This window comes from Haliotis rufescens, unplaced genomic scaffold (genome assembly GCF_023055435.1).
Source record: "Haliotis rufescens isolate VD_foot unplaced genomic scaffold, xgHalRufe1.0.p SCAF_47, whole genome shotgun sequence".
In the NCBI taxonomy this organism is placed as follows: domain Eukaryota; kingdom Metazoa; phylum Mollusca; class Gastropoda; order Lepetellida; family Haliotidae; genus Haliotis; species Haliotis rufescens.
In genome coordinates this window covers 2162473-2306651 of record NW_025964190.1, presented here as the reverse complement: position 1 = coordinate 2306651, position 144179 = coordinate 2162473, and the positions used below count along the sequence as shown (strand labels likewise).

Here is a 144179-nt window from a genome sequence, read left to right as displayed (position 1 = left end):
TAAAGAAACCACGTTCGTGACTTTGTCAAAAAGAATTATCGAGAAGAATTATGGAGAAAAAAAGCGGAGATCACTGATTTAGAAATAGCCACGTCATAGAACATAAAATAGATTACGTCACAAACAAGAAACGTGACGCCAATGACATCATACATCAATATAATAGATATCAGCCCGTCGTTAGGAAATAGCAGCTGTTCTCCAGTGCCAGTGGCCTTCAGATTTCTGATAGCATGCGGGCATTTTTATGATAATTCTATCCATTTCAGTTATATTACATGTTTAAACATTCGCATTAAGTGTATTATACATTCCATTGTCAACGTTTGTGTTTACATTAAAACGTTGTGTCGGAAACATTTGTACTGGTCCTGTCATTTGTACCGCTTGTAAGTATCAAGTTTTCAGTTTGACATGACATGTGCGATAAATATACCAAATAGTGTAAACTTTTCAGCATAATAAATTCGTAATGGTGTCTTTAGTTGCCATGTACGCTGTCATATTACCTTAGCAGAAAAATGTTGGGCGTTGCGTGTGTCGAGCCCAATATTTTTCTTCTTACTTTAAGCGGCACCATAACTAATAATACTACTGTTTGCTGGTGATGTGAAACAGACCCTAATACTTTCTGAGGTGAGGTGAAATGGGGTTTAACGTCGCGTTTAAGAGAATTGCAGTAATATAGCTGTGTGTGTGCGTGTGTGTGTGTGTGTGTGTGTGTGTGTGTGTGTGTGTGTGTGTGCTAATCCGGACTAATGCCGATTTTATAGTGCTAGCCCACTGAGATATTATGCCGCAGGGTAACATGAATACCCTTTTCAGACACGGTATAATGACTCCGAGTCGACCTGTCCTTGCTTTAGCCTCTTTATGACAATCGAACCGAGTCAATCCCCCCGACCTTCCGCTCTCCAGGCAGACGCTCTACCACTAGACCACGGAGGCGGTCTGCTGCTGATCCTCTTATCTTCTGCTGCTCATATGAAACAGACCCTATTACCTCCGCGTATAGCCTTCATGGCGGGTCGTTAGCAGTGTGCAAAAGAAGTGCAGCAATCTGCGTTCAGGGGCGTCTCCTCATTTACCTCATGGCAGAACTGTTGACATGAAACACTTACTGGATTTCTGTCCAAACACGTAGTCATCTAATGTATGCAAATATTTTTTCTGAAACATCGAAGTTCAGGTAGACTTCATCCCACACCAACACCCCCTTCCACACCCTAAACCTATAAATCCCCCAATCACGATGTGTAGGGTTGTAGAATTGAGTCCGTCAGGTACCCAGATCCTTTGCTAATGGGTTCAAATGCTAGATTTGCTGAGTAGCCTTGTTTGTTTGTTGTTTTATGCCGCACTCACCAATATTCCAGCTATATGACGGCTGTCTGTCTGTAAATAATCGAGTCAGGACTAGACAATCCAGAGATTGACATCATGACCATCGAATCACGCAATTGGGATATGATGACATGCATCAACTAAGTCAGCGAGCCTGACCAACCGACTCCGTTAGTCGCCTCTTTACACATGGGTTGCTTTTCACGTTTGTCGCCTCTTACGGCAAGCATGGGTTGCTAAAGACCTATTCTATCCTAGATGTTCACGGGTCCCTTGATTCAAACGCTAGTTTGGTCAAGTAGCCTTGGGGAATTGGATACTGCGGACACACCACGGGTTAGATCACTGTGTAGTTGAAAATAGATGGGGATGACACGCGATAGACACGCTTATTAACGACCTCAAAACATTCACACTTTACCATAGAGGCATATAGAGGAATCTCTCACGATGGTAATAGTTTTACCAAAACGTGACACGAATAGTATTTAATAAATTTTACATAATTACCCAAATATGGATTTATTCATTATGAAAAAAACGGTATAATTTAATCAACCTTCTTTCCTGCAGTGACATTTCAATGACGTACAGTGATGTTTCATTTGAGAAAGTTGCGGCGCTGCACCACACTGGCCTGTTATAAAACACATTTAGCTCAAGTTTGCGAAAGGTAAGGCCATATCTTTGACATTTGGACTTTTTGTGTATCAGACATTTGTGCAACACATCATTAAAGGACAAAAGACACTACAAATTATTCATGAACTATTTACATCCATGATGTTTGTATGTTTAAGGATCGGTTTCTTAAACTACTGATGTCACTCCTTGATGTCTACAAGCAATGTGTCACATTTAGTTAATTTCTCCAAATGTCTATCGGGGGCACGGGTGGCCCAGTCGTCTAAGGCGCCGCGATTCGCTGTGCAGCGTTGCGTCCCCTGGACACGCCAGAAACCTATGATTGTGGGTTCTAATCCCGGTTCACCCCGATTATGTTTCTAGGTTTGTCAGCACCATACCTGTGCTCGTGGGTTTCACTGAAGTGGTAAACGTCTGAAACCTGCATCACTTCGGGCTTCCCTCCCACATTAAGCTGACACGCCGTGATATAACTGGAATAATGTTAAAAGCAGCGTTAAACCCAACTCACTCACTCTAAATGTCTATCTTAAAAAATCTGGAATGACTCAACCAGGTCTTTCAGGGTTAAATATAAGTTGTAAGAAAAATGTGTGGTTCTATGAAATTTGAATCCTGGTGTGTTCTGTCCGTCTTAGGACAGGCGTCAGTACCAAAGAATCTGTGTGCCACTACAAGGGAAAACGTTACATCAGTGTTGTTAGAAACAGCTAATGATCGATTCGTATGATGTTCAAATATGAATATGATCTCTGCGTCATTTATTAATGTTAGGAACTGTGTTTATGGTCGTCGTGTGATATATATGGAATCATCAGATATTCGAGACTGAATTTTCTCGTTAACATTCTGAATTCGCAACAAGCAATTATGTTCACACTGCAGCCCTGGTCAAGAAGTTGCTGCTATAACTCCTGTGCCTATCAACAAAGACGTTACAGAGGACGCCAGACCTGGCATAGACTGAAGCAGTAACATCACACCTGGAAACCTCTCAAAAACAGGTGGACAGGTCCAGGAGGTGACAGTAAGAATGGGGATTGTACGAGACGGACTGGTATTGGTGAAATGTATGCACCTGTAGTGCCACCAACACATCATCACTGTCAGGCACAGACAAGGCCCACATAACCGTTCAATATTAACCCTCTCCAGGGGAAATATGTTTGTAAGGATTAGTGAAAGGCCTGGTTTAGAATTCCCAGACTTGTACACCGCATGATGATAGAAGATGACGTGTCTCGTCAGATTTACTAGCCTAAGTTGGATGGAGAATCGCTTCTGACCATACGCACACACTGCAAATCAACAGGGTATAACTGAATGATAATCCTCTCGTTTATTGATGTTATTGATATAAAAATGTCAACTCTCTAAGATCCACCCTAAGGGGAGCTGCGAAATTAACATTATGCTTTCCAAATTGTTATCACCATCGTCTTTATTATCATTTGACCTCCTTGATGTTTTCTAGACCATACTTTGATTTTTACCTTGTCCTTTACTCGTACGTTACGGGTCAAACAGAACAATCTCATCTGTTTCCCGTAGACCTGGTATCAATACTTCAACGTTACAGAAAGTCATGGGATCTTCGAATGTGTCTCAACTTTTTATTATTTATTATGACAGATACATATGATGAAAATAGCCTTTACGTTGTTATGTAATCTACTCTGACATAACCACACTGTACCTCTTTTAGTAATACAAACGTTTTCCATGTGGACGACTATGAAGATTCAATAAATAATTGAATATTCCATAAACGCTGAGGGACCAAAAACATGCTTACACAAGCCAGAAATGGGAAATTTTTAAATAAAGACATACAACGTCAACGCCAGAGAATAAAAATTCTCAATGGGCGGTGAAAAAAATGTCAGTGACAAAAATCATGTACGATGTAATTCCGTGTGTTGACTTGTAGCGTATGGGTTTTTAAAAAAAAAAAACTGACTTGCCTTTGCAAGTGTTATTGTGACGAGTGCCACCGGTGGAGCAGGATACGTTCAGCTTGTCATGAACACTTAGTATGATTTCTATTTGATAGTGATTTATTAACACACGCTTATGATTTAGTCGGGAGAGATTTTCTTATGGTTATGAAAATGTTTTCTCGCTTTAATTCAACCTCAGTCATATCACCAATAGTGAACGGCATTTCGGGGTACTTTATCTTTATAGGTTTAAATGTTTTTCATATACAAATGTCTAAAAATCCAATACCAAAATGCAAAAAAATAGCTTGTGTCCAAATTACAAATATATTTCACACTAGTCCTTGTAATACAATCTAATCCTCAAATGTATTCAACAGTATTGAACAAATACAGGGATTTTAACAACATAACATGCACGTTATTTCCGTCTCTTCGTTATTAGCAAAATATCATTCTTTCACTAACAGGACACGTAATAGAGGCACAACTATTAAATGAGACAAAGAGGTATTTATCAAAGTGTTCAGGGAGTACTGAAATAACATAGCTGTCATTGTTGATCTCTCTGATCAATTTAATCCATCACTTCAAAGAGGACACACATATTCTTCCTGTCTGTCAACTGCAATGTTTCTCGCTATTTTAATTACTAAAGAAACTACTAGCATTAAACAAAAACTTTTTACTTTCTATCCTACATTAAGTGAAGACTTAACATCCGTTGCATCCGTTGTACTTTTGTGTTTCATATTTTAAAACTAATGTTTTACCATCAGGATTTCAACATTAACGAGAGTAGTTGCTTGTGTTTTACTCTGATGGATTCTTGCCTATGTTTATAATGTCCATGAGCCTGACCGTCTCACAACGAACTCAGCCAAGATGTGTGAGATATAAACTGAGGGGCAAAAGAAAATATACCAACTTTGTTTTTCAAAGAACACTCGTCCATGTTTGAAATATAGTACATTTGTGCCGAAAAAAAGTAAATTTATTGATTTTCAAAGTTTATAATTCAAAATATATTGTTTAAAGATAAAACCACGTAGATGTTTTCTATGAGTGCTGAAGAAGCGCCAGTACAGTTCATTTTTTACATAATATTGCTAACACGGGATTATTTCAATTGAAAATCAAACATCTGAACAATCGACGAAGAGGTATCGTTTCTTTTGCCCCACGGTTTACGTTTACTATATATTTTGGTGTGGAAAGTCGACAAAGAGCTTAAACATATCTATCTTTTGGGATTCATCTTTGTCTATTTCACAGACCCACCTTTGAAGCTGGGAAATGTTGCTGTATCCTTTTTTAAATTACCATAACAATATCCAATTGACATATCATCAGTTCATTTTCATTAAACCTCAGAATAGGATATCATATTTGACCCGACGCTTGCGTCTGTGTCGCAGGTGTGTACATTGGTCCAATCATATAATTTTCAGAACTGTATTACCCTTCACACCAAACAATCTGGACTGGTTATTCTCTTGCACTGACAATTTATATATATTTTATTGTTACTCATGTGTCATATTGGACATTTTCTACAAAACACATACAGGCATTTATGTTTCATTGATAAATATGATTCGAAACACAACAGAATTAAATCTTGTTTGCGCAAAGTTGAAACTGTAGGATTCTTTTTGTCTGAATCAATCCTTAAAGTGATTTAACACATGCTCGTGATAAGTCGGAATTGTACAATCGACTCTGCTTTATGCAGATATTTCTATTGGATATGTAAAGGGTTTTGTCACTTTATTTAGAATTACAATTAACACTGACTTCGATTTCTCCTTTTAGGCCACAAAAAAACAAAAAAACTTTCAAAGTGCCCTTTCAATCTCCTGACCCTAATTCCCCATGAATACCAGACATGTCACTACAGATGAGGTTCTTCCACACTTGGAGTTCATGGAGCTTGCAGCTTTGAACAAGAAATCAAAGCGCAAAATATCAAATATCTCGACTTTATTCATCAGACAGACTTAACTAAGCTTCTTGGTGACAGAATGGTTTTGCGTACTTCATTGGATATGTTGATTCTGTACATCTTAGGAACAAATTTCCCTGGTATAAGGTCTTCTATTTATGTATCATCTTCTTTCAGTGCACACACTTCTAAGATGTATTAATCTGATGCATTGAACATGTTTGTATTGATTCAAATACCCTGATCACCGACTGATTCTGTGGTTGTAGCCCTCTCCGAGACAATCTGGGTTAGAATGGTCTGCAGCAACCCATACTTGATCCCAAAAGCGGGAGATAATGCATCTTACATTGAGAAAGCAACAAGCAATGCTGCTATGCGTAGCTTGAATATTCGCTTCCCCTTCTCTCATCACTGTACTCAACACAAACTCGCGCTCACTTAACACATAAACGGGGTTCTGTCGGCAGATGGCACAGAGAGTTGACTCTGAACACACTGTTCAAAGTGCACTTGTCTGCTTATACTCAACGTACATGTAACACCATGAATGTTAGCCCCTCACTCTCATATATATATTTGTAAATCCTTTTGTACATGGGCCCAAGGCCTTATACTGAATAAAGTTGGTTGAATGACTGACTGAGTGTGACCCTACAGGTTATATCTGTGATATTGGTTCCTGATCGATCAATGAGTATGAACAAACTCTTGTACTCACACCAGCTCAAGCCGTTTGATTATCCCGATTACTTACAAAGGATCCATATCCATGGCCAATTGAAGACTTGTATGAATGTATTTCAGCATGTGTGGTCGGGCATGACACAAAAGATGCGTTACAGGTAATATCATAAGTTGTAGCAGGATCCCGCGTTAGGTTTTATACCAGAGGAGAGTGGTATTAACGTCCCTTACGAGGGACGCATAAAACCCCATGTGCCCCGAATGATCCTGCTACAAGGAGTTACCTTACCCACATGTTTTAACTATCATTGTAAAAGAATTAGAACAAATTCAAAAGTGATAGAAAACAGCTGTTCGACTGAGCGGGGGTTGGCTTGTGCTATGTTTCGTGTTTCTATTTCCCTCCAAGGCGGGATACATAGTATGTTTTCCAGATCACGTGGACCAATCAGACCTCATCATTTCTGACATGGAGGTATGATTTACAACGATGTCGTGATTCACGTACTTAAATTCACACAACTGTTTTGTGAGTGAGTGAGTGAGTGAGTGAGTGAGTGAGTGAGTGAGTGAGTGAGTGAGTGAGTGAGTGAGTGAGTGAGTGAGTGAGTGAGTTAGTGAGTGAGTGAGTGAGAATAGATTTCTGGCGTGCCGAAGGAAGGCAACTCTACAGAGCGAATTGCGGCGCCTTAGACGACTGGGCCGCCCCTTCCAGGCTTGAATCAAAACGCATTCGTTGTTTTTTTTCGCATAAGCAGGACATGGTATTCATCTTCAACATTTTTATTATAACAATATCTACATTTATATTCAATGTTTTTGAATTTGCCTTCATAAAACAAAAGATCACAACAGCAGCATCGCAACTGTGATAATGACGATCTAAGGTAACTAATATTTACACATCGTAAGTATTTTTCACATATAAAATGTTTCCAGGAACAGCGAATACATATATGTACGACACATTCATCAAATTTTCACTCAAATTTTCTTTGAAGCAGTCTTTGCCCATTTAGTGTACTTGAGGTAAAACATTTATTCCCAACTCCCTGTTCAAACCATGCGTTTCATGTTTTGAAAGGTATTGCCTTTATTAATGTAGTCCTGTTATTTGTATAACGCCTCTTTCTGGTGTCCGCGGACCCGTGAAGATCCGGGGTACAATAGGTCTTGAGCAACCCATGCTTGCTGTAAAAAGCGACTGCTTGTCATAAGAGGCGACTAACGGGATCGGGTGGTCAGGCTCACTGACTTGGTTGATGTTTGTCATTGATCCAAATTGCGTGGATCAATGCTCATGCTGTCAATCACTGGTTTGTCTGGTCCAGACTCGATTACTTACATACCGCCGTCAGATAGCTTGAATATTGCTGAGTGCGGCGTTAATCAACAAACCAACAAACAAATCTGGTGTCCGGTCGTGGTATTGGTGGAATATTGTTAAAAGCGGCGTTAAACAATACTCACTCACTCACTATTTTTATTACGTTGATCACTTGCGTTTTGATATAAATGATACAACGTTTTGTTTGCTTTTGATTCATAACGACAATAAGATAATGGACATCTTAAGGTAGAAATATGACAGGAAATTGTCCGTTTGTGAGGAGCTTCGTGTTGGTATCAAGGAACATTGTTGTTTCAGCCACTGATATTACTGAATTGTTACATGACTCATTTTAGCAGAGCTCAGATGAAACAAAAGCACTAGTACCCAATTAATTTTGTATTACTTGTGTACACATATGCATGGAGAAAGTGGATAACACAAAAGTATCGATAACAGCACTCAGCACATTACCCAATGTAGCTCTGTCATCTTGTAGCCTCGTGGTTAAAACGTTCGCTCGTCACGCCGAAGAACCAGGATTGATTCCCCACATGGGTACAATGCGTGAAGCCCATTTCTGGCGTCCCCTGCCGTTATATTGGTGGAATATTGCTAAGAGCGGCGTAAAACCACACCCACTCACTCACTCATTCTCTGTCTTATAAATTGACACCCTGAAACACATGTATAGGAAATAGGAAAGTTTAGGACTCACATATACACATATATAAATAAATACAACGAATCTCTAATATGCCATTTCATGGCATACAAGGAGTAGTTCCAGTACTAATCCTTTGAAACATACGCAATATATCGTACTGTACAGACATAATGACATTGTCATGAACACATTTTGATTGAAGCAACCATCAAAGAACGATAACGCCTTGTAATACACTGTACAGATACTTCATGCGAACGCGCACCTTGTAATGAACGTTATAACACATTGCATACTAAAGATAGAGAAATATGTATCCAAATATTTGCAAAATATATGACACAATACGTTTCAAGCCCTTGGATGACACTGGAGTGTAGATTAAACCACATCGTACCCAGGTCATCACTGATTATCTCCGACGCGAAGGCATACGGACATTGGACTGGCCCAGGGACCCGTTCTACAAAGCGATCTTAGCGCTACGACTGTCGTAAGCCTATGTTAAAGTATGGGAGTTACGATCGTCTTACCGTTAAGATCGCTTTGTGGAACAGGGCCCAGGTCGTCCCCAGACATGACCCCAGGGATGTTCTCTGTGGGATGTTCTCGGAGGGGAGAGTACGCCAGAGTCCCATCACCTGACAGCATGGCCCAGCATGGGGTAGCTCTTCTGGCGAAAGGGGGGCAATACCAACGGCAACCATACGCAAGTTAATCAACAGTATTCCATCAAAGTGTCGTGCAAGTATCACCCAATTTGGCGAACACACCAGATACTGATCTACCTGTGCTGTGACTTGTTCTCGGTACTTTCCACGATGCTTCTAACTTGTTGAAATCCCAGTCTGCCAATATAAGGCCATATTTTATTCGACAAGTTTGATTGTATTGACCAGAAACTCTGACAACCTTTTTGTTTGACAATTATTTTACTCTGAAACACACACAGATAGCACATGACACGAATTGTAATTATTCTTTCAAATGCAAGATGTTTGTGTTCTTTTCATAAGGTACGGTGATTTCCGTCAGACACTTGTGACGTACAGCAGCTTGGAGATGTCACTTTATTTGACCCACTACCCTGTTCTTCCCTTGCTTCTTGAGGGGGCACGGGTGGCCCAGTCGTCTAAGGTGTCGCGATTCGCTGTGCAGAGTTGCGTCCCTTGGGCACTCCAGAAACCTATGATTGTGCGTTCGAATCCCGGTTCGCCCCGATTATGTGTCTAATTTTGTCAGCACCATACCCATGCACGTGGGTTTCACCGAAGTGGTAAACGTCTGAGACCTGCATCACTTCTGGCTTTCCTCCCACATTAAGCTAAGGCGCCGCGATATAACTGGAATACTGTTAAAAGCGGAGCTAAACCAAATTCACTCACCTCATTTCTTGACGGTAGTATTTGTGCAAGTTCATGAAGTGATTACATTTTGCTGTTTGCAGTTTCATGTCGTCAACTACAAATGTTCTTATCAGGTCATACTGCAGACTATTGACGAGCCCCGTGACACACGCTTCTGTTACGTCAAGCTCCTTCCCAGCGCTATCGCAGTTACCAACAGAACTTTCAACACGTTACATATGTCCCATGTATGTAGACATTTAGGCTTGCTGTTATGATGGGAAAACAAGTGATTTCATTCCTTCTGGTTATAGTGCTTCACTCTGCATTAAGGATAACTCACGTGAAAGGTATATACTCACCGTTTCCACTCCAGCTACTTTGAAGTATCGAGAACAATACTCGAACAATGTATACCCCTATGTGGGCAATTTCAGGACAAACAGTGATACTACAAGGTTCGCCCTCCTCTGCTGTCAGGAATGATACCTTTCAGTTTACCTGTACCGTCCCCGGTGGTGTCTCCTTACAAGGTGCATTTTACACCCTAGAGGAACACGGGTGTCTGAATTAGCTTAACGCATATCGTTGAAAGCTGGTCATATCGCCTGTCAAACTCGCGGTCTATATCACAATGTGAATACGTTCGTGGGTGCAATATACAGCCGACCCGTTGTACAAGATATAGCTGGCCTACATAACAAACCGTACTTCTCTGTCCCTGGAAGGAGCACGTAAATAGCTGTCGCAGTGAACAGCGTTACTAACACCACTTTCAACACGTTATAAATGTCTCATACATGTAGTCGCTAAGGTTCGCTGTAAAAATGAGAATATGTATGATTTCATTGCTCTGATTGTAGTGATTTATTCGGCATTATGGATAACCCACGTGAAATGTATGTGCTCATAGTTTCACGTCTAGCTGCGATACACACTTTCGTTAAAGGATCACGAACCATGACCTGAACAATTTATAGCTCTATCGGTGCAATTTCAGGTCAGTTGTGGCTACAAGGTTCCTCTGCTGTCAGGAATGAGACCTTTCAGTTGTTATGTGTCGTCGAAGGTAGTTACTCCTTACAAGGTAGAATGTCGTTCCGAAAAGCAAACGGAATGAGATTTTACAATGTGTGTAATGTCAATGCTAGTACCTGCAGAGAAATCAGCACTCTACTTCCTCGGTACACCTGTGGGTGTATGAGTGGACAAACGCAGGGGTTTTACATGAATATCACATCAGCCATTACACAGGATGAGGGTACCTGGATGTGTCAGTGCTGCGGTACATACAGTAACTCCATAAGCCTGGATGTTTTATGTAAGTATATCAAGCTAATCAACAAAACGTGTGTGTGGTAGCCATGTAATATTTTCAGTAAACAACTGTTAGGTTTGTTGAAATAATCAGTTACTTTTAAAAAATAACATGTTGCGTCTATACAAAACAATTATATTGAAAAATTATGTAAGTTGTGTTTTAAATAAAAGCGACCTTACCCTGTAGGCATTCATAAGACAGACAGGCACCTTTCGACAGCACTCAATGTACTTAATATATATACTTCCACTATTTCATTCCCTTGCACGATTCTTTATTGTTGAAACATAGATGGGCCAGGTATTACCTCTGTCCCCACAAACACACAAGTAATAGAGAACGCCAGTCCTGATATAGACTGCAGCAGTAACATCACATCCGGCAACTCCCCAAGAACGACAAGCTATAGGTGGACAGGTCCAGGAGGGTACAGCAAGGATGGGGCTGTACTAGACAGGCTTGTCAACAGGAACCAGGGAGGGATGTACACCTGTACTGCCACCAACACTGCAGGACTGTCAGACACAGCTCAGGTCAATGTGACGGTTCAGTGTAAGCATGCTACATTCTTACTGACGTTAGACGTACAAAACGTATTCTATGACCTCGACCTTCAAGCACTATTGTTATACCGACATCGGACGGCATGTACCGGATGTAAATTTGCGATGATTCAAGAGAGTCGGTCATTTATTAATTTGTTGGTTCTATTATGGTGTGGGTTTTCAAACACCTGAGAAAAATGGTCCAAAGACTTTGGTGGTAGCAGTATCTCTTTTTATTCTTAAATGTAACTGGTAACATTTTCCTATGCATTAACATTAGCATTAATAATAAGGTAGGTTTCAAAATGACCGAGACAGTTTATTCTCTGGTATTGGCGTTTCATATTCCAATGATGTGAAATTTATTTCCACCAGACGCCCCAGCAATTACCAGCGTACCTACCAACCAGAACGTGACAGAGAACGCTAGACCTGACATAGACTGCAGCAGTAACATCACATCCGGCAACCCTTCAACAACGACAAGCTACAGGTGGACAGGTCCAGGAGGGTACAGCAAGGATGGGGCTGTACTGGACAGGCTTGTCAACAGGAACCAGGGAGGGATGTACACCTGTACTGCCACCAACACAGCAGGACTGTCAGACACAGCCCCGGTCAACATCAATGTGCAGTGTCAGTATCACATCCTCCCACAATGTATAAGCATGTTTTGAATACATTTAGTGTCCCGTCAACTTTAATTGAAAATGGGCTATGCGTTTACAATGTTTAGCAGCATTGTGCAGTTCTCATGGAAATAATCAGGACAGTCGAGGCCTTGTTGTCATCAGCTTCTGTACCTCGTCATGGGGTAGCCTAGTTGTTACAACATTCACTTACACCTGTTCAAGTATAGCACTTGCAGTTTGTCTAAATGAAACTGGGAGATCCTTAAACTGATAAATATCATACATTTTGAGTTCTAAGACCATAGAGTGGTGTTTAATTAAACCACTGGATTCTTCTTGGTCTACCAATTTGCCCAAGCCGAGTTCCTTTCTTACTACAAGCGTGACCCTACTGCAACAGGCACAGGGAACATGTGTCTCCTTTTGCGTTGATGGCAGAGTTCACAAACAGAGGTCGGTGCTTACCCTTTTTGGGAACACCTGGTGTTATCACTGATTTTCATGTTATTTTCACCACTATTTTGCCTTTCAAGCCCAATGAAATCTATTTCGGAGGATAATCCAGGCCGATTATTCTCTGGCCGTGATGATTTATGTATACAAAAACAAACTAATAGCAATCACCATGCAGATGCTCTAACAATAACATATGTGCCTCCTGCTAACAGCGTGACGGAGAGTTCCAGCCTAAACATAGACTGTGGCAGTAACATCACATTCCCTTCTTTATTGTTGAAACATAGATGGGCCAAGTATTACCTCTGTTCCGACAAAGAAACAAGTGATAGAGAACTCCAGTCCTGATATAGACTGCAGCAGTAACATCACATCCGGCAACCCCCCAACAACACGCTACAGGCGGACAGGTCCAGGAGGGTACAGCGAGGATGGGGCTGTACTAGACAGGCTCGTCAACAGGAACCAGGGAGGGATGTACACCTGTACTGCCACCAACAATGCAGGACTGTCGGATATGGCCAAGGTCGACATCGATGTACAGTGTGAGTAATTACTACGTTGCAATATCTGTTGTCCACATTGTCTAAACAGGACTATAATGTATACGTTAGAGTCCAGTTCAAAATGTCCATATTCAAGTGTAGTGTAAGTATATTAAAGCCATTTTAATAGTCATAAGAATATCTGCAAAAACAAAGTCAATTGACGATTCTGACAATTTCATAATTTCATAATTACTGTCCAATATAGTGATGACACAAGGTGTCCACGAAATGGTGAGCATGGACAATCGATAACAATATGTATTGATGAAACTTATCTTCTTCAGGTAATTCTTGTATTTGAAGTGACAGCCGAAAAAAGAGACAGCACTCCTTGCATGTCCATGTCAGTGATAATCAGCAGACAACTATCACTGAACAACTATTATAAAGATGAATAAGACATTAGAAAAATAATTCTTGATATTATGAAATTATTAAAGATAATATATTCAAACAACACAATTCTTCCATTTTTTTTGTAATTATCAACATAGTTTTTTTACATTTGATCAGATCGTCCACAACGAGATATGCAGAAGGATTTTTGTCCAACAATAATTCGACAAATCAACGACACAGCTGCCATGATGGCTACAGCTGCATCCAACCCGTTGCCACATTTCACCTGGTGGAGATATGATAGCGGGCACCTGGAGAATATAGACGATGCTACTGACTACACTGTATTCAGCTCAGACTTACAGACAGTCCTTATTGTCAGGATTGTACACTCCAAGGACTACGGGACATATGCACTGTGGATGAATAACTCTTTTGGGGAAAGTATACTGCTTTACAGACTTTCACCAGCAAGTGAGTTTGATGTTACATTAATTTTTTTCATGTCTACAAAATACATTGTCATGTTGCACATATGTATACTAGCCACATAAAGAAACTGTGCACGGAGAAAATATAGATATAAGGGCACACCGTCCATATATGAAATATAGGTTTGAACACAGCAATAATTGGAGACATTCAAACGCTCATGCACGTGCCATGCGATATGACGTCATTGATGGGGGCCTATGGACGTGCAATGTGTTACTGCACGTGCATCCTGTGCAGCTGTACACAGCATGTGCAACTCAAAATTCGCTGTCACTTTGGAAAGCATGATCTGTGGTCATTCAAAAATTCAAAACTTCTCAGGCGCAGACACAAGCATATCACATGCAAATCATGCCAAGATTGACAGCTGCACAGCGTCATGAAGCCATTGGAATGATCCGAGCGGGAATGAGGCAACAACAGGTGGCAACACATTTCCAATGCCATCGTAACACGATATCGGTATTGGTGAGGCGTTATCAGAACACAACTGACGTTGCCGACCACCCACGTTCAGGACGTCCCCAAGTTACGACGCCAAGACAGGACTGATGGATTCGAGTTACACATCTCCGACACAGGTTCCAAACGGCAGTAACGACGTCCAAGACAATTCCTGGACTGCGCCGTATCCATCCCGACACTGTCAGGAATCGTTTACGTCAGTACGGGATTCGATCACGACGCCCTGCCATACGTCCCGTCCTGACACACCGTCATCGCGTCAACCGTCTAAGATGGTGTCGAAATCATGTTCGTTAACCTCGAATATGGTGGAGAAATGTTGTCTTTACAGATGAATCGAGATTCAACATTTCCCACAGTGACGGGCGCCAACGTGTCTACCGCCGTTTGGGAGAACGTTATGCACGCAACTGTATTGTGGAGAGGAATCGTTTTGGAGGTGGCTCTGTGATGATTTGGGGTGGGATAACAGCACGGCACCGAACCCCTTTGGTGGTTGTTCAGGGCAATCTCACCGGTGTTGGCTACAGAGATACTGAGGCCTGTGGTCATTACTTTCCTGCAACGTCATGGCCAGGGATTGACATTTCAACAGGACAACGCTCGTCCTCACACAGCTAGGGTCGCAATGGATTTCCTTCACCATAATAATGTCATGTTGCTGCCATGGCCTGCAAATTCTCCAGATCTCTCCCCCATATAGCATGTGTGGGATGAAATGGAGCGCCGTCTGCGTCGTCTTCCACATCCTCCAGATAACGTCCGTGACTTGGCACAGGATTTGAGGAGGATATTGCAGGCCATTCCCTAGGCCTTCCATGCCCATTTGGTGGAATCCATGCGTCGCCGATGCACTGCTGTGATTCACGCACAGGGTGGTCATACCCGTTATTGACTTTGTGACTTTGTCGTTTGACCCCCTACTCCATTTTGATCTTCTGACGTCATCGTAACAGATGTTGTTCAGGTTGACATTTTCTTATGGTCCGATCAGTCAGCTGCTACAGCGTCTGCATCATTTTGTTCTTGCTGTGTTGTATTTCAATCAAGAATATATTTTGTCCGTGCACAGTTTCTTTATGTGGCTAGGATGTTTCACAGAAAAAAGTATGACTGTTTGATTGTGTTGCTTAAGAGTGAGTGAATGAATATGATTTTATGCCACTTGACGCTATATGCAAGCTGGGTCTTGAGCGTGGCAAGCGAATGCTTCTACACTGCCCTACAGTTCGCTGTCAGCATACACATTAACAGAACACACATGAATTTGGTTGTGCTGTGTATCAGCCTTTGGCTACGGCCTAGTTGAACCAGTATGTGTCTATTTTTGGAACTGTGTATGCACATGTCACCCCACTGTTCCAGGCAGTGCTACTGGTCAGTCACAACCAGATCGACTTGGACGAGGGATTGGAATTGGAGTTGGAGTTTTGCTGCCTGTGGTACTTGTCTTAGTTGTTATCATTGTATTGATGTGGCGACGAAACCATGAACACATTGAAACGGTTAACAAAGGTAATTATATGACTTGTAGCCATATGTGTTTAGTTGAGCAGAAACGTTCGACCTTTACAGTAGTTACTTTACAGTCGTTTTAAAGGTAGCAATTGAAGAAATAGTTGAGTGTAGGCTCTGCCTCACAGGAGGACAATGCAGAGCAGTACAATGTTTACTCAACTGTTTGTTTTGCAAGGTACATGAGCAGAAGGGTATATTCCATTGTGACGTATTATAGCCACGTGTTGCTTTCGACTTTCGAGCCGTTCAGTAATACGCGATGACTTAAGGATATTCGTGTTTTGTAAGTTTGAACTTTTGGAAATATTCTAACTTACGAAGGAGACATTGGAAACCATGCAGTTATATTTAAACAGACATAGTTTTATGTTAACGTTACATATATTGATTTAGGATTACATGCAATAATGTCAAGATTAATACTCCACTTACAGATCAAACAGAAACCATCGAAATAGAGTCACAAGGGTAAGATGCACAATATCTGTCTAATTCAATTAATCAAAGAAATAGAAAGCGTCAACGACAGAGAATTATCAGACTCCAGATCATCAAATATATGGGCGTACAACATTCTCACCCAATTGGACAAACTCCTGTTGTCATCCCTATCGTTTGTCAAAATCGCTTTTCAGTGGACGCAGATAACCTTTTAACAATCACCGACAGAATTTTCTTTCAAATACTTGTTTAATGAGATTTGATATTTTGGTTCTCTATGTACAGTGTATTGAACCAAGGATGTTTTCTAACGTTACATCCGTTGGTTTGTTCCAGACACAGCACACCAAACCAAGGTAACTTCATCAGTGTCCGACCCGTGAAGTTTCCGGGGTAGAATAGGTCTTCAGCAACCCATGCCTGCCGTAAAAGGTGACTGTGCTTGTCGTAAAAGGCGACTAACGGGATCGGGTGGTCAGGCTCTCTGACTTAGTTGATACATGTCATTGATCCCAATTGCGTGGATCAATGCTCATGATATTAATCACTGGATTGTCTGGTCCAGACTCGATTATTTACAGACCGCCGTCATATAGCTGGAATATTGCTGAGTGCGGCGTTAAACAAGAAACCAACCAACCAACCAATCATATAACACTAAAGACGCAAAAGTTAGATTGTTAGTCTGTCATCTCATTATAAACATTATCCTGCGCAGGTCACACCCACCTTTATTGTGAGGAAACATTGCATTCAGTAATTCAACTATATTTTAGGTTTTGAAATGGTAATAAATCCTGTTTAATTATTTTAAACACACATATATAAACACGTAAAATAGCACACGTGGACATCATCAGTCATTAAAATTAAAATGTGTTAAATCACTCACAATAAGTTTTTAATGGTAATACATCCTGCTAATCTCTTTTAAGCACACATATATGCAGCTTGAATAGCACATGTTGACATTAGCAATGATAAGAATAAAATGTGTTTCAGAACGAATCACATACAATTTGTGTGAAGACATTACTGGACATTAATTAGTATTATATGTATTACTCTGCATGGTCATGATATGTTACATTTAAGTAATGTCAAGTTAATCATATTTTACTGATGCATTCAATTAATGTATTTGAAGATGGAGCCTATGCAAGCCTTGATGAGCATGCCCCTCAGAATAACGAATATGAGAAATTGGACATGGCAAACAGCGATAAAGGTTGGTACCATAGTTTGTTAAAATCGAGATATTGTTTAAGGCTTCACCCATGCGGGGATGGGTTGGTGGTAGGGAAAAGGGGTTCGTGTGGTCTTAAACATCCCAATGTCCAAGCTATATATTGGTGGCCTGTAAATAATCGAACCTGGACCAGACATTCCAGTTATTGATATTACTAGCAACGGTACACGTCGTAATGATACGTTTACACGCCATTAACCATGTCACGGAGTCTGACCATTAGATCCATCTAGACATCTCTTACGACCAATATATGTTTCTGCAGAGAGATTCCAACCCAGAGTCTCCACGGAACCTTGATTCGGGCAGCTCTTTAATACACACTGGCTTCTTGTATGCTCTGTATTTTTCTCTCTACACAAAAAGCGGGTAGCTAGTTTGTTTGACTGTTAAATATGGTCATGTCGATGCCTATGTCTTATTTTCAATGATCGTGAAAGCCTCGTTTTTCATTATGTGTTAAACTTCACTTGACAAAACTTGATATTGATTTATTTTTTGTAGAGCCGGTTGGTATGGTTAAAAAGGAATCCGTCTACCAAAATCAAGGGGCCGGTGGAGTTTGCGAAGGTAATTATGTTATGCATGAAACACATGTAGTTTCAGTAAACCTATTTCAGGGGCAATTGCATGTGTCACTTTAACTGACCAAGATTAATACTACTATTTATGTTCACAAAAGTAACAACATGGCAAAGAGAAATGTTGATACTGCCTGTCAGCCCACCCTGATGGTCAGTGAGTGAGTGAGTGAGTGAGTGAGTGAGTGAGTGAGTGAGTGAGTAAATATTTAACGTCACATCAGCAACATTTCAGCCACATCGTGACGAGAAGTCACATAACATTATTAAGACATATATTTTGACTAAATAAAAACCTGTCATCGATGGACAGTAACATTACTAGAATATCACAGATTTATATTTAAAACTAGCATGCAAACATAAAAAGATATCAATATATGTAACAATTCAAAATTTAAAAAAAGGCTGTAGATCGTAAGCAACTGAAGGTAGATCACAATACTAGGGGCCATGGGGACTTACAGTACCTTTGCTACCTGCATGGACCCCAGCGGGATCTACACCATCCCATCAGTGGCTGGCGATTGTACGCAATTTAGTCATCAGTTGAAAAAAAACATATGTACAACGTTTAAAAACTGTGCTTTGAAAAAACGCATTTTGAGGATGTGGACTTACATATCATTAAGGGGACAATAATTCTCCTCTACCTCAACCCCCTTTGAGGATACAGTCACTCACCATCTAAGATACAGATTAAACGCTACCAGTATTATAAAAAAAAACTATCCACACAAATATAAAGTTGATCAGTAAGCTCTATTTCTTTTAAACATCCGAAATCATTAAATGAGTAGTAATACTATTAGAAAGATCATTAAGAGAGGATGATTTGAAATATTTATCCCTTGTGATGGGAAAATCAGTACATTCAAGCAGGACAAGGTGATTCTTTCATCACAAGGGATTCAAATAGGAGGATCCTGACCTTTCAATAAATATTCATGAGCGTATCGAGAATGGCCAATACAACACCGTCGTAATATGACCTCTTCAAATCTGGGATAAGCCTGGGGTATGAGATAAGAAGTTGTGTCACAGATTTGTTGAGTGCTGCTTTTGCAGCAGTGGGAGCCATTGTGTAACCAACGATTCAAACATGGCTCGGTAACCAACAAAAGACGATGTCAAAGATGGGAAAGAGAAATGTTCATACTGCTTGTCAACCCATCCTGGCTGAGCGACGTGAAATGCAACATTATTGCACTTATGTAGTAACATGCATGACCGTGTGTGCGTGCGCGTGTGTTTGTACGTGTGTGGCTGCTATTACTGGTCCAGACGAATGTCGTTTTTATGGTGCTAGCCCACTGAGACACCTGGCCACAGTTGAACATTGACACCCCACTCAGAGACAGTATACTGAGTTCGAGCTGACAACTCCTTGTTTTATCCTCTAAATACTGAACACCAGACAGCATAACAGCAGGTACCATCTTTTAACGTCTTTTGGTATGACACGTCCTTGGATCGAAAACTCTCCCAAGGCAGCCGCTCTATCCACTAAACCGTGCAACCAATCCTGACATCTAAGACTATATAAGGACGGATTTATAATTGTTTACATCCCCTACTGTGCATCTTGTTTCAGATTATGAAGGTGGAAAAGAGACAGCGGAACAAGAATGACTACCAAGTTCCCAGCTTATCATGTCAAACAATCAGGTCGTGACTGCGTTTCAAGCTACATAAGTGCTAATGAGGGTGCGTCTTTCCAGTACTAAGCTACATATGCAACGACCCGGTTGTGACTAACCAGTTCCAATATACATATGTAGCAATCAGTGTCTGAAAACCAAGTTCCTAGCTACATAAGTAACAATGGGAGCGTGACTACCAAGTTTCAAGTTTCATATGTGACGATCAGGGGGATGACTACCAAGTTCAAGGCCAGTAAAATGCGGGTTAGGTCTTCAGCAACCAATGCTTGTCTGAAGAGGCAACTAACTGTGTCGGTTGGTCAGACTCGCTGATTTGGTTGATGCATGTCATCGTATCCCAATTGTGTGGATCGACGCTCATGGTGCCAATGACTGGATGGTCTTGTTCAGACTCAATTATTTACCGCCATCATATAGCTGGAATATTGCTGAGTGCTGCGTTATACAACAGACAAACAAATAAACCAAGTTTCAAGCCACATATGTAACGATCCGGGTGTGAGATGGAAGTAGATTAATCTTCGTCAATCTGGGACCTGTTAATCAGGAACAACGTCTGTATATAATTAGTCGTTACCCATAGTTCGTTAACCAAGTAATCTGGACATTTGTAAATCCGGACAATTTCAGTGGAACCGGTACCGTCCGGATTAATAAGTCTGAGTGTACACATTGTCACATGTATATTCTGTAATCTGTGACTGCCTCCGCGGATAGTATGTATCTTTCCATTGTATATAGTTATTGTTTCTATTATTTAACAGTACCTCATATATTTCCACAGTATATATTGTTCCTATATTCTAACAGTACTTTGTATCTTTCCAGTGTGTATATTGTTTCTATTATCTAACAGTACTTTGTATCTTAACACTGTATATGTTATAGATGTAGTTACTGTGTGTGTAAGAAGTGATACATTCGATCTCTATGTTTCTACATGTGACACAATTAAACAAACTAGTTTGTTTTGCCATGTTGGTTCAATGTGATCTTGCGGAATATTGCTAAAAGCCGCATAAAATCCACTCACACTCACTCTTATCTTCTGCTGTGAAAATGACTCTATTATATTCTGCTGCTGCTATGAGACAGATCATATTTCTTTCTGCTGCGGATTAGAAACAGACCATATTACCTACTGCTGTTGATGTGAAACAAACCTTATTATCAAAGTGAGATTGACCAATCAGGCAGCAGAACTAGTAACCCCATTTGCGCCCGTATACCGTCAGTTAAATCCAAGATGGTTCTTACTGATCTAATATGAGACTGTATACTATCAGTTAAAGCCATTTTGGATTTTCAAATACCCACCTCACATATATAAATTCTGGTACAGAAATTCGTTATTCGACACTGTTTTGAGTTTTAATATCATTAATTATGATAGAAAGACATTATTTTTAATAAAAACAACGTTTGTGACCTTGTTTATTCAAAATTATGGAGAACTAAATCTCACAGCGGAGGTGACTGATTTACAAAAAGCAGTGTCATAGAACACAATACAAGACGTCACAAACAAGGAACGTGACGCCAAAAGGTCACGTACCAAAAGAATAGATAGCAGCCCGTCGTCACAGTGGCACCAAGATATCTGATAACATGCGGGCATTTTTATGATAATTCTATCCATTTCAATTATATTACTTGTTTTAACGTTCACATTAAGTACATGATATATTCCATTGTCAAAGTTTGTGTTTACATTAAAAAGTTTTGTCGGAAACATATGCTGCTGATGTGAAACAGATCTCATTACCTTCTGCTGCTGATATGTGGTGAAGTGAGATGGAGTTTAACGTCGCGTCCGAGACTATTACACTAATATAGCGACGTGTGTATAGCGTTGTGTATATGTGTACTAGTCCGGACTAAAGTTGATTTTATAGTGCTAGTTCTCTGAGATACCATGCCGTAGTTGAACATGAATACCCTTCTCAGACACAGACTCTTAGTCGACCAATCCTTTTTTAGCTCCTTAATTCCGGCAGGTTAACAACAAGTACCATCTTTAGCGTCTTTTGGTATGAAGCTCTCCGGCGGACGCTCTACCACTATACCACGGAGGCTGTCTGCTGCCGATAGGAAACGACCGTATGACCTTCTGCTACTTATATGAAACAGTCCCTATAACCGTTTGCTACTTTTATGAAACGGACCCTATCACCTCCCCGTATCGGCTTCATGGCGGGTCGTTAGCAACGTGCAAGAACAGAAGCATGCTGCGTTCAGGGGAGTCTCTTCATTTACCTCACGGCAGAACTGTTGACCTGGATGTCTTACCAAACACATGGTTATCTATGAAGTTGTTTTTTTCAAACATCGAGGTCCATGTAGTCTAGATGGCTGAAAATCTAAATCAGTAAACGGCTCCAGTTTCAATAATAACATTGTCAAAACTATTAGTGTTTCTTCCCTACCCAAAACCTGTGCCCCTGCCTAAACAACACCCCACCCCACACACCCTCCCACACCTCAAACTTAAACTTCCCCCAATCACGATGTTTAGGGTTGTAGAGTCAGTCCGTCAAGTATTCAGATCCGTTCATAAAGGATTTAAATGCTTAATTTGTCAAGTAGGCTCAGGAAATGGGACGCTGCGGACACACCACGGGTTAGATGACTGTGTAGTTGAGGAACGAAAGGGTTGATATCCATTCCGATAGGCACGCTTATTAACATTCGAACTTAACCATAGAGACATATAGGGGAATTTCTCTGACAGTTTTGCAAAAACGTAACATGAATAGTATCTTAAATATTTTACATAATTGGCAAAATATGGATTCGTCGTTCAATTATGAAAAAAACGGTATAATTTAATCAACATTTCACCCTCAATTTATATCCTTAAGTGACATTTCAAAACGGTACCGTGATGTGACATTTAAGAACGTTGTGGCGCTGCACCACACAAGCCAGTTGTGAAACACACTTAGTTCAATTTAACAGGAAGGTAAAGCCGTATTTTTTTACATTTTGACTTTTAGTGTAAAATTCTTGGCTCCAACGCATCATTAAAGGACAAGAGACACTACACATTATTTACGAACTATTTACATCCATGATGTTTATGTGATTGAAGATCTACTGGTGAAAATCCTTCATGTCGACAAGCATCGTGTCACATTTATCTGAATGTCTATCATAAAAATTGACTCAACCAGGTCTTTCAGGGTGAAATATTAGTTGTAAAAGAAATGTGTGTTTCTATGAAATTTGAAAATTGGAGTTCTCTGTGCGTCAAAATGCAAAAAAAGCTTGTGTCCAAATTACAAATATCTTATTTCACTCTAGTCCTTGTAAAACAATCGAATCCCCAAAGTATTCAACAGTATTGAAATAAATACATGGATTTAACAACATAACATGCACGTTATTTCCGTCACTTCTTTATCAACAAAATATTACTCTTTCACCAACAGGACACGTAATAGATGCATAGCTATTAAATGAGACATAGACATTTTTATCAAAGTGTTCAGGGAGTACTGAAAAATATAGTTGTCATTGTTGGTTTCTCTTATCTATTGCAATCCGCTATTTCAAAGAGGACACACATATTCTTCCTGTCTGTCAACTGCTATGTTTCTCGCTATTTTAATTACTGAAAAAAACTACTTGCATTAAAAACCACCTTTTTACTTTTGATCCTACTATAAGTGAAGACTTAACATCCGTTGCACAGTACTTTTGTGTTTAATATTCTAAAACTAATGTTTAACCATCGGGATTTCAACATTAACGAGAGTGGTTCCATGTGTTTCACTCTGATGGATTCTTGCCTATGTTTATAATGTCCGAGAGCCTGACCGCCTCACAACGAACTCAGCAAATTGTGATATAAACTGAGGGGCAAAAGAAAGTATACCGACTTTGTTTTTCAAAGAACCCTTGGATAAGGATAGAATTTGCAACCACATGTCCCCTACCATGTTTTTAATATGGTAAATTTGTGCCGAAAAAAGCAAATTTATTGATTTTCAAAGATTAAATGTCTAAGACACCTATCAGCAGCTGTGTATTATGACAAAACACTTTTTCATTTCTTGAAAGTTTTTAATTCAAATTATATCATTAAAAAATTAAACCACTTGGAAATGTATTTTGAGTGCCGAATAAGCGCCAGTACAGTTATTTTCTATATAATGGTGTTAACATAGGATATTTTCAATTGAAAATGAAACATATGATTCATTTTTATATTATGATGCTAACATAGGAATATTTCAAATTGAAAATCAAACATGTGATACAATCGATGAAAAGGTATAGTTTCTTTTGCCCCTCATTATACGTTTACTATTTGTTTTGGTGTGGAAATTCTTTTGGGATAAATCTTTGTATTTTCAACGACGCACCTTTGAATTTAATGTGATGTAATAGGGGTCACATAACCGCCACACGCGGGATTTTGACCACACTATGCAATATGGATGAAAGTTCAGTTCGGCGTTCTGGTATTGAGTAAATATTCGATAAATTGATTTCAAAGCAAACACGAAATAACGCCGCAAATGAAGATTTAGTAAAATGTCAAAAGTAGAGATATCCTAGTTGTCAAAGGTTTTAATAATTCTGTTTGGCCTACAATGACTGGGGGTGATATCACAGACCAGAGTGTTTCCAACAGAATTCAAAACTGTTAAGTGTATGTGTATTTGGATGTATTTTTAGTTTAAAGAAAGGGTTCAAAAGGAGGGTGGTTCATAATTGGGAGAAATATATAATTGAGCACGGTTTTGACCCCTTTGTTAGACCATTATTATGTGTTCAAAAGTGATGACAGTTTTATCCATACACGTGTAGTTTGTTAATATATCTGTCAACCATTCAGTTACTATCAGAATTTTATGCACAAAAGTTAAGAGGGTGAGTGATTTCTCTATACGTCAATATCTGCAGTGAATTTGTTGCAGTAATCATGGCAATATAATTCCCACTTATACCCGTTGTTTTGAAATTGAAAGGTTAAATAAAATATATAAATAATACCTATCTCAGAGAAAGACACCCGTGGGGAATATGCACTAAGGAAAAAAGATAACTGTGATTCATAAAAAGATCAATAAACACAATTTTATTATCACACTGAAATTAAATAATGCATTTTTCAATACATATTGAGGAAGACATCCTCTCGATTTTAATGTCGTGATTCACATTTTTCACGTGTTTATTCATTGGGCACAATTCGGATGGTTGTTGGCAGCCTAACACATGTGTTTTTTTATGTGAACAGCAATAAATGATTGTTTAGCTACCAGGTGTTCTTAAAGACACTTTTGTAAGTACCGCATACACAATGCCAAATCTTGACGAAATTCAACGTCTAAGCACCATGGGCATGCTGCAAACAGGAATGGTGCAAAACGAAATTTCCTGACATTTTAAGATTCATCAAAACAAAGTCATGTCATCCCTTTTTAGACGTCATCTAAAGCAGGGCAACACTCAGAACTTGCAACGGGCCGATGGTACACGTGGTACGTCAACTCAACATGAAACCATATTTGCTTGGTGCATCTGTCGAATCAATACCAAACTGCCACCTTTACAGCTCGGAAAACTTCTTGGTTGAAACCAACTTAAGGCAGAACTGTATGCAACCGATTGAGGGAGCACAACATCCGGCCCCGACGGCCAGCGATACGTCCAATTTTGGTTCCACGTCACCGTCAGGCACGCCTAGAAGTATCTGAGGTCCGTCTGTCATCTGGACGGCTCTGATGGTTGTGTAAAGGTCTACAGGCGCCCAGGAGAACGTGTAATGGTATCGCCAGACACCACAACTCACGGGAGAGTACAGCAAACTGGTAACGGTACCGGAATGACGGCGTTTGAGATCATGGTCAACCCTTGTGCAAGGGAATGCTCGCTCGAATATGTTGCACGTGTTGAAACAGGCATTATGAGGCAGCATAACGTTGCTGTACTGCAATGGCAGGCTGTTTCTCCAGAACATGTCTGGGAGGAGATGAAACGACGCCTACGACAGGAACAAAAGCCAATGTTTGGTTGACTTTTGGAACAACACTCCCAGGCTGTATTTAATCATTTTGTTATCTTCAAAGCGCCACCACGGCCTTGTCTGTGTCCAAAATGGTGGCGGCATTAATTGACATTGTTAAATGAGTTGTTACAACCACTACCGTTTAGGGCCTGTTAGTCTGTCTCAACAGTGAGGATTCCCTGAGTCGCGGAAAAGCTTAACATATCCTGCCCCATTAGGGGTATTCATCGGAAACACATGCAAAGGCAAGTCAATTGATTACCTGGCAAATTCACTTGAACATGGTGCAAGTCAAAATAAGCGATTGCATCAGCAAAAAACAATATCCTCCACATCGCTACCATCACACGTTTTAAAAGCTTTACTAAGGCCTTGAATGTTGTAACATTAATCAAACAACTTGTATTTACTATTCTGACGAACATAATCGATTCGTATGTCTAGTCGTTCTTTCCGATCCAGTAACCAACGTCGCTTAACTTCGCCAAATTTGTGGCAGGTGCTCGGTACGCAGGACCTCTTATGAACAATAAAGAGATCATTTCATACATATCTGATTCCTACTGATTCACTTATCTGCTGCTAGATGTCAAGAGGTGACACACACACACACACACACACACACAAACACACACACACACACACACACACACACACACACACACACACACAAACACAGACTCGTGTATACATAAAATGTATCTCACACGAATGGGTTATACTGATTGTCTGGAAATATTTATCGCATACCGTTTTAAACTGGTCATGTCGCATGTTATCTATCTATATATATATATAAAGATATGTATATACGTTCATGGGTAAATGCGTCATACACATCCGACCCATTGTACACGCTATAACTGGCCTAGACAACTCAACTTACTTCCTTTTCCCCAGAAGAAGGAAGAAAATAGCTATCCCAGCTCCCAACATCACTTTCAACACGTTACATATGTCCCATGTATGTAGACATTAAGACTTGCTGTCACTATGGAAACATACATGATTTCATTCCTTCTGGTTATAGTGCTTCACTCAGCATTAAGGATAACTCACGTGAAGGGTATGTACTCACCGTTTCGAATCCAGCTGTGATGCAAACAATAGTCTGAACAATATATACCCCTACTTGTGCAATTTTGGGTCAAACAGTGATACTACAAGGTTCGCCCTCCTCTGCTGTCAGGAATGAGACCCTTCAGTTTACCTGTACCGTCGCCGGTAGTGGCTCCTTACAAGGAGCATTATAATTCCTTAGAGTAACACGTGTGTCTGAACTAGATTAACGCATATCGTTGAAAGCTGGTCATATCGAGTGTCAAACTAGCCGTCTATATCACAATGTGAATACATTCGTGGGTGATTGTGCAAGATACACCCGACCCGTTGTACAAGACATAGCATCTCAACCGCATTTCTTTGTCCCTGTAAGGGGCACGTAAATAGCTGTCGCAGTGAACAACGTTACTTACACCACTTTCAACACGTTATAAAAGTCACATACCTGTAGCCACTAGTTCACTGTTATAATGAGACTATGTATGATTTCATTCCTTCTGATTATAGTGTTGTATTCGGCATAATCGATAACCCACTCGAAAGGCATGTGCTCATAGTTTCACGTCTCGCTGCGATACAGACTTTCGTAAAAGGACCACGAACCATGACCTGAACAATTTACAGCTCTATCTGTGCAATTTCAGGTCAGTCATTGAGGCTACAAGGTTCGTCCCCCTCTGCTGTCAGGAATGAGACCTTTCTGTTTACCTGTTCTGTCACCGGTAGAGGCTCCTTACAAGGAGGACTGTCGTTCCAAACAGTAACAGGAAGATCATTAAACGCTCCGTGTATTGTCAATGCTGGTACCTGCAGAGAGTTCAGCACTCTTCCTGGGTACACCTGTGAGTGTGTGAGTGGACAAACGCGGGTATTCTACTTGAATATCACATCAGTCAGTACAGATGATGAGGGTACCTGGAGGTGTCAGTACAGCGCTATCAACAGTAACACCATAAGCCTGGATGTACTATGTAAGTACTAGTATATCAAGCTAATCAACAAAACGTATGTGTGTGGTAACCATGTAATATTATCAGTGAACAACCGTCAGGTTTGTTGACTTAATCATTTCCGTTTAATTATAACATGTTGCGTCTATACAAAACAATTATATTGAAAAATTATGTAAGTTGTGTTTTAAATAAAAGCGGCCTTACCCTGTAGGCATTCATAAGACAGACAGGCACCTTTCGACAGCACTCAATGTACTTAATATATATACTTCTACTTTTTAATTCCCTTGCACTATACTTGGTTGTTGAAACATAGATGGGCCAGGTATTACCTCTGTCTCCACAAACAAACAGGTAATAGAGATCGCCAGTCCTGGTATAGACTGTAGCATTAACATCACACCCAGCAACCCCCCAACATCGACAACACATATTCTATGACCTCGACCTTCAAGCACTATTGTTATACCGACATGGGACGGCATGTACCGGATGTAAATTTGCAATGATTCAAGAGAGTCGGTTATTTATAAATTTGTTGGTTATATGCTGAGTCAAATTAAAAACTTCACATTTTTAAAAGTAATCCCATATATGATATACAACGGACAAATGTATCAGAGAAGGTAATTTTTAATCATTAATGTCCACAGAAGGATTTTAATGGTAACGCTGGTAACCATAATTTGTTCCAAGCACCTACGGTATTCGGTAATAACATCAACAGTTTAAATCATAAGTCAATTCAATTCAATTCGGTTTATTTTCGTAAGTGTAGGCCATCGGCCCATGGTTCCATTTGTATGACAATGGACGTGATGTACACAGTTGTTATTGTTGTGACAATAATGTACTACGAAGTGACATCGCTTGATAGATATAGATAGCTAGACGTTCAATTAATTTACAATCAGTTGTAGACATAATGATATTAAATTTTTGTATTGTCGGATATTCATAAAATTTTTGTGGTAAGTGATCCACGTGTAGCTTGTTATAACCGGAGCAAACTAGCAAAAAATCATACTCGTCCTCCACATACCCAGCATTACAAACACAACATAGTCTTCTGTTACGTGGGATAGCAGCATATCTCCCAGTTTCAACACACAGCTGATGCCAAAAACATCTAAACCGAGCTAGCGCCACTCTCAATTTACTGACGGTCACACAGCTAAGATACAACTCTGTACCAAACGATACCTTGAATAGAGAATAAGAGAAAGATTTACTACCCTTTACCAGAAGACTATGCCAATCCTGTTCATAACTACATTTCAGAAGCGACATAAATTCTGTCCAAAACGAATGAGGATGACTTATACACTGGTTTTCCCATACAGAGCCAAAACCCAAACCGAACAATAAAGATTTACCTTTTGAGACCCAATTAATTTTACCATTACTTTCTGCCTGAACCCTCATATAATAAGATTTCTTTGGAAAGTGACAATCGGACATACTCAATAACCTTATCCAATAACCAATAACTCTTTTGTATGCATAAAGATATAATGGATACCGCCCACATTCACCTCGAACCATGTTGTTGGGTGTTGACGATTTGACACCTAAAAAGCGCTTGCATGCCAATGTATGTAAAGTTTCCATTTCATCATTCTGGTGTAGAACCCAGACTTCGGATCCATAGAGCAAAGTTGGGACTATTTTCATATCAAATATTTTAGAATATAAGTCATATCGAAGAGGATGTAATTTTATCAATGACTTTAAAATTCCAAACATTGCTTTTTTCCCCTGTACACCAACATTAGAAAAATGACTTGACCAGGACAGGCTTCTCGTGAAAGTAACGCCCAAATATTTATAGGAAGACACACACTCCAACTTTAGACCTTTATAGTACCAAATCTCTTTATCTTGACAACACTCCACCTTTCGTAAAAACAACCACCTTGGTTTTATCAAAATTGACATCTAGATCATAATCATTACAATATTTTTCTAGAACATCAATACGCTTCTGAAGTCCACCTATAGTATCTGCGATTAAAATAATATCGTCTGCAAATAATAACTCTGTAATATCAGGATGAAGTTGTATTCCTGGTCCAGAATTCTGTTCAACTTCAGCAGCTAGTCCGTTAATAAACATCGAGGATAAAAGGGGGCTTAACACACAACCCTGACGTACTCCTCTTGAAAACTGAAACATTTCAGAAAATGTATGTTTAAATTTAACACTGGCCTTAACAGCTGTATAAATAGACCGTATAGCTTTTATCATTTTGCCAGCTACACCTTTATTAGCTAGTACTGACCATAATTTCATCCAGTTTACACTGTCGAAGGCTTTTGCAAAATCGGCAAACAAACCATATACCCTACCCTAACGCTTACTGATAAATCTCTCGATAATACACTGTAATATAAAGATATTATCTATGGTGGAGTAATCATGACGAAAACCAGCCTGGGACTCTGCAATTTTACCATAGACCTCACACCAAGAAGTGACCCTTCTGTTCAAAATAGAAACATACAACTTACTCAGCGCACTAAGGACTGATATACCCCTATAGTTGGATGGGGAATGGATGTCTCCTCGCTTATGTATCGGAACAATAATTCCCAAAGACCAAGATTCAGGAAAGTATGCATTATCAAACAACTTATTAAACAACACTGTAAGATACGGGACTAAAATATCATATTTAAAAAATTCTGAAATGAGGTGGTCATTTCCTCCGGATTTATCAATTTTCAAAGAGGTGATGGCACATAGCACCTCCTCTTGTGAAATGGGGAAGTCCAGAATATAGCAACTCATATCATCATGACTATCATTAATAGTCGTGTCGGTGTTAACCATATCTTCATCTCTTGGATTGTCAAACACATCTTTAAAATGATCGACCCATTGTTCTAGTGATATGTTAGGTACACGAGTTGCCACACTCTGAGATAATCCTCTTATGGTAGACCAGAAACATTTACTATTTAGAAGACTATATAAAACCTTATTACGCATATATTCATTATGACTTTTCTTTTCACGAAATAAACTTGTATAAGTATTTCTTGATTTTAAATAACTAACTAAGGTGCTATCATTTTTAAGATGTCTATATATTCTGAGACACCTCTCTCTCTCCCACCTGTAGTACCGACACACGCTATCAAACCAGGGCTGTGTGTGACTGTCGCGAGACTTACAAGTCCTTTTCATGCACTGAGCAGCTGTACAAATGGTGTCCGTGAATGAGTTAATAGCATCATCTATATAATCTGGTAGTAACAGAGTACATTGTTCAAAACAATCAACAACATGTGGCAGTACAAGATTATCCCTGAACTGTTGTAGTTTCGCCATGTCCCACACATAGTGGCAGTTTTCACGAGGCGCACGTGCGGCCCTTGCTGTCTCAACGGGAATCTCCTGATCACGTGCTTGAAATGAACAAGATAGTGGAAGGTGTGAGGATTCTGCCCTGGACACAATATCAAATGTGTTACAGTGGAAGAATAGACTGTTGGATACAATAATGTAGTCAATTACACTGGAGCCTGAGTGACCGATGTCAGTATAATCACCTATACCTAAATCCGTACCACAGCGACCATTTAGAATAGACATATCGAGAGCGGCACACATATTGACAAGATATTTTCCGGCATTGTTTACAATGTTATCACATGACACTCTATCCATGTTGGTACTATCAGACATAACTGACATATTCTCGTCACCTTAAACCTCGGCGATATCATCATCAATTTGATCAGACAGTGTCCCAGTCCGGGCGTTGAAATCCCCGCCTATGAGGATGTGTATATCTCTGTTAAGTGACCCAATAACTTCTATAAGTGAGTTGAAGAATAGGTCAAACCACACTTAGTTTGTCTGTTATTAAACCAACTTGATCCTGGAGGATTGACATATACACAGCAAATAAGAATGTCTTTCTCAAGATTAAATGCACTTTTATCTAAAGGTAAAAATATAGCATTGTCTGCAATTCTGGACCATTTCACATAGACACTGATGGATTTTTTCACAATCACAATTAAAAATCCCGAGAATCGTCCTCTGTCTGCTCTTTTAATTGCATTTAGGCTGTAGGCTGTAAAGTTGTGGAATATCAAATCAAATCATAAGTCCCAAGCAAGAGAATCTGATGGCACACAATTTCAGTAGCGTGTATGGCCACCATGTGCGTTGACAACTGCCACACAACGCTTCCGCATAGACCTTGTGATGCTTGTGAACACATGTTTTGGAAGACGACGCCATTGTTGCTGCAAAATGGTGCCAATCTCTTGCAAATTCTGTGGTTGGTTCTGGAGAGTGCGCAGACTTCTGCCAAGAGCATCCCAGACGTGTTCGATGGGATTGAGGTCGGGAGACCTTGACGGCCAGTCCATGACGTTGACTCCCGCATTCTGAAGGAAATTCCTTGTCAAAATTGCTGTGTGGAGTCTGGCATCGTCGTGTTGGAAGATCAAACCGGGTCCATGAGCTGCCATTAAAGGCAGAAGTTCTGGTGCCAGTACCTGGTCGCGGTAAGCAGCAGCGTTGAGGTTGCCACGGATGACAAGAAGCCTGGAACGTGAATTGCCACAGAAAGCACCCCACACCATCACACTTCCGCCTCGAAATCTGTCAACTTCCTGTACACAACACTGGGCGTAACGTTCATGACGGCACCTCCACACTCTCGCCCTACCATCAGCAAATCGAAGATTAAATCGGGATTCATCACTGAAGACAACTTGATTCCAATTCCTCTGAGTCCATCGTAAGTGTCGCTGTGCCCACAATTGACGTCAGAATCGGCCCGCAGTATGGCTGTCGTGCTTGAAGGTGAGCAGTTCTCAGACGGTTTCGAACAGTTTGCGCACTCAGTCTACCCCTAAACAGTTCATTTCTGGTTGATGTAGCCGTCAAAAATCGGTTACGGAGGTGACGTAAGACAATCTGACGATCCTCTGCATGTGACGTCACACGTGATCGACCTGGCCGAGGGCGATCAGCGGTGGTACCCGTTTGCTGTAGACGCGTCTGTAAATCATAAACAGTCCGTCGACTACAACCCATCGTCCTTGCGACTTCAGCTACTGACGTTCCCGTCTGCAACATGCCGATGGCACTTTCACGTTGCACATTTGAAAGGCGTGGCATGACAAATGGCCGTAAAGACTTTTGTTTTCTTGTGTTTTTCATTTTTTCTTAATGACTGCTAACAAGTATGTCTGAAAACACATGCGGTATTATGGCCACGTGACCAGTTGCACGTGAAAAAACACTTTTGTCACTATAGTGCTGTGCACATGATTTTGATTGATTCACATGCACAAAAACGGGTGTTATCTGAAGACAATACGTGGCCATTACTGTTTAAATACACAATAAGGGCCCACAATGGTAACTGGTCAAAATGTTAAAATTTTAGGATTGTGAAGTTTTTAATTTGGTTCAGTGTATTATGGTGTGGGTTTTCAAACACCTGAGAAAAATGATCCAAAGCCATTGGTGGTAGCAGTATCTCTTTTTATTCTTACATGTACCTAGTAACATTTTCCTATGCATTAACATTAGCATTAATAATTGAGTAGGTTTCAAAATGACCGAGACAGTTTATTCTCTGGTATTGGTGGGATTTTTAATCCAATGATGTGAAATCTATTTCCACCAGACGCCCCAGCAATAATCACCGTACCTACCAACAAGAACGTGATAGAGAACGCTAGACCTGACATAGACTGCAGCAGTAACATCACACCCGGCAACCCCTCAACAACACGCTACAGGTGGACAGGTCCAGGAGAGTATAGCAAGGATGGGGCTGTACTAGACAGGCTTGTCAACAGGAACCAGGGAGGGATGTACACCTGTACTGCCACCAACACTGCAGGACTGTCGGATACGGCCCAGGCCAACATCAATGTGCAGTGTCAGTATCACAACCTCTAACAATGTATAAGCATGTTTTGAATACATTTAGTGCCCCATCAACTTTAATTGAAAATGGGCTATGCGTTTACAATGTTTAGCAGCATTGTGCAGTTCTCATGGAAATATTCAGGACAGTCGAGGCTTTGTTGTCATCAGCTTCTGTACCTCATCATGGGGTAGCCTGGTTGTTACAGCATTCACTCACATCTGTTCAAGTTTAGCACTTGCCGTTTGTCTAAATGAAACTGTGAGATTCTTAAAACTGATAAATATCATACATTTTGAGCTCGAAGACCAATAGAGTGGTGTTTAATTAAACCACTGGATTCTTCTTGGTCTACCAATCTGCCCTAGCCGAGTTCCTCTTTACTACAAGCTTGACCCCACTGCAACAGGCACAGGGAACATGTGTCTCCTTTTGCGTTGATGGCAGAGTTCACGTACAGAGGTCGGTGCTTACCCTTTTCGCGAACACCTGGTGTTATCACTGATTTTCAGCAGTATATTCATGCTATTTTCACCACTATTTTGCCTTTCAAGCCCAATGAAATCTATTTCAGAGGATAATCCAGGTCCATTATTCTCTGTCCGTGATGATTTATGTATACAAAAACAAACTAATAGCTATCACTACGCAGATGCTCCAGTAATAGCCGATCTGCCTCCTAATAACAACGTGATAGAGAATGCCAGTCCTGACATAGACTGCAGCAGTAACATCACACCCGGCAACCCCTCAACAACACGCTTCAGGTGGACAGGTCCAGGAGAGTACAGCAAGGATGGGGCTGTACTAGACAGGCTTGTCAAAAGGAACCAGGGAGGGATGTACACCTGTACTGCCACCAACAATGCAGGACTGTCGGATACGGCCAAGGTCAACATCAATGTACAGTGTGAGTAATTACTACATTGCAATATCTGTAGTCCACATTGTCTTAACAGGACTACAATGTATACGTTAGTCTCCAGTTAAAAATGTCCATATTCAAGTGTAGTGTAAGTATAGCAGCAAAGCACATTTCCACAGTCTATATATGTTATAAACATTAACGAAACACACATGAATTTGGGTGTGCTGTGTATCAGCCTTTGGCTACCGCCTATTTGAACCAGTATGTGTCTATTTTTGAAAATGTTCGTGCACATGTCACCCCACTGTTCCAGGCACTGCTACTTGTCAGTCACAACCAGATCGACTCGGACACGGGATTGGAATTGGAGTTGGAGTTTCGCTGCCTGTGGTACTTGTCTTAGTTGTTATCATTGTATTGATGTGGCGACGAAACCATGAACTCATTGAAAAGGTTAACACAGGTAATTATATGACTTGTAGCCATATGTGTTTCTTTGAGCAGAAACGTTCATGCTTTACAGTAGTTACTTTACAGTAGTGTTAAAGGTAGCAATTGAAGAAATGGCTGAGTGTAGGCTCTGCCTCTCAGGTGGACAGTGCAGAGCAATACAATGTTTACTCAACTGTTTGTTTTGCGAGGTACACATGCAGAAGGGTATATTCCATTGTGACTTATTTTAGCCACGTGTTACTTTAGACTTTCCAGCCGTTTAATAATACGCGATGACTTAAGGATATTCGTGTTTTGTAAGTTTAAACTTTTTGAAATATTCCTACTTACGAAGGAGACATTGGAAACCATGCAGTTATAGATATAGTTATAGATCTAGTTTTATGTTAATGTTACATATATTGATTTAGGATTACATGCATTTATGTCAGGACCAATACTCCACTTACAGATCAAACAGAAACCATCGAAATACAGTCACAAGGGTAAGATGCACAATATCTGTCTCAGTCAATTAATCATAGAAATAGAAAGCGTCAACGACAGAGAATTATCAGACTCCAGTATCCGCCAAAACATCAGACGCTACGTCAGATCATCAAATATATGCGCGTACAACATTCTCACTCAATTGGACAAACTCCTGTCAAAATCGCTTTTCAGTGGACGCAGATCCCTTTTTAACAATCACCGACAGCATTTTCTTCAAATATTTGTTTTATGAGATTTGATATTTTGGTTGTCTATGTGAAGTGTATTGAACCAATGATGTTTTCTAACGTTACATTTGTTGGTTTGTTCTAGACACAGCACACCAAACCAAGGTAACTTCATCAATGTCCAACATATAACACTGCAGACGCAAAAGTTAGATTGTTAGTCTGTCATCTCATTATAAACATATACTGCGCCAGATTACACGCAGCGTTAGTGTGACGTGACATTGCATTCAGTAATTCAACTATACTTGAGGTTTGGAAATGGTAATAAATCCTCTTTAATCATTTAAAACACAAAAATATAAGCAGGTTAAATAGCACCCTTGGACATCATCAGTCATTAAACTTAAACGTGTTCCAGAAGAAATCAGTGATCACTCACAACTTCACAATATTCGCTTTTAACAATTATATATGGATTAGGTTTTTTAATTGTAATACATCCTGCTAATCTCTGTTAAGTACACATATATGCAGCTTGAATAGCACATGTTGACATTAGCAATGATTAGATTGAAATGTGTTTCAGAACGGCAGTTTTCTAATATTATCGAACGAATCACATACCATTTCTATGCAGACATTACTGGACATTAATTAGTATTATATGTATTACTCTTCATGGTCATGATATTGTGTTATATTTAAGTAATGTCACGATAATCATATCTTACTGATGCGTTCAATTATTTTTTTTGAAGATGGAGCCTATGCAAGCCTTGATGAGCACGCCCCTCAGAATAACGAATATGAGAAACTGGACATGGCAAACAGCGAAAAAGGTTGTTACCATAATTTGTTTATATCGAGATATTGTTTAAGGCTTCACCCAGGCGGGGATGGGTTGGTGGTAGGGGTAAGGGGTTCTTGTGGTCTTTGGCATCTCAATAATCAAGCCATATGCTGGCGGCCTGTAAATAATCGAACCTGGACCAGACAATTCAGTTATTGATATTACTAGCAACGGTACACGCCGTTGGGATACGTTAACACGCCATCAACCTTGTCACCGAAGATGACCACCAGATCCATTTAGTCACCTCTTACGACCAATATATGTTTCTATCGAGAGATTCTAAGTCTCCAAGGAGCCTTGATTGGGGCAGCATTTTAATACACACGGGTTTTTTGTATGCTCTGTATTATTGTCTCTATACAAAAAGCGAGTAGGAAATATTTAAGGAAAATGATATCAGTGATTGTTAAAAGTGTTCTGCTCGTCTACTGAAAAGCGAGTTTGAGTTTGTCCAATTGTGTGAGAATGTTGCACGTCCATATATTTGATGACATGACGTAGCTTCTGATGTTTGACACAGATTGTTTCCTTTCGGGAACACCTGTTGACATCACTGATTTTCAGTGATCAGTCATAAATAAACAAGGGGCGGTCGGGTAGCCCTGTTGTTAAAAGGTTCGCTCGTCGCGCCGAGGACCCGGGTTCGATTCCCAACATGGGTACAATGTGTGAGTGAGTGAGTGAGTTAATATTTAAAGTCACATCGGCACTATTTCAGCCATATCGTGACTTGATCAAGTTAAACATTTAAATTATATATAAAAACCTGTCGCCGAAGGACAGTAAAACAATTAGCAATATATCACAGATTATAATTTTAAAAACTAATTTTAGAGCAATAAAATGATCAAATTATATCAGACGACACAGTATAAAAACGGGCTGTAGATCGCCAGCAACCAAAGTTCGGCCACCATACTAGGGACCATGGGGACTTACGGTACTTCTGCTACCTACATGGTCCCCAGCAGGATTGACACCATCCCTCGGGCTACAATGTTTGAAGCTCATTTCTGGTGTTCCTCGCTGTGATTTTGCTGGAATTTTGCTAAAAGCAGCGTAAAAGCACTCACTCACTCACTTATTCATAAACATGTTCACCATTATTTTACATTTTACGCCAAATTGAAACTGTTTCTGCAGATAACGGAGACTGTTAATTCTCTGGCGTTGACGCTTTCTACTTGTTTGATAAATTACCTTAAAGAGATATTGTGAATCTTACCCTTGTGACGGTATTTCAATGCTTTCTGTTTGATCTGGAAGTGGAGCATGAAGTCCTATCATTAATGCATGTAATCCTAAATATGTGTTTATAACATTTACATAAAACTGTGTTTGTTTAGAAAGAGCAGTATGGGTTCCAAGTCATCAGATAATAAAATTACTTAACGGATGGAAAATCAAAGTAACACGCGGCCTAAATACGTCACAATAGAATATACTTTGTGCACATGCACGTCAACAGAACAACATCTTGATTAAATGTACCAAACAGTTGGGTAAACACTATACTGCCCTGCCTTGTCCATGTGTTACGCAGAGCCTACACGCTACCAGGATACGCTCACCTTTTCACATACACCTGGTATCATCACTATTTGATGGTGATTCATAAACACATGGTCATAATATAGTCGGAATCGTACAATCCACTCTGCTGTATGCAGATATTTCTATATGATATGGAAAGGGTTTTAATGCTTTATTGACTTTCTACCTTTACCACTTATCACGTAACCAGTTGAAGTATTTACAGTAACTACTGAAGGTACGTAGGCTTCTGCTTAACTAAACACATATGGGTACAAGTCACATAATTACCTTTGTTAACCGTGTCAATGTGTTCATGGTTTCGTCGCCATATCAATACAATGATAACAACTAAGACAAGTACCACAGGCAGCAAAACTCCAACTCCAATTCCAATCCCTTGTCCGAATCGATCTGGTTGTGACTGACCAGTAGCACTGCCTGGAACAGTGGGGTGACATGTGCATACACAATTCCAAAAATAGATACATTAGGGTTCATATTGGCCGTAGGCAAAGGCAGATACACAGCACAACCAAATGCATGTGTGTGTCGTACACAAACACGGAAGTGAGGTGTAGTCTTGTAACTGAAGCATTCGCTTGTCACTCTCAAGACCCTGTGTCGATTGCCACATGAGTACATGAGTGAAGTCCAATTCTGATGTCCTCTGCGGTCATACATGTATATCCAAAAAAATTCTTCAAGTTGCGTGAAACCATATTCACTCACTCACTCTTAAGTAACACAGACAATCGGTAATGTTTTTCTGTGACATGCATATATGCCACATGACAATGTTTTCCTTTTCCTGCTCAGAAAGTAGACATGAAAATAATTAATACTACATAAAACTCACTTGCTGGTGAAAGTCTGTACAGCAGTATACTTTCCCCATAGGAGTTATTCATCCTCAGTGCATATGTCCCGTAGTCCCTGGAGTGTACAATCCTGACAATAAGGACTGTCTGTAAGTCTGAGCTGAATACAGTGTAGTCAGTAGCGTCGTCTATATTATCCAGGTGCCCGCTATCATATCTCCACCAGGTGAAATGTGGCAACGGGTTGGCTGCAGCTGTAGCCATCATGGCAGCTGTGTCGTTGATTTGTCGAATTATTGTTGGACTAAAATCCTTCTGCATATCTCGTTTTGGACGATCTGATCAAATGTAAAAGATCTATGTTTATAATTACAGGAAAATGGAAGAATTTTATTGTTTGAATATATTATCTTTAATAATTTCATAATATCAAGAATTCTTTTTCTAATCTCTTATTCATCTGTATGATACGTGTTCAGTGAAATTCTGCTGATTATCACTGACAGGGACATGCAAGGAGTTCTGTCTCTTTTCAGCTGTCACTTCAAATACAAAATTACCTGCAGAAGATAACTGTACAGAAGTTTCATCAATAAATACTGTTATCGATTGTCCATGCTCACCATTTCGTGGATACCTGGTGTCATCACTATATTTGACAGTAACTAGCATGATTTTGAAATTGTCAGAATCTGAATTGACTTTGTTTTTGCAGATATTCTTATGACTACGGAAATGGCTTTGTGGCTATTATATACTTACACTACACTTGAATATGGATATTTTGAACTGGACTCTAACGTATACATTATAGTCCTGTTGAGACCGCGTGGACTACAGATATTGCAACGTAGTAATTACTCACACTGTACATTGATGTTGACCTGGGCTGTGTCAGACAGCCCTGCAGTGTTGGTGGCAGTACAGGTGTACATCCCTCCCTGGTTCCTGTTGACAAGCCTGTCTAGTACAGCCCCATCCTTGCTGTACCCTCCTGGACCTGTCCACCTATAGCGTGTTGTTGAGGGATTGCCGGATGAGATGTTACTGCTGCAGTCAATGTAAGGACTAGCGTTCTCTATCAAGTTGTTATAAGGAGGCAGATAGGCTATTGCTGGAGCATCTGTGTAGGTAGCGATAGGGATTAGTTTGTTCTTAAAGTATAAAACATCAACGCCGGAGAAGAATCGGCCTCGATTATCCGCCGAAACAGCTTTCATTGGGCGTGTAAGGCAAAATAGTGGTGAAAGTTACATGAATGGATTACTGAAAATCAGTAATAACACCAGGTGTTCGCGAAAAGGGTAAGCACGTGTAAGCACTGATCTCTGTACGGGAACGCTGCCTTAATGGCAATAGGAGAAATATGTTCCATGTGCCTGTTGCAATAGGGCCGCAGCTGCATTAAATGGGAACTCGGCGTGGGTAGATTGGTAGATCAAGCATTAATCTACGAGCTCAAAATGTATGATGTTTATCATTCTAAGAATCTCCCAGCTCCAGTTTGACTAACCGCGAGAACTAAACTTAAACAGGTGTTTAGTTTGGCGAGTGAACGCTGTAACAACTAGGCCCCTGACTACTGACAAAGAACAGAGGCTAATTCCATCAAAGTATCGACTGTCATGTATATTTTCCTGTGATGCTTAACACTGTAAAAGCATAGCACATTTTCAATGAAAGTTGTCGCGTTACTAAATGTATTCAAGATGACACTCTAATGTATTGTGAGTAACTGTGGTACTTACAGTGAATATCAATGTTGACCTGGGCTGTGTCTGACAGCCCTGCAGTGTTGGTGGCAGTACAGGTGTACACCCCTCCCTGGTTCCTGTTGACAAGCCTGTCTAGTACAGCCCCATCCTTGCTGTACCCTCCTGGACCTGTCCACCTGTAGTTAGTCCTTGAGGGGTTGCCGGGTGTGATGTTACTGCTACAATCTATGTCAGGACCAGCGTTCTCTATCACGTTCTTGTTAGTAGGTACGGAGGTTATTGATGGGGCGTCTGGAGGCAATAGATTTCACATTATTGGAATATGAAACGCCAATACCAGAGAATAATCTGTATCGATTATCAGCCGAAACGTATTCAATTCGGCGCAAGAGGCAAACACCGATAAAGCATGTCCCGCCCCACCAGTCACCCACACAATTCTCATAGAAAAGTTCGTTGTTAGAGCAATACATGTATAACATCATTGTGATGTAGCCTATATATGTCAAACAATATATTTAACTATACACTATATACATCAGTAGGAATTATAAATTCTTATCTTAATAATGTAATAAGCCAACACCTTTAACTATATACTGAAACATTTATACAACTGAGGATATAAAACAGGTATCAAGACATGGACATCAGTACCCATGTCACTTGATTTATGTTATTAGTGATTTCAGACATATGGCACTTACCAAGAGTTTGGTGTATCTAAAGAAAACTGTACAGAATAATGACAACTAATTACTCAACTTTACCTAAACAAAAACAAACCCCCAATAGCATCTCAACACTCTGGAAAATAAAGATTATGACGTTTGATACAGTGGTGGAAACCATAATCAGAGATTTTCGATGTGTCTGGGATTTGAACACGCAATCAATGGATCATCGCAAAACTAAGGAACTCATACCTGCATAGCGACTTCCGGCGCCTGAGACTACTGGGCATCTCGTTGGGTGTTTTGAACAGTTACATTTAAAAGTAGTTACAGACACTGCTAACATCAATGTCTTGAGATAATCGTCTCTGGTGTATGAAAACACCAACCAAAACAGAAACACAAAATTCATACATAACAGACGCTCTTGAATCATCGCAAGTTTACCTTTACATCAGATATCAGTCGTCCCACGTCGGGATCACAATAGTGCTTGAAGGAACGCGGTCGTACGTGAGTAAAAGCATGCTTACACTGAACGGTTACATTGACTTGATAAGTGTCCGACAGTCCAGCAGTGTTGGTGGCGGTACAGGTGTACATCCCTCCCTGGTTCCTGTTGACAAGCCTGTCAAGTACAACCCCGTCCTTGCTGTACCCTCCTGGACCTGTCCACTTGAAGCTTGTTGTTGAGGGGTTGCCGTATGTTATGTTCCTGCTGCAGTCTATACCAGGACTGGCGTTCTCTATTACTTGTTTGAATGTGGGAACTGAGGTAATACCTGGCCCATCTATGTTTCAACAATAAAGAATCGTGGTACGGAATGAAACACTGAACGTATATGATTGTATGTGTATGTAGCAGATGACAAATATACAAATACCATACATATAGAAAACCCAGTTTACGAATTACCTGCCATTAACGAGGTACTGTTCTTTTGTTCAACAGTTGTGAAATTCTGATGAATAAAACAACCCTGTCAAAATTGTGATGATCTCCGACAATTTGCTTGAGATTGTGAAGACCTGTTGTGGTGGCGCTAGCAAACAAATATTTAAGTTGAATGCCTTCAATCAAAGCGCTTAACGTGGAAGGACATGTTCAACTGAATGCAGTCTGAATTTTAGGCACTGTTTAAGGGTGCTTGTATTAAAATATAATGTATCATTCAAGATAATTGTTTTGTCATTGTAAAACACGTTATGATTAAAAATACACGATTAATTCAACAAACTGTTTGAACATGATAATATACATGGTTGCTGTTTTCTACTATACCAATCCCAGACTGAGTGCTTTCAGCATTCCCGTATTTGTCTGTATATAGTCACTTCATCTAGCTTTACTCATATTCGTGTCGTTACCACAGACACCCGTTCTTTTTTGTACATACGTTTGATATACTTACATAGCACATCCAGGCTAATGGTTTCACTGTTAATGCCTTGGTGCTGACACCTCCAGATATCACCATCATCTGTACTGACTGATGTGATATTTAAGAAGAACACCCTGGTCTGTCCACTCACACACTCACAGGTGTACCCAGGAAGATTGTTGAACTGGCTGCAGGTACCAGCATTGACAGTACAAGGAGTAAATGACACCCCTGTCCCTCTTATAAAGTACAGTCCTCCTTGTAAGGAGCCACTACCAGTGACGGTACAGGTAAACTGAAAGGTCTCATTCCTGACAGCAGAGGAGGACAAACCTTGTAGCCTCAATGTCTGACCTGAAATTGCACAGATAGAGTTATAAATTGTTCAAGTCATGGTTCGTGATCCTTTTACGAAAGTCTGTACCGCAGCTAGACGTGAAACTATGAGCACGTACCTTTCACGTGGGTTATCCATAATCCCGAATACAACAGTATCATCAGAAGGAATGAAATCATACATATTCTCATTATAACTGCAAACCTGAGTGGCTACATGTATGTGACTTTTATAACGTGTTTAAAGTGGTGTAAGAAATGCTGTTCACTGCGACAGCTATTTACGTGCCCCTTCCAGGGACAAAGAAATGCGGTTGAGATGTAGGCCAGCTATATCTTGTACAACGGGTCGGGTGTATATTGCGCATTCACCCACAAACGTATTCACATTGTGAAATAGACAGCTAGTTTGACACGCGATATGACCAGCTTTCAACGATATGCGTTAAGCTAGTTCAGACGCCCGTATTACTCTAAGGAAGTACAATGCACCTTGTAAGAAGCCACTGCCGGTGACGGTACAGGTAAACTGAAAGGTCTCATTCCTGACAGCAGAGGAGGCGAACCTTGTAGTATCACTGTTTGACCTGAAATTGCACAGGTAGGGGTAAATATTGTTCAGACTATTGTTCGCGATACTTCACAGTAGATGGAGTGGAAACAGTGAGTACATACCTTTCACGTGAGTTATCCTTAATGTAGAGTGAAGCACTATAACCAGAAGGAATGAAATCATATGAGAGAGAGAGAGAGAGACCAACCGACTCCGTTAGTCGCCTCTTTACACATGGGTTGCTTTTCACGTTTGTCGCCTCTTACGGCAAGCATGGGTTGCTAAAGACCTATTCTACCCTAGATGTTCACGGGTCCCTTGATTCAAACGCTAGTTTGGTCAAGTAGCCTTGGGGAATTGGATACTGCGGACACACCACGGGTTAGATCACTGTGTAGTTGAAAATAGATGGGGATGACACGCGATAGACAAGCTTATTAACGACCTCAGAACATTCACACTTTACCATAGAGGCATATAGGGGAATCTCTCACGATGGTAATAGTTTTACCAAAACGTGACACGAATAGTATTTAATAAATTTTACATAATTACCCAAATATGGATTTATTCATTATGAAAAAAACGGTATAATTTAATCAACCTTCCACCCTCAAGTTCTTTCCTGCAGTGACATTTCAATGACGTACAGTGATGTTTCATTTGAGAAAGTTGCGGCGCTGCACCACACTGGCCTGTTGTAAAACACATTTAGCTCAAGTTTGCGAAAGGTAAGGCCATATCTTTGACATTTGGACTTTTTGTGTATCAGTCTAGCCTGCAACACATCATTAAAGGACAAAAGACACTACAAATTATTCATGAACTATTTACATCCATGATGTTTGTATGTTTAAGGATCGGTTTCTTAAACTACTGATGTCACTCCTTGATGTCTACAAGCAATGTGTCACATTTAGTTAATTTCTCCAAATGTCTATCGGGGGCACGGGTGGCCCAGTCGTCTAAGGCGCCGCGATTCGCTGTGCAGCGTTGCGTCCCCTGGACACGCCAGAAACCTATGATTGTGGGTTCTAATCCCGGTTCACCCCGATTATGTTTCTAGGTTTGTCAGCACCATACCTGTGCTCGTGGGTTTCACTGAAGTGGTAAACGTCTGAAACCTGCATCACTTCGGGCTTCCCTCCCACATTAAGCTGACACGCCGTGATATAACTGGAATAATGTTAAAAGCAGCGTTAAACCCAACTCACTCACTCTAAATGTCTATCTTAAAAATTCTGGAATGACTCAACCAGGTCTTTCAGGGTTAAATATAAGTTGTAAGAAAAATGTGTGGTTCTATGAAATTTGAATCCTGGTGTGTTCTGTCCGTCTTAGGACAGGCGTCAGTACCAAAGAATCTGTGTGCCACTACAAGGGAAAACGTTACATCAGTGTTGTTAGAAACAGCTAATGATCGATTCGTATGATGTTAAAATATGAATATGGTCTCTGCGTCATTTATTAATGTTAGGAACTGTGTTAATGGTCGTCGTGTCATATATATTGAATCATCAGATATTCGAGACTGAATTTTCTCGTTAACATTCTGCATTCGCAACAAGCAGTTAACAAGCAACACTGCAACCCTGGTCAAGATGTTGTTGCAAAAACTCCTGTGCCTATCAAACAGAGGACGCCAGACCTTGAATAGACTGAAGCTGTAACATCACACCTGGCAACCCCTCAAAAACAGGTGGACAGGTCCAGGATGTTTCAGTAAGAATGGGGATTGTACGAGACGGACTGGTATTGGTGAGATGTATACACCTGTAGTGCCACCAACACATCATCACTGTCAGGCACAGACAAGGCCAACATAACCGTTCAATATTAACCCATCTCTCCAGAGGAAATATGTATGTAAGGATTAGTAAAAGGCCTGGTTTAGAATTTCCAGACTGGCACACAGCATGACGCTAGTTGATGATGTGTCTCGTCAGGTTTACTAGCCTCAGTTGAATAGAGAATTGCTCTTGACCATACGCACACACTGCAAATCAACAGGGTATAACTAAATGATAATCCTCTCGTTTATTGATGTTATTGATATCAAAATGTCAACTCTCTAAGATCCATCCTAAGGGGAGCTGCGAAATTAACATTATGCTTTCCAAATTGTCATCACCATCGTCTTTATTATCATTTGACCTCCTTGATGTTTTCTAGACCATACTTTGATTTTACCTTGTCCTTTACTCGTACGTTACGGGTCAAACAGAACAATCTCACCTGTTTCCCGTAGACCTGGTATCAATACTTCAACGTTACAGAAAGTCAATAGATCTTCGAATGTGTCTAAACTTTTTATCATTTATTATGACAGATACATAGGACGAAAATAGCCTTGACGTTGTTATGTAATCTACTCTGACGTTACCACACTGTACCTCTTTTAGTAACACAAACGTCTTCCGTGGAGACGACTATGAAGACTCAATAAATAATTGGATATTCCATAAACGCTGAGGGAAAAAAACATGTTTACACAAGCCAGAAATGGGAAATTTTTAAATGAAGACATACGACGTCAACACCAGAGAATAAAAAGTCTCCATGGGCGGTGAAAAAAATGTCAGTGACAAAAATCATGTCCGATGCAATTCCGTGTGTTGACTTGCGGCGTAACTTTGGGTTTTTTACAAGAACACCTGACTTGCCTTTGCAAGTGATATTGTGATGGGTGCCACCAGTGGGGCAGGATACGTTCAGCTTGTCATGAACACTTAGTATGATTACTATCTGATAGTGATTTATTAACACACGCTTATGATTTAGTCGGGAGAGATTTTCTTATGGTTATGAAAATGTTTTCTCGCTTTAATTCAACCTCAGTCATATCACCAATAGTGAACGGCATTCCGACGTACTTTATCATTATAGCTTTAAATGTTTTTCATATACAAATGTCTAAAAATCCAATACCAAAATGCTAAAAAATAGCTTGTGTCCAAATTACAAATATATTTCACACTAGTCCTTGTAATACAATCTAATCCTCAAATGTATTCAACAGTATTGAATAAATACAGGGATTTTAACAACATAACATGCACGTTATTTCCGTCTCTTCGTTATTAGCAAAATATCACTCTTTCACTAACAGGACACGTAATAGAGGCACAGCTATTAAATGAGACAAAGAGGTCTTTATCAAAGTGTTCAGGGAGTACTGAAATAACATAGCTGTCATTGTTGATCTCTCTGATCAATTTAATCCATCACTTCAAAGAGGACACACATATTCTTCCTGTCTGTCAACTGCAATGTTTCTCGCTATTTTAATAACTAAAGAAACTACAAGCATTAAAAAAACCGTTTTACTTTCTATCCTACTTTAAGTGAAGACTTAACACCCATTGCACAGTACTTTTGTGTTTTATATTCTAAAACTAACGTTTTACCATCAGGATTTCAACATAACGAGAGTAGTTGCTTGTGTTTTACTCTGATGGATTTTTGCCTATGTTTATAATGTCCAAGAGCCTGACCGTCTCACAACGAACTCAGCCAAGATGTGTGAGATATAAACTGAGGGGCAAAAGTAAATATACCGACTTTGTTTTTCAAAGAACCCTCTTCCATGTTTGAAATATAGTACATTTGTGCCGAAAAAAGTAAATTTATTGATTTTCAAAGTTTATAATTCAAAATATATTTTTTAAAGATAAAACCACGTAGATGTTTTCTATGAGTGCTGAAGAGGCGCCAGTACAGTTCATTTTTTACATAATATTGCTAACATAGGATATTTTTAATTGAAAATCAAACATCTGAACAATCGACAAAGAGGTATCGTTTCTTTTGCCCCACGGTTTACGTTTACTATATATTTTGGTGTGGAAAGTCGACAAAAAGCTTAAACATATCTATCTTTTGGGATAAATCTTTGTCTGTTTCACAGACGCACCTTTGAAGCTGGGAAATGTTTCTGTAACCTTTGTTAAATTACCATAACAATATCCAATTGACATATCCAAAGTACATTTTCATTAAACCTCAGATAAGATATCATTTTTGACCCGACGTTTGCATCTGTGTTCCGGGGAAGGCCTTCAGGTTTATTGTCGCAGGTGTGTACATTGGTCAATCATATAATTTTCAGAACTATATTGCCCTTCACACCAAACAATCTGGACTGGTTTTTCTATTTCATTGACAATTTATATATATTTGATTGTTACTCATGTGTACCGGGGAAAGCCTTCCATTTGATGTTACACTTGTGTCATATTGGACATTTTGAACAAAACACATCAAGGCATTTATGTTTCATTGATAAATATGATTCGAAACACAACAAAATTAAATCTTGTTTGCGCAAAGTTGAAACTGTAGGATTTTTTTTGTCTGAATCAATCCTTAAATGATTAAGTCGGAATTGTACAATCGACTTTGCTTTATGCAGAGATTTCTATTGGATATGTAAAGGGTTTTGTCACTTTATTTAGAATTACAGTTAACAATGACTTCGATTTCTCCTTTTAGGCCACAAATCACAACAAGTGCCCTTTCAGTCTTCTCACCCTTACTCCCCATCAATACCAGACATGTCATTACAGATTAGGTCCTTCCACACTTGGAGTTCATGGAGCTTGCAGCTTTGAACACGAAATCAAAGCGCAAAATATCAAATATCTCTTTATTCATCAGACTTAACTAAGCTTCTTGGTGACAGAATGGTTTTGCGGGCCTCATTGGATATGTTGATTCTGTACATCTTAGGAACAAATTTCCCTGGTATAAGTTCTTCTATTTATGTATCATCTTCTTTCAGTGCACACAGTTCTAAGATGTATTAATCTAATGCATTTAACATGTTTGTAATGATTCAAATACCCTGATCACCGACTGATTCTGCGGTTGTAGCCCTCCCCGAGACAATTTGGGTTAAAATGGTCTGCAGCAACCCATACTTGATCCCGAAACCGGGAGATAATGCATCCCTCTAAACTGTATCTGAATATTTATTGTCACCAGCGTTGACACGGAGTTAATCCACCGGAAGTGCGTTACACCAGACACAGTTGTCAAGTATAGACTATTTATCTTAAATGTTCAGAATACTATATAAGTGTTCTCTTTGTTTCGCGCTAGTGTTTGTTGTATCTACTTAATGACATGCAGGGTAACAATAGTACCATCTTTTAACGTCTATTTATGACGTGGCAGACATTCAACAGTGACATTATACTGATTGTTGTTTTGATTTGTTGTTTAACGCCGCACTCAGCAATATTCCAGCTATATCATGGCGATCTATAAATCCAGTGATTGATATCATGAGCATCGATCCACACAATTGGGATCGATGCCATGCATCAACCAAGTCAGCGAGTCTGACAACCCGATCCCGTTAGTCGCTTCTTACGACAAGCATAGTCGCCTTTTACGGCAAGCATGGGTTGCTGAAGACCTATTCTACCCAGGATCTCCACGAGGCTCATGCTCAAAGCATCAGATTAATACATCTTAGGAAGATAAAGCTTTTTGTCGAATTTTCACACCAAAATGAATAGTTGAAACATAAACGGAGGGACAGCAATATATTATACCTCTTAGTTGATTAAATCAGATGTTGATTTTAAATTGAAAACATCTTATATTAGCGATGTAATATAAAAAAATGAACTGTACTGGCGCTTATTCATTACTCAAAGGATACCTGTACGTGGTTTTAATTTAAAAAAATATAATTTGAATTAAAATTCGTATCTTTGACATCTGATTTCAGAAAATTCTGTTATCCCAATCTTCTTTGAAAATCTTTGACCCCTCAGTCTATATCGCACACCAAACCTATTTGCTTAGTTTCGTTGTGAGTCGGTCTTACGGCTGACGGACATGATAAACATAGAATCCATCTGTGTAAAACACAAGCAACTACTCTCGATAATGTTGCAATGTCGGCTACATCCCGATGGGTAAAAAGTACGTTTAGATTAATCAACACAAAAATACTGTTCAAAGGATGTTAAGTCGTCACTAATAGTAGGATCAAAAGTAAAATGTTTTATTTTACTGATAGTAGTTTCTTCAGATAACAAAAATAGTGAGAAACATTGCAGTTGACATACAGGAGGATTCTGTGTGTCGTCTTTGATATGACGGATTAAATAGATCACAGATATCAACGGTGACAGCTATTATATTTCAGTACTCCATGAACACTTTGGTAAAGGTGTTTTTGTCTGATTTAACAGCAGTGGCTCTATTTCGTGTCAGATTAGAGAAAGTGTGATTTTTTACTGATAAAGAAGTGACGAAAATAACGTGCATGTTATGTTGTTAAAATTCCTTTGTTTATTTTAATACTGTTGAATACATTTTGGTAAATAAGATATTTGTAATTCAGACATATGGGTTGTTGTTTAACGCCGCACTCAGCAATATTCCAGCTATTTGACGGCGGTCTGTAAATAATCAAGTCTGGACCAAACAATACAGTGATTGATATCATGAGCATCGATTCACGCAATCGGGATCGATGACATGCATCAACCAAGTCAGCGAGCCTGACCACCCGATCCCGTTAGTCGCCTCTTACGACAAGCATAGTCACCGTTTACGGCAAGCATGGGTTGCTGAAGACCTATTCTACCCAGGATCTTCACGTATCCGACAGATAATTAAGATTCCTATTTTCTGTTTCCTATATTTGCTGACTCAACAAAACGAAAGATACCTTGAGTGCATGTTGTCTTACGCCGCAGTCGCTACGTCCACGGCAGCACAAGCAGGAGACTATATTGGTATTTTATTCATGCAGTTGGTCGTACAGCATTTAGTTATTAACATGTCGCTTTCCAAACAAAATAGCTTATTGATATGCATTTGTGTTAATTATTTGCTTTGATCAAGATATTTCTCTTTTTATGAAATGCCAAGTATGTGTATCTCATATTCATTTTTTATTGCATTTAATGAACATAAAATGCATTGATATCAATGTTGGACATACTGTAAAAATATACATAAGCACAACAGAAAGCTCAATAAATACAAGCAATTTAGAATCCTTAGTTTTCATGAAATCTTGTCTTAATGTTTTGTCGAAGGGTTTTCAATCGTTCTCATGGCTGGAAATGTAATCATCAGTAGAAATAGATTTGTATGAAAATAGATACAATGTCTCGTCAGTATTTCATTTGACAGACGTGCTTCGCAATCGGGGCAAAAACCATGTGTTGCGTCAACGACAACTACATCAACTTGAAGTGCAACTGACATGTCAACTTAAAAGATGTCGTGAAACTGTCATCCTCGTAATGACTGTCGTGACGCCGAATACCCTGCTCTCAGCTTCTTGCACAGATTCCTGCATCCAATCAAAAACAAAGCCATGTATATTCAGTAATTTTCTCATTAAAATATTTTCCAAGTATCTATAAAGGTTTAATTCTTTTAGTTTTGGGTATTTTTTTTTAGTTTTACACGATTTCTTGTTGATCAGCGAGGAAGCTTGATGTTGAATGGGATATGTAAGGCATCGCAGTGTTAACATGTCTTTCATAAAAATCTGAACCATGTATTTTTACGTATCGTATTCATGACACTAAAAGCCCAGATTAACCATCGGCGACGAGGAGTACGATTCATGATGGGCATATGTCATGTTACCAGGGCATTACGTCACCCAACAGATTATTTCATTTTTGTCGGTTTGCTTTGGCCATGTGGACAAGGCGTCTGACGTCGGATCACAAGTTCAGTGTGCTTCAAATACCAACACAGGACTCGGAACATTTTATGGCTCCCAACGTTGGACTGTGCCCTTTCATGTAAGATTTGAGATGAGAACGTCTCATTGCCTTACTCTACGGCCCGGAACGTGAACACTTGAATAAAAGTGAACATTTGCCTTGCCTGTGCATGCATTTGTTTGTGATGGGGCCCATCGATGGTATCATTACTATTTGTAGTAATTCATAAACACAATCTTCTGCTAATTAGACTTACAATAAACAATCATTTCAGTCTTATTGAGCTACCCAGTCGTTTTAAAACTGAAATTATGTTCAAAACTGTAAATCAAAGTCTTTCTCTCCCGCATTCTCTCTCCTTCTGTTCACATGTACATATTGTCGTATGATTGACATATCGTGGTTTTGGGGCTGTTGTCATGTCAAAGGTTTCTTCTAGCAGAGACAAATCGTGGTTGTCATGATCATATTATAGCTATACTCTGATTATTTTTATGAAAGTCGACTTATACTAATAAACTGACATGGAGCCAAATTAAGTAAATGTACAATGCCTAAATATATAACAACGGAAAAAAGGTAACAGTACTTCATATACAGTGGTGCAAATGTTATCTTATAGAAAAACATATATATATTGTGACTTTAAATTTTAACTCACTCACTCACTCTTTATAGAAAAAATTACATAAAACCCATACTTATTAATTAATAACAGGAGACAGAGAGATACGAACTAAAAGAGGGGTCATGTAACAACTCGGGTGTGACCACCATTTGCGTTGGTACATGTACAGGCAAGGCAGCGGCAGTGCCTTGAAGACACCAGAAGAAGCCTAGCGATGTTGTTCCAAAAGTCTACCAATGATTGGTCCAACTGAGCTACCGTTACCGGCTTGTTCTGGTCCAAACGACATGTCCTAAGGGGGAGAGGTTTGAGGAATCAGCTGGCCATGGCATGACAGCAATGTTATGCTGCCACAAAAAGTCTGTTACAACACGTCCAACATGTGGGCGGGCATTATCCAGCTGCAACGTGACGTTACGTACCTGCATTTCCACAAAGGGTAAAACATAATCTCGATCGACCGGTAGCTAACGCCATTCAGATTACCATTAACAACGATGTGTTGTGTTCTCCATTGAGTTTCGATGCTGTCGCATACCATTACAGTTCCACCTCCAAACTGACGACATTGAGTAACGTCAGCTGCGCTAAAACGATCTTTAGGACACCCGTAGACTCAAGCACGAGCTCTTCAGATGGAACTTAGACTCATCTGTGAAGAAAATGCTGTCCAGGTTCTAAATCTAAGATGCTGTCTACCTCAAGTTAGGTGTGCCTGACGATGACGTGGAAACAAAATTGAGCGTTACGCTGAACGTCGGGGCGCGATGTTGTCCTCCCTCAACTGGTCGCGTACGGATCTGTCACTAATTAGTCTCAACCTAGGAATTGTCCAAACTGTTAATGTGGCTGTCTGGTATAAATATTAAAGATGCACCAACCGAGTATGTGGGTGTTACGGGTAGGGCAGCATATGATTACCCTTTACACGAACAGCTGGTGTCATCACTGATTGTCATTGATCCGTTCACAAAATTGTGACGGTTGTTTTACCTTTTACACCCAGTGGATCTGTTTCGGATAACGAAAACTGGTTATTCTCTGGCGCTGACGTTTTCTATCTACGTTTTACCTGGCTATATGAAATGTTTTACCAGTTCAATATTTCATTTCAAACATTGAAGACAAATGTTGACAGATGTTGACGTTATTGCCAATTAATCAATCTTGACATCTACTTTATTAAACTGCCTCCATAGTGAAGAGGGTGAAGCATGTGACCGGATAGCGGAAGGTCACTGGTTCGAACCCTGGTGGCGTCATTTCAAAAGACGGTAAAATATTATACTATTGTCATCCTAGGAAGTATGGTAGTTTAAAAATTAGTTTTAGAATATTTACACAAAAAATACTGTGCAACTGATATTGTCTTGATTTATGGTAGGATCACAATTATTTTTATGTTCTATTTTACATCTAGTAGTTTCTTGCAGTAAAGGGCAAGATATTTATGGATGACAACATCTTTATCCTATTTTGATGTGATGTTTCGGTATATATTCTTATACCGTTGTAGAGCAAGAGTGAAGTAAGACGGCACAGTACAGTCCTACGTACCTCTAATAAGGATTAACAAAAACAGCAGAAAGGTTTGCATGAAAGTGATTAACAAAAACAAAGGAAAATGGTTTATTGATATGCAACACTGTTACATTACAGAGTATGTCTGAGAAGTTTTAACCTTCTTTGTTCTAGCTGTAGGATCCTTTTGTCTGAAGCAATCCTCTGTGTGATTTAAAACTACAGTGTAGGTTGGCTACAGTTTCCCTTTTAGGCAACAAAAGCACAATTATCCTTAAGGCGGACTTCAGACCCTTTGTTCCCATCGAGACCGGACATATCATTACAGCCGATGTCTTTCCACACTTTGAGTCTCGGTGTTCATAGACATTGAAGCTTTCGACAAGAATCAAAGTGAAAAATATTTCACATTTTGCCTTTATTCATCCGAGAACAAAGACTGATATTTTCCTGTTTTCAACCTTGACAGACTAAACTAAGCTTCTTGATGACAGAATCGTTTTGCGTGCTTCATTGGATATGTTGATTCTGTACATCATAGGGGCAAAAATAAGTTTATAAGACTCCTTTAGAGCTAACATTTCCTTGGTATAAGCCCTTATCTCTCTGTATCATATTCTTTCAGTGCAACAAGTCCTTAGATGTCTTACTCTGATGCACTCATCTGATGCATTAAGTAAGTTTGTATTGACTTAAATACCCTAATCACCGACAGATACCGATAGCGCCCTGACTCGGGAGATCATGCATCCCTCTAAAAGTGTATCTGAATATTTATTTGCACCAGGCTATCAACAGAGTTAATCCACTAGAACTGTGTTATACCGCACAGTGTTCTTATATCGTGCTTAAGCATACACCATTTATCTTAAATATTGAGAATAATCTTTAAGTGATCTGTTTGTTTCGTGCTAGTCCTTGTTTTATTTCCTTAATGCCAAGGGTCATGCAGGGTGACATTATTCTGAACATTCGTGAGTGCACGGGCTGTTACTTATTGATGCTGACACTTATTTGACCCATTGCATTGCCTTAATTTATTGTACACCTAAAACTGTGTGTTTGGCTATAGTGTATTGATTTTTTTCAATGTCTGGTCATTTACTGATTTCACATTTTTTTTCTTATTGATTTCTGGGTCAACCTGTCTGTTTCAATTTGGAAATCACATGACAGTGATTCATTTCTTATTTAAATACCTTGTTTATTTTTACAGTGGTAATATTTGTCAAGATTGTGGGAACTTGCCTACATCAATGATATGTTAAGAACGGGCTATAATTCTGAACATGTTTCTGTCACAGATCGCGGAGAACATGATGCATGCTTCTGCCAATTATCACACCAAAGACCCGCAAAGATCCAGTTTGTTTGAAACATATTTACCTGTTGTATATTGCAGCAGATGTAATCATAGGTATTTTTCCTTTTTCTCAGACACTGCCCACAATGCAGCAGGTGTAATTACAGGTCTTTCTTCTTTTTCTCAGACACTGCCCACAATGCAGCAGTTGTAATTACAGGTCTTTCTTCTTTTTCTCAGACACTGCCCACAATGCAGCAGTTGTAATTACAGGTCTTTCTTCTTTTTCTCAGACACTGCCCACAATGCAGCAGTTGTAATTACAGGTCTTTCTTCTTTTTCTCAGACACTAATGGCTTGCATGGATGTGTGTTCGATAAGAGAGTTAACATTGGAGAACCAAGTAGAATGAAAAATGAATTTTCTTGAAAGCATAACTTCAAAACCATCATTAAATTGATCAAGTCTTCGCTACTCAGCCTTTTAAACATAATCGAAACTTTGATACCATTACTGGGGTAAACATATATTGCAATTGCAGAATTCGTGTCTAATATTCATCTCCAAAAACGCGAGCTTAGGACCTAAAACCAGATGGAAATCTAAAGGTTTTGCTGGGAATCATTTTATACACTGGTACATCGTTGCAGTACTGATATTCGTCCAAAGGCCAGAGTTAAAAGAGAATCATCAAAACGTAGTAGCAATCAACATTAAGTTCGTGTGAGGAAGATACGAATTAAAAATGTCATCGACCCAAATTGCGTGGATTGATGCTCATGATGTCAATCACTGGATTGTCGGGTCCAGACTCGATTATTTACAGACCGCCGTCATATAGCTGTAATATTACTGAGTGCGGCGTTAAACAACAAACCAACTAACCAACCAATCTCACAAGAGATGCTGCACCGGGAGCGTTTCTGATCAGGAGCCAGAAGCCGTCATGTCCAGTTGATTCCTCAGGGTGTTCTCAACTCTCTCATGAGTATTGCCTACGTGAAGTAATGACTACCGTGTCGCAGAATAAACTACCCCCAGCTTAACTATACTGAGTCAAATTAAAAACTTCACATTTTTAAAAGTAATCCCATTTATGATATACAACGGACAAATGTATCAGAGAAGGTAATTTTTAATCATTAATGTCCAAAGAAGGATTTTAATTAACGGTGGTAACCATAATTTGTTCAAGCACCTACGGTATTCGGTAATAACATCAACAGTTTAAGTCATATGTCCTAAGCACGAGAATCTGATGGCACACAAGTTCAGTAGCGTGTATAGCCACCGTGTGCGTTGACAACTGCCACACAACGCCTCAGCATGGACCTTGTGATGCTTGTGAACACATGATTGGGAAGACGACGCCATTGTTGCTGCAAAATGGTGCCAAGATCTTGCAAATTCTGTGGTTGGTTCTGGAGGAGTGCGCAGACTTCTGCCAAGAGCACACCAGACGTGTTCGATGGGATTGAGGTCGGGAGACCTTGACGACCAGTCCATGACGTTGACTCCCGCATTCTGAAGGAAATTCCTTGTCAAAATTGCTGTGTGGGGTCTGGCATTGTCGTGTTGGAAGATCAAACCGGGTACATGTGCTGCCATAAAAGGCAGAAGTTCTGGTGCCGGTCCCTGGTCGCGGCAAGCAGCAGCGTTGAGGTTGCCACGGATGACAAGAAGCCTGGAACGTGCATTGCCACAGAAAGCACCCCACACCATGACACTTCCGCCTCGAAATCTGTCAACTTCCTGTACACAACACTGGGCGTAACGTTCATGACGGCGCCTCCACACCCTCGCCCTACCATCAGCAAATCGAAGATTAAATCGGGATTCATCACTGAAGACGACTTGATTCCATTCCTCTGAGTCCATCGTAAGTGTCGCTGTGCCCACAATTGACGTTGACGTCTGTGTAATTGAGTCAGAATCGGCCCGCAGTATGGCTGTCGTGCTTGAAGGTGAGCAGTTCTCAGACGGTTTCGAACAGTTTGCGTACTCAGCCTACCCCTAAACAGTTCATTTCTGGTTGATGTAGCCGTCAAAAATCGGTCACTGAGGTGACGTAAGACAATCTGACGATCCTCTGCATGTGACGTCACACGTGATCGACCTGGCCGAGGGCGATCAGCGGTGGTACCCGTTTGCTGTAGACGCGTCTGTAAATCATAAACAGTCCGTCGACTACAACCCATCGTCCTTGCGACTTCAGCTACGGACGTTCCCGTCTGCAACATGCCGATGGCACGTTCACGTTGCACATTTGAAAGGCGTTTTCTTGTGTTTTTCGTTTTTGGTTAATGACTGCTAACAACTATGGCTGAAAACACGTGCGGTATTATGGCCACGTGACCAGTTGCACGTGAAAAAACAGTGTTGCCACTATAGTGCTGTGCACATGATTTTGATCGATTCACCTGCACCAAAAACGGGTGTTATCTGAGGACAATACGTGGCCATTACTGTTTAAATACACAATGAAGGCCCACTATGACAACTGGTCAAAATGTTAAAATTTTAGGATTGTTAAGTTTTTAATTTGGTTCAGTATATTGGGAATCTAATCATGTAATCAGTTTTTTGAGAATGTACGGGGAAAATGACTGCTTTACCGTCAGTCTGAAATCTCGAACCAATCAAATAAAACAATCAACTTGAGAAACAAAAGTCAATTCCAAAAGTAAAAAAAATACACAAAAAATAAATGTTACTACATTTGGGATAAGAGGGGAGATATTCAAAGATTATCATCTGATTGAAGATCCGGGAAAGAATGGGTCTTCAGCAAACCATGCTTGCCGTAAAAGGCGACTAACGGGATCGGGTGGTCAGGCTCGCTGACTTGGTTGATGCATGTCATCGATCCTAATTGTGTGGATCGATGTTCATGATATTAATCACTGGATTCTCTGGTCGAGACTTGATTATTTACAGACCGCCGTCATATAGCTGGAATGTTGCTGAGTGTGGCGTTGAACAACAAACCAACCAGCCAACCAAAGTTGTGAATTATTTCGACACCGATTGCTCCCTTCCTTTCAAGTCACACCAAGACAACAAATTACCCTATCAGTTTTACCACCTTCTCTTCTCATGGAGACCATGTCATTCACTAACGCTAATCGAGGTTCGTCCACGCGAGGCGTCTTGTCCATATTGATTACCGGCTCTGGACAAGAAAGTAAAGTGTCAAGCAGTACATACAAGGAGATAATGTGAGGAGATTTTGCACGGATACCTTTAATTAATCGAATACGAAGACGTGTACATTTAATTATTTTCTCATTTAAATCTTTCCGGACGTCTTGTCGAAAAACCAGGTTGTATTTTTCTAATTTGTTTTGTTCTTTTAGTTTTACATGATTTCCTGTTGATCAGCGAGAAAACTTGATGTGGAATGCAATCTTTTAAGAACTGCAGCGTTGACATGCCCTTCACACTAATCAACAGAATGTATTTTTATGTATCCTTTTCCTCAGGTTAGATTAACAATCTGTGTAAAGGAGTACCTTCCACGATGCACCAAATGCCATGTGTAGCACCAGATGACATCCTTACTTTGTCGAATCCCAACATCATGTTATGGCCACTAAATTGGCGCTCAAAGTAGGGTTGAGCGTTCATATTAATTTTGAGCTGATTAAATTCCATTACTCAGTGGTCACTTGAACCCAGAGGAACACTTGACTTGCCTTTGCATGTGTTTTTAACGGGTGCCAACATTGGGACAGGATAAGCTCACCTGTTCGCGAATACCTAATAACAGCATGCTCATTGTGAAACTTAAATACATACACTTAAAGATCCGGGTCGGAATTGGTCTTCAGCAACCCATGCTTGTCTTAAGAGGAGTACTTTGGCCAAGTTCGATACGCATTATGCCACTCACCGTATTGTTTGGTCTAGACTCGATTATTTACAGATTGCAATCATATAGTTGGAATAATGCCGGGCGTGGCGTTAAACAAAAAACAAATACACGTAAACAAACGGCTCAAGATGCCGTCAGAATCGTACAATGGTCCTCTGTCGCTAACATTCTGTTGACGGGGATGTATGCGCAAGTGTGGAGTCATTCCACACAGATGAAATTCTTACCTCGTCAGCCTGCTGACAGGGTTAACCTCTTGTGATGAGGGAACCGCCTCCAGGGAACGTCTACTTTGAGAGCGGAAGGTCGGGGGTTCGATCCCCGTCCTCCTCATACGAAAAAAACGTTAAAGGAATGTACATGCTGTTGTCCCGCCGAGCGCTCGGCATTAAAGGCATAGAACAAGGACTGGTCGGCTTGGAGTCGGTATACAGGGTCTGAGGGGGTATCAATGTTAAACTGCGGCATAGAATCTCAGTGTGCTAGAATTATAAAACCGACATTATGTGTCACACACATTCACACACACACGTGCATGCACGTCGTTATACAAGTGCAATGATTTTGAACAGGACATTAAACCCCATCTTGTCATGTGGACTCAGGACGCCTAGTGGCTAAAGTGTTCGCCCGTCATGCCTCAGACCCTGGTCCGATTCCTTACATGGTAGCACTGTGTAAAGCCCCTTTCAAAGACGACTTTGCTTGTACGAGGCGACTAACGGGATCGTGCGGTCAGGCTCGCTGACTTGGTTGATGCATGTCGTCTAAGGCGCCGCGATTCGCTGTGCAGAGTTGCGTCCCTTGGGCACGCCAGAAACCTATGATTGTGGGTTCGAATCCCGGTTCGCCCCGATTAAGTTTCTAGGTTTTTCAGCACCATACCCATGCTCGTGGGTTTCACCGAAGTGGTAAACGTCTGAGACCTGCTTCACTTCGGGCTTTCCTCCCACATTAAGCTGACACGCCGTGATATGACTGGAATAATGTTAAAAGCGGCGTAAAACCCAACCCACTCACTCACTCACTCTTATGAATACGGAACGGGTTTTGTCGCTTGACAAGGTAGAGTCAGTCGTGAACCTTACATAAAAAATTCTCGGTATCAAATTACCATCTCATTTCGATTATTATAAAAAAGGTTTTTGTTTTAAATCGACCAGTTGTGCTGCATAGGAAATGAAATAAAGCGTCTGTTTATTTTTGTCTAACGTCGCACTCAGCAATGTCCCAGCTCTATGACGGCGGTCTGTAAATAATCGATTCCAGTGACGAGATGACATGCATCACCCAAATCAGTGAGCCTGACCACCCAATTTCCTTATTGGCTTCTTACAACAGGCATGGGTGGCCGAGTCTCCACGTTAATCACATCACCCCCTCCCATCATAATTGGTAAATATACGCGATTGAGGGAAGAGCGGTGTGGGATCTATTGACTAACATGATTCTTCGTGTTAGGATGTCAATACCCTGAATTTCTTGTTTCGTCCAATCAACAACACCAAAAGAATATGAAAGGACGGATACACCATAAGTATTTGTGGCTTTAACTTGTTGCGAGCGTTCAGCTGTGAACTCTGTGCTGTGATTTTCTTAAGCCTACATTTAAACTCTGCCCGAAGTTTTTCCTTGATATGGGCATTCTGGGGTTTGTCCCTAATCTGCATCCCTAAGGACGTATTATCATCATCATCATCATCATCATCATCATCATCATCATTATTATTATTATTATTAAGGTGGGACCAAACAATGCTATCATCATCCTCATCATTATTATTATTATTATTATTAAGGTGGGACCAAACAATGCTTTTTCTCCCACGTTTTTTTATTCAGGCAATCCAGTGAAAACATTGAGTTGAAGGCAAAATATTTTTTTAAAGGTTTTTTCTTGCACCATAGCCGACAAACAATAACTCTTACTGCGTGGTCGTCTCTTTGTGCAAACTACAAATTATGTTTAGACGTTTAAATAATTGAAAACTCTCACACCTTTATACATAAAAGGAGAATGTATTTCCAAAGAGGGCACTCACTCAAAATAACAGCGGACCTGCTTACACACTAACTACAAAGAAGAAGATCGCTGAAATGGTTAGAGTAAACATTGTTCTTAAAGACAAATAGAGATCGCCAGAGCCGCTTTCCGCTGATTGCACGATTTTACACGGCTCAATGGCAATCGTTTCAACAAAGCTCTCATCATGTTCGGCTCGGAAGTCCTCGCCTTTCAACATAGTCCCAAATTGCCTCCAACCGGAAGTCGTCTGTTGTGTTGACAAATTACTCCGCAAAAGAAGGTAGTCCTGGAAAACACAAATAAAACATTTGATAGGTCAGAGACCTTAAACACGGAGCTCATCGGTGGAATAAATTTAGACAAAGAGGTCTGTCAATCTAAGTTGTTTCGTCAAAAAGGAAGCTCAAAATTTAAACTTTTCTTCACAAGTGAATCAGCTTTCTTTCTTCTAGAAGGGGCGGACGGGAAGCCTAGTGGTTAAAGCGTTCGCTCGTCACGCCGAAGACCCGGGTTCGATTCCCGACATGGGTACAATGTGTGAAGCCCATTTCTGGTGTCCCCCGCCGTGATATTGCTGGAATATTGCTAAAAGCGGCGTAAGACCATACTCACTCACTCACTCTTTCTTGTAGATATATGACTTATGTAGATTAAGAGCGACAAAAAGTTATCACTTTAATTTCCCCTTTATGTGGAGCAATATTCCAGTAGCTAAAGCCTTTGGTGCTGCTTAATTTCACAACTTTCGAAGATTTTAAACGCCGCTCTAAGCAGTATTCCAGCAATATCACGTCGGGGGACACCGGAAAATGGGCTTTACACATTGTACCCATATTCCGGGTTAGAATAGTCGCCAGCAACCTATGGTTGTCTCCCTGTAAAGATTCCGGGTTAGACTGAGTGAGTAAGTATGGTTTTACTCCTCTTTAAGCAATATTCAAGCAATATCACGTCGGGGGAGACCGGAAAATGGGCTTCACACATTGTACCCATGTGTGGAATGGAACCCGGCGTGACTAACACAACGCTTTAACCACTAGGCTACCCAACCGCGTCATATGTCGCTTGCTCCACAGTTGTTACAACAAAATGGCCTATGTAAAGCTTTCAAAACGTTTTATTGTAGACATGTGGAGGTCTCAAAAGCGACAAAATCATTTCAAAATAATGTCCAATGCAATTCCCTACTTGGAGACCCGTGAAGATTCCGGGTAGAATAGGTCTTCAGCAACCCATACTTGCCGTAAAGGGCGATTATGCTTGTCGTAAAAGGCGACTAACGGGATCGGGTTGTCAGGCTCGCTGACTTGGTTGATACATGTCATCGATCCCAATTGCGTGGATCGATGCTCATGATATTAATCACTGGATTGTCTGGTCCAGACTCGATTATTTACAGACCGCCGTCATATAGCTGGAATATTGCTGAGTGCGGCGTTAAACAACAAACCAACCAAACCAACCCTACTTGGAATTTACCATATGTTCTTTTTTCAGGTTAACTTGATTTGCATTTGCATGCGTTTGTGACAGAGGGGCAGGATGCGATGATGTCATTTCTATTTGATAGTGATTCATTAACACATCCTTATGATGTAGTCGCGATTTATTTAAATTCTCTTGATTATAGAATTGGATTTGTCGCACATATTGATATGTCATATATTATGAATTTGATAAACAGTATATTTCTGCTGTATGTAACTCATATGTACGCAATATAATTTTTATCAATCATGTCACATTTCCCCAAAGTTGCAGAAGAAATAGTATTTTTATTTGTCCTCACCTTACTGCTGCTACACTTTCAAAAACATTAAAAAAAAAATGCATTTGAATCGTAACAAAAACTCAGAGAACAAAGTGAGGCTCCGTTTGGTTTTTGCTTGTTCATGCATTTTTGTAAAACACACAAGGTTGGGAGCGAGATGAAAGGGGTTGGTTCAATAAACTGAGGACTAAGCATACTGTGCTTTTAGTAAGAAGGTTCGAAACGTCTTCTCAAATGAATTCTGGAGGGAGTCATAATCGATGAACTGTTTGATCCTTTCGTTCTTTTAAGTAAAATGGGGTTTAGCGTTGAGCATTGGATTATATCCTAATGATTATGCGTGCTTGCGTGCGTGTGTATAGTGCTGGCCCACTGAGATACCCTGCAGCAGTTAAAACTTTCATTACCCCCCCCCCCCCCCGGCGGTCTGTAAATAATCGAGTCGACAATCCAGTGATTGATATTTTGAGCAACGATCCACGCAATTGGGATCGATGACATGCATCAACCAAGATAGCGAGGCTCACCACCCGATCCCGTTGTTAATAATAATTGTTGTATCATTATTTGACAGTTCATTAACATTATCGATAAACAGAGATTATTAGCTGAGTGCTATCTTATAATGCTTGACGTTGGAGAGCATAACATCAACGTAAATTCTTACTATACGACATTTACGACACGGAAACACGAGGGTAAATGTTTTATCATATACATTGTAATGACCCTTTTAGGGTAATCGATGTTTAAATCATGTTTACATTCACCAAGTAACTTAAGAAATTTTGTTGGACAACAGGGCCTGCTGAACCTTCCAATTACGTCAGTTGTCCAAAAGATCGATAAGTCTCTCGGATTTATGACACTACTGCAGTGTCCATTACATGACAAAAATAGGACACCCCTTTTAGTCGTCTTTGGTTAACGTCTAAATAAAAAAAAAACAAATCAATAATTTGTCAAAGACACAGTGCGGTTCGTCTATTGCGACACTCAGGGATAAAGTTGATATAGGATTACCACATTGATCCCCTTTAGGGTTAGACGGCCTCCGTGTGTAATGAATAGAGCGTCTGCCCGTAGAGCGGAAAGTCGGTGGTTCGATCGCCGATAGCGTCATACCAAAAAACGTTAAATGATGGTACTTGTTGTTACCCTCCCTTGTGCTCGGCATTAAAACAAGGACGTCGGCCCGGAGGCGATAGTCCGGACTAGCACACGCACGCACTCACGCACTCACTCACTCACTCACTCACTCACTCACGTTGCTATGTACGTGCACTAAGGTTAAACGCGACGTCAAACTCTTTACACCTCAGCTCACCACTATGCCGCTTACCTCTGCGACGCTGAACTCCGTATTGCTGAGAACGCCCGTGTTTGCCAGGAAGAAGGACAAGTCTATGGATCTCAGTTTCCCTGCAATATTCAAGCAAATTAATATGAGTTGATTGGTCGAAGAGTGAACTGGTGAATGTTTTTAGTCGGCAGTTAATTGCTGAAGGTTTTTAATTGGTAGTCAACTGTATCCTAGTCATGTCAATGCGATTTGTAAATAGTCGAGTCTTGTTCAGACAAACCAGTGGTTGACTTTATAAGCAACGCTGCACACACTCCCACACAGTCAGATATTATAGAAGTCGTGGTTACTTCATAGTAACTCTAATCAAACCAACGTGAGCAGACAGGCGAGTGGGTAGCTTAGTGGTTAAGAGTTTGCTCATCACGCCAGAGATCCGGGTTCGTATCCCCACATGGCTACAATGTGTGAAATCTATTTCTGGTGTTCCCAGCGAAGGATATTGCTAAAGATGGCATTAAACCATACTCCCTCAAATCAGATTAGCGTATAGTCATGAAGGCATCTATTTTCCCCGCCCATTTTAACACGTTATTGTCCCAAAAGCAGGTAATTGACCCAACATTTCTCTTAGCCCATGTCAAAATAGCTGCAATGGAAATTCTAAAATAAACATTTCTAAAACTCCTTAATATCAAATGGCACCAGTTCAGTATGCGCTTTATATATATATAGACATGCAATGTTTGGCAAGGAATTATTTTACAGTTTGTTTTTATACTCCATAAGTGAACCCAACCTAAATCCAACTTGTTGTCATGGAAACATAAACAATAACAAATTCTAAAATTCCTAAATAGCAAAAGGCACCAGTTCAGTAGGTGTCTGGTATACATGCAAAGTTTTGTTAGAAAGTATGGAATGGGTTTTGAGTTATGCTCAGGAAAGGAACTCTACCCTATAGAAGTCCAACTTGTTGCCATGGAAACATAAAAAATAAATAAAATAAAAAATTCCTAAATAGCAAAAGGCACCAGTTCAGCATGTAGGCATGTAAAGTTATGCTCCGGAAACGATTTCGGGACGCACGCACACACGCACGGACGCACGGGGCCGGGGATAAAAACAGTGTATGCGTTGACGATTAGGTTGACTTGTGGACAGAGCGTCTGCATGGAGAGCGAAAGATTGGTGATTCGATCCACGGCCGCGTCATACCAAAAGGCGTAAAAAGATCTTACTTGTTGTTACCCTGCCTGGCGATCGGCATTATGGGACAAAACGGACTGGTCGGCTTGAGGTCAGTACACTGTGTCTGAGAAGGGGATCCATGTTAAACTGCGGCATGATATCACAGTTAGCTGGGCCTATAAAACTGGGGGACACAGTAAGGTCTTCTACAAGCGTATCTGGTATCTCAGAGGCATTGGTCCGGACTTGCGCGTACAGACAGACAGACAAATATCTTATTAAAGTCTCACCACAACATTTGACACACAAAATTATACACATTCATTCTGAAAAATAAGTCGAGCCATTCCACACGTGCAGGTACGCTGCCATATGAGTGCAATAATCTTGACGCGACCTAAAAGCCACATTTCCCCTACCCTTTTATAGCAAGCGGATATCTTTGATAGGCATTTAGAAGTTGGGATATCATGAATACATGACACTTTTTTATGGATAGCAACTTTTTTTATTCTTTGTACGACGTTTCAGAGTTACTTCTTGCGCCAAGATCCTTAGAATAGGTCTTCAGCAACCCATGTTTGTCGTAAATGGCGACAATGCTTGTCGTAAGAGGCGACTAACGGGATAGGGTGGTCAGGCTCGCTGACTTGGTTGATGCATGTCATCGTATCCCAGTTGCGTGGATGATGAAATTTATGTCAATCACTGGATAATCTGGTCCAAAGTGTTTGACGTCATGAGCATCGATCAACGATAGAAGGCCAACTTAAGTTTTACATGGTTTCGAACTCAGTTCGAGTCAAAACCTGAACTCAGTTATTTTCGAGAAATGCATTTTGCAGACTCGATTATTTACAGACCTCCGTCTTATAACTTGAATAATGCTGAGTGTGGTGTTAAGCAACAAACAAAGAAAAACAAAACGTGCTACTTCATCAGGTGGAAATAAAAAAGCGTCATGTATTCAGACGAACAGACAGTCATGATTATCCACCGGACAAAATAGTGTGAAAATAATTTACACCGACACAATACCCATAAATACACCACCTTTAATGTGACTTTAAGGAAAATGTACATAAATACCTAAGTAATGAGTTTCTAAGTTGAAATAATCGATGACCTATACACAGGAGGCTATAATAATAGTTCCGCTAATGGGTTTTCCCTGATAATTTACAGCCACAGCAAAAGGTTAATGTCACTGGTTCCGGTCACGTGAGCTGTCCTTCAATCAAGTTGACTACTAGTCTTGTGCACCGCAGAGCACTCAAGTCTGGGACATTATAAAATTGGTATCTATCTGAGCTGCCCCCAACACCCAGAGAATTAATTATTTCACAACTCCGAGAAATCGAGGGACAGCACAGAAAGATGAACTGCAAATTAAATTATATCCCAGATTCTAGTGCTCTGTGGTATATAAGATAAGTAGTCAATGGTCTTACAAGACCCGCGAAGATCCGGGATACAATAGGTCTTCAGCAACCCATGCTTGCCGTAAAAGGCGACTAACGGGATCGGTAGGTCAGGCTCGCTGAAGTGGTTGATGCATGTCATCGCATACCAATTGCCTGGATCGATGCACATGATATCAATTACTGAATTGTCTGGTCCAGACTCGATTATTTACAGACCGCCGTCATATAGCTGGAATATTGCTGAGTGCGGCGTTAAACAACAACCAATATCTCTAAATTACAAATATCTTATTTCCCAAAATGTATTCAACAGTATTAAAATTAACAAAGGAATTTTAACAACATAACATGCACGTTATTTTCGTCACTTCTTTAGCAGTAAAAAATCACACTTTCCCCTTATCTGACACGAAATAGAGCCACTGCTGTTAAATCAGACAAAAACACCTTCACTAAAGTATTCATGGAGTACTGAAATATAATTGCTGTCACCGTTGATATCTGTGATCTAAATTTAATCCGCCATATCAAAGACGACACACAGAATCCTCCTGTATGTCAACTGCAATGTTTCTCACTATTTTTGTTATCTGAAGAAACTACTATCAGTAAAATAAAACATTTTACTTTTGATCCTACTATTAGTGACGACTTAACATCCTTTGAACAGTATTTTTGTGTTGAATAATCGAAACGTACTTTTTACCAATCAGGATGTAGCCGACATTGCAACATTAACAAGAGTAGTTGCTTGTGTTTTACACAGATGGATTCTATGTTTATCATGTCCGTCAGCCGTAAGACCGACTCACAACGAAACTAAGCAAATAGCTTTGGTGTGCGATATAGACTGAGGGGTCAAAGATTTTCAAAGAAGATTGGGATAACAGAATTTTCTAAAATCAGATGTCAAAGATACAAATTTTAATTCAAATTATATTTGTTTAAAATAAAACCACGCACAAGTATCCTTTAAGTACTGGATAAGCGCCAGTACAGTTCATTTTTTTTATATTACATCGCTAACATAAGATGTTTCAATTGAAAATCAACATCTGATTCAATCAACTAAGAGGTATGATATATTGCTGCCCCTCCGTTTATGTTTTAACTATTCATTTTTGTGTGAACATATGACAAAAAGCTTTATCTTCCTAACATGTATTAATCTGATGCTTTGAGCATGAGGCTCGTGAAGATCCGGGGAAGAATTGGTCTTCAGCTGGAATATTGCTGAGTGCGGCGTTAAACAACAAACAAACAAACAAACAATGATTTCACAAAGATAAAACGTCAAAGGCTGTGAACAATCATCCGTCGAAACAGATCCCACCTGACGTAAATGGCAAAATAGGGGTAATAATTATATGAATGGATCGCTGAAAATCAGTTATGACACCCGGTGTTCGCGAAAATAGTAAGCATGTACTAGAGGATTAGAGTTTAGGACACTATATACATGAAGTCTTAAGATGTATGTCTTTACATCCATCTGTTACCTACCATCGAGCTCTTGGACGATGTAACCATTTTTCCCGATGCCAAGGATGTCCGCCACATTCAGCTCATCCTACAATCAGAAACAAAAACGCATTCAGCTTGTTAGTGAGTGAGTGTGATGTGTTCAACGAACTTTGAACAGCATTCCAGTTATATCATGGCATGTCAGCTTAATTTTGGAGGAAGGCCCGACGTGATGCAGGTATCGGACGTTTACCAGTTCGGCGAAACCCACGATCACGGGTATGGTGCGGACAAACCTAGAAACAATCGGGGCTAACATGGAATCGAACCCAAGAAGATATTTTTCCGACGTGCATAGACGCCTTCGATGACAGGGCAGCCCGTGTCCCCCTTAGACCGATACACTGCACGTCATATGTCATCCCACATCAACATCACCTCCCTCAGATGTGTGTCATGTTTGCGACTGCCGAAATGAGCGTGTTTTTTGTTTCACCTCAGAAATTTGATTTCAGCAAGATCACAGTACCAATTAGTTTTTAACCTTGAAATATACTTACAGCATTAAAAACGCAATAGTGTTATAACGATAATATCACGAACCTGGAACCCGTTAAGATTCCGGGGTAGAATAGGTCCTCAGCAACCCATGCTTGCCGTAAAAGGTGACTATGCTTGTCGTAAAAGGCGACTAACGGGATCGGGTGGTCAGGCTCGCTGACTTGGTTGATGCATGTCATCGATCCCAATTGTGTGGATCGATGCTCATGATGTCAATCACTGGATGGTCTGGTCCAGACTCGATTATTTACAGACCGCCGTCATATAGCTGCAATATTGCTGAGTGCGGCGTTAAACAACAAACAAACAAACAAAAACGAACCTGGTCCGATTTATTTAATATGTTTTTTTTGTAATTATCTGATTTGAGTCTTTAATGCTGTTTAGTATATGCAAAGTCTGCTTCCGGAGTTCACTCCACACTCAGCAATACTCCAGCCATACCAGGTGGTTTCGTGGTTGCCAGGCCACGTTAGCTTCACTGACACATACTGAATAGTGAGTGAGTGAGTTGGGTTTAACGCCGCTTTTAACAGTATTCCAGTTAAATCGAGGCGTGTCAGCTTAATGTGGGAGGAAAGCCCGAAGTGATGCAGGTCTCAGACGTTTACCACTTCGGTGAAACCCACGAGCACGGGTATGGTACTGACAAACCTAGAAACATAATCGGGGCGAACCGGGATTCGAACCCACAATCATACGTTTCTGGCGTGCCCAAGGGACGCAACTCTGCACAGCGAATCGCGGCGCCTTAGACGACTGGGCCACCCGTGCCCCCACATATTGAATATGTCTCACCGGGAAAGTGCTAAGTGGTCATGGCGCTTTATGGCTGAGATAATTGTTTAAAATTAAGTATTAAACGTCAACAGTCTCGATTAACCATCTAAACAGATTCATTGTGCTTTAAAGGCAAATAACGGTAAAAAAAATATAGTTGTGGATAACGGAAAACCAATGATGACGCAAGTTTTTCGCGAAACGGGCGAGCACGTCCTGGCCTACCAGTAGCATCCACCCACCACACAATTTGCACACATTAGTCTGTGTTTGTTAGGAACCTGACGCCGCACAGCGGTGTTCCTGCCAGGCGACGGTGGTTGGAAACAACGAACCAACCAATCAAGTGTTCGACCTGATTGAATCTGAAAACTGAGACACACAGTCGCTGAACGAAGCTTATGTTCTGGTAACACGCTGAGCATAATATTTTACGACAACTTCACTTGGGCACATTGGCACCAAATCAACGCTTTGCTTTCGGGATAAACCGACGTCATGGCTCCACCAAAATACTTTCTCAACTAAACGAGACGATCTACTGAATAAGGTGAATGGTTTTCTACACAACTCCTCTTTTATTCGTTACCTTTGGCTTGCCGATCTTCGAGTTGGTCACAGTTACCGATGATCTGAAAGTATAACAGTATTTTGGTCATAACACAACCGCCATTGCCCCCTCTTTGATACGCTGGGGTTTAGGGAGCGCCCTCTGTTTGTGTGTGTGTGTGTGTGTGTGTGTGTGTGTGTGTGTGTGTGTGTGCTAGTCCGGAATAGAGCCTCTGAGATACAAGTTTTAACAAGGACTCAAAGCCGACGTCCTTGTTTTAATGCCGAACACAAGGCAGGGGAACAACAAGTTGGTTGGTTGGTTGATTTGTTCTTTAATGCCGCACTCAGCAGTATTCAGAAACAGAAAATGTTCTTGTTTGCTGTGTCTTCCATATTTTAATCAAATTGATTTAAGATAACAAATATCGGGAAATATCGTTAAGAATTCTAAAAAGTTCTGGGGGCAGTCGTCTGAGGCGCCGCGATTCGCTGTGCAGAGTTGCGTCCCTTGGGCACGCCAGAAACCTATTATTGTGGGTTGGAGTCCCGGGTCGCCCCGATTATGTTTCTAGGTTTGTCCGCACCATACCCGTGCTCGTGGGTTTCACCGAAGTGGTAAACGTCTTAGACCTGCATCACTTCGGGCTTTCCTCCCACATTAAGCTGACACGCCGTGATATAACTGGATAATGTTAAAAGCGGCATTAAACCCAACTCACTCACTCACTCTAAAAGGATCTCCTCAACCAAAGTGAGCCACGAGTGTGATACATCTCTCAGATCGCGACCAGTATCCCGGCGGGGTTCCAAAGGGTCGCTGTTACGCCATGCTAGGTCGATGGGGGGGGGGGGAGCTTTGATTATCTACAGGCTATCAGGCCATAGTTGTTGTATTTAGTGCTACGTTGGAGAGCATAGCACCAACGTCAATTCCTAAACGACATTTACGACACGGAAACACGAGGGTAAATGTTTTATCATATACATTGTAATGACTCTATTAGGATAATCGATGTTTAAATTCACCAATTTACTTCAGAAATTTTGTAGGACAACAGTGCCTGCTGAACCTTCCAATTTCGTAAATTATCCAAAAGATCGATAAGTCTCTCGGATTTATGACACTACTGCAGTGTCCATTACATGACAAAAATAGGACATCCCTTTTACTCGTCTTTGGTTAACGTCTCAAATCTAGAAAAAAAACAAATCAATAATTTGTCAAAGACACAGCGCAGTTCATCTGTGGCGACACTCTTCCTGCCCAGGGATAAAGTTGATATAAGATTACCACATTGATCCCCTTTAGGATTAGACGGCCTCCGTGTGTAATGAATAGAGCGTCTGACCGTAGAGCGGAAGGTCGGTGGTTCGATCGCCGGCAGCGTCATACCAACGACGTTAAAAAGTGGTACTGGTACTTATAGAATAGGTCTTCAGCAACCCATGCTTGCCGTAAAAGGCGACTATGCTTGTCGTAAAAGGCGACTAACGGGATAGGGTGGTCAGGCTCGCTGACTTGGTTGATGCATGTCATCGATCCCAATTGCGTGGATCGATGCTAATGATATTAATCACTGGATTGTCTGGTCCAGACTCGATTATTTACAGACCGCCGTCATACAGCTGGAGTATTGCTGAGTGCGGCGTTAAACAACAACCAACCAACCAACCTATTCTACCCCAGATCTTCAGGGTTTTAATCTGTTTTTGCAGGCTGACGTCATGGTGCTGGACCCCGATGTCTGCGAGGTTCAAACAACAAATACACATACCTGAAATCTGCCACTCCCAGGTAAAACAGTCTGTCGTTAAAGGCCACTTTGATTGACATATCCAGCTCCTGAAAGAGTAAAATGTGTTTGGAGTGAGTGAGTTCGGTTTAACGCCGCTTTTATCAGTATTCCAGTTATATCGCGGCGTGTCAGCTTAATGTGGGAGGAAAGCCCGAAGTGATGCAGGTCTCAGACGTTCACCACTTCGGTGAAACCCACGAGCACGGGTATGCTGCTGACAAACCTAGAAACATAATCGGGGCGAACCGGGATTCGAACCCACAATAATAGGTTTCTGGCGTGCCCAAGGGACGCAACTCATCACAGCGAATCGCGGCGCCTTAGACGACTTGGCCACCCGTGCCCCCTAATTTGTTTGGAATAAGCACGACACGATAGATATAAAACATAAGGAATTTTGCGAAAAAACACTTGACTAATTCATTTCTTCATCTCATCTTACTGTTATGTCAAGGATGTCTAGGCGAATATCTAAAACGAACATTTGGATATATCACCATGGTCAATGATACTGAATACAGCGGAAGTTGAGTTGAAAACAGAAGGTTCACTGTCGAGAAACGTGACCGTTGACGTCACCACGGTTCCTGCTGTAGGGGACTCTGCTATAAATAGATGATGGATTGAGCTCGTGGGATGTGATACTCATTACAGCTGATGCCCGTCGTTGCACTAAATGACTCATTGTTGTCGAAGTGTACCATCCTAGAGTCCCCCGTATATGTTTTGTTTGGTTTGTTTGTTGTTTAACGTGAGTGAGTGAGTTATTATTTAAAGTCACATCGGCAATATTTCAGCCATATCGTGACTTGAACAAGCTATAGCATATATAAAAAAACTGTCGTACAACAGGACAGTACAACAACTAGCAATATATCACAGATTATAACTTATTATTATAACAATAAAATGTTGGATTATAACAGACAACACATCATAAAAACAGGCTATTGATCACCAACAACTAAAGTTAGGCCACCATACCAGGGACCATGGGGACTTACAGTACCTTTGCTACCTGCATGGACCCCGGCAGGATTTACACCATCCCTTCAGTTATTGGTGATTATGGAGAAATTTAGCCAAAATTAAAACAAACAATTATTCTACGATTAAAAAAACCTGGTATATATGAATTACTTTGAATGAAGGGGGCTTACGCACCCTCTCTGGGGGACAATAATTTTAAGCTACTACAACCCCCATCAAGGGTACAACCACAAACAATCTCAGTTCATATAGTATATGGTGTCAGCACCATTCCCGTGCTCGTGGGTTTCACCGAAGTGGTAAACGTCTGAAACCTGCATCACTTTGGGCTTTCCTCCCACATTAAGCTGACACGCCGCGATATAACTGTAATACAGTTAAAAGATGCGTTAAACCCAACCCACTCACTCACTCTTATGAATACGGAACGGGTTTTGTCCCTTCACAAGGTAGAGTGAGTCGTGAACCTTAATAGAACCTTAGATAAGACTGATAATGTGGACTGGGTATTGTCTGGCGTGGACGTATCATGCTCATCAAAGCAATTCCTACCACTTTCAGGGAGAAGAGGACGTGGTCACCACAGGTAGACGTGACTGTGTAATTCATCGTTGCTGCGACAGATCTGAATATGCCATCTTTCTCCAGTCTCATGGGGCCTGTTGGGCCATCGATCGTGAAGGCACCCGCGTAGCCGGTTTCTCCCTGTAGGATGGACCCTGCCTGTTGAACAATGATAGGTGGTCATGTTTGTATGTTGTTTAACCCGCACGCAGCAATTTTCCACAGCGACCTGTAAATATCTAGTGTGGACAAGACAAACCAGTGATATATATATATAAGCAAATATAACATTTTACTGTGTATTAAGGGGGCAGGGGTGGCCTAGTGGGTACATCATTTGCTCATCCTGCCAAAGACCGTGGTTCCATTCCCCATATGGAAACAATACAATATGCGTGTTATTGCTGAATTATACTGAACTCATTTACTCACTTATTGCGTAGTTTGGCCAAAAAGAATTAAAAGCTGTTATTATATATAAGTTAGATATGAACCTAGAAGTGAAATATTATTGAGTGCGGCGTTAAACAACCCACAAAAAAACAAATCCTTCCCTTCAAACAAACTCCTGTTAATCTGTAATCGAGAACGAACATAACCATTTCATCATTACAGACAAACACCAAGACTGTCAGGTAGTCTAAGAATTTAAACCTTAGTGTTGATCATGTATCAGACTCCTTGTTTAAAGTCCACCGTACCTGGAATAAAACTGGGCGTGCCACAAAACCACCATCAGTCAGCCAATTACATAAGTTTAGACCTACCTCTTCGAAATAGGATCCCAGATTCCGAATGTTGAACCGGAAGTTGCTTATTTCAATAAACTGCAATATAATAGGAATTATCAAGTGAAACGCATACAATAAACATCCTCCGATAAGATCCGGGGTAGAACCGGTCTTCAGCAACCCATGCTTGTCTGCCTTCGTGATCCGGGATAGAACTGATCTTCAGCTAATCATGCTTTTCCCAGCACACACCCCTTCTATCCAGCGTATAGCGTAAAACAGATGATAAAAAACGACAGGTGAAATCGCCCTCCAAACTAACAAATCTGAAGGGATTCCCCTTACTGGAGTCATAACGGGTTCCCAATGGTTGACGCGCTGCGCAATTTCAACGATCGTGCCGGCGCCAAGTTTGCTTGACAGTCTTCCTACCTCTCCAGCATCTATTGTTGTGGGTACAAAGTCACCTCAGCTGATGATACGTAACACAATAGGGGCACATCCCATATGACACAGCTAATAAGTGAGTATCTCACAAAATATAACGACACTACTAATTTGTGAACTACCTTTATACACACTATGCTGAGTGAAAACCTTTTAACAGACTTTGAGTGAGGGACAAACTGTATCAACGCTAGAGCTTGTGACGCCGTTCATACAATGTTTGGTCCTCACTATGTTTACAGACCGCCGTCATATACTGGAATATTGGTGAGTACGACGTTAAACAACAAACAAACAAACTTGTTTATCAAGTACTAAAGAGAAAATGGATGTTGATATCTTCTGAAGGTATCCCAACGTGTCATATTTGTGGGGTGCTTCAATCACTTATCAGAGGGTATTCTACGATATTATAGCAATCGCGTCAAACGTTGTTACACTATTTTAGTCAAGTTAACTTTACATAGAATTGCGATTATGTGCTAAGAACGTCATATGTCCTGGAGTCGGGGATTGCAATATTCCAGCTGTATACCGCGGCCTGTGCATGACATGCAGGCAACAGTGACAGAGACCATATGTTTTGTTTTGTTAGTTTGTTTGTTGTTTAACGTCGCACTCAGCAATATTCCAGCCATATGATGGCGGCATGTAACTAATCGAGTCTGGCTCAGACAATCCAGTGATGGACATCATGAGCATCGATCCATGCAATTGGGATACGATGACATGTATCAACCAAGTCACCGAGCCTGACCACCCGATCCCGTTAGTCGCCTCTTACGACAAGCATAGTCGCCTTTTACGGCAAGCATGGGTTGCTGAAGATCTATTCTACCCGGGATCTTCACGGGTGCCTAGACTGAACACCCGATACATTTTGATCCAACACGGGTTGAGTGGGACCAGGCTGCGATTTCTCGAACAAACTAAAGTTAAAAAAATGACCTATGTCTGAGTTTTACTCAAATTTGAGAAAACTCAGTAAAACGCATTTCTCAAACAAACCTGAGTCTTTTCACTCGAACTGAGTTCAAAAGCATGTAAAACTTAAGGTGGCCTACTTGGTAACTTAACTTTTCATTCGGAGAAAAATGGCGATTGCTAATATACGTGTGCGGAGATACAAGTCGGACGAAGATTTATTCCTCAGATGTAGGTTTCGGGCGGAAATGATTCTTTACATCTTGTCACTGGTGTCCAACTGACTGCGAAGACCCACTCAACGGAACAGCCCAATAACACCCTTAACATAGGTACTTGTTGAGTATGAGATTTGGGTAAAAACGTAAGTTTGTTTCGAGAAATCGGGGCCAGTTTTGACCCGAAATCCCCACGGCTGAAGACGACAAGCATGCGTTACTTAGTGCCAAGTCTACTCCGGGATAAACACAAGGTAAAGATGCCCATGAAACGAAACATCCACCCAAATACTAAAGAGGACAAAGAATGTAAAACTCACTACATTACTGCTTCTTATACATATGTGACATGCAATTACTTACCCTCGTTTGCAGGACATCGCCAACCACGTTACCAATAACGTCAAGCAGGAAGTCATATGGGTAGAAGACTGTTAGCATCGAACTCGTGCCATCACCAGCTTCCGGTAACAAGTTCAGACGTGATGCCAGATGCGAGGGAGCCTGGGTCAAATAACGAGTCTTCAGTGTTATAAAGTACATTACAACAAATGTGGGTGTATCAAGCATTTTCGTCAACTAGTAATATGATATAAATTATCACTATCAGCTTTAATGCCTAAGTTTGTTGTTTAACGCCGCCGCACTTAGGAATATTAAAGCTATATGACGGCGGTCTGTAAGTAATCGAGTCTAGGCCAGACAATCCAGTCATTGACAACATTGATTGAGCATCCGGGGTAGAATAGGTCGAAAGCAACCCATGCTTGCCGTAAAAGGCGACTAACGGGATCGGGTAGTCAGGCTCGCTGACTTGGTTGATGCATGTCATCGATCCCAATTGCGTGGATCGATGCTCATGATGTCAATCACTGGATTGTCTGGTCCAGACTCGATTATGTACAGACCGCCGTCATATAGCTGGAATATTGCTTAGTGCGGCGTAAAACAACCAACCAACCAACCAACAGTGTTACCTTATATCCTATGTACAGATGACTGTTCCTCATCTCCAGGGCATACGGAACCATGATGCTTTCTAGTGTCATCTCAATTCCAGACTTTTCTAGGAACATGCACAACAAATAGAATCAGTGAATCTCGGTTTACAAAGGCGTGTACTTGGTTTCAGGATACGCTGACCCAACACTTCACAATCGTGGAAAAAAATCAAATTTAACTTTTTCTTCCAGCCGATTCTGTTAATTAATTCAATAGTCCCTCAAATAAAACAAAAACACTTGTCATCTCGGGTGTTTTTTGTTTTTTTAACCGAATAGCTATTATTTTATAGCTTCACAATCCATGTTAAACTTCGTCATGGTATCTCAGTTGGCTAGCACTATACATCCGGCACGTGCATACACGTCGCTCTATTAGTGAAAAATGTTCTTCAACCAGATGTTAAACCTCATTTCACCGCACCTTCAATGAGTCACGGCGTCTATGCATACATAGTTTCAGCGTTCTAGTGCATCGCCTGATTTGTGCTTTCGTATCACTTGATTTGCGGATGTTTCTCCTGTAACCTTTGGCCAGTGGTTGATTTTTTAATTAAAAACCAAATTACAGCATTCTGCTTTCGTATCACTTGATTTGCGGATGTTTCTCCTGTAATCTTTGGCCAGTGGTTGATTTTTTAATGAAAAACCAAATTACAGCATTCTGATAAACAGTATGCCAAGCATTCACATTTGATAGTAATCGTAACAGTCTAAAATATAATACAAACCTTTCACCCCAAACATGAACAGAGGGTTTCTTGAGTGAAGTCGCGTTATTCCGCTGCATATCTGAAATACAGCACTTCGTTGGTATTCATTTTATAGCATTTAATATATGTCGAACGAGCTTCGAGAAGCAAATGTCAAAACTTATATTACTTGAAAGTTTACAAAACAGATCTATTGTTTATATGATTAGACTACTTTTGTTTCCTTGTGTAACATACATACATCGTTGTACATATGGAATCGATTGGGTGTCTTTCGTTGTTACGCCGCAGTGTGTGTGTGTGTGTGTGTGTGTGTGTGTGTGTGTGTGTGTGTTTGTGTGTGTGTGTGTGTTGGTTGGTTGTGGTACGCCGCACTCAGCAATATTCCAGCTATATGACAGCGGCCTGTAAATAATCAAGTCACGACGAGACAATCAAGTGATTGATATTGTGATCGCCGATCCATTTAGTCGCCTCTTACATCAACCATAGGTTGCTGGGGACCTGTATTAATAAGTACTTGGAATATGAACACACTGTCCTGACCACGAGATGCTGAAAATAAGAGTCAGTCAGTGAAAGGTAACAGATTATAAGTGTGTAAACTGAATATCAATCCAACCGCTGCAGTCGGCATCCTAGCGAATTGCTGCTGAAGCACTCCCACGAAAGACTGCAGACGTTGATCACTGAGGATGATGCGGTCGATGATGAAACTGAAGCCACACGATGTTGCTCTCAACAGTGTATCTTTGTCTAAACAGAAACAAATAACTATTGATTGCCCATATATCTGATAGTAGTCATTGTCAGTCCACGAGGCCAAAAACCCAAAACAAAAAACTGTTTCTCATCGCTTCCAGATTTAGAAGATGGCAAGACGCAAGGCTATTTCTGTTTAAACCCCATATTTGAGTACATGGCCTCGTTTTCAAACAGCGAATAACAGATGACAACTAGAGACACTAAAACAAGAGTCTATGTTTAATTCCAACAAGGAAAGATAACTCTGTCTGAACACTACAATCTAAAATACGGACAATTTGGAACGCCTGACCGGGGAAAGAAAACATTGACCAACTATGTTTAAATTGTTTGTTTGTTTGTTGTTACGCCGTTGTTATGCGGCGGTCTGTAAATAATTGAGTTTGGACCAGACAATCCAGTGATTGACGTCATGAGCATCGATGCACGCAATTGGGATACGATGACATGCATCAACCAAGTCAGCGAACCTGACCACCCGATCCCGTTAGTCGCCTCTTACGACAAGCAAAGTCGCCTTTTACGGCAAGCATAGGTTGCTTTCGACCTATTCTACCCCGGATCTTCACGGATTCTATTTGTAAGAAAATCAGTGATGTTAAAAGATCTTAACTTGGAAGATGGTTCGTATTCTTCAAAAATGGGGGCGATCGGGTAGCCTAGTGGTTAAAGCGTTCGCTCGTCACGCCGAAGACCCGGGTTCGATTCCCGACATGGGTTCATTGTGTGAAGCCCATTTCTGGTGTCCCCCACCGTGATATTACTGGAATATTGCTAAAAGCGGCGTAAAACTATACTCACTCACTCACTTCCAAAATGACCTCCCTTTCAAAAACTCATCTGGTTTCCTGGCCTTATGTTTGGCCTCGGCGAGCTGGCTGTTGTAGCTTCAGCTAGCGAGCGCAACAGAGGCATGGGGCTCGCTGCATGAAAATCCAAATTGGAATTCCATCGGCTGATCCGATAGTTACGTAAATGTTATCAAGTCGAGAAGACAGTGTACACGTTTCAAAGTTCCGGATGTAGGTCTTGTTGGATTTGTTTTCTGATTGGCTGAAGTGTTAATCTATTAAGCTGTCAAATGTCGCGTATTTCTAAACATCGTAATCCCGGTTTAACTTGACCGACATGGCTGGTTCCCCAATATAAAAAAAAATCAACCGAAAATATTAGCGTTAATAATCTAAAAACACAAGCGGAGGACAAAACATATAAAACGGACATATTGGTTGCGATATTCTGTTAGGTGAGTTCGAGTGGCTGATCAGTGATGGTGAAACTTGCTTTTGTGTGTCGCGTGTGTAGACAACCCCTATACATGTACTTGGCGATTATACCTCTGTCTTACACATCAGTCAGAAAAAAAAGGATGAAAGTATGTTTTCACTTTTGGTCAACGCTGAATTTCCTATTTAGATATAGTAATGTTTAAACCGTTAATGTCCTCTTACGTTTAGACCTGGAAATGAGAATCTATAAATCAAGCATTGAAAAGGACAGCATTATGTACACTAATAAAGCTCTTTATCGCTCCAGAAAGTAAATACTCGTACATTGTAATCATTATGTTTCATAAGTACTATGCAGTGAAACATATTTACTGAAACATTCCTTGTATATGTACTATGTAGTGATACTTATACACTGAAACAATCCTACATATTTTATTTAGTATAATTCCCATGAAAGATAAAAAGAAATTTTAAAAAATAATAAAAAATGTGAAATTGTAAGTTATCAGAAATTAATTACAGATATTGTTTTTATTTTTTCCAATAACAGATGAGTGGGTGAGTGAGTTTGGTTTTAACGCAGTTTTTAACAGTATTCCAGTTATATCACGGCGTGTCAGCTTAATGTGGGGATAAGCCAGAACAGATGCAGGTCTCTGACGTTTACCACTTTGGTGAAACCCACGAGCACGGGTGTGGAAACAACCGGGACAAACTGGGATTCGAACCTACATAGATAAGTTTCTGGCTTGCCAAAGGAATGCATCTCTGCACAGCAAATTGCAGTGTCTTTGACGACTGGGCCACCCGTGTTGCTTCAGTTAATAATTTATTTTTTACATAAATCTTTCTTCTTTTCTCTGGGGGCAAGTTGAAATTCAGACAGGGTAATAAAATTTAAATGTACACCCTATTTGAACCCCCTGCTAATTATAAAGTCGGAATCGTACAAAGAACTCGTACAATGCCGTTTCTTGTGATTATGGAAATGGATTTGTAGCATCGAAGGAACCATCATCCATAAATCCAAGTGTTGAAGAAACCGTCACCTTACCTATGATGTACTTGAGGAACAGGGTAGAATCTTTCAGGAGGATCCGCGAGTCAATCCGAAACTTTAATCTGAAATATACGTATACATGTAATCCCTGAATAGAGTATTGTTTTTATTCAGCTGTCATTCTTTCAACGCGTATGGGGACCCCCGACCAACATAGATGTCTCGGGACCCCCGACCAGCATAGATGTGTGGGGACCCCCGACCAGCATAGATGTCTGGGGACTCCCGACCAGCATAGATGTCTGGGGACTCCCGACCAGCATAGATGTCTGGGGACCCCCGAACAGCATATATATATCTGGGGACCCCCGACCAGCATAGATGTGTGGGGACCCCCGACCAACATAGATGTGTGGGGACCCCCGACCAACATAGATGTCTGGGGACCCCCGACCAACATAGATGTCTGGGGACCCCCGACCAACATAGATGTCTGGGGACCCCTGACCAACATAGATGTCTGGGGACCCCCGACCAATAAGATATATGGGGTCCCCGAAACAGCATAGATGTCTGGGGACTCCCGACCAGCATAGAAGTCTGGGGACTCCCGACCAGCATAGATGTCTGGGGACCCCCGAACAGCATATATATATCTGGGGACCCCCGACCAGCATAGATGTGTGGGGACCCCCGACCAACATATATATCTGGGGACCTCCGACCAGCATAGATATCTGGGGACCTCCGACCAACATAGATGTGTGGGGACCCCCGACCAACATAGATGTCTTGGGACCCCGACCAGCATAGATGTCTGGGGACCCCCGACCAACATAGATGTGTGGGGACCCCCGACCAACATAGATGTGTGGGGACCCCCGACCAACATAGATGTGTGGGGACCCCCGACCAACATAGATGTGTGGGGACCCCGACCAGCATAGATGTCTGGGGACCCCCGACCAACACAGATGTCTGGGGACCCCCGACCAACATAGATGTGTGGGGACCCCCGACCAACATAGATGTGTGGAGACCCCCGACCAACATAGATGTGTGGGGACCCCCGACCAACATAGATGTGTGGGGACCCCGACCAACATAGATGTGTGGGGACCCCCGACCAACATAGATGTGTGGGGACCCCCGACCAACATAGATGTGTGGGGACCCCGACCAGCATAGATGTCCGGGGACCCCCGACCAACACAGATGTCTGGGGACCCCTGACCAACATAGATGTGTGGGGACCCCCGACCAACATAGATGTGTGGGGACCCCCGACCAGCATAGATGTCTGGGGACCCCCGACCAACACAGATGTCTCGGGACCCCCGACCAGCATATATATCTGGGGTCCCCGACCAACATAGATGTCTGGGGACCCCCGACCAGCATAGATGTCTCGGGACCCCCGACCAACATATATATCTGGGGACCCCGACCAACATAGATGTCTGGGGACCCCCGACCAGCATAGATGTCTGGGGACCCCCGACCAACATAGATGTCTGGGGACCCCCGACCAACATAGATGTATGGGGTCCCCGACCAACATAGATGTCTGGGGACCCCCGACCAACATAGATGTCTGGGGATCCCCGACCAGCATAGATGTCTCGGGACCCCCGACCAACATAGATGTCTGGGGACCCCCGACCAACATAGATGTGTGGGGACCCCCGACCAGCATAGATGTCTCGGGACACCCGACCAGCATAGATGTCTCGGGACCCCCGACCAACATAGATGTCTGGGGAACCCCGACCAGCATAGATGTCTCGGGACCCCCGACCAGCATATATGTCTGGGGACCTCTTCCTAGCATAAATGTCAGGGACCACTGACCAGCATAGATCGGGAGATACCCTGATATCTATGCTTGGACGTCCCAGACATCTATGCAGGTCGGGTATCCCCGGACATCTGTGGTAGTCTTTTTTGCTGTGTTTTTCTTTGTTTGTTGTTTAGCGCCGCACTATTTTAGCTATATGACGGGACCAGACAATCAAGTGGTTGACATCATGAGCACCGATCCACGCAATTAGGATACGATGACATGCATCAACCAAGTCAGTGAGCTTGACCAACCGATCCCGTTTGTCGCATTTACGGCAGGCATTGGTTGCTGAAGACCTATTCTAACCCGGATCTTGAAGTGAATGTTCAGTATAATTATAGATATATTACCACAAACATATTATTTCTGCGAAAAAAAACGTTTCCTTATGACAGGTATAATTAAATGCATAGCCTCTCTTGACATGTACTTGTTAATTATACTGCCGTGTTTCGCTACTGTTAATGGTCGCTACTTACACCCCCACAGAGGCCTGTCCCCTCACGTCAATCACCAGAGACTGCACCGTCCACTCTGCGTTGAAGCCTCCGTTGCTGACCTTTGACACCTCCACACGTGACGTCACACCTCCTGGGGAATGGACTTCAACGCTGGAAATCAACCATTAGAATTATTCACCTCGGTAATGCATCTCATGTGCGTTGCCAATAATAAGCGTCTTGTAAATATGCCCGGTTATGTTAGGCTAGGTCCTTGGCCCTAAAACTGGCTTATAATATAAGACGTCTACACCAGATTAATCAGCCGCGAGTAGGGGGCACGGGTGGCCCAGTCGTCTAAGGCGCCGCGATTCGCTGTGCAGAGTTGCGTCCCTTGGGCACGCCAGAAACCTATGATTGTGGGTTCGAATCCCGGTATTTGCCCCGATTATGTTTCTAGGTTTTTCAGCACCATACCCGTGCTCGTGGGTTTCACCGAAGTGGTAAACGTCTGAGACATGCATCACTTCGGGCGTTCCTCCCACATTAAGATGACACGCCGTGATATAACTGGAATATTGTTAAAAGCGGCGTTAAACCCCACTCACTCACTCAGTCTCGAGTATCCCCCGAAACAGATTCCATGAGGCGCAAAAGGCAAAATAACGGTGAAGATTATGTACATGGCTCACCGAAAATCAGCGATGACACCAGGTGTCCGTTAAAAGATGTCATCGCTGATTTTCGATGATCCATTTACATAATTTTCACCGTTATTGTGCCTTTTACGCCTTTTCGGGGGATACTCGAGACTGAGTGAGTGTGTGAGTTGGGTTTAACGCCGCTTTTAACAATATTCTAGTGAAATAAGACAAAGTATGTCAAGATCCTCTTTATTTTGTTCATTTCACAAGGACGACGGTCTCTTTTCTTTGAAGAAATATTATTTTGAGGGTAATTCATAAATACATAATTACATCCGTCCGGAATAACTCAATAAAATAACAGTAAATTGTCGTTGTTGCTTTTGTTGTTTAACGCCGCACTCAGCAATATTCCAGCAATATGACGGAGGTCTTTCAATAATCGAGTCTGGATACAGTCCAGTGATTGACATCATGAGCATCGTTCCACGCAGTTGGGATACGATGACATGCATCAACCAAGACAGCGAGCCTGACCACCCGATCCCGATAGTCGCCTCATACGGCAGGCATAGTCGCCTTTTGTGGCAAGCATGGGTTGCTGAAGACCTATTCTCTCCCGCATCTTCACGGGCGCCAGTCACGTGTAAACGACGAGACTTGGAATAGACATTAAAACAACTCGCTGAGTTTCTCAATCATACAAACAAATATTTGTACTCCTTGGTACTTACGTTTATGTAGAGCTTTCAAACCATGCTTACAGGAGTATAAAACTATTTTCATAGGGCGAAATCGTCACTTCGACATAATAGCTGGAAGGAACGGAAGCTCTACCTACTCACCCATATATCTGAAGCTGTGAAGAGTTTTGGATGAGGTCAGAGAGGTCAAATACACGCTGAGGATACGTCTCCACCACTTGTTTGCTGACTGAAAATAAAGTGTTTTTTTTATTTTAATTCTATGAAATTACCAAAAAATACAGCAACGCGAAACAAAGAAGGAATGAGCAAGTTAGCTGAGGGAGTCTCGAGTCTGTAAATAGTGAACAAGAAACACTCTTTGCCATTTGGCAACTGAAGCCATGAACTGTATTCTTCTCTCTTGCTCAAGGAGGAATAATACAATACATGGTTTCAGTTGCCAAATGGCAAACTGTTTGTTGCTTGGCAGTTCCAACTGTTGAATGTTCTTCGTGTAACTATCATTGTAAATTATGTTGCTGTAGGCGAGATGAGGTAAAATGGGGTTTAACGTCGCGTCCAACATTACTGCACCTATATAGCTGGGTGCATGCACGTGTGTGTGTGTGTGTGTGTGTGTGTGTGTGTGTGTGTGTGTGTGTGTGTGTGTGTGTGTGTGTGTGTGTGTGTGTGGCTGCTTGTACTAAAGTACTCATGGAGATGAAAAAAAAACTGTTTTGCTGGATTTAATAATCGACACAAAGCATTACGTAGATGTAAATACGAAATAACAAAACAACTGGAAAAGTACTAGTCTGGATTTGCTAGTTTTATCTCAGTGCTCAATACAAAATGTACTTTACAGGAGGTAATTTGTAGGCACTTTCAACATTCAAAAATAAAACTAAGTCCAAATTGACATGGCAGAAACAGGCTATAGGCCTTATGCAAATTAGCCTGGAAAAAAGTCATCAAAACAACAATAAAAATAACAGCTATGTTTATGTACATAATAATAATGACATGTAAGTTGTTGTTTGTGAGGGGAATATGTTACTTTTACGTTCTGATATTTTGACGATGATTCACTATCCCACAATGCCACTCACAAATCACTAACCACTGACAAATCACATGCACGTGGGTTTCAAGCACCTGTTTTCACCTGTAGTCAAGGTGCCATAGGTCATGGACATTCACCTTGATCTACTAACACCTGGTTATGCTCAGTTTCACAATAGTCTGTTTTGTTCATATTTTTACACACTTTTACGTGTAAAAAGACATCAAAACCTTTGACACGCTGTATTTGTGCCAAGGCCAAATGAGTACTAATTGAGTTGTTTGAATATTTATATATTTTGTATATCAGCTGCATTTATTGAAAATCTGAGATCGAAAAAACAGGGTTTTTTCATTTCCGTGAGTACTTTAGTCCGGAATGATGACGATTTATAGTGCTAGCACACTGAGATACCATGCCGCAGTTTAACATATATACCCCATGCAGACACAGTATACTGACTCCGAGCCGACCATTTCTTGTTTTAGCCCCTTAATGCCGAGTGCTAGGCGGGGTAACAACAAGTATCATCTTTTAACGTCTTTTGGTATGACGCGGCCGGGGATCGAACCCCGGTTCTTCCGCTCTCCGGGTGGACGCTCTACCACTAGACCAAGGAGGGGTTCGTATATCATTGTAAATGATGGTGGCAGGAGAATACAAAAATGAAATATTTACCCAGCTATCATATACATGTATGTTACACAATATGCTCTTTTCTATTAATTTTGTTATATCTACATATGTAAGTAAATGGCTTGTCACTGTCAAAGATCTCATCATTTCAGCAATGATACTAGTATAAGAGATCTACTCAACAAATCGTCTACAATTAAATGAATAGTATGTTTTGAAGATCAAATTATTCAGAAATGTTTTTCGGATATATATGTTTCCATTTTAGCAGGACGTATACTGTTGTTGAAGGTTCTATTAACACTGAAACATATGTTAAATTGAGATTTACCTGAATCATTCTACTCTTTTGTTATTATTCCGTTCTACTCCATTCTGCGCTGGGGTATGACAGCTCACTTGTACAAAGGATGTGTTAACCAGTTGCACAAGGAATTAAATGTCGTTATGTTCTTTTCTTGCAACTCACATCTACTAATAGTTGATATTTTGGGTGGTAACGTGTCATGTAAATACGATGGATATATATTATTAACAATACTGTAAATTGTCCAAAGCTTTTTATTTTTTCTTCTATAAGATAGTGATTCCCATCCGGTTTCAAAATATAAACCCCTATCTTGAGGAGAATTTAGGGAGACCTGTTACTGTGCGAGCGGCTTCGAGTTGAATCATTTAAAGTTTTTTTCGAATTGTCTTGACTGCAGGTATCCCTTACCTCTGAAGCATATTCTAATAGGCCTTATGAAAACGAGATAGATTTTGGAGCGGTTGGTCTGTCAAGTAAATGTTTAACGGTTAATGTTACAGAGATGTTCTTCCGCCACTAATGTTACAGTAATTGATCTTCCCTGTGCTGATGTTACAATAATGTTCTTCCTGTGCTGATATTTGAGTGATGTTCTTCCCTGTATTAATGTTACAATGATGTTCTTCCCTGTTTTAACTTTACAGTGATATTCCTCCCTGTGCTGATGTTACAGTGATGTTCTTCCCTGTGCTAATGTAAGAGTGATGTTCTTCCCTGTAACAATGTTACAATAATGTTCTTTCGTCATTAATGTTACAGGGAGGTTCTTCCCTGTATTAATGTTACACTGATGTTCTTCCCTGTATTAATGTTACACTGATGTTCTTCCCTGTATTAATGTTACACTGATGTTCTTCCCTGTATTAATGTTACACTGATGTTCTTCCCTGTATTAATGTTACACTGATGTTCTTCCCTGTATTAATGTTACAGTGATGTTCTTCCCTGTATTAATGTTACAGTGATGTTCTTCCCTGTATTAATGTTACACTGATGTTCTTCCCTGTATTAATGTTACAGTGATGTTCTTCCCTGTATTAATGTTACACTGATGTTCTTCCCTGTATTAATGTTACACTGATGTTCTTCCCTGTATTAATGTTACAGTGATGTTCTTCCCTGTATTAATGTTACACTGATGTTCTTCCCTGTATTAATGTTACACTGATGTTCTTCCCTGTATTAATGTTACACTGATGTTCTTCCCTGTATTAATGTTACACTGATGTTCTTCCCTGTATTAATGTTACACTGATGTTCTTCCCTGTATTAATGTTACACTGATGTTCTTCCCTGTATTAATGTTACACTGATGTTCTTCCCTGTATTAATGTTACACTGATGTTCTTCCCTGTATTAATGTTACACTGATGTTCTTCCCTGTATTAATGTTACACTGATGTTCTTCCCTGTATTAATGTAACAATGGTGTCCTTCCCTGTATTAATGTTACACTAATGTTCTTCCCTGTATTAATGTTACACTGATGTTCTTCCCTGTATTAATGTTACACTGATGTTCTTCCCTGTATTAATGTTACACTGATGTTCTTCCCTGTATTAATGTAACAATGATGTTCTTCCCTGTATTAATGTTACACTGATGTTCTTCCCTGTATAAATGTTACACTGATGTTTTTCCCTGTATTAATGTTACAATGGTGTTCTTCCCTGTATTAATGTTACAATGATGTTCTTCCCTGTATTAATGTTACAATGATGTTCATGTAAGGAGAAAGGACGTTTATGAGGTTTGAGGTAGTTTTCACACCCGTTGGGATTTCGGATAGGTACCCAACAACGTAAGTTGGTCTTAAGAGGCGACAAAAGGGATCGGGTGGTCAGACTTTGTTGATAGAAGGTCACCGTACCCCGACGGCATGGATCCTTGCTCACAATATCAATCACTGGAATGTCTCGTCCAGACTCCATTATTTACAGGCCACCATCATTCGGCTGGAATATTGCAGCGTTAAACAACAAACACAAAATTCGTCCTTAGCCATCGGAAAGTCTTGACCATTTTTATCCCCAGCTTTGTGTGAATATTGCTGAATGCAGCCTTAAACAACATAGAAACAAAACAGTTTTAGAAATGTCAATGTATATATACACGCAGCGGATGTCGGGTAAACTACACACCCTGTATCACCATGGAGACAGTTAAGGGGTCTTAAACTATTTAAAAAGTACCACGTCAGGGAGATTAACTGAAATGTCGGCTGCGGAATGCAAAATTAAAGCCTACCAGCCAATCATGTCCTCCTGCGATCAGTGGATATGTGCTGGTGTATTTGACGATATTTAACGCCGCACTCACCAATATTCCAGCTATATGACGGCGGTCTGTAAAAAATCGAATCTGGACCAGACAATCCAGTGATTGATAACATGAGCATCGATCTACCCAATGGAGATACGATGACATGCATCAACCAAGTCAGCGAGCCTGACCACCCACTCCCGTTAGTCGCCTCTTACGAAAGCATAGTCGCCTTTTACGGCAAGCATTGGTTGCTGAAGACCTATTCTACCCCGGATCTTCAATTGACGTAGTTTTACTGGGAATGGCTAATATTATTGTGAATGTGTTGGGTTTCACCCCGCTTTGAACCGTATTCCAGTTATATCACGGTGTCAAATTGATGTGCAAGTAAATTTAATGAAGGGAAAACCCACGAGCACAGTAGGATGCTGACAAACCTAGAGACAGTCAGTGAGAACCGGGATTCGAGCCCGCAAATTAATACCACTTGTCTCTGTATCCATTTTGTTTTTTTCATAACAAAACGTTAGGTAATTGATGAGTAGAAATGATGTTGATAAAAATTAGTTCATTTTATTACATCTATCGAAAGTTTGTCTAGAGTGGTATCAATATAGTTGATATGTATTTTATTTTCCATGCCAATTGGCCATCTACAATTACAGTATTGGGATGGTTAGATCTGTAGTTTTCCCACAATACTATGTGTCTGTAGGTTAGTCAGCACCGTTAGAGTGGTAAACGACTGAGACCTGCATCACTTCCGACCTTCATCAAATACAAAGCTGTAACATTGTGATATAACTGAAATACCCTGTCCCTCCACCACAAACAACTTACTTGTGAAGATCGGGGGTAGAACAGGTCTTCAGCAACTCATGCTTGCCTTAAAAGAAGACTATGCTTGTCGTAAGAGGCGACTAACGGGATCGGGTGGTCAGGCTCGCTGACTTGGTTGATGCATGTCATCGTATCCCAATTGCGTGGATTGATGCTCATGATGTCAGTCACTGGATTGTCTGGTCTGTCTGTCTGATTATTCACAGACCGCTGTCATAAAGCTGGAATATTGTTGAGGGCGGCCTTAAACAACAAACAACAAACAAACTTACTTGTGTTAACCCCTTCCTCCGACACCTTCATCCACACCGTTGCCCACGTCACCCCCACACACCCCAACACCAACACCACGGACAGACGGACGTCCATCGCGGTGACCATAGCTTCCTGACCCACGCTGACCAACCTAAGAGCCTCCGCAAGGCCCTGAACAGCGCTCACCAACTGAACATGAATGAACGCCAAGGACAATGCAAATATGCGACTCTCTATCATTAAAGGTAAATGAGTTTCACTGTCCTCATTAAACAGCCAAAACACAGCCGTCCCGCCCGCCGTTGTGTCAATAACGAGCACGAACTAAGCCTGTCCCAAAGCTGCGTGTATACATGGGCCAAACTGCGTTGAGAGTGATGGTATAACTACTGACAGGTGCCCGCTAATTTGGTAACCGGGTAAACAGGCAAAAGCCTTGTATTTTGTTTTTAACGCTTATTTGAAGTTTCGGAGTGTACGGGTGTGACGTGATCATGTACGGAACAAGGGCTTGCTTATCTCCGCGGAGAAGTCAGTCAGTCATTGTTCGCGCGGTGCATAGTTTAGTGTGTGAGAACATTGTTCTAGATTCTCATATGTCATTTGCAGCCAGCCAGTTGTAATAGGATATGTTTATATTTAACAGGATATGCTATAGACTACACGGGGTGTACGAGCGGTAAGGTCGACAGAGGCCCGACTTAATGACCTACCCACTGTTGCGTCCTTATGATTGACAAGATTGTGTGTTCGAATCCCAGATCCGACCTGATTATGAGCCTAGGTCTCTACAATTACCCGGGCTTAGAGAATGTCGGATCGGCCATTCGCGACATTCAAATGAATATTTATTGAATTGTGAGGTACATCCGTTCTGTAAACATTGTGATGCGTGAGTGAGTTAAAATTTAACATCGCATCAGCATTATTTCGACGAGACCAAGTTTAATATGTTTACTATTGAGTTATTTATCCAAAGCAAAATTTAAAAATAATTCATGAAACATGTTTGAGCATACTATATTTAAAAACAATTTATTTGAGCATAACAATATCACGTATACAGTTTAAAAACACGGGCAACAGGCCACCAGAAACCAAAGCAGGGCCACCTCGCAGGGGACCATGGGGACTTACAGTGCCTCTGCTTCCTGCATGATACCCCAGCAGGATTTACGTCATCACTTTAGCTACTGGTGGATGTGCATAATACTAGCCAAAAAACAATCACGATAAAGCACTGATCTTGCTTGATTGTGTTGATTTTTCGATCACAAGGGTGAGTGAGTGAGTGAGTATGATTTTACGCCGTTTTTAGCAATATTCACGGCGGGGGACACCAGAAATGGGCTTCACACATTGTACCCATGTCGGGAATCGATCCCGGGTCTTCGGCGTGACGAGCGAACGCTTTAACGACTAGGCTACCCGATCGCCCCTTCTAGAAGAAAGAAAGCTGATTCACTTGTGAAGAAAAGTTTAAATTTTGAGCTTCCTTTTTTGACGAAACAACTGAGATTGACAGACCTCTTTGCTACCCGACCGCCCCTCGATCACAAGGGATAATTTATTTCAAAGTTTCATCCACAAAGGAACCTTTTAATGTAATATATTATTTAATTGACTGAATTGATAAAAAAAAATATGTACACTGTGTAATTTTATAAATTGGTAGTGTCAAATTAGTAACTAAGATTGTTAGTGGCTGTACTCTGGATAGGGGTTGAAGCAGCGTAAATGTATTGTCCCCCTAAGAGGGTATGCAAGTTACACGTCATTCGAAGTATTTGTATGCATGCCTAAATCTTAAACGTAGTATAGTAGCAATATCACGGCGGGGGACACCAGAAATGGACTCCACACATTGTACCCATGTCTGGAATCGAACCCGGGTCTTCGGCGTGACGAGCGAACGCTTTAACCACTTGGTTACCCGACCGCCCCTAAACGTAGTATATGTGTCATATTATATTTTTTGGCTAGAACTAAAGGGATGATGTCAATCCCGTTGGGAAATCATGTAGGTAGCAGATGTACCGGAAGTTCCCATGGACCCTAGTATGGCTGCCTAACTTTGGTAGATGGTGATCTATATCTCGTTTTAATCATGTGTTGTTTGATATTGCGATATCTTTTAAATTGAGGGAGTGAGTTGGGTTTAACGCCGCTTTTAACAGTATTCCAGTTATGTCAAGGCGTGTCAGCTTAATGTGGGAGGAAAGCCCGAAGTGATGCAGGTCTAAGACGTTTACCACTTCGGTGAAACCCACGAGCACGGGTATGGTGCTGACAAACCTAGAAACATAATCGGGGCGAACCGGGATTCGAACCCACAATCATAGGTTTCTGGCGTGCATAAGGGACGCAACTCTGCACAGCGAATCGCGGCGCCTTAGACGGCTGGGCCACCCGTGCACCCTGATATCTTTTCAGGTTACATAATAGTTCAAAAATATATCCGTGATAGTTCAGTTATGTTACTGTCCCTTGTTCCCAGGGTCTTGAATATGGCTGAAATACTACCGGTGTGACTCAATATTGTAAATCGCTCACTTTCCTCTTAAACAAAAAAACTTAATATAAATATAACTGAAAAACATACCGTGCCCCTTGCAAGAGACGACTAAACGGATCCGGTAGTCAAGCTCGAGAAATGACTGCATTTAATCCGTATTGCTGGGATCGATGCCCATCACGTCAATCGCTTGATAATCAGCACAGACTATGAACGGACCACCGTGTTGCAGCTGTAATACTGGATTATCAGTACAGACTATGAACGGACCACCGTCATGCAGCTGCAATACTGGATTATCAACACAGACTATGAACGGACCACCGTCATGCAGCTGTAATACTGGATTATCAACACAGACTATGAACGGACCACCGTCATGCAGCTGTAATACTGGATTATCAACACAGACTATAAACGGATCACCGTCATGCAGCTGTAATACTGGAATAAAAGTTCAGACTATAAACGGATCACCGTCCTGCAGCTGTTATACTGGATTATCAGTACAGACTTTAAACGGATCACCGCCATGCAGCTGTAATACTGGAATATAAGTACAGACTATAAACGGATCACCGTCATGCAGCTGTAATACTGGAATATAAGTACAGACTATAAACGGACCACCGTCATACAGCTGTAATACTGGATTATCAGTACAGACTATAAACGGACCACCGTCATACAGCTGTAATACTGAATTATTAGTACAGACTATAAACGGATCACCGTCATGCAGCTGTAATACTAGATTATAAGTACAGACTATGAACGGACCACCGTCATACAGCTGTAATACTGGATTATCAGTACAGACTATGAACGGACCACCGTCATGCAGCTGTAATACTGGATTATCAGTACAGACTATGAACGGACCACTGTCATGTAGCTGTAATACTGGATTATCAGTACAGACTATGAACGGACCACTGTCATGTAGCTGTAATACTGGATTATCAGTACAGACTATGAACGGACCGCCGTCATGCAGCTGCAATACTGGATTATCAGTACAGACTATGAACGGACCACCGTCATGCAGCTGTAATACTGGATTATCAGCAAATATAAATATTCCATCCTGTCTATGAGGTCACATTATCTCCGAACCATTCATAACTATCACGGACAGGGCGTCTAGATGATTTACCTTGCTGAATCATTCCACTGACAACATGTGGCTATCGGCAGATGGACAAAAAGCACTCATAGACCATCAGGTAAAGGTAATCGTGTCATTATTTTGCACGCTGCAACCCATGATATGGGGCTTATTGATGGATGTGTGCTTGTTTTCGAGGCGAAAAAGAACACTGGTGATTTCATAAGGAGATTATAGGAGGTGATGTGTTTATAGACTGGTTAGAACTTCAGCTATTGCACATTTTAAACAACGTCAGTGTCATTGCCATTGTCATAGATAACGCCAGTTAATATAAGATCCTGGAATTCTGAAAAATCCAAAGCCCGACCCCCAACGTGGTTGGAGGGTCCGACCCGCCTGTGGAGTTTCAAGACGTTATCCCTTTTTTTAATTTTTGGCATCCATGCGTATTCTGGCCAGTCATGGTTTGACACAACGGAGCTCCTGAGGCCTGGAGAAAATAGTGAAAAATCCAAAGTCTGAGCGCCAACGTGGTCGGAGGGTCCTGGCCGACCCGCCTGTCGAGTTTCAAGACGTTACCCCTTTTTTGAATTTTTGGCATCTATGCGTTTTCTGGCCAGTCATGGTTTGACACAACGGAGCCCCTAAGGCCTGGAGAAAATAGTGAAAATTCCAAAGTCTGAGCGCCAACGTGTTCTTATTGAGGGCGTGTATTCCTATGCCACCTGCTGCAGGGCTCCGGATCTCTCGTGGAGCGTACACTCTGCAAAGCCTCAACCTGTGAGCGGATTGCTGAAGGCGACGTGTCCTGACGGCTTCACACTCACTGGTTGTGGAGGACACAATCCATGGAAAGAAGCACGAGGCTCATATATAGCAGGTACAATGAAAACAACAGAAACAATGAACGTAGTCAGTTGAGAACTGACAGTTGGTAATATCAGCCGCATTCTATATCAGGTAAGAGAAGAAATTCGCTTACAGTCATAACCATGCATTACCTAGAAGTCAGAGCACTGCAAAATACTCGCTTCTGGAAGCCTCCACTTGCTCTAACTTAAGTACTACCTTTCACTTTTAATACTTTCAGACGAAGCGGGTACCCCCACATGCCACGTGGAGAGGCATGGCCGAACTACCGTATTCTACGTATGTTGCTGATGGGCGGACATCATTAACTCTATATTTCAAGGAGTAGTAGTGCTTAGAGAAACACCGATATATCGACGATTTTTATGGATTAGCTTTCTGAATGTGTCCTGCACGTATATTTCTTCTTTTGTGAAATACTTATAACATTTGAATTGGCCAAGATTAAATTTCTGGATTAAATCCTCTCTTCATCAGTAAATATCGTGATAACATCTGCTGATGTTGAAGACGCTTTGGACAAAATAAGTTGTAGCAGAATCCCACGGGAGTTTTGATACCACGACCTAGAGGCATAAAACCACATGTACCCCGAGTGATACTGCTACAACGAATTAATTTTACCGACATGTTTTAAAATGACGTTGTAGGAGAGGTTAAAACAAATTCAAGATTGCTAGAAAACAGCTGTTCTATTAATGCTGAGGTTAACGTGTGCTATGTAGCGTGACCTTCATTAACTTGGTAAAAAGCGTTCGGCTCATTGCTTCGAAGCGGGTATAAGGGATTTATTCTCCCGCTGAGAAAATCCAGGTGCAGCCTGTTTTCTTCGTGGCGGAGTATAAGGGATATATTCTCTCCCCTCCATGGCTGGAAACATGGAATTTTATCAAAATCACGTGAACCAATCAGATCTCATCATTCAGACATGGTAGTATGATTTAGAGATGATGTGCATTCTTGGTGTTAAAATAGGGTTTAAAATGCCTCTCTGACCCAGTAACAAAGAAAACAACTTAGCAACAATCTTTGAGCTTACATTTTGCAATAAGTTAAGAAAATTACTGATAGATTTTGAATGCGTATTCGCTTTTTTGGACTTTCACATTGGCCTGACATATGTACAGTGTATCAAAACCATTGCCTCTAAAGCAAAATAAATAACTGATAACGACCGAGGTGTTATTGTATTGTATATTGATGATATTGTTTTACAAATGCAGCTAACTGACATTTTCCAATTTTCCCAAATTTAACGGAACATAGCTCAATAGCTTCTTTCTATACATATTCAGCAAGAGGAGGGTGCTGTTTTGAGTGTATGTTTCCTTAAGTTAATGTACCATATAAAACAAAAAAGGACAAATGTATTCTGCTCCGAAACTGGTCATTATGTTTTAAATGATTTAGTCGAATGCTTGGTCGAAAGGAAATGTTTCTCTTTGTCTTGACGCTCAGAGAACAGTATTCTTTGTTGTTGATTAGCTTCGTTTATATGTGTGGTTACATCTCGCTCAATACCCTATCTGTAAATGCGTTTGTTCTTTCATTTAATAAATATAAAATCTCAATGCAAGAGTGTGAACAGTCTTGATTGTCCACCGAAACATATTCCATTTTGCGAAAAGGGTAAAATAGCTGTGAATGAAATTGTAAAATTGTATGAATGGACCACTGGTGACACCGAGTGTTCTCGAAAAGGGTAATCATGTCCTGCCCTACCGGTAGCTCCCGCTATTCACATAATGTGCATAAAATAGTATTTATTACCTGACGCCGCACAGCAGTATACTTGACGCGACGGCGGCCTGTAAACAAACCTGACAATCAAGTGACTCAATTATGAATTACCATAAAGAATGATTAGGTCTTTCCTGTTAAACATTTGTCAGTCTTCCCTCTATGCTTCTCGGGATAGTTCCAGAGTGAGTGAGTGAGTGAGTTGGGTTTAACGCCGCTTTTAGCAGTATTCCAGTTATATCACGGCGTGTCAGCTTAATGTGGGAGGAAAGCCCGAAGTGATGCAGGTCTCTGACGTTTACCACTTCGGTGAAACCCACGAGCAGGGGTATGGTCCTGACAAACCTAGAAACATAATCGGGGCGAACCGGGATTCGAACCCACAATCATAGGTTTCTGGCGTACCCAAGGGACGCAACTCTGCACAGCGAATCGCGGCGCCTTAGACAACTGGGCCACCCGTGCCCCCTGCTAGTTCCAGAAGTAATGTAGCCAGTTCAATAGGGGTGTAGAGATGGAGATGTATATTAGGGGTGGGGTGGTGTAGCTAAGTGGTTAAAGTGTTGACTCATCACGCCGAAGGCCCGGGTTCGTCTCCTCCAATGGGTATATTACGTAAAGCCCATTTCTGCTGTCCACTGTGATGTTGCTAGAATATTGCTAAAAAGTGGCTTAAAACCATACTCACTCACTTATGTAACTATGCATTTGCCAATGATTAATCTGCTGAGGCTATTGTCATGGAAACACTAATCCATATTGTTCCTGGATATAGTCCTACGATATCTTCTGAAGAAATTTCATTGAGTATGCACTATTTAGGTTATAATTAAGAATTGACTTTCACTTTATGTTGGATTATCAACCTTCAAAGAATGCGGGTGGAGAGTGGAAGTAGTCCGTCAGTGTTTACGTCATTTAAAGAACACGGTCTCGTGAAAAACGCATGGACCTCAATTTGCGTCGTTCACTCCGCTTTTTATCGTTATGTAAACTTCAAATTAAGAAAAAACATTATTATGTGTTAACGTCAAATTTCGTCGGTCACACAGCTGTTTATCGTTATGTAAACTTCAATTTAAAAACATTTATCTTATCAGTATGCAGATGTTTCCATACACAGTCCAGGTAGGTAATATATAGAGTGTAGATGGTGATGTAACGTTCACCTGAAGACACACACGATGTCGGAACGTGTTTTGCCGGCAGTGCTCGGACTGTCCTATTGCCTGCTTCTGGTGGGAAGTGCGGCGGAAATGTTCAAAGACCCTGGTTTCGAGAATCCCGACATCAACTCTAGTTGGACAGCCAGAGGATGTCAGATGCGTTTGTCTACTGATCATGTGGAGGGAAAGCACTCGGTGGAAATCTCATCACGGTAAGGGCAACGCTGATCATTATGCTGGGTCCACCTCTGACCCTGGCATAATCGGTACGTTTCGCTATTCCTTGCGCGATTGGCTGAGAAGGTCTTGTTGTAAAATGTGTGTCTGTTAGCCAGCGATAATAGTGATAACGTATTGAACCTTAAAATTATGTTTGGTGCTATCATATATGTACCTTTACAAAACAGCCATCTACTGTGGTCCCCTGGAACTGCATAGGGAGGGAAGGCATCGTGGCCTAGTCCACCAGGTCACCGATTTCGCTTTATATGAGTTGCACCCACTAGGCTCTAGTGGAAACAATGACAGTGAGTTCGAATCTAAAATTCCCTCTGATTATGTGTCCAGGTTGTCAGCACCGCTCCCGTGTTCGTGAATTTCCTCAAAGTGATAAATATCTACGTCACTGTTTTCCCACACTAAGCTGACACGCAGAAACAGAAATATTGTTCAGAGCGGCGTTACGCCAACCTCACTCACTCCCTCACTCACTCCCTCACTCACTCACTCACTCACTCACTCACTCACTCACTCACTCACTCACTCACTCACTCACTCACTCACTCACTCACCCACCCACCCACTCAATCACTCACTCACTCACTCACTCACTCACTCACATGTATGTTATTATGTTGAACACAGAGCTGGTGCAAGGGCGGGGCCTGGACAGATGACTTCCCTCCACGTCAACACCCGTTACTTCGTCCAGGCCCGGGTCAAACAGCTGAACGATGTGACTGGAAAGATCTTCCAGAGGTTCACCATTATTATGGACATTCAGCTTCATGATGGTAACTTAAAATAACCAAATCTCTTCACTAGATCAGTGTTGTAAAGTCGTCATTTCTGTCAACAACCGAAGTCTTTATTGCTTAAAAAAACAACAGATGTCCACAAATGGCAGTGCTATACCTTACCTGAATTTATATGTACTCGAGGTAATAGACTGGTATATTCTAAACATGTGTTGACGTTGAACCAATGTCGAAGCAATGACACCGGATGATAGCCAATGCAGTTTTCACAGTTCCCTCACATCTACCCTGCTGTACATATTTGCTTGGGATGACAATTGTCTCTTGGGATAGAACATAGTAATGGCCAGAGGACGACACTGATCTTGTTGCTAGGTTACTCCCCTTGGCCGTGCCAGGAATCGCTGATGTTTGGTACGAAGCCAACATTCGCCTGTATGATCTTTGATTTGTCATCATAGTACCCTTGTGGCTTTCATGGAGTGGTGAATGTGTATGACCTGCATCGCTCATGGCTTCGCCGATTATTACTCTTTTTTTGGCTATAGAACTGAAATTATGTCTGTTTATGACATTAAAGCCAACTTTGTAGGCACTGAGTAGACTCTGTTTATTCCAGGTTCCCACAGCTACGTGGACGTCGTGGAGAACAATGGCATGTACAGCCAAAAGGGCTGGACCTCCTTGTCCGGTTACTTCTTGTTCCAGGAGACAGGTTTATTTGTTTGTTTGTTGATTGGTTGGTTGGTTAGAGTGAGTGAGTTGGGTTTAACGCCGCTTTTAACATTATTCCAGTTATATCACGGCGTGTCAGCTTAATGTGGGAGGAAAGCCCGAAGTGATGCAGGTCTCAGACGTTTACCACTTCGGTGAAACCCACGAGCACGGGTATGGTGCTGACAAACCTTGAAACATAATCGGGGCGAACCGGGATTCGAACCCACAATCATAGGTTTCTGGCGTGCCTGAGGGACGCAACTCTGCACAGCGAATCGCGGCGCCTTAGACGACTGGGCCACCCGTGCCCCGTTGGTTGGTTAGAGCCAAGCTCAGCAATTTTTCCATTTATATGTCAATAATTGAGTCAGGGCCAGACAATAAAGTGATTGATATTGTGAACAACGACCCATACCGTCGAGGAACGATGACACGCTTTTAACAAAGACATGGGGCGGTCGGGTAGCCTAGTGGTTAAAGCGTTCGCTCGTCACGCCGAAGACCCGAGTTCGATTCCCGACATGGGTACAATGTGTGAAGCCCATTTCTGGTGTCCCCCGCCGTGATATTGCTGGAATATTGCTTAAAGCGGCGTAAAACCATATTCACTCACTCACTAACAAAGACATCGATTTTGGTCATCTCTTAGGACCAGTACAGGTTGCTGTGGGCCTGTTCTAATCCTGAAGCCCCATGGGGCCCAGACAAAAGCGTAACACGCTTGATGCAACTGTTATATTATCACCAATTGTAAGGTTTACGTTGACTGTGCGTTATAAGGGTGATAGTAATATAAAGCCTGTTAAGTCTCCGGTTCAGTGAGTGAGTGAGTATGATTTTACGCCGCTTTTAGCAATATTCCAGCAATTTCACGGCGGTGGACACCAGAAATGGGCTTCACACATTGTACCCATGTCGGGAATCGAACCCGGGTCTTCAGCGTGACGAGCGAACGCTTTAAGCACCCCCTCCGGTTCAGTACGAAGCCGAAGCAACGCACTGCCATAGTCGGACGCCTACACCTTTTGTTAATTAAGATTATCCTTTATTTATTTTGTGTAGTACACAGTTCTCAGATGCATTGGTATGTACTTGATGCCGATGTTCCTGGTTCAGATCACAAGACCATAGAACTGAGAGTGTCCGGGCCAGACAGAACCGTCAATTACCGAGTGGATGACATGTCACTGACGGAAATACCCGAGGACAAGAACTGGAAGTCTGAGGCGGACAAGAGGATTGATCGGCTCAGGAAGAACAACATACACTTTAGGTATAGAATCCTGTTTGTCTGATAGTTTTGCACATGGTCATTTGTATTTAATTGTTCGAAGTAAAGGATGAACTGTACTTCAAATCCTTCTACAGTATTGCCGAGTAGTGAAATGAATTACTGTTATACTGGTATAAAACTTAAGTATTCAACAGGATTGTTTTCTAAATTCTAAAAAGTATGTTTAATGAGTTTTAATGAAACTCCTTATTTCTCGATATTTGTTCTATATTTTCACGTGGCTCTTGATCACATGAGTGTTCAGATCCCAAACACACACGTGTCTCCTCATCACATGTGTTCAGATCCCAAAAAAAACGTGTTTCCTCATCACATGAGTTCAGATCCCAATCACACACACGTGTCTCCTCATCATATGAGTTCAGATCCCAAACACACACGCGTGTCTCCTCATCATATGAGTTCAGATCCCAATCACACACACGTGTCTCCTCATCATATGAGTTCAGATCCCAATCACACACACGTGTCTCCTCATCACGTGATTTTAGATCCAAATCACACACGTGTCTCCTCATCACATGAGTTCAGATCCCAATCACACACACGTGTCTCCTCATCACGTGAGTTCATATCCTAATCACACATGTGTCTCCTCATCACATGAGTTCAGAGCCCAATCACACACGTGTCTCTTCATCACATGAGTTCAGATCCCAATCACACACACGTGTCTCCTCATCACGTGAGTTCAGATCCCAATCACACACGTGTCTCCTCATCACATGTGTTCAGATCCCAATCACACACACGTGTCTCCTCATCACGTGAGTTCAGATCCCAATCACACACGTGTCTCCTCATCACGTGAGTTCAGATCCCAATCACACACGTGTCTCCTCATCACATGTGTTCAGATCCCAATCACACACACGTGTCTCCTCATCACGTGAGTTCAGATCCCAATCACACACGTGTCTCCTCATCACATGTGTTCAGATCACACACACACACGTGTCTCCTCATCACATGCTTTCAATTCACAATCCTACCCGTGCATACACCTCTTTCCCTCCTTATAAGAAACCTATTGCACTTCACCGTCTGTCATGAGCTTGTGTTCATGAAACGCTATCAGATAGTGATAATGGCAGGTACAGTTATGTTTATGGTTCATCGCCACACTCAGTAATATTCCAGTTCCATGGCGACAATCAAACCTATGATTGTGGGTTCGAAACCCGATTTGCCCTGATTATGTTTCTAGTTTTGTCAGGACCATACCTCGTGGATTTCACAGAAGTGGTAAACGTCTAAGACCTGCATCCCTTCGGGCTTTCCTCCCACATTAAGCTGACACGTCATGATATAACTGGAATACTGTTAAAAGCGGCGTTAAACCCAACTCACTCACATGTATGTTATTATGTTGTACACAGAGCTGGTGCAAGGGCGGGGCCTGGACAGATGGCTTCCCTCCACGTCAACACTCACTCACTTACTCACTCACTCACTCACTCACTCAATCAATCAATCAAACACTCACTCAATCACACACTCTCTCAAAGAATAAAAAATAGATAGCCGTAAGACATCATATGGTTAATGCGCCGCTTCGTCACACCGAAGGCACAGGTACAATTCAAGAACCCAATTTCTGTTTGTATTGGAAGATTATTGCTATACTTTGCGTAAAACCAGACTCACATACCCAAAAAGTTTGGTATTTCGTTCAGCGTAAAACAATTTAACAGCATTTCAATGATGCCATTTCGGACATGTCTGTTACAGCGTCCATGCTCCGCCACATGTATCCAACGCTGACCTTGACATTCAGGTAAATGGACATGACGATATACCCATAGTGGAATAGGGGTGCACATAGAGAATCTCACGTAAGTGGGTTTTGTTATATCAAATATATCAACACGAGTCGACAAAAAGTCATAACTCCTAGGCTTTATAACTTGTTTTTCAGTTTGTAAAAAATGATAACCAGTGCATTGTGTGTAAACAGTACACCCAACCAGCAGAAAGATAAGCGATATCATTTGGTTATGACGTCGCAATGGCTTGCAAAGCATTGTGATGCAATCCACCCTAGTGATATCTCCTCGGAGAATAAACTGACGATATCTCTTTTGGAAACTAGTTTTGGATGATAAAAAAAATCGCTTCGGGTAGACAAAAGTAAATATATCGATACGGGTATCATAGTTGTGTTTTGGACCTTGTGTTTGAAGTGTTTCTGCGACTGTTGTCAGTGCGTTAACGTTTTGATAACGTTTTTAATTTTTTGGTCATTTCCTATTTCAAGTTAATACTTTCTTTTGCCCGACAGTTGTGTCCACATTTGAGTGTTTAGAACCACATACTGTAAAACGTGAAATTAACGCGAGCGTGAATTAAATGCGAAAAATGCGAGTGGTCTTTGCTCGCATTATTAAACATTGCTCTTTGCGACTGCACCAAAGGCCGACACGAGCCAGCGCACACGTATTGTTTTAGCTGAAGTACTCTACTCAGTGCTAATAAGCGGTGCTATTTGGTGTGTGATTGGATTAATGTAAGGTTGGATTAAGGTGAGGATTCTCCTGTAAACCTGACAGATGACGTTTTGTTTAGATATAATTCCACTGATGCTTGAGAGGAGGGGGTGTCGCATTCATATTGAGTCGCATTATTGGCTAGGGACCAGCGGTCGCATTCTTTTAGAGACGCATTAATTTCACGTTTTACAGTATTAACTTGTGCAAGAACATTTATATCATCTCATACAAAGGTGGACTTGGTGAAACACAGCTTCCCATTCGGATCCCAGACGGCATCTCATGAGATGTTTACATACCCGCACTACAACGACTTGTTCTACTACATGTTCAACTGGGCCACCGTGAACGACTACTACTGGTTCCGGAATCTTCCACCACGGGTAAATCAACCACGTCCTTACTTCAGAACCATGTGGGGATTCAAGGTTAGAATAGATCCCCATCAAACTATGTCTATCGGAAGAGTTGAATTAAAAGGCTGGCCAGACTGAATACCTCGGTTGATTGTGCCATTGTACCCGGTAGACTTGGATCGTTGCTTCTATTATCATTCACTGGTTTGTCTCGTCCAGACTTGATTATTTGCAGGTCATCATTATTCAAGTCTTTGAAAGGCATTTTGAAGTGATACTCATAAGGAGGAGAATTTATGGATGTCAACTTCTTTATCATGAACGCCGCGATATAACTGGAATACTGTTAAAAGCGGCGTTAAACCCAACTCACTCACTCACTCACTCTTTATCATGAGGAACACAACGTTTCGGAGTATATGCTTACTCCTTCATCAAGTGAATGAACAATATGTTGTTGTTGCTTTACATTGTTAAGAGGTCGCCTTCAGCCTTAGCAATTTTGGCTGACCATTCCCTCTTTGTGACTCATGTGTGAGTAGGGTACACATATCTATTACGAGTTTGGTATTCACAGAATTTCTGTTTTTGTATTGATATGATTTCTATTTTCGTATATTGATATCACTGTCTTCATTTTTATCCTTTTGCTGCTCTGTTTATATACGTTCGAGTAGCTGTCCATCACTCATAAATAGTGTTAGTTTGGCTTTAGGAGATCTATGACAGATAGCGGATCTAACTGCAATTCTTGTTTTAACCGAGCCCGGGCTGGGGTGTTGTCTTGACATTCCAGTATCAAGTAAGCAATGGATTCAGGTTGATAACAAGATAGGCATGCCTTTTCATAGTGCTTTTTGTGACCGAGGCTGAGGCGTGAGATTGCAATTTTAACTGTCCTTCATTTGAGTATGAGTATGGCTTTTGGTGGATCGGTTAAATTTTGTATAGCCATCTGCCGATCTTACTTGCGTCCCACTGGGCTTGCCATCTTTGGGCTATGTAGGCTTTGATTTTAGCTTTTTATCTCTAGTTCAGAGAATAGGCTGTATCTCTGCTTTGTCTAGTGCTAGCTTCGCCAGTGTGTCTGCGTTTTCATTTCCATGAATATCTATGTGTGAGGGAATCCAAGACAGCTCCACCTGTTGCCCTTGGTCCGATAGTTTTGTATAGTCGTGTAGAATATTACTGACTGTGCGCTGATAGTTATGGACAACCGGAAGCCAGGACTAAATTATCACTGCTAGGTAATTCCAGTTGTCCATAACTATCAGCGCTAATTACTGGAAAGTGTTGGCTTCTATCGTCTATTGCTCATCGCTTATCAGCGCCAATTATCTGTTGCCTTCTCTTGTTAAGTTTCCACCTTTTCTTATCTTATTACTTTTGTTGTTCTTACATGTACATATATATATATACGCCCTCTGCCTCATATCATTCATTCACACGATGAAGGAGTAAGCATATACGTTGTGTTCCTCATAATAAAGAAGTTGACATCCATACATTCTCTTCCTCATCATTATACAGCTGAAATATTGATGGGTGCGGCGACAGACCTTCAATAACCTCAAGTCAAGTCTGTATTTCTCTATTCTTGTTGTTGAATGTATATTGTCCTTTCACTTGCTATATTCAATTGTTCTACGAATAGTAAAGTGCGGACCAGACTTCATTTTATGTAGTCAAGAGTTTTAATCTAAAATCAAGTGCATATCTTTAACAGACTAACGGCAGTCGTGCGACTTTATGAAATCTTGGACCTGTATGACAGAACGATCCTACATCTTTGACTATCGTAACTCTCACAACCCGTTTATAAAAGACGTAGCACTTCCGTCACGGTCTTGAACCAAGACAATGCAAGGAGTGCAATTAGTGCCTACGGCGTTGAAGATAATAACTCGGGTGCCATACACTCAGTAATATTCCAGGTTTAGCACATGCCACGGAGACAGGGGGTGAATGCTTGAGGGTGTGCACCTTATTTCAGTAATACCCCAGTACATTATAGAAGTTTGCCACTTTGGGCATTGTACAGCCACCCAAGGATCATAATCAGGGCCAAGTGAGAACATTCTGCACTTCTGTATTTCTAGCACGACCCTGACTACGGGAACGTTACAAAAGCACTGAATCTACTTCACCAGCATGGGTAGGTCTATTCGGGCGTGATCACAGGGGGTGAATAATTAAATGACACTCGTGGTAATGGTGTGAGCAATATTATTTACATGTACATGTATTTCTGTTAGGCTAGGCATCTTGGGATGCATGTTTCATGCATTGATAACATGTGTAAGTTACAGTATTAGAAGGTATTTTTCTTAATTGAGTTAAGTGTTGACAAACAACATGAATCTACATATCATATGACACATTTCAGCTGCCAATTACCAGTACGTATGATGAAGCGTCCTGAGCAGAAGTTTGTGAAATGTTCCGTTGAGGATTCATTAATGTGTACATGATTGATGATAAATGCGATTGATACCTATTTAATGGGGCCATGCATGTTTGTTTCATCATAACGATTGAGTTCAATTGAGTATATGAATGGTTTGGTTGTCTTTCCATTTATTTAGCTATTTCATGCACCTGTTCTAAATTCACAATACATTCCAAACCCTGTCGATATGCTTTAAAAGTCCTGATATTGCACTTGGGTCACATCTTTCCTATCTTAATTTTGTGTATTTATTTTGCCTTGATATTAGAATATCTATACGGGGTCACAACATATTCTGGGGTCAACCTCGTCGAACACCAGCGTGGGTGCAGGATCTGAGTCCCGACCAGGTGAAGCAGGCAGTGGATGAAAGGATACAGTACATCGTCAAGGACACCAAGGGGAAGTAAGTCACAAATTAGTGAGTAAAAGTGGTAAGCTTCAAAACAAAATTCCTGCTTAGAAGCCTTAATTTTTTTCTGCGCATGAACAAATCAAATCTCCTTTACCTTGTTAATAAAAAAAAGGTTGCAACATTGGGATGTCAACAACGAGCTTCTTACCGGGCACTTGTTCGAGGAACTCATCGGAGACAGATTCTTCACTCACAAGATCTTTGCCAAGGTGCACCAGGCAGATCCCAGTGTCAAACTCTTCCTCAATCACGGCCGTGTTGTGGCGACAGGCACATTGACAAAGGTGAATACAAAAAACGGGGTTATTCTAGACGGGTAATTTTTATGATCGTTACAATATGAACTGTGTTTTGAAAACCTGATTTAAGTGGAAACACTTTGTCTCTAGCATAGTGGTTGTTGGGTCATTGGTTTTCCAGAGTTATAAACTTATTATTTAATCAGTCTTGAAAATAGTGATATTGTATAGGGTTCTGTGAGGTACAACTGTTCCGGTGATAATTATCTCATCAGGCATACGTGGACGAGGCTAAGGAGTTCAAATCGGCCAATGTCGGTCTGTATGGGCTGGGTGTCGAGAGCCACTTCACTGCGTACGAGGCCCCTGATCCAACACTTATCAAGGTAATAAGAAAATCAAGAATAACTTACAGACACTTGCACACTACATGGACCTTCAACGCATGTCCAGGTAAGCAGGTCAGTCAGTCGCTTCATTTCATACAGTGTTTCTGAATCAATACTTATCAATAAAACAGCAACTAACATCATCACTTTCGGTATGCATGTGAAAATGAAATATATTGAAGTAAGACGAGTTCTATGGAAGAACAACTTCTTTATTACAATTAGTGCGATGTTTCGGTGTAGATCCCAACACTTTTATCAAGCAAGTGATGAATAGTGCTAAACAACATAGTAATATATACTGATTAACATCAAAGTTTATACAGTAAATTGATTGATGGACACACAGAGCTGATTAGGGTAATTGGAAGAAACGTCACACTAATTGTAATAAGGAAGCTGCTCATCCATAGAACTCGTCTTACTTCATCACACCAACTTCTAAATGCCACTGAAAGAAGTTATACGTCGTCTATATGGTGAAGTGGCAATCTCAGCTATCAACAAACTCAGCAACCTAGATAAGAAGTACATCCGGTCCTCCAACCATCTTACCTTCCTCATGAGATGCAGGGACCACCAGCTCATCCCGAATGGCCTCAGACTAAGGAGCCAAGTCAACTCTGTGGCAGCCCGCAACATCCTACACAAAGCATCTGAACTACTCGTCAAAGAGAGAGAATCCGACATCACCGCAAGACCAAGACCCTGACTCTTCACAGTATCACCAAACAACAAGAGCATATCCAGAATCTCCTACACGCCGACACCTACTCTACCCTAAGAAGCATCCAGACCGAAGCCAACCACAAACTAGATGCAGCAACCAAGACAACACAGATTGCCAAACTCCAAAAACTGAAACCATCCAACAACCCCAGGAAACCACGATCTACTGAAGAGTACCCCAAGAAGACCGTTATCAACCTCAGCAGCAGAACTCTAAAACATGGATAAACTGCAGTTCTTTCCAAAGGATTGAAGTGTTCACCCACCTCTCGACCAAACCATGACATATTCATAGCCAATGTTGAGAAAGGGCTTCAAGAACTAGTCCCAGGGGGCGAAGTTGACTATTTGAGACATCAGATCGCAAACATTTTAGAAAACAAAAAAAAAAAAAACATTGCTGAAAGGAAAACTCTTAAAACTTTGAAAGTTGACCCATCCATCACCATAGCCCCAGCAGATAAAGGCAGAGCAACTGTCATCATGGACACCAGTGACTTCAATGCCATCACCAGCAACATCCCAGATGACCAGACAACATACCAAGAGCTGAAGAAAGACCCCACCACCCGACTCCAGAGAGAACATAAAACCCTGCTGAAAGAGCTCCTAGAAATGAATGACATGGCCCAACCCTCCACTAGTAGATGACTGTCCCTCACCCCAAGCCACCCTATGCCAGAGCCACAATCAAGGTCCACAAACAAGACAAGATCTACCAACAGACACATGGCCTTCCCATGGGATCCCCGCTGTCTCCTATCATCACAGAAATCTACATGACGGACCTAGAAGAAACCACCCTCCTTACATCATCTATCACCCCCCTCTCAACGGCACCTTTGTCATTCTCCAACCTGACCATGACCCCAAGACCCTCCTCAACCACCTGAATGCCCAACACCCCAGGATGCAGTTCACTATGGAAGAAGAAGCTGACAGACAACTTCCATTCCTAGATGTAAGAGTACAGAAAGACTCCAATAACAAACTCCACACCAGTGTCTACCATAAACCAACCCATACTGATCAGTATCTGCACAATTCCTCTAACCATCCACTACAAATCAAGAGAGGAATTATCGCCACCTTAGCCCGACGTGCAATCAACATCTGTTCCACGCCACAACAGCTACAAACTGAATTCAGCCGCCTCCGCCATGTCTTCACCAACGTCAACAATTATCCTACCAGCCTAGTTGAACAAACAATCGAATTACAACATTTGTTCTTATTTAACATGTCTTCAACTAATACTGTAAGCACAAGATACAGGTTAGAATTGGTCTGCAGCCACTCCTGCTGCTCATAAGAGGCGAGTATGTGATCGGGTGTCAGGCACGCTGCTCATGATGTCAGTCACTGGCTTGTCTGATCAAGACTCAAGTATTTCCAGACCGCCAGCATATAGCCACCATATAGTGCGGGGTTAAACAACAAGCAAATAAATAAGGACACACATGTTAGAAAATATTAGCAAGTTATCAGAGTTTGTTTTCCTCCTGTTGACTCACAATCCCCGAGACAGAAAGTGGTGTTATATTTAATGGCAGCGATAATTATATACTTCCCAAAAGAAACAACACCCGAGTTTTTCATATGACTAGAGTTCCGTCAGTCATGGATGGTAGTATATATTTGTTTAGGTGGATGACATATATATTTATTCATTTAATTGTTAATTTATTTTCACTTGTGCTTCATTTTGATTTCACCACTTCAACAAGTTTGGTACATATTTCTGAGCTATATTTCAGAGACGTCTGGACATGTTGGCCACAACTGGCCTGCCTCTGTGGGTCACCGAGATGGACCTTGCGGCCGGTGACGAAAATACCCGAGCTGACTGGTACGACACAGCATTGCGCATTATGTTCAGTCACCCGGATGTGGAGGGCATCATACTCTGGGGATTCTGGGATGAACATCACTGGAGAGGCCCGGATGCAGCTCTTGTTGATGGACCCCAGTTCCATGTAAGTTTTATTACACAACTGAATTTGTTTATGACTGCTATTTCTTTGATGTGTGAACCTGGATTATATAATTAAGAGATTAAACATACTGAGTACGTGCTTTTAATATGGTGGTGGTAGGTAACCTGTAGATTTAACCGTGTAAATTTGAATTTTGAAAGCAGCATTAGCGTGGTCAGAATCGAGTATTTTCCAATTTCCTGGTGGAATGTAGAATTAACATGCATGGTTTAGATTAACGCAGCAGGAAAGAGATACATCGACCTCCTCTACAAAGAATGGAGTACACATGTGACGTACAAGGTGGCATATGGGACACAGTTTTACGTCAGAGGTTTCCATGGAGACTACAGGGTGGTCGTCAATTACCAAGGCAACCCAGTGATGCAGCAGACTTTTACCCTCGGAAAACAAGACAAACAAGTTAGCATCCAGATCACCAACGTCAACTGTGAGTTCCGTTACATTCTACTATCATGAAAAAATGTCATAATACATATAATTTACACTGTATGCATATGAAATTCAACACTGTATGGTCAATAACCATGGCAAACCTGGTGATGCCGTTTATTTTAGAAAGCAGAATATCATTGAAATTTAAAAAATTAATTAAAGAAATTATTTTTATTTTTACACAAATAACCCTGAGTTTTGTTGCTTTACTTTTGTATTTTCCAAATGCATGTATTTGTGATACAATGAACAACCTATTTGATACCTGGCCAGGCTTTCACAGATATCATCAATATCCCCACAGCGACATCCCCGCTTGATAACCATCATTCAGTACTCCATCCTGTGACACACATCAACGAACGAACAATTGGTCACATGACTTCCGGCTCTTCCAATCAGCTTAAATGTTTAACCAGATACTCAGGGTTTTCTGAAGTCGCATATGACAAGATGGCATAGATGACAAGTAGGATGTCCTTCCGGGTACGTCCTGACTGGATGCTCAGGAAAGGTGAAGGTGAGATTAGCAGCCAGATTACACGGAGTTTGATTCCTCGCACAACCCCAAGTTATAGCTGAAGCATGAGTGTATTGATACCACTCCCCTTCTAGCATTCACCTGCATTCACCTGCTCATAATGTTAACTTATTAAGATATCACATCTCGGAGTTGGTTAAGCAGAGAGTTCACGCAACTGTTTCTGATTTAAGGACAATCGGGATCAAACTGATGGGGAGGAAATATTCTTCCTCACTGGAGCCACATGTGGGGCCTTTGAAGGAGGGTCACCTACGGCACGTGAGTCAAGCTGCAAATTATCGCACATCATTCTGACGTGAAGAAGTATAGACATTTCTGATACCTCTTTATAGTAAACATGCTTTAATAGTGTTTAAAACGTGTGCTATTATGAACATCACTTTATCTTTTTACTCAATGCCAAATCGACTCTTGCGACAAGCTTGAGGTAATTCAATCTCATTTAAATCAGATCTAGGTTCTTGCCGCCGCTAAATATAGATCTGAGTACATCCCATTACGGGTCACGTCAGAACGACCTTTCGCGAATTTTGACCGACCACTGAAATGACTAACAAGAAGTCGATAGCAGCCAATTAGAAAGCAGATTTCTCGAACTTTACGGCAATCATTTCAACCTGGCGACTTCCATTTCAGGCTACGCTTGAAAAATATGTTGACACAGTTCTCGATTAAAATTTTCAAAACTAAACAAACGTCCAATATATGTTTGAGATTGTATGGCAGTGCTTCCCAGTACTGTGCAACGCCTCCTCCATTCAAATGTATATAGCACGGTAGCGAGAGGTAGACGGAATCAGTCGTACGTGCCGTAACTTTCGTTCGGAATACCCCGTGTTAACGTTTTCGAGGTTGCATGATTAATAAACACATTCCAACTGTCACTCTGGCAAGCGACCCTTTGATTGGTCGGATTAAAGGTCGTTCTAACCGAACCCGTTATGGTATGTCCTCAGATCTTTTTTAGCGATAACGAGAACAAAGATCTGATTTTAATGAGATTGGTGGTAATGGATATCGATCTTTGGTGACCCTGTCTCCACTGGGGTGAAATTTGAGAAGAAAAAGATATTTCGTTCCAGTAATTTTCTGTCTACTATATCTTCTGTACGAACGGATCTCACAATCTTGACATGGAGGTATGATAAAAAAATGTATACAAATGCTGAGCCTGCCCGGCCGATCCTCGTTTCAGTTGGCTATGACTGTTTGTCTTCTCTCTAGTACGTTGCTTATCTCCCTCACAGCTCTCCAGGCGGTGGCAAGATGTTGCATGTTGACGGGTCTCACGTGTGACTACCGGACGTCCGGCCCTTCACTGGATGTCCTCGGCCAGAGAATTGAGACTAGGTGTCAGAACAACATGTATGCCACTGGTAAGAAAAAAGCTTGTCTCAATATCCTGTGAAATAGAAGTACATAGGTGATTTTTGGTAACTTTGGTAAGTACTTCACCCATGAATATGTAGAAATCTTACGATTCTCCACTCTAATCCTTCAAATTCACGCATTCAGTATTCACTTATAATCAAATAAATCCTGAGGCTGCAGCAAAATGCAAATAGACATGAGTAGTTCATTGTCTTAATAGAAGGGGCGCAGGCAGAAGAAGGAGTCGGTTGTCAATTCGCAGTAGGGAAACATATTGTTTAACAAAAGGCTACGTCAATGGCCACAATGCGGGACACTGGGACCGCCTCGAGTGATAAATGTCGTTACCCCCAATTATCGGTGTGTAAGTTTCAAGTGTTAGTGTTAGAGTTTACATAAACAATCCCACATGTCGTACATACAGCAGGAATCCAGTGGATGTATGTTGTCATCTTTGACGTGTGAGTCTTACTTTAATAAGGAATACAGACTACTATCACCGACTCAAACTGATTTAACATGGTCAGGAATTTCAACAACATTTACACCCCAAGAGCACTTTAAAGTGTCTGTACCTCTTCCATATTAGGTTGTGCTGCGCACACCTACTTCCAGTTATCTGACGGAGCCTTCCCATCAGCACATTCCTGTATTGCTCAGAATTTTGAAAACAAAGGAGGTAAGAATGTCGACATTGTAATATAATATATAGCAATTATGAATAAGCTGACCCAGCCTGGTCGTAAGCCACATAAACGTAATATTTAACTAATTGAAAAAATGGTTTACACAGATGTACAAATTCTAAATTGGATGGAACTGATCCCTCCAATCTCTTCCACATACTACACTGCAGGGTTGCAGTCCTCGGCAGTGTGTTGCTCGGCCCCTTATCTCACGTGCCGCGTGAAGGTCTCCCCTCCCTCGGGTCACAAGCTGGGGGATGCAACGTCTGTGTCATGTGACTCTGGCTGGCACCTCGTGGGATGCTCAGCCTACTCAGAGGATGCTAAACTGAGTGGGGCCCATATAAGAGGTACATAGCATTGCACTACATTTCAGTGAACTTTAAAACCTTCGAAACCTCCTCCAACAAAGCGTTTTATTCCAAAAATCCCTACATAAGTGTTAGCTTTCTATAAAGTTTAGAAACTGAGAAACATTTGTTGCATATAGGTTTGATAATGATGTGGGTTGATTGTTGACTTCATTATATTACTTGTATGATAATTGTATTATGGGTCCACGACCTTTCATTGAATGCACATACGTCAGTTTATCGAAAAACATTCACTTTGATGATGACGCACAAAAAATATATTAATAAACATATTGGAACATGTATTTGAATGTTCCTTAATAATAATACATAAATTTAATGCCAAAATGTACTTCAAAGAATGTTAATAATCTTTCACATTTATATCACAAATACTCCCGTTTTGAACTGAAGACTTAGGACTGTGTAGAATTGTTGGTGGTACCACTGACTTGTAGTGCAGACGCTCCAAGGTAATGTTCTTGCAGGTAACCCGGAACAGTGTGAGGCAGTGAATGGAGCCGAGAAACTGTACTGGGAGATGGGGGCTGTAGCCTACGCCACCTGCTGCCGCGGACGGTTATGAGAATAAAACTCACAAACTTAACTGTGTTTCATTTTGTGTGGAAAACATCTCGTACTGAAGAAGATTTGGTCAATCTGAGTTAACGCGTTAATACCAGAACTACCATGGATGCAACCAACATTTCCTGGTTCCAATACCAATATTACTCTGCATCTGCCAGTATACATAATTCGCGCAATTTGTCGTTATTGAATGATAAAACAGACCAAAACATTTCCACAAAAAATAAGAAATATCTGCTAAAAGCAAACTAAATTGTACGAATGTGACTATATCATAAGCACCTGTTTGTGAATCATTATCAAATAGTGATCATAGCAGGTGTTCGCGAAAGCCTATCTTACTCCACTGGTGGTACCTGTCACAAACACATGCACAGGCAAGTCGTCACTTGTTCACCTTAAAAACCGTGGTAAAGTAGGATACATATACTCAACAACAAAAGTTCCTGTGACACCAGTATTTTAGTGTATTTTTCAAACAATTAAAGTTTGATTTTCAATATTGTAGTACATGTATGGAATCAAGTCACAAAAAAGCAACTGCAGAAAAGCATGCATTCCATGCAACAGATGACTGTTATGCAAGTCCCATGCATTTCACTACCCAAAAATGGGTATAAAAACATGTGCGTTAACGGGATTCTATTATGCATTGTTTTGCATCGTGCCGACAACAACCACTCATGAAAACAACAAAATTACGCAATTATTCAACATTACGAAATGCCACGCCTGTCCGAAAATGAGAGTCTGCGAGCCATTGGTATGCTTGAAGCAGGATCGAGTCAACGTGATGTTGCAAGACAATTTAACGTCCACAGAAACACCATGTTGGTGTTTATGGCAACGTTGGCAACAGACGAATGCAGTCAGAGACCATCCTCGGAGTGGCAGGCCACACGTAACCAATAATTGACAAGACAACTGGATTCGAACAACACACCTACATAATCGATTCCAGCCAGCAACAGTGACTGCAAGAAGCATCCCTGGCCTTCGACGAATATCTTCACAAACCGTACGTCGCCGCCTCAGATGTGCAGGGATTGTCGCCAGAAGACCCGCAAGACGTCCCATATTGACAGGAAACCACCGTCAAGCACGTCTACAGTGGTGCAGACAGCGTCTACGCTCGACGGCCATGCAGTGGGGACAAGCTCTAAAGCTCATAGGCAGATATCCTGTAAGCATTATTCTAACTGACATCCCTTGAGAAAATTACCTTTTTGTTCGTAAGTACACATCAATATTATGATGTCATAAGGTTCTACAGATGGGAAGTCTAAGTATTGTGATGAAGATAGTAAAACCGTGTTGATGGTACTGAATTGTACAGTACACTCTCTAAGTATATTTCAATAAATTATGCCTGAAATATATTGCGACACTTGCTGTAAATAATGTAGAAACCGCAACATGTTATTTGTCAACATTAAAGATGAAAGATCTGAATAAATATTTTCTTTTGCCGGAATGTTGTCATCATAGTCCTAGGCCAAATGCAATCTTTTAGGAGTAAAAGTGTTATCCAGTAATTTGTATGACACCCTACACAAATTCCTCTCATTATAGAACTAGCCATACAAGTGAGTGAGTGAGTTGGGTTTAACGCCGCTTTTAACAGTATTCCAGTTATATCGCGGCGTATCAGCTAAATGTGGGAGGAAAGCCCGAAGTGATGCAGGTCTCAGACGTTTACCACTTCGGTAAAACCCACGAGCACAGGTATGGTGCTGACAAACCTAGAAACATAATCGGGGCGAACCGGGATTCGAACCCACAATCATAGGTTTCTGGCGTGGCCAAGGGACGCAACTCTGCACAGCGAATCGCGGCGCCTTAGACGACTGGGCCACCCGTGCCCCTTTAGCCATACAATGTATCAAGTTACTACTATGAACAAACAAGGTTTCCCCTTTGCTTGACCCACACAGCCGGTTGGTTAAACATGTACAGCACAGTCGGTGGGGTGGTTTTTATGTCTTCCAACTTCTGTAGTTAATTTATGGTTACTTTATCTTAGTTTAAAAAACTGCACTCGATATTTCCTTATTTTACAGTAACTTGGGTAAGGTTCTAATTTTGTTTCATTTTTAATTAACTACCCTCTATGTCCTTAGGTTGTTTCCTGTGCCTTTGGTTGCATTAGCATATGAAGAGTTTCCTTGAAGAGAGAGTTTAATTTAAACTTTATTGTCTCTTTGAATGCTGGTGATAGGAAATCTGAATCTTTTATATTATTATGTTTATTTCTAAGATTGGACTTCATTGGTATACCCATCCTATCCGTTTATTCACCAAAGGTTCTTTTTTACATTTTCCCGAGGCAAGGGCGTTAACTGACCATAAAAGTCAAATTTCCACCCTTGCCATACTAGGCTGGAAATTACAGACTCGAGTTATGTCCCTTCTATTTCCCTCCTATTGACCTATATCACCTCTCATATCACTTGCAATTCTTTTAAACAAAATGGCGGCGCCAAGTCAAGACAATGTGATCGATAATACATAGATCCGACCGGGAGCCATTTTACCAATAGTACTGTAGTACTGGCTTACCTCCTTTTGCATCCTGCGTATCATTCTACCTGTCGGATCGACTTGACCCGGGTGGTTAATAATCTTATACATCACGACTGAAAAACAAACCCCAACCCTATAATTGCAAACTTTTCTCAAAAATTAAATTCTTGCTTGATGCTAAATAAATGTATTGTTAATACGAAAACCATATTTTCTTCATTTCATTAATTTCCAGAGAATGATGAAAGACTCTCCCTTTAATGTATATTTGTTTATAAAAACCAGGAGTTGTTTTCATTTTCCAGTCCCAATTGACAGCCTCCGCGCAAAACACATTTGAAGATACATCTGTGTGTTTAGAGTTGATTTTGACAGCCCGGGCCAAGTCGGACCCAACACAAGCCAAACACTTCTGATAGAGACAATGTTGAGAATGTAGAGGGAAAAGGGCTTCACTTTGAGCCCAATGTTTTCTATAAATACTGCGATCTGAGACACTATAAAGTGGTATATCGGTAGATATAATACTAATTTTTAGATAAGAATCCATTTGATGATACATCTGTGAGATTTAAGCTGATTTTGACCGCCCGGGCCAAGTCGGACCCAACACAAGCCCAACGCTTCTGATAGAGGCTATGTTGAGAAGGTAGAGGGAAAAGGGCTTCACTTTGAGCACCTTGTTTTCTTTAAATACTGCGATCTGAGACCCTATACAGTGGTATTTTGGTAGATATTATACTAGTTTATAGATGTGAATCCTAATGATGATACATATATGAGTTTAAAGTTGATTTTGACAGCCCGGGCCAAGTCGGACCGAACACTTGTGTGACTTTTGACAGTATAGGGAGAAGAGGTCTACTTTAACCAACGTGTCTGCTTTAAATACGATGAACAGTGACATTATAAAGTGGTATTAACAAAAAGAAGTACTATCCTATAAATATAAACTCTATGCCGACAGATGGAAATTTGTATCACGTAAGCTAGAAGTATTGGATACGTGTCAAATCGTATTTCCTTTAACGATTGCTCTTTTACTTGTTACCTAGATCAGCGACGCTAACACAGAGTTCTACTTTCTGGTTTTCAAGTGATTTACTCCGAATTACTTAATTATGGTGCACGTTTTTGGTTGGTGATTGTTCAGTAATGTCATGTGTGTATGTTGCATCAATAATATGTAGGTATGATCGCCGATAATGAAGTAATTAGCCAATAACACTTTGGCCCGTCTTGGCCCGGCCCGGCCAGACTTCAAGGCAATGCCGTAGAAAAGGTCTTCAGCAAGCCATGCTTGTCGTAAGAGGCGACTAACGGGATCGGGTAGTCAGACTCGATGACTTGCTCGATGCATATCAAGTGTTTTATCGTCAACCTGACAAATAATGCATGCTTACATGACCTACTGTAAAAGAAAACATCCTGCAGTTTAAGTCAAATTATCATAATTTTCTCTATTAAACCAATTCACCCAAATTACGTGATGACAAATATAATAAACTTACGCGTATTTCCACTTCTCAATCAGAGATATGTAGGCCATATAATAAAAGTAGCCTTCTCACAGTTTGAGGGTCACCAAGCTCCTTGGCACCAGACAGACACACACGCACACACACACACACACGCACGCACACACACACACACACACACACACACGCACGCACACACACACCACTGACCATGCATGACTTCCTGCGGAGGTTCATGGGGTGGGGCTCCAGTAGCAGGTGGCCCTCAGTCACACACAAGGTGTTTCCACAGTGATAGGATACATCGCCATCTAAACTGAATTAGTTTGTAGCTATCACATTCACTAACCCCGGTCAAGTTATGATTACTCTGGCCATATTTGACACCCTCATTACTCCTCTGATAGCCTGACCATAGACAACACTCACCACTGGCACTCGCAGCACACTTCTTTACTTTTCCCTGTACTTTTCAAGTGTTGTATTGTCCACCTGACACATGATGCATGCGTACATGACCTACTGTAAAAAAACATCCATCAGTTTAAGTCAAATTATCATAATTTTCTTTTTATTAAACCAAATCACCAAAATTACGTCATGACAAGTATTATTAACTTATGTGTATTTCCACTTCTCAATCAGAGATCTGTAAGCAATAAAATAATAGAAGCCTTAATACAGTTTGAGGGTCACCAAGCACCTTGGCATACACACACACACACACACAAACACACACACAAACACACAAACACACACACACACACACACACGCACGCACGCACGCACGCACGCACACACACGCACACGCACACACACACACGCACACACACGCACGCACAAACACGCACACACACGCACACACACACACCACTGACCATGCATGACTTCCTGCGGAGGTTCATGGGGTGGGGCACAAGGTGTTTCCACAGAGATACATGTAGGATACATCGCCAACTAAACTGATTTAGTTTGTAGCTATCATATACACTAAACAGTGAACATGAACAGCTCTCCATTTGCGGTCAAGTTTGTTAATGTGTGGATACTAAACTTCCCCTCGAATACGAAACTGCTGTATATGATTTGAGATTGACTTTACGGTGGCCATCTTGGTTTGCTCTAGGCAGGCAGCTGAGTGACAACCTGTGTGGGTGCAGGAGGTGTATTGTGTTGGCAGTCGGATTTTGAATACAAGTATATATGAAGAACCTGTGTCAGTCTATTTTATCATGGTAGCAGAGCGTGGTTGACACCTGTCCCTGACCTTTTCCTGTATGCTGGAAAAATTGTTGGTGTAGAAAAAAAAAGAAGAGAGACACGAAAGAAGACATGGCGTCGTGTGGTAGCTATAAGAGTCCCCCGACATTCTCAGAGGCCAAACCTTATAACAGATGGATTGAAGAAATCCGTGAATGGATGACTGTTGCAGACCTTCCTGAAGAAAAACAGGGACCTGCTTTGGCTTTATCTCTGCCAGAGAATGAAGGTACAATTCGTGATAAAGTTTTCAGTGAATTAGGTGTCACAAAATTGAATCAGAAAGATGGTGAGAAGACATTCATACAGTTTATGGACAGTGTATATAAGAAAGACGAACTTTCAGAGGCTTATGAAGTTTACATTGAATTTGACAGATTTAGAAGATTGGAAAGAATGACCATGGAGAACTATGTCAAAGAATTTTCAGTCACACAGATCGGCAATTGGTGCTTACTGGGGTAGATTATACTAATGAGGCAACCCTATTCAAACAGATGAGTGTTTCGATGAGAAAGTTCTTTGGGAAACAGTCCCTACCAGCATCAGGTGGTGAAGAGAAGATGATCCCAATATCAGAAATTAAAGTTGAACCAGTCTATGCTGTCTATGAAGAATCTGCACACTACACCCATAGTAAGAGAGGTAGAAGAGGTCAGGGAGGTTATGGAAATTACCAGAATTATGGTTGGCGGGGGAACAATTCACAGTTTAGAGGTTATGGAGGACAGTTTGGTCGACGTAGAAACAGCAGTAATGTGTTTGATGGAACAGAAAGTGCAAGAGGGAAGAGAGTTCAGAATGTCTTGGGAAGGGATGGCAGACCCCTTCACTGCAAAATTTGTCAGTCAATATTTCATTTTGCAAAAGATTGCCCAGATTCCTATGAAAATATGGACAAAAGAAAATATGGTGGAAAGGAGGAAGAATTTGTACTCTTCACAGGAAACAAAAAAAAAAGGAAGAACTCGAGGTATTAGTGTGTGAAACATTAAATACAGCAATCCTAGACAGTGCATGTAGCTCTACAGTAGCTGGTGAGGTGTGGGTGAAGTGTTTCATAGATACTCTTGATGAACATGAACTTGAACAAGTGACAAGATGTCCAAGTGAGACTTTGTTTAAATTTGGAGGTGGAAGGCGCCTAAAATCAATGGAAAGATTACGCTTCCATGTGAGATGGCTGGGGTAAAATGTACTGTTACGACGGATGTAGTTGAGAGTGACATACCCTTACTTCTTGGAAAGCCTGCAATGAAAGCTGCAACAGTTATCATGGACCTTGAAAATGATAAAGCCTCTTTCTTTGGAAATGAAATTGACTTACAATGTACTTCATCTGGGCGTTATTGTGTCCCATTGGTTCATTCAAGGGTACCTGTGGACAATACGTTTGAAGTTTTGTTCACAGTCACTGGAAAGACGAAGATAGAAAAGAAGAAAACATTAGTGAAGTTGCACAAACAATTTGCTCATCTGTCTAGCCAACGATTGGCAATGTATCTGGAAGATGCTGGAGTGAAGGATCATGAATTGGTTGATGAAGTTACTCGTGAATGTGACATTTGCACAAAGTTCAAGAAAACTCCACCAAGACCAGTTGTGTGCCTACCTTTAGCAACTGAATTCAATGAAGTTGTAGCTATGGACTTGAAAGTGTGGAAACCAGGTGTGTATTTCCTGCACCTGATTGATCTTGCAACAAGATTTAGTTTAGCAGCCGTCATCAGAAGAAAGACACCTGAGATAATCATTGATAAAATCCTAAAACTATGGATCGGCAGTGGATACAGAATTCCGCAAAAGTTTCTGGCAGATAATGGTGGTGAATTTGCAAATGCAGAGTTCAGAGATATGGCTGAAAATCTGAACATTGAAGTTATGAACACTGCAGGTTTCAGTCCATGGCAGAATGGGGTGTGTGAGAGAAATCATTCGGTTGTTGATAATTGTGTTGAAAAGATTATGGAAGATGACCCGCGTCTGGACTTGGAAACTGCATTAGTATGGGCTATCAACGCAAAGAATTATCTGCAAATGGTACATGGATGGAGTCCATATCAATTGGTTTTTGGCTCAAATCCAAACATGCCTTCTGTACTTACAGATAAACCTCCAGCTTTGGAGGGGACCACCATCAGTGAAACATTTGCTAGGCATTTGAATTCTCTACATTCTGCAAGAAGGGCATTCATTCAGACAGAATCCTCTGAACGAATTCGGAGGGCACTGAGGCATAATGTCAGACCATCAGGTACCACTTTTCATGCAGGCGAAAAAGTCTATTACATGAGAGACAATCAGTGGAAGGGACCTGGGAATGTGTTAGGTCAAGATGGCAAGATCGTTTTTGTTATAATTTTTTAGGCATGGAAACATTTACATCAGGGTCCACACTTATAGGCTTCATAAGGTACACAATCAAGGACCTGATCAGGTAATGGAAAGCAGTGAAGAAGGAAATGGTGTGATCTATCCAACATGTCCAAATGAGCATGAGACTGAGAATTTTCACGAGGAAGACTGTGATAATGATCTCTCTGGTGTTGAGAAGAACAAGTGTGAGCATAGTATCCAAGACAAAAATGATCCAAGCATCATAACATTTCCAAAGGTGAAAGACAAGGTAAAGTATTTCCCACAAAATACAGACAAGTGGAAAGAAGCTGAGGTGATCAGTAGAGGTGGCAAGGCTACAGGAAAGTATAAGGGGTATGTCAATGTCCGTGAAACTGATTGTCAAGAGGTCAAAACATTGAACTTTGAAACTGATGTCCAGCGATGGGAAAAGGTTGAAACTGACAGTTTCAGGTCAGCTGAAGATGTGAATGTTGCCTTTGTCCCTTGTAAACATCATGAGGATAAAGCTGTTAAAATTGCCAAAGAATCCGAACTTAGAAATTGGGAATTGTTTGATGTTTATGAAGAGGTGCATGATTGTGGTCAGCCATGTATATCTACAAGATGGGTGATAACTGAAAAGGTCAATGGAGAAAAGAAAGAAATCAAGGCAAGACTTGTTGCAAGAGGCTTTGAAGAAAAGCAGTGTGTGCAAAGTGATTCGCCAACAGCAGGTAAAGATATTCTTCGAACAATTTTGGCAATTTTCTGTATGAAGTCTTGGGAATGCAGAACCATTGACATAAAGGCCGCATTCTTGCAAGAGAAAAGCATTGAGAGAGAAGTGTATTTAAAGCCACCAAAAGAGTCTGACGCAGATGGAAAAATATGGAAGTTAAAGAAATGTGTTTATGGTTTGAATGATGCATCTAGAACATGGTATTTCCGTGTTTGTGAAGTACTCAAACTCTTGAAATGCAAGCAATCTGAGATTGATCCATCTCTTTTCTATTGGCATGTCGATGGAAATTTATCCGGTATATTCCTAATGCATGTGGACGATTTCATATGGGCAGGGACACCAGATTTTGAGAGTCTCGTTATTGGAAGGATACGACAGACTTTTAAGATTGGAAAACAAGCAACGGGCATTTTTCAGTACATTGGTTTGGAAATCAAGCAGAGGAAAGAAGAAATCGTGATGGATCAACTTTCATACATTGAGAATCTGACCAGTACACCAATGCACCTGTGAAGAGCATCACAGAAATGTGAACCATTGACGAAGGAAGAGACAACTCAATGTAGAAGCTCTATTGGCCAATTAAGCTGGGTGGCAAATCAGACAAGACCAGATGTCATGTTTGATGTGCTGGAGTTGAGTGTTTGTATGAAGCAGCCAACAGTTGAAGATTTGATAAGAGCAAACATAACCATTAAAAAAATAAAGTTGGAAGAATGCAGACTTTGTTTCAAGGAAATGGGGAAGCTAGATGATCTTCGTCTTATGATGTTCAGTGACGCATCCTATGGCAATCGGAGTGATGGTGTGTCAAGTACTGGTGGATTCATCATTTTCTTAACTGGCAAGGACAACATGTGGTGTCCCCTTGTTTGGAAGGCTACTAAAATCAGAAGAGTGGTACGCAGCACGCTTGCTGCAGAGGCCCTTGCCATGGTGGATGGACTAGAAGCAGTGAGTTGTCTTGGACATTTCATCAGTGAAATTCTTACAAATGGTTTGGGAAAGAATGTTATCCCTATTGATTGCTACACTGACAATAAGTCACTCTGTGAGAACATTCACTCAACAAAATCTGTCAGTGAAAAACGTCTGAGAATAGACATTGCAGGAATAAAGCAAATGCTAGAAAGAAAAGAAATCTCCAATGTGTGTTGGGTTAAATCAAGTGACCAGCTTGCTGACAGTTCGACAAAAAGAGGAGCATCTACGATGAAACGTCTGGAGATCTTGAAGACTGGACAATTGAACATTTAACATGTGTGATGTTACAGTTGTCGTCTAACTGGAGGAAATAATGCAGTTCATGGACTGAAGTAGTGTTGTGATATGAAACTTTTTTATTAGTTCAGTTTTTAATTCATATGTTATAAAAACTAAATATTTTATTTCAGTCATATAAAACAAAAGATAATATTTCATGTTTGAATGTACAGTTCCTTTTATACTTGTACAGATGTGATGTCAATTTAAAAAAAGGGGAGTATGTTGATGTGTGGATACGAAACTTCCCCTCGAATACGAAACTGCTGTATATGATTTGAGATTGACTTTACGGCGGCCATCTTGGTTTGCTCTAGGCAGGCAGTTGAGTGACAACCTGTGTGGGTGCAGGAGGTGTATTGTGTTGGCAGTCGGATTTTGAATACAAGTGTATATGAAGAACCTGTGTCTGTCTATTTTATCAAAGTTATGATTACTCTGACCATATTTGACACCCCCCATTACTCCTCTGATAGCCTGACCATAGACAACACTTACCACTGGCACTCGCAGCACACTTCTTTACTTTTTCCCTGTACTTTTCAAGTGTTCTATCGTCCACCTGACACATGATGCATGCGTACATGACCTACTGTAAAAAAACATCCATCAGTTTAAGTCAAATTATCATAATTTTCTCTTTATAAAACCAAATCACCCAAATTACGTCATGACAAATATTATTAACTTACGTGTATTTCCACTTCCCAATCAGAGATCTGTGAGCCATAAAATAATTATAGCCTTAATACAGTTTGAGGGTCACCAAGAAACTTGGCATCCAAACACACACACACGCACACACACACACACACACACACACACACACACACACAAACAAAAAAACAAACTGAATTGATTTGTAGCTATCTGGTACACTAACCAGTGAATATGGACAGCTCTCCATTTGCGGTCAATTTATGATTACTCTGGCCATATTTGACACCCCCATTACTCCTCTGATGGCCTGACCATGGACAACACTCTGTAATGGCTCTTACAGTAACCTCTTCTGTACTTTTCAAGTGTTACATGACCTATTGTAAAAGAAAACATCCTGCAGTTTAAGTCAAATTATCATAATTTTCTCTATTAAACCAATTCACCCAAATTACGTTTATACCCCCAACGTTTGCCCAGTGTCCATTACCAATTACTTATTTATAAAACTTAAGTGTTGGCTTTCATTGTCTATTTGTCTATTGCTAATCACCTATCAGCGCCAATCATATGTTGGCTTCCTTTGTTAGCTTCTACCCTTTGTTATGTTCCATGTTTGTTATAATTTTGTTGTCCCTACGGCATTCATTCACCGGATGAAGGGGTAAGCATATGCATATACTTCGAAACGTGTTCCTCATTATAAAGAAGTAGACATCCATATATTCTTTCTCATGTGTATGACTTTTAAATGCCTATCAAAGACCTGCCACTTGGGTTGTCAGTCAAGATACGATGAGGTAGTTTTACGACGATGTCGTATTGGCCACAGTCGGTTTACCCACGAATATCTGCTTAAGACAGATGAAGACTAACCACTTAACTGTATCCCTTGTGATGAAAGGTTCAAGATCAAGCATATATTGCTCTACTGTGTGGACTATTATCACATTGTCAAAAGGTAAATCTGATCATGAAAGATATCTCTCCCCGTGTAAGCGGGCATTTCATCTTAAGTTACTTGAAAGAAATTGGACTGTGTAGTAAATTTTAAATATGTATGTGAATAATTAATTGCTTGTTTTTAAATTTGGTGTGATGTTTTAGGAGGGTAAAGTACTAAAAAAGCATGGTCCCCCTGTGTAATTACAGTCATAATGCTGAGTATGTTTTAATATTGGATAGTATTGTGCACAACCAACAGTAGCTAAGGTAATGACGAAAATCCTGCTGGGGTATTCTGCAGGAAGCCGAGGTACCGAGGTAAGCCTAGTTTTGGTTACTAGTGGCCTATAGCCCGTGTTTTAGACTGTATGAATGATATTGTTATGTATGTTATATATAAAAAAAATCATATGTACAACTTTGCATTCATTACTCACTTGTGAAGATATCAACTTGTTTTCGTCGCTATGTGGCTGAAAAAATGCTGACGCGACGTTACACTTGTACTCACATGCATACAGCCACCCACATACAGATACGTGCTACAGCCACCCACATACATATACGTGCTACATCCACCCACATACAGATTCGTGCTACAGCAACCCACATACAGATACGTGCTACATCAACCCACATACAGATACGTGCTACAGCCACCCACATACAGATTCGTGCTACAGCAACCCACATACAGATACGTGCTACATCAACCCACATACAGATACGTGCTACAGCAACCCACATACAGATACGTGCTACAGCCACCCACATACAGATACGTGCTACATCCACCCACATACAGATACCTGCTACATCCACCCACATGCAGATACATGCTACATCCACCCACATACAGATACGTGCTTCATCTACCCACATACAGATACATGCTACAGCCACCCACATACAGATACGTGCTACATCCACCCACATACGGATACGTGCTACATCAACCCACATACAGATACGTGCTACAGCAACCCACATACAGATACGTGCTACATCCACCCACATACAGATACGTGCTACATCCACCCACATACAGATACGTGCTACATCCACCCACATGCATATACGTGCTACATCCACCCACATACGGATACGTGCTACAGCCACCCACATACAGATACGTGCTACAGCCACCCACATACAGATACGTGCTACAGCCACCCACATACAGATACAGCCACCCACATACAGATACGTGCTACATCAACCCACATACGGATACGTGCTACAGCCACCCACATACAGATACAGCCACCCACATACAGATACGTGCTACATCAACCCACATACGGATACGTGCTACATCCACCCACATACGGATACGTGCTACAGCCACCCACATACAGATACGTGCTACAGCCACCCACATACAGATACGTGCTACAGCCACCCACATACAGATACAGCCACCCACATACAGATACGTGCTACAGCCACCCACATACGGAAACGTGCTACAGCCACCCACATACAGATACGTGCTACATCCACCCACATACGGATACGTGCTACATTGACCAACATACAGATACATCCACCCACATACAGATACGTGCTACAGCCACCCACATACAGATACGTGCTACATCCACCCACATACAGATACGTGCTACATCCACCCACATACAGATACGTGCTACATCCACCCACATACAGATACGTGCTACATCCATCCACATGCATATACGCGCTGCATACACCCACATACAGATACGGGGATACTTCCACCAACATACAGATACATCCATACATACATCCATCCACCCACATGCAGATACATACACACATCCACTTCCTTACCAATTTCTGTCAATGAATTTATCTGTCTAGATTATTGTCTTACTCAGTTACTCAATAAATCAGTTGAGAACAAAGCATTCAACTCAACGCCAGTACAAACCACTCTACCCCCCGTCTAGGTGAAGTTAGGGTCAAAGTGGTGTGTTGGGCAAAAGGAACACTGTTCCTGGCTCCAGTGCCCTCAACTCCCAGAATCCCTTCCTCCACCGACACAGGGGCGCAACCCACGGCAAACAGGTTGCCAAATTTAGTCGCCTCATACGACCAACAATAGGGTGCCGAGGACACATTCTACCCCGGGTCCACACGGGGGAAGAGCTATTAGCGTTACCCAGCACTCACGAGTTCCTCTTCACGAGTGCCTGCTCACTCATGACTAACAATAAATCAATCTCCTTAGGGTTGCTATTTGAGTGATAAAGCTACATGTAGTTAATGGGACTTGCTCTGAAGTATTTATATGTTCAAGAAGTGGAGAGTATTTTTCCCACGCTTTCTAATATCTGGCCGAGAATGTCAATGTATGAAATTTAGCGAGTGATAAAGTATTCTTTCCTCAATTGAAAGATGTCTCTCTGAAGAAATCTATTCAAAACACGGTACACGGCAGAAATGAATGCGACAGCGGTAATACCAGGCGGGTGTTTTGCTATCTTTTTTTCCTATTTTATTGTTTAAGGGTGTAAGCATTTTTGCCCAAACAATCATGCTGGTAAGTAGGATAAATTATGAATAAAACCATTCAAATTTCAAATATTTTTCCTTTTTTCCTCGAAGGTTAGTTTGGATCTGTCGCCATTCGTCATAAAACGTTCTTTTGAACTTTTTAAGGTCACGGGTTTTAATTAGTATTTTAAATACTTTATTTACATTGACAGTGGCAGTAAATGAGTTTGGTTTCTTTCTACTTTTTCCTTATGTCTGGTCCCGGCACAGCGGAATAAAAGTTACTGCAGTGAGTGCTCTTCATTTATTTAATTTTCACATTGTTTGGAGCCCGCGGATCGTAAAAGCAAGCTTTAAAAAGGTCTGGCCTAACGTCAGTTTACCTTTCAAACCCGAGTGAGTTTACATTTAAGTCACAGCAGCAGAATCTCAGATTATCGTGACTATTAAAAGTGATACATTGCTAATACACACATTTACATGATGTTACAACCGGTGAACAAAGAACAGTAAAATAACTAGACTATCCAGGTCAGTATTTAAACAGATCAACAAATGAAGTACATATGACTGTATGTACCTTATCTAAACATGCATGCATCAGAAGCGATATTCACCCTCTTCAAATGAGATGTCATTGATGATAACAACTGATGTCAGCTTTGAGCGAAAGGTTGAGATATCAGTCTGCGTTAAGATAATGTAGAGTTCGCCAGATACAGAATACCTTTCCCATGGGAGGACACGAATGTCATTCATGGGTGGCAAGAAAGTAATCTCTGCATAAATGTGTACAGTATTTAGTAAACATTGTTCTTTGTGAAGGTATGACTTTCGATATGAATATCCAATACCTAAAGTTTGGTTGTTTGGTTGTTTGTGTGTTTGTTGTTCTCTTCCACAAGCAAATTGTGACCTGTAGATAATCGAGTCTGGGTGACTGATGTTATGAACAACGTCCCATGAAGTATGATAACATGCAATCAACCTAGTGACTGGGTATGAGTACCTCGCTTCGTACTAAAGTATTGTATATATTCCTCAATGTGTATTTCTGCACATGACCGCCAAACCGTTTCGAACACACGCTTTGTGAAACACATATGACTATTTATTCTGATCACAAACAGTCAAACGTTTTTTTCAGGAATCTCACCAGGGCGCAAGTGACATTGCATAATTATTTCGAAAAAGTGTTTAGCCAGGACGGGAATCTTTCTCATCGTGGCGTCCTCTCACTCTCTTGTCTAGGCTCATTGCCTTTGTAAGTGTAATAAGTGTTGATATTTCAGACAACCGAGGTTAGCCCTCGGTATCCTAATAATACCCCCATGTAGGAAGCAAAGGTACTGTAAGTCCCCATGGACCCTAGCATGGTGATCTACCTTCAGTTGCTGGCGATCCCTAGCCCATTTTTATATTGTGTTCTCTGATACTTATGACTTTTATATATTCTCAACTAGTTTTAAACAGATTCTGTGATATTCTAGTTATTGTACTGTCCTTCGTTGACAGCTTTTTATATTGTATACATTTATGTATTATTAATGTACTTCTCGTCACGATATGGCTGAAATATTGCCGATGTGACGTAAAATCTTAACTCACTCACTCACCTAATAATACCCCAATCACGCTCAGTTCACCTCTAGACAAGACACTTTTTTTTCTAATGTCACCTTTCGCACGCTCCAATACATTAACATGGAACATGTAGGTTTCTGACATTAACTTTGTGCCCTACCTGTGTCTTCAGTGTAACCTTGAGATTTATATCTCAATTCCATTGGGTAAGATATCACTTATCAAAGTTACCTAATGAGAACTAATATGCTTCCACTAGATTTCTGTTGAATATATCACGTGTGTGATATATGTTTCACATTATATGTCGCACCTGAGTAGCTTAACACTAATGGAATATTGAAGTTTCTTATCTGAAGTTAAGGCACAGTGGACTGGCAACATTGACAAGTTTGGTTGCCCCTGAAAACTGGTTTTATCTTTCACATGTATAAATATTTGAAGACCACGAGGGACAAGGTATGATAGTGAGTGAGTTAATGTTTATAGTCACATCGGCAATATTTCAACCATATCGTGACTAAATCAAGTTGGACATGAATCATATAAATAAAGACAGTTAAATCTGTCGACGAAGGACAGTAAAAACACACGATACTTCAACCCCCTTTGGAGGTACAGCCACTAACAATCTCAGTTATTACTTCATTCTACCAAATTAAAAGCACATACTTATTACAATACATATCAAAATTTATCAATCAATTCTATATCTTTTAAAAAACCAAGAATTAAATTAGAATTAATCTGATTAAAAAGATCCTTGATGGATGAAACTTTGAAATACTTATCCCTTGTGATGGAAAAATCAATACAGTCAAGCAGGACATGCTTGACCGTGATTCTTTCATCACAAGGGATACAGAACGGAGGATCTTCACCTTTTAATAAATATTCATTTGTATATCTTGAATGGCCAATTCGACATCGTCGTAAAATGACCTCTTCAAATCTGGACTGACAGCCCAAGTAGGTGTAACCGATATTTGGCTTCATTTGATGTAATTTATTGATACCTACTTGGGTGTCCCACTTCTTTTGCATAAGATCTCTGATGTAAAATCTGATCACAGGTTTGTAATCACTGTATTGAATTTGAAGTGGTGTCACAGATTTGTCGAGTGCTGCTTTAGCTGCAGCATCAGCCATTGTGTTGCCTTTTATGCCCATATGACTGGGCAACCAACAAAAGACGATGTCGTATTGGCAAGTTGAAAGATCATTATAAAGTTCTAAAATGTTTAAAATAATTGGATGATTAGAAGAGACGTTTTTCAGTGCCTGAAGACAAGATAGAGAATCAGAAAAGATTATAAATTGTTTATATGCAGACTGTTTCTGAATGTATAACAAGGCTGTAAGGATAGCATTGGCCTCAGCAGTGGAAATAGAGCTATTGTCTGGTATTCTAGATGATAAATGACAAGGTATGATAAGTGACCGAATTAATCAAGAAATGTCAAATAATAAAGCTGTGGGAAAGTTTGATATATGTGTCTGAAAATTATGAGACGTGTTCAAGTGGCTGACAACTAGCACTTTTTCTTTCACTTGTAAGTTTTGGACATGTGTATTAATTGTCCTTAAGATGAGCCCTCTCCTTCAGGGCCCCATGTTTAGAACAATTTATACATATGTCCAAAACTTACTAGTGAAAGAAAAAAGTGCTAGTTTCAGCCACATGAACTGAAGATGAAGATCCTATAAAGAATAGGTCTTCAGCCACATATGCTTGTCGTAACAGGCAACAAACGGGATCGGGTGGTCAGACTCGCTGACTTGGTTGATGCATGTCATCGTATCCAAATTGCATAGATCGATGCTCATGATGTCATTCACTGGGTTGTCTGGTCCAGACTCGATTATTTACAGACCGCCGTCATATAGCTGGAATATTGCTGAGTGCGGTGTTAAACAACAAAAAGACAAAGTCTTCATCAGGGGGAAATCTAACTGGGACCCTCGAAGAATGATTACAGCATATGTTTATACTGTTTTTGTGAGTGAGTTCAAATTTTACATCTTCTTAAGAATCAGCTGTGGTCTAAGACCGTGTTCATAAAGATTTGGAAAGGTTTTCCTCATTTCCTTATTTTAGTTGAATGAATATCTCAAGGGCCATAAACAACCCTTATCATGTCTTGTCCTTTGACTTCGGCACCACTAATCGATTTTCCACGAACGACGACGCGTATCAGCTTAATGGAAATGTGATAAGTGATTCGGGTCTTAGACGACTGTGCCACCCGTGCCCCCCATAATCATTAGAAATATCAGCTAAAAGCAGAGTACACTGTATGATTCCGACTGTGTTTTAGGTGCACAGATCACTCGCTTTTGCGTGTACTTGTAAGGGTGCCACCGGTGGGACAGGATATGCTCACCTTTTTGCAAATACCTGGTATCATCTGTTACATATCGCTTTCCAAATTGAAACAATAAGATGACACAGAAATCTGTACGCAAGAGCATTCATTGTGAAACGAACAAACAACAAAGAAATGGTATGCAATTGACAATTGAATCATCAAGTGATCTAGGTTTACAAATCAATACAAATAACTGCAAAGGTATTACCATGGCAGTACAAAGTTCAACGGCAGTACAAGTACGTTGCTTATATAAATATGAAATGGCAGTGATAATATTCACCAATTGCAAGCAGCAACAGTGGCCAAGCTCCCGATATAGGCCTAGGTCTTTATGTAATGTGAGATGAAATATGAGATGAGAGGGGTATGCTCTTGACTCCTGACATAGTCTGACCAGCTTTCTACACAGTGCTACATAAGTCCATGGTGAAGTAGAACATTCGACAACACACTATATCAGTTCCATGCTGTTCCGGACGATTCCACATCACACTAGCATCTTATTATAGTAACTTCCTCACCACTTCTTGCACTAAATAGTACTACATTCCTGACAACTAACTATCGTCAAAACACACAACCATGAACTTCTACTGAATCTCAGCAGATAAAATGTAATACAGTTACAACACTGTCCAACAACAAACCACACTGCCATATTACACATCACTGTTTGAAAGTGATACACACACACACGCTAATACTATAGTCGGTATCGTGCAATGGACTCTTCTTCAGTAGAGATTTCTTAATAGGTTGGACATTTTTGTCACTTTAATTTACTGTAAACCATGTATCCCACCTCGCATTCTACACAGTGAGCGAGTGAGTATGGCTTTTTACGACGCTTTTAGCAATACTCCTTGTTGGGAATCGAACCCGGGTCTACGACGTAACCAGCGAACGCTTTAACCACAAGGCTACTCGACCGCCCCTTCACGGGTACATCACCACAAAAGTGAACTTAGGTTTCACCTTGGAGCTTTGCATTTTGGTCACAAACTATTGTCTAATCTAACAATATATATACTTACCACTATGCGAGTGTTTAGCTAATACCTAACATAACATATGTTCCGCCTTCTGGAAGTTGGACTAAGTGTCTTAAACAACAAACATCAAGCAATAAATATTTTTCAAAAACCTATTCTTGCGAGCTAAAATGTTTACACTTCACAATACACCTTATCAACACTGTATTTTATAAAAGGATTGTTTGCAACCTATTTCCTATCACTAGGTTTGTTGTAAGTATTGACTTCTCATATTTTAGGTTTATCAGCTAAACTGTTTTTCATTGTTGAGATGTGTGAATGTATATCTTGAAAAGAGCATCCTAATTCAAACGTTTATAATTTGCTTATTTCCATTAAATTTCATCTTACAAGACTGTAACTGTCTACATTCTACATTTTGCCTTTCCCGTACTTCAAGTTGTCATATCGATCTCTTACCAGAACACGTGAGATGTCATGTGACGTTACTATAACAACCGCAACGTGATCATAAGTGTGTTTGCCTGTAGCCTTGCTTGTGTTATCCTCACCTTAAAGGCTGTTTCTGATGACCCGTTTCTGGTAGTCGTTTAACGCAGTCGTGTGCTCCTCCGTGACTACTCTAAGATGATACTGCTGTGTGACTTTGGAAACCTGCTCTTGATGTTATCATTTTACCTGATGATTGTACTTTCAACGTGCAGCACTAAACAAAGTAGCCTTTTGATGGACAGGGCTGTCACTATCAGTAACATTGGCTTCAAAATGTGTCAAGTAAAATGCATTGAAACAGGTGGCTGTTTGAGTTTTGAATACAATTTTGAAACTTTAACCTGCCGTCTACCAGCTGGTGAATCAAAGAAAACTACGGAGAAACCATGGTCTATTTTTCTCCTTAAGAATCAGCCAAATGTAAGTAAATTGATGAAAATGTGTTGATTTATCTCGATGATATTACTGTGTGATACTGAGTGTGAGTGAGTGCAAACATATTACATAAATTAAAGTCCATGTGATAACAAATAGTGACTGATCGACTTAAAGTTAACATCGCATCTGCAATAATTTAGCCATATAGCAATGGAAACTAGGTATTAGATTTACAATATCTAAAACTATACATAGATTAAGTCTTATAAATTAAAAAAAAGGCTTCACAGAACCAATAACCGAAGTTAGACCACCTTACTGGGAATCACATCGACAATAATTTAGCCATATAGCAATGGAAACTAGGTATTAGATTTACAATATCTAAAACTATACATAGATTAAGTCTTATCAATTAAAAAAAAGGCTACATACAAATAATAACCGAAGTTAGACCAACCTTACTGGGGATCATTGGGACTTACATATTCTTCCTGCATGATTCCTCCGGTGGCTGTACCTTTTGCTAGCCAATATTAAAAAAGCCGCAATACAATATAAGTTCTAAAACACAAGTCAATATTACGTCAATAATTTTGAGTGAATGAGTGATCTGTATAAGTGGAGGAGGGTTGTCTGATCCCCTCCCAAATTTGATACGACTTTCAATAAGTCTAAAGCCTTCAGGCATATATTCTTCAGATAACTTATATGTGTCAAATAGGCCAAATGATAGTCAAAAATGTGCAAAAGATTTGGTCTCCTCAACTGCCCTAAATTGGAGTATCGCCAAAAAACAATTCAGGATCTTTATGGGGTTTATAACTTCGACGAAAATGAATACAATTTGGCTTGGAATTTGAAAATTTGAAACCATTTTTAAGACACCAATTCCGAATTCTATTTAAGCAAAGCTGCAATTGTCTTTCAATTGTGTGCATATTTTTGCCACGACACGAAATGTTAAAATAATCAACAAATAATGACCCATCATTTGAGTCATTTAAAACAGTTGCCAAACTGTTTATCTTAATACTAAACAAAGACAATATGACAGACAATATACTGCCTTATGGAACACCCTGATCCTGATTATAATGATCAGACAGGGTAGAGCCCACTCGGACTTGAAATTGTCTGTCAGTTAAAAACTTACTCAAATTGCGGCGAATGGCCTCTTAAACTGAAATCGTGTAAATCTTTCAAAATACCATGTTTCCATCTGGTATCATATGCTTTTTCTAAGTAAAAAAATATTGATACCGCATGCTGTTCGTTTACAATGGCATTTTTAATAATCCGAACGTACTAAATGATCGATGGTACTTCTGTTGTTGTTTTTCCGGAAACCACATTGAATGTTAGTGATTATATTGTTGGTTTCGAACATAAGTTCCACGTTTTACAGGACAGGCTTTGGTATAGGGATTACAATGGAAATATGCCCTAAAGAAGGAAAATTCCCTGAACTCCATATGTCATCAAAGATACAAAGTAGAACTTTCAGAAGTTGATAATGGATAAGGGAGAGAATATTTGGACAAAATTTAATACAATTGACGTGTATCAATTCTAAATTCCTTTCAAAGACTTGATAATTGATGTTGTCAGCGCCTGTTGCAGTATCGGGGGTTTGTCCAAGTGCAGTATTGAGCTCATGAATTGAAAATATTTCGTTATGGTCTTCACCATAGTCGCAACTATATACTTTCCTTCTTTTCTTGATGTTTGTACTTGTTGCTGTTTGTAATTTAGATACGTAATTACATTATGAAGAGTGTTTCGCCCAGTTTATTTGCAATGTCAGCTTTGTCAGTAAGCTGTTGTTGTTGTCCGGTTCGATCCGGTTCTCTCCTTGTGGCATGTGCATGGAGACAGCAATCCATCAACCTTCTGAAATTGAAAGAGTTTGTTAATATCAAGGTTGCTGTGTCTGAATCGATCAAAGCCCTCAGGCACTTTGCCTTCAGATATTTGATGTGTGGTAAGAATGTCAGATGACGGTCAAATATGAGGCCCAGGAATTTGGCCACCTCTACCACCTTGATAGGAGTTTTATCTAAAAATAGATATGGATCCTTATGCGGTTTGTATTTACGACAGAATTGAATACAGTTTCTTTTGGATTTTGAGAATTTAAACCGTTTTCGTTGTATTCATATTCTTACCTCGACGAGACATGTTGAAATCGTCCACACAAAGTGAAACATCAACAGTATTGTTTAATACTTTGGTGAGACTATAATTTTGATACTGAAAAGTGTGACTGAGTATGCTGTCTTGAGGGACGCCCGAACGTTGATCGAAATGATCAGACAGGGTAGAGCCCACTCGTACTTGAAATTGTCCGTTAGGATAATTGAGATGTGAACTGAGGTAATCTGCCCCTCAATCCAAATTCATGCAAATCTTTTAAAATACCATGTTTCCATGTTGTATCATATGCCTTCTCTATATCGAAAAAGATTGATACAGTATGTTGTTTGTTGACAATGGAATTTTTAATACATGATTACAAACGCAACAAATGGTCAATGGTACTTCTGTTTTTTTCGGAAACCACACTGGATGTCACTCAGGAGGTTATTGGTCTCCAGGTACCAGACTAAGCGATTGTTGACCATGCGCTCCATGGTTTAAGAAACACAGCTAGTTAACGATATTTGAAGATAATTGGATAGATCTGTATGATGCCGTCCATGCTTTGGAATAGGAATGATAATAGGATTGTGCCACGAAGGAGGAAAATTTCCGGTTGTCCATATTTCATCAAATATACCGAATCGCAAAGATGGTGAACTCCAGATTTGGATCCTTTGCCCTTAATCTTTTGTATCATGTTCCACACCTTGGACATGGGTGTTCGGGAATTGATTTTTGATACAAAGTTCCTCCAGGATTTACGTTTATTCTGTTTAAAGGTACGTCTCGCTTTGGTACCCATTACCTTAACGTTATTCTCAGCTTTCTTACTATTTATTCTAGCTTGTTTACAATTATTACTGAACCATGGTTTACGAATATAAGAGTTTGCAGAGGACTTAGGAATGCCCTCGTCTCCAACAGCATTTAATATATCTGAAAAATTTGTATAGCACAAGGAACATTCCTGAAACTATCAGGTTGTGGTTTTTCAGCACATAGTGTTTAGAATATAGTCCATTTGGCCTCTGTATTGTTGGAAAATGGTCACTTCTACAAAGGTCATCATGGACCGCCCATTCGACTTCTTTTAAAATTTTTGAATCTGTCAGTGAGAGATCTTGGGCAGAGTATGTGCTAATGATAGGATGCAGATATGAGTTATTACCATCATTTAAGATGCATAAATCATTGTTTGCGGTAAAATTTTCAAGAACGTTTCCTTTATTATTTGTATCTTTACACCCCCTTAGGGGATTATGACCGTTTTAACCACCTATGATGATACAGGGCTTCGAGAGCTGATCTTACAAAGTCTGAAGATCTGATTGGTGGAAGATACAGTGAACACAGTGTAAACACTATATTCAAAGTAACACGGACAGCAACAGCTTGAAACATGAGAAATGTCCCGCGAACGCGAGGAAGACTTTGTAGTACTCCTGTATGGGTTTCATGTGGTGATGGAGTTACCTCCATGTCCAGAGGACCAAAGGAGTTATGGACCTCTAAAGGAGAGGTGGCCTTTGGTGTTTGCAGCTGTCCTTGTGCTGCTTCTTTTTCAATAATTTCTTTTCACTGTTTGTGAGTTTGACAATTTCTGGTTCTGACTTTACCAGTGGTTTTGGAGTCTGCAACATGTTTGGCGGTGTTGGGTTTTGGGTTTGTCACAGCTTGTTTTTTGGAGTGAAGCAGTTGGAGGTGGCTGGACAGGCTTAATCCATGTCAGATCAATCTGGCAGTCGATAGAGGCAGTGGTGACAGGAGGACGAGACAGCAGCAGAGTAAGATATCCTGCAGTCAGTGGCCTCGTGTTTGTCACCACAGCGGAAACAAACAGCAGCGGCATGGCAGGAATGTCCAAACACTTGGCAGGTGCAGCACTGGAGTGGATAGGGAATATACATCCCCACTCCGATGCTACAGTAACCGGCTTTGATCGATTGTGGAATCTTCGAACTGGCAAAAGTGAAAAGATAGGTGTTGGTCTCTACAACCACATCATCCTTTTGACAGAAAATCGTTTGACAGCTGTGACAGACTGTTGGGCAAGTTCTTTGACGATTTTATCATCGGTCATGCAGGACAGGCAGTGAGCCTGTCACGGACAATTCCCTTGCATGAGTTCAGTGTCCTGTGTTCAGAGACAGCAATCTTGATCTTTAAAATTCAAATTGAAAAGATTGATGGATTGCTGTCTCCGTGCACATTCCACAAGGAGAGAACCAGATCGAAGCTTCTGCTCATCCATTTGATGTCGCCAGAACTTGATGTAATCTCTAATGTCCAAGGGCAGCATGTGTTTTATGGTACCCAAATGTCATGTTAGCCACAAAAAATATTTACAATTGTGATTTCATTTAATTACAGTGTCACACTCTTAGCAAGTATCCACTGTTTTTTTTTGTTGGATTAATAGAAATTGCCACACCTTTTGATTTTTAAAAGACTGAGTAACAACTGAGTTGCGTCTGGTTGTACAGACAGATTGACTTTAACTAAGCGAAAACTAAATAAATAAGCTGTCCAAAACTTTCCCAACTTTCAATTATGACAAAACTATAGACTTACACTCATGCTTAATAAGCACAAAATAAACTAGATTATACTTACTTGAGCGTAAAACAAAAGCCAGCTGCACAAGATGAACCCCACATTTAAAAGGTTGCCATACAGAAAATATGCCAATCATAAAATGTATGCAGGGGGCACGGGTGGCCCAGTCGTCTAAGGCGCCGCGATTCGCTGTGCAGAGTTGCGTCCCTTGGGCACGCCGAAAACCTATGATTGTGGGTTCGAATCCCGGTTCGCCCCGATTATGTTTCTAGGTTTGTCAGCACCATACCCGTGCTCGTAGGTTTCACCGAAGGGGTAAACTTCTGAGACCTGCATCACTTCAGGCTTTTCTTCCACATTAAGCCGACACGCCGTGATATAACTGGAATAAAGTTAAAAGCGGTGTTAAACTCACTCACTCACTAAAATGTATGCCATAACTCAAATTTTTCAAGAGATGTCAAAATATGTATTCTGCATGTGACAACCATCAATTAAAACATAATTCTGCTCCTGATCTTAAAAGCTAACACTCACAATTATTGATTTCCTCAAATAGGTTTGTTTTGGAAGCTGAGTACCGAGTGTGTTTTCTTCACCTCACTGCTATGATAATTTGTCTCCCAGAAATGGACTTCATGTATCTTGGAAAATTGATATTCGCAACAAAATCGCAATCAATTCTTTCACTAGACTTAGACACTAAAAATCCAAGTCAAGTACTTATGAAGCTGCACACTACAAACATGCTCTTCCTCAGGGTTAATGACATCAGAAATAGGCCATGACATGACATTCACAAAAGCATGGAGTAGGGTTTCTGCCTGACGTTTTTGACTCCAGTATTAATAATCAGAAATCAACATTTCTTAGCTACTTCTGTTTGCAGATCTGGACTGAGGCCTGTGCATCAACGTCTTGCGATCAAGGTTCGGAATGTTTGAGGACTCGGTCAGGAAAATATGTTTGTGTAAAAGGTAAGCAGTATCATTGTTTCAGTTAATCTCCTTGAAGGGGATTTATCTGAACTGGAATATTACAAAGGTGACGGGAAAGATAGTCTCTGTAAGCGATTAAGCCTAATGTCCAAATGATACATTGCAAGGTTTTGTTATCATCATTATTGACATCTCCGGGGTAGAATAGGTCTTCAGAAACCCATGCTTACCTTAAAAGGCGACTATGCTTGTCGTAAGAGGCGACTAAAGGGATCGGGTGGTCAGGCTTGCTGACTTGGTTGATGCTTGTCATCGATCCCAATTGCGTTGATCGATGCTCATGACATCAATCACTGGATTGTCTGGTCCAGACTCGATTATTTACAGACCGCCGTCATATAACTGGAATATTGCTGAGTGCAGCGTAAAACAACAAACAAACATAACAAAAACATTATTGACATCAGTCAACGATCACTGCCATCATCGTATATCAACACTTTCACTAAAAATCACATAATTGTTAAATCCTCGTTTGAAAAGGGAAAACAAAATTTCAGCGAATTGGCTGGTCAAACTCGTTTACATACAGCCCACCCCGATATAGCTGGAAAATTGCTGAGTGAGGTGCTAACAAACAGACAAAAATATCTCCCCCATACCTGGTACACTGAGCCACCATTATTGGCATGTCAATTGAACCAGGCCACTACACCTCCTATGCCTAGGGATATAAATGGTTTGTCGGTAATCATACAAACCATACGTGTGATTGATGTTATGTTTCCTTGGTGTGCTATTGCTTATAAGAGCTGACATATTTATAGTTGAGAAGCAGTCCTATCCTGAGAGATGTCCGCTAAAGAAACCTCCCAAGAATGGAAAGCAAGTGGACAAAGCATTTCATGATGCCTGCTTGGTGGGGGACATGTGCAAGGTGAGGAACATCTTGTCTGGAGGAAAGGTAGACATAAACAGCAGGGGGGGTAAGGACAATAGGACACCAGTGATGGAGGCAGCACATAAAGGACATGGGATCGTGTTTGACTTTCTTGTGAGTAAAGGATGTGATTTGTCACCTGTTGACACTGTTGGAAACACCATTCTTCACTTGGCCTGTGTTGGAGGAGACATTGCGACAGTGAAGTATGTTCTATCACAGGGTATCGTGAGCATCAACAGCAGAGCACAATATGGAAGAACACCTTTGGTGAGCGCGACATTCTCTGGACAGAAAGAAGTGTTTGACTTACTTGTGGATAAAGGAGCCAATGCTTCCGTAGTAGATGATAATGATGACAATATCCTTCATGTCGGCTGTTCCGGGGGACACATTGAAATGGTAAAACATGTCCTATCGCAACATATCGTGGACATCAACAGCAGAGGACACAACGGGAGGACACCTGTACTGAAAGCGGCATACTGTGGACGTAAAGAAGTGTTTGACTTACTTGTTGGTAAAGGAGCTGATCCTTCCTCAGTAGATGATAATGATGACAATATCCTTCATGTGGCCTGTGAAGGAGGACACGTAAAAATGGTAAAGTATGTACTCTCACAACATTTCGTGGACATCAACAGCAGAGGACGACACGGGAGGACACCTGTACTGAAAGCGGCATACTGGGGACATAAAGAAGTGTTTGACTTACTTCTTGGTGAAGGAGCTGATGCTTCCTCAGTAGATGATAAGGATGACAATATCCTTCATGTGGCCTGTAAAAGAGGACAAGTTAAAATGGTAAAGTATATACTCTCACAACATATCGTGGACATCAACAGCAGAGGACGATACGGGATGACACCTGTACTGAAAGCGGCATACTGTGGACATAAAGAAGTGTTTGACTTACTTGTGGGTAAAGGAGCTGATGCTTCCTCAGTAGATGATACGGATTACAATATCCTTCATGTGGCCTGTGAAGGAGGACACGTTAAAATGGTAAAGCATATACTCTCACAACATACCGTGGACATCAACAGCAGAGGACACCACGGGAGGACACCTGTACTTAGAGCGGCATACTTGGGACGTACAGAAGTGTTTGACTTACTTGTTGGTAAAGGAGCTAATGCTTCCTCAGTAGATGATAATGATGATAATATCCTTCATATGGCCTGTAGAAAAGGACACATTAAAATGGTAAAGCATGTACTCTCACAACATATCGTGGACATAAACAGTAGAGGACAATACGGGAGGACACCTGTAATGAAAGCGGCATACTGGGGACATAAAGAACTGTTTGACTTCCTTGTGGGTAAAGGAGCTAATGCTTCCTCAGTAGATGATGATGATGACAATATCCTTCATGTGGCCTGTGAAGGAGGACACGTTAAAATGGTAAAGTATGTACTCTCACAACATATGGGGGACATCAACAGTAGAGGACACAACGGGAGGACACCTGTACTGAAAGCGGCATTTTGGGGACGTAAAGAAGTGTTTGACTTCCTTGTTGCTAAAGGAGCTGATGCTTCTTCAGTAGATGTTGATGATGACAATGTCTTTCATCTGGCCTGTAAGGGAGGAAACGTTAAAATGGTAAAGTATTTACTCTCACAACTTACCCTGGACATCAACAGCAGAGGACACAACGGGATGACACCTGTACTGAGAGAGGCAAAAGAGGACTTGAAGAAGTGTTTGACTTACTTGTCGGTAAAGGAGGGAATGCTTCCTAAGTAGATTATAGCGATGACAATGTCCTTCATGTGGCCTGTGAAGAGGACACGTTAAAATGGTAAAGTATGTACTCTCACAACATATCGTGGACATAAACAGTAGAGGACAAAACGTGAGGACACCTGTACTGAAAGCGGCATACTGGGGGCGTAAAAAAGTGTTTGACTTCCTTGTTGGTAAAGTGAGTGAGTGAGTGATTTGGGTTCAACGCCGCTTTTAACAGTATTCCAGTTATATCGTGGAGTGTCAGCTTAATGTGGGAGGAAAGCCCAAAGTGATGCAGGTCTCAGAAGTTTACCACTTCGGTGAAACCCACGAGCATGGGTATGGTGCTGACAAACCTAGAAACATAATTGGGGTGAACCGGGATTCGAACCCACAATCATAGGTTTCTGGTGTGCCCAAGGGACGCAACTCTGCACAGCGAATCACGGCGCCTTAGACGACTGGCCCACCCGTGCCCCCTATCTGGCCTGTAAGGGAGGGAACGTTAAAACGGTAAAGTATTTACTCTCACAACAAACCGTGGACATCAACAGCAGAGGACACAACGGGATGACACCTGTACTGAGAGCGGCAAAAGTGAACTTGAAGAAGTGTTTGACTTACTTGTCGATAAAGGAGAGAATGCTTCCTAAGTAGATGATAGCGATGACAATGTCCTTCATCTGGCCTGTGATAGAGCTAATAAGAGCTAAGATATTTATAGTTGGGAAGCAGTCCTATCCTGAGAGATGTCCGCTAAAGAAAGCTTCCAAGAATGGAAAGCAAGTGGACAACGCATTTCATGATGCCTGCTGGGTGGGGGACTACGCCAGGTGAGGAACATCTTGTCTGGAGGAAAGGTAGACATAAACAGCAGGGGGTGGAGTACAATAGGACACCAGTGATGGAGGCAGCATATAAGGGACATAGGTTCGTGTTTGACTTTCTTGTGAGTAAAGGATGTGATTTGTCACCTGTTGACACTGTTAGAAAAACACCATTCTTCACTTGGTCTGTGTTGGAGGAGACATTGCGATAGTGAAGTATGTTCTATCACAGGGTATCGTGAGAATCAACAGCAGAGCACAATATGGAAGAACACCATTGGTGGGCGCAACACACTTTGGACATAAAGAAGTGTATGACTTACTTGTGGATAAAGGGGCTGATGCATGATGATGGTAACAATATCCTTCATGTGGCCTGTGAATTAGGACACGTTAAAATGGTAAAGTATGTACTCTCACAACATATCGTGGACATCAACAGCAGAGGACACAACGGGATGACACCTGTACTGAAAGCGGTGAACTTCATGAAGAAGTGTTTGACTTACTTGTTGGTAAAGGAGCTGATGCTTCAGAGAAAGATAACTATGGTAAGGACATCCTTGATATGGCTTGTGATAATGGACATTTGAACTTGGCAAAGTACGTCCTCTCGCAACACATAGTGAAAAGTCACAGGACATTGTGTGACGTTTGTGAGTAAGTACAATACAGCACCCCACTGCCAATATCATTGTCAGGTAGAGACGATAACAAGGTACATATCTCATGAAAAGCATGTTCAGTAAAATAGTAACGTAAACATAACTGTTTCGATGTAAAACAAATGTAGATAAACGTTACTATATGTACGTCAATAAAAGCATATGTATTATTTATTACCGACCTGGTGCAGTGTAAACATGTGACAAAACAAACTGTTATGAAATATGTTTGACCTAATACGTGCATGAAATTGATTGACTTTGAACCACTCATTTATAAGTTTGATTGCAAACGTATACAAGACTGCTGTATGTCCAGATATACACATGCACAAAAGTTAAGCGCCACCCCCCATATTTGTGAACTGTTACTTTTGGCACTTAATGGTGACTATTATAACGAGATGTACGATTGTTATAAGCCGTATATGACCTCATGTGATGCAAAAGTTGTCCCAAAGCAAGTTTATCTTGTGTTCGAAAAGAATATGAGCAGAATGGAATTTTACCGAAGACCAGAAATTGAAGGATTAGAAAACATTGAAAACCTTTTTTTTGTCATGTAACTGTCATGATATCAGCAGACCATATCAGGTGTCACATAGACACCCTAGGGAGTGCAGAGTCTATTGCAAGACAGAAACGTTAGTAACGTGTGTATGATCCACGGACATTGGCCACAGCTTCAACCCTACGCCTCATGTTCATTACAAGTCGTTGAATGCCTCTCTGAGGCAAACGGATCCATTCTTCGTGAAGTGCAGCTTCAAGTCCAGTGAGGTTTTGAACTGGGGGATCACGATGTCTGATTTTCCGGGCAAGAATGTCCCAGAGATGCTCAATCGGATTAAGATCCGGACTACAGGCCGGCCAAGGAAGAGTGGCAATAGCTTCTTGACGCAAATAAGCCCAAACTGCCTGAGATCTGTGTGGTCTAGCATTGTCGTCCATGTAAACAGGTCTTGTCTGAAGAGGATGGTTGTCAAAATGAGGGACTACCACTGGACGAAGAACGGCATCTTGGTATTGTTGGCCATTCAGGTTTCCACGAATTGTCACCAGCGGAAGTTGGCAGCCGAAGGAAACACAACCCCATCTCATGACAGACCCCCCGCCAAATGCTAAGGTCTTCTGGATGTTCCTTGGTGCAAAACGAGTGTTACGTTGCCTCCAAACACGAACCATCAACAGTTCGTAGCAGCATTCGACACTCGTCAGACCAATGTATCCTTTTCCAGTTCCATCGACTACGGGCACGACACCATATCAGACGATTCCGCATGTGCCTCTCAGTCAGATGAGTTCGTTTTACTGGTCTTCTAGCGTTATAACCAGCCGCTCTGAGGCGACGCCTTACGGTCATCGTCGAGAGTCTCTGATGGGTAATCCACTGCAGTCTTAAATCTGTTGAAGTGGCAAATGGATTTCGTCTGACTATCCTGAAAAGACGTCTATCCTCTCTGTTAGAGGTCTTTCTTGGCCTACCAGACCTATGCCTGTCATTGACATCATTGGTTTGACCATGTTTGACAATCAAACGAGTGATAACACTGTGATGACGACCCATTTGTCTTGCAATGGCCCTGCATGACATGCCAGCATTTGTCATGCCTATCACTTGCCATCTTCAGCGTTCGTTAACATTCTCCTCACCATGGCTGATTTTGAATCTCTATTGGAAGGGGAATCTCACACAGGAGCGAAATGCAACCACGTGTCTGAAACTTGAATTTCACTATTTATAGGGTAGGGGAACTGCAGCAACACGTAAAGCACTCTTTCCTTGTGGTATCTGGACACATTTGGGTTCATGAATCTATGGAAGCCTAATTCAGTCATACATCATCATATTTCGTATTTCTGATTCCCACAAGTGAAATCAAGAGACTATGAATATGGTGGCGCTTAACTTTTGTGCATGTGTATAGATATTAACGTTATTTCATTTAGAATCGCCTGCTGTCTGATCAACTAAATCGGAGTATTGATGCATTGTTGTATGTAGTGTAAGGTATTGACACGTAC

General features: G+C 41.0%; 6 protein-coding genes across 7 annotated transcripts; 4 read left to right on the top strand and 2 right to left on the bottom strand.

Annotated features, from left to right (window-relative positions):
• Window positions 1–10121: 10121 nt before the first annotated feature.
• On the top strand, window positions 10122–21008 carry LOC124151271 (hemicentin-1-like). Its single transcript, XM_046523656.2, has 12 exons — window positions 10122–10254; window positions 10905–11225; window positions 11517–11777; window positions 12146–12406; window positions 13146–13403; window positions 13920–14219; window positions 16071–16220; window positions 16658–16691; window positions 17001–17020; window positions 17812–17892; window positions 18418–18483; window positions 20089–21008. The coding sequence occupies exons 1-12, from the start codon at window positions 10179–10181 to the stop codon at window positions 20124–20126; spliced, it is 1866 nt and encodes a 621-aa protein (XP_046379612.2). The 5' UTR covers window positions 10122–10178; the 3' UTR covers window positions 20127–21008.
• An 11103-nt stretch (window positions 21009–32111) lies between these two features.
• On the top strand, window positions 32112–38091 carry LOC124151272 (B-cell receptor CD22-like). The gene is made up of 8 exons (XM_048383328.1): window positions 32112–32148; window positions 33850–34107; window positions 34748–35005; window positions 35277–35426; window positions 35868–35901; window positions 36221–36240; window positions 36837–36917; window positions 38075–38091. The coding sequence occupies exons 1-8, from the start codon at window positions 32112–32114 to the stop codon at window positions 38089–38091; spliced, it is 855 nt and encodes a 284-aa protein (XP_048239285.1).
• On the bottom strand, window positions 37842–43592 carry LOC124151269 (hemicentin-1-like). 2 transcript variants are annotated; one of them, XM_048383369.1, is made up of 8 exons: window positions 43512–43592; window positions 43087–43410; window positions 42208–42465; window positions 41177–41291; window positions 40151–40293; window positions 39324–39623; window positions 38756–38905; window positions 37842–38190 (listed from the first exon to the last, which is right to left on the bottom strand). In XM_048383369.1, the coding sequence occupies exons 1-8, from the start codon at window positions 43582–43584 to the stop codon at window positions 38153–38155; spliced, it is 1401 nt and encodes a 466-aa protein (XP_048239326.1). In that variant the 5' UTR covers window positions 43585–43592; the 3' UTR covers window positions 37842–38152. The 2 variants fall into 2 exon arrangements, with proteins under 2 accessions (XP_048239326.1, XP_048239325.1); XM_048383368.1 differs by having other exon boundaries at window positions 37845–38190; window positions 40151–40408; window positions 41034–41291.
• A 17388-nt stretch (window positions 43593–60980) lies between these two features.
• LOC124151278 lies at window positions 60981–89704 on the bottom strand. Its single transcript, XM_046523663.2, has 15 exons — window positions 89430–89704; window positions 84203–84290; window positions 82753–82884; window positions 80485–80552; window positions 78056–78189; window positions 77452–77512; window positions 76697–76785; window positions 76083–76223; window positions 74167–74226; window positions 73388–73558; window positions 71825–71892; window positions 70087–70129; window positions 68196–68262; window positions 64117–64196; window positions 60981–61289 (listed from the first exon to the last, which is right to left on the bottom strand). The coding sequence occupies exons 1-15, from the start codon at window positions 89650–89652 to the stop codon at window positions 61041–61043; spliced, it is 1674 nt and encodes a 557-aa protein (XP_046379619.2). The 5' UTR covers window positions 89653–89704; the 3' UTR covers window positions 60981–61040.
• Window positions 89705–96781: 7077 nt separating this feature from the next.
• On the top strand, window positions 96782–109762 carry LOC124151279 (anti-sigma-I factor RsgI6-like). Its single transcript, XM_048383327.1, has 13 exons — window positions 96782–97026; window positions 97679–97827; window positions 98411–98506; window positions 99625–99781; window positions 101534–101579; window positions 102525–102674; window positions 104747–104802; window positions 105365–105502; window positions 105624–105795; window positions 106026–106136; window positions 108626–108844; window positions 109079–109295; window positions 109605–109762. The coding sequence occupies exons 1-13, from the start codon at window positions 96833–96835 to the stop codon at window positions 109760–109762; spliced, it is 1863 nt and encodes a 620-aa protein (XP_048239284.1). The 5' UTR covers window positions 96782–96832.
• A 4-nt stretch (window positions 109763–109766) lies between these two features.
• Window positions 109767–112861, top strand: LOC125372759 (proprotein convertase subtilisin/kexin type 9-like). The gene is made up of 6 exons (XM_048383354.1): window positions 109767–109820; window positions 110015–110102; window positions 111092–111220; window positions 111805–111894; window positions 112072–112251; window positions 112743–112861. Exons 3-6 carry the CDS (start codon window positions 111118–111120, stop codon window positions 112838–112840), a joined length of 471 nt encoding a protein of 156 aa, XP_048239311.1. The 5' UTR covers window positions 109767–109820; window positions 110015–110102; window positions 111092–111117; the 3' UTR covers window positions 112841–112861.
• The last annotated feature ends 31318 nt before the right edge of the window (window positions 112862–144179 follow it).

Excerpts from the sequence above, each read along its gene's own strand:
- LOC124151271 (XM_046523656.2), top strand. The coding sequence starts at position 10,179 with ATGATGGGAAAACAAGTGATTTCATTCCTTCTGGTTATAGTGCTTCAC. Across the intron at positions 14,220-16,070 it reads TTACAGACTTTCACCAGCAA|GCAGTGCTACTGGTCAGTCA; the intron begins GTGAGTTTGATG and ends CCACTGTTCCAG. Across the intron at positions 16,221-16,657 it reads CATTGAAACGGTTAACAAAG|ATCAAACAGAAACCATCGAA; the intron begins GTAATTATATGA and ends CTCCACTTACAG.
- LOC124151272 (XM_048383328.1), top strand. The coding sequence starts at position 32,112 with ATGTCTTTCTCAAGATTAAATGCACTTTTATCTAAAG. Across the intron at positions 32,149-33,849 it reads AAATGCACTTTTATCTAAAG|ACGCCCCAGCAATAATCACC; the intron begins GTAAAAATATAG and ends TATTTCCACCAG. Across the intron at positions 34,108-34,747 it reads GGCCAACATCAATGTGCAGT|ATGCTCCAGTAATAGCCGAT; the intron begins GTCAGTATCACA and ends ATCACTACGCAG.
- LOC124151269 (XM_048383368.1), bottom strand. The coding sequence starts at position 43,584 with ATGAGAATATGTATGATTTCATTCCTTCTGATGATACTGTTGTATTCG. Across the intron at positions 42,466-43,086 it reads CATTAGCCTGGATGTGCTAT|ATGGGCCAGGTATTACCTCA; the intron begins GTAAGTATATCA and ends GTTGAAACATAG. Across the intron at positions 41,292-42,207 it reads AGTCAATGTAACCGTTCAGT|ACGCCCCATCAATAACCTCC; the intron begins GTAAGCATGCTT and ends TATTGCCTCCAG.
- LOC124151278 (XM_046523663.2), bottom strand. The coding sequence starts at position 89,652 with ATGATAGAGAGTCGCATATTTGCATTGTCCTTGGCGTTCATTCATGTT. Across the intron at positions 76,786-77,451 it reads GTTCATGTTTGGGGTGAAAG|AAAAGTCTGGAATTGAGATG; the intron begins GTTTGTATTATA and ends GCATGTTCCTAG. Across the intron at positions 71,893-73,387 it reads TCCTCTTCTCCCTGAAAGTG|GAGCTGGATATGTCAATCAA; the intron begins GTAGGAATTGCT and ends TTACTCTTTCAG.
- LOC124151279 (XM_048383327.1), top strand. The coding sequence starts at position 96,833 with ATGTCGGAACGTGTTTTGCCGGCAGTGCTCGGACTGTCCTATTGCCTG. Across the intron at positions 97,828-98,410 it reads GGACATTCAGCTTCATGATG|GTTCCCACAGCTACGTGGAC; the intron begins GTAACTTAAAAT and ends TGTTTATTCCAG. Across the intron at positions 108,845-109,078 it reads TTGATGGACCCCAGTTCCAT|ATTAACGCAGCAGGAAAGAG; the intron begins GTAAGTTTTATT and ends TGCATGGTTTAG.
- LOC125372759 (XM_048383354.1), top strand. The coding sequence starts at position 111,118 with ATGTTGACGGGTCTCACGTGTGACTACCGGACGTCCGGCCCTTCACTG. Across the intron at positions 111,221-111,804 it reads GAACAACATGTATGCCACTG|GTTGTGCTGCGCACACCTAC; the intron begins GTAAGAAAAAAG and ends CTTCCATATTAG. Across the intron at positions 112,252-112,742 it reads GAGTGGGGCCCATATAAGAG|GTAACCCGGAACAGTGTGAG; the intron begins GTACATAGCATT and ends ATGTTCTTGCAG.